A 144,179-nucleotide genomic window follows, 5' to 3' on the forward strand; every position below is an offset into this window, starting at 1 on the left:
TAGTTCTTTCTGGTGCGGATCCCACACACTTCAGTAATGTTCTAAAACCGGTCACACGAGTGATTTGCAAACAATCTCCTTTGTAGACTGATTGCACTTCCCCAGTATTCCACCAATAAACTGAAGTCTACCACCAGCTTTACCCATGACTGAACCTATGTGATCATTCCGTTTCATATCCCTGCAAAGTATTACATCCAGTATTTGTATGACTTGGCCAATTCCAAGAGTAACTCATTGATATTATAGTCATAAGATACTACGTTTTTCCGTTTTCTGAAGCACATAATCTAACATTTCTGGACATTTACAGCAAGTTGCCAATCTCTGCAGCACGTTGAAATCTTATCAAGATCTGACTGATTATTTATGCAACTACTTTCAAGTAGTACTTCATTACAGATGGTTGCACCATCCGCAAAAAGCCTAATTTTACTATTAATATTGTCTGTGAGGTCATTAATATGCAATATGAACAATAAGGGTCCCAGCACACTTCCCTGGGGCACACCTGAAGTTACTTCTACATCTGACAATGACTCTCCATTCAAGATATCATGCTGTGTTCTCTCTATCAAAAAGTCTTCTATCCAGTTAGAAATTTCACTTGATATCCCATATGATCGTACTTTTGACAATACGTGTAGGTGTAGTACTGAGTCGAATATTTTTTGGAAATCAAGAAATACTGCACCTACTAGGTTGCCCCTTGATCCAAAGCTTTCAGTATGTCATGTGACAAAAGTGTGAGCTATGTTTCACATCCGTATCCATGCTGGTTGGCATCAGGGGCGATTCTAGAAGTCAGTCAAGGGGGGGGGGGCCTATGGTGTGAGGTGGGGGGGAATGCAATATCGCTTAACAAAAGGAGAGTTGGGGTCCTCCACCGACAAACTGGTAAAATTTAGTGTTGCTTAAAGTAGTTTTCAATAACTGTTTTGGATTTCAGGGTACAAAAAAAAAACTTATTTTAACATGGAGTTTTTTATAAATTACATAAACCATAAAAAAGGTCAACTTACAACAAATAAGTTTTCATTAATTTTCTGGGTTCAGAAGATGACATGAATGTAAAAATTTGCCCCCTGGTTGGCACTGAGGAGGTCATCGTGTTCAAGATGCTCATTATGCTAAATCTCAGAAGATGTTTTAAGATTCTACAACACACTGATGTCACTTCTACTACTCCTCTAGTAGATGGTGTGACCTGTGCCTTTTTGCAAGAACTGGGCACGTTTTTTTTGTTTGAGGGGTCTATGATAGTTTCTCATTAAAAGAGAAGCTTACTCAGTCACAAATTCGGTATAGACTCTGAAGTGATTCCATCGGGGCCTGGAGCTTTGTTCAATTTTAATGATTTTAGCTGTTTCTTAACACCACTGACACTAATATTTATTTCATTCATGTTCTCCGTAGTGCAAGAATTAAATTGGGACAATTCTCCTGGGATTTCCTTTGTAAAGAAACGTGTGAAAACAGATCATACAATGTAGGCTTTCACAGCTGGTATTGTCTTCACTTAAAACTTTTGGCCTGCTAGGCCATGATCAATGTATAAAACACTCCCCTGACATTTTGTCTCCGACTATGGGAGATATTCTCCAAGGTAAAGCGGCGAACTGCTATCGTGATACCTCCTGTAGTCGGAGACAAAATGTCAGGGCAGAGTTTTATACATCGACCTCAGCCTATCAGCCCAGAAGTTTTAAGTGAAGTAAATTTGGTGCTTCTAACAGCCTTTACATATGACCTGTATTTCTTTGGGTCCGTGAATGACTGCTTGACAACATTGTGCTACGGTAGTCACTAGTGGCCTCATGCATAGCCCTATTGACAGGCAATCGCATTTCATTCAGCATCTCCCTGCCTTAGCTCTACACTTTGTTTTACACATATTATGTTTAACCCCTGTTTCTTTACACTGACTGTATACAACAATGTCTGTGTCATACTTTTCGTGTTTTTTGTTACTGCTAACCTTATAATTGTTTTGGAACTAGTTCTGATTAACTTTATGCACGAAATTCTTTGTTAAACCTAACAGTGGCGCTCCACTCAAGGACAATGTCTGTATTATAATTTTCAGCTTCATTGCGTTCTTAGGTAACAGTATATGTTAAGTTCGAAATTTTACCACTCCATTATTTTGGGCACTATAACAGATAAGTGAAAATTCAGTTTTTGTATTCATATAATTATTTATTGTGTTATTTAGGGTAACCTTGTGTCATGTATGTATTACTCATCCTTCCACAGACAAAAACAATTTTGCATTCCTTCAGTATATTTTTTGTGATTGATGTTTTATTTAACTGTAGTACGTTTTCGATTGTATAGTGGGGGTCATCACGTAATGCAAAAGAAGTAAATGTTTGGATTTTCTTTTCTTCTGAGAAGCGCCAAGAAATAAAACAGTCATTTATGCTGACAATCATACTCGGAGGAGGGCGTACGTACTAATAATAACGGACGTGTCTTCCAACAAAACCTAATACATACGATCGTTATTTTCTTTACAACTGGTAACATGACGCGAAACTCCTAATCAACGCTCGTAACGATTCCGTAGACACGCAGAATACGTCGCGAATAAACTTCTGGATACGCTTTCAATATTAGCTAATTTTTGACCTCGAAAGTTTTCTCGAGTTCCTGAATCGCCTTGCGTAATAGCGGGTTCTTTTCTCAGACTTAAAAATCACCAGGCGGGATTTATGAATATTTTGTGCGTTGCGCCGAGGCCCTTGAAAAGAATACATTGTTTTCATTAAGTTTGGAAGACTGTCAACACCTTACTCGTATAAATCAGGTATTATCTGTTTCACACTCCTCCATGATGACCATCTCTTAGATGTATATTAACTATTTTAGGAGTACATGATTATTATTGTTAACTCATAGCAACACATCGGTTCTTACAGAACCATTCGTTTTAAAGAAAGCGTCCACTGTATTTGTTCTGGTTCCAATTTGTTGTCTTTGCAACATTTGTTTTCCCTTTCGAATCTGTTGTAAAGGCAGGACAGAAACGGCTAGGGTATTAAAACATTCTTATATTATTTGTGCAGGAATGCTTGCGCAGCCAGTTGATGCAACGCATTGGAACGACAGAACCACTGCTATTCTCCAACCTATCACTGATCTGCTCGTCGACTTCCCAACGCAAGTCCCAATTCCTCTCTTCTCTTGTCAAATATCAAACATCTACGTACGTGCGCGGAAGTACTACCAGTTTCCCACCTCCCGCGTGGTGTACAACGCACTATCAATGGATGTCTAGTGAACACGTAATGTGAAAAAATAAAAAGAATGACTTCCATTATTCGTTGTAGTTCTTTATTAAATGTATGATATAGGGAAAGTAATTCGATAGAAGAAAATCCAAATATATTTACGAAATTTTTCCTCATTTTTAATTTTGTATTTTACAGTAGCTGCACCAGCTACCTTCTTCTTCGTGAGTACTTTGGTCGTATTTGAGTTGGTTAATGTGTGTTCCTGTGTTTGAAAAATGTCTGAAGAATTGAATGACAACGTTAAACATTATGCCAAACTGAAGGTATATTAATGACTATTTTTAAATTACGCACGAAATATTCTGGTAGTTATGGAATGCCTGATTTGTCGACGTCTTTTTATAGTTGCTTAATTCGCCACATCTCCTGTATTGTAAGGACTTCGCAGCGCATTCGGCGTCCTTAAAATAAAAATGCATTGAGTAAACTTTGGGTATTTTATTGCATAACTGTATTATTAATTGTGGACGCCCCATTCTTGTGGAAGTTTGGTGCATTTATATTCAGGGTTTAGCGCATGAACATTGCATAGGTATGAAGTATATTTACAATCAGAAATTCGCGATACTTGCCAGTAAGTTTCGACCACTAATTTAAAACTGTATGGTGGTCATTCTTTCATGTGTCTGATTATAATGAAATCATTAGCGTAACTTTCTGGTGTGCATGTTTTAGTAGTTGCTAATGTTCGATAAGTCCGAAAGAAAGCAGTATGAGTTTCGTCGTGTTAGAATACGAGCTGCTTTATGAGGCATGAGTGTAAGGTACGTTCAGTTTTGTATCGGTTAACAGAATGTTCCTTGATTTAGTGACAATGTCGATAGATTGATAGAACAGCTTATCTTCGAAATATGTATTCATCTAGTAATTAGAAACGTGCAGATTTTTTTTAGACCACGTAATGTTTTTTTGTCAGATAACTCCATACTAGTTAGCAATAATAGTCAGCTAATCATATTACAAGTAAATTTCATACTATCCAAACTGTAGAAAGGCTTTTTGTTTACATTAACTATTTGAAATGAATACGAAATATCATGAGTATTTTTAGTTGTTTAGTACCAGTTTTGAAATGATTGTTACACCACTCACGGTATTCGTGAATATAAATTAAAGTGTGTAGAAAATGTAAACAAAGGTAATAATCAAATGAATTGAAAGTATCAAACACAGCACCTTTACATAGTTGTCACACGTCTTCCTACTACATTCCAAACAAGCTGGCTGGCCACATTTGATACACCTATACTCTGTATTTCTTTTCTGGGCCACAGGAGACTTCATATGCGTCTTCCTCTTTTCTGTTCTATTACTTGGTATGCATTCACTTGATTCCTAAATGTCTCCGTGAATGTTTGTGGATCGTTAGCTTGATGTCTGTGGTAGATTTTGAATGTGCAGGTACTTCTTTAGATATGGCTCTATCAGTTCCATGGCTAGACTTTTGGTGACTTTGAAACAGGGTCATTCCATATCAAATCACCCAATAAAAAATAAATTTTACACCCACCTCCTTAGATTTTCATGAAATTTGGCTCAAATGGTTCTAATACCAGCCTAACAACACCTGCAAATTTTTTTTTTTTTTTTTTTTTTTGCTGTATCTCTTATAGTTCTTTTTATAAATTTTTAAAGTTTTTATGTTTTGTGTTTTCCGAACCTTCGGAAATGGTAAATTTAATTTGTATTCAAAACTTTAAAATTGCTTATCTTAAAAACTCTTTTAGATAACATTATGTACAAAGATAGTGTACGTACGACACTTATGTATAACCCAACTGATTGCTTGAAACATTGAATTTTTTGAGTAATTTTGTCTTTTTAATAAACATTAATGCTGATTCAAACTGTTTTTCCGCTTCATCCAAGAGCTTTCAGTTCTTTTGATACAGTCTTTTTTGAAGTAATACATTCTTCCAGTGCCGCTTGATTGAGGTGCATCTACTACACAGACTGTGCTCCAAAGGCACTATGCAAGAATCTTCTCTTTCAGGCCAATAAAATGATGCAGCTGGTCCTGAAGGATGTAGAAATAGAATTTCTGCATCTTCTTCATCATTGAATATTGTTTTTACGAGTACCAGTTACCATCATAATGGAAAGAAAAGACTAAGGAGGGTTTTACACTATCTGTAGTCCTTCTAATTTCAAGGTTGTTTGTTGGAAGTGGTTTGAAGTTATGAAAACTTCTTGTTCCAGGAATGGTTCGGGTTGCTGAAAAACGTTTTTCTAGTTTTAACCGTAGCAAATCAGCTTCTTTTTTGTCAATAAAGTGAAAATGAATGTTTTGAATATTTTTTTTTCACAAAACTTGTACACATCGATTGCTGTCATTATTTGTTCGTCTGAAAGCTGTAGACTGGCTTTCCTTAAAATTCTTTTAATAGTTCCTCCTAGGCCATCACAAATTGACTTCCCATGACTTGTTGCAAAAAAAGAGTGTTGGGCCTTCAAATTATGGTCTCTCAAGTGTTCAGTCAAATTTTTAAAACTGTTTCTATTTTTGTACTGCCCAACACAACCATCTGTAAAGTAGTGAACTGAATCAATGTCAGTATGATGTAATGACAGCCACTTTGTAATTTCTTTTTGTACAAAGTTAACAAAACCAGTGTCATGTTCTTGGTCATCACTAATAAAACAGTGGTTGGAAACAAAAACATTGTTTTCCTCATTTCTTAGGAAAACTCCAACTGGGTGTAGAGTACAACCACCTCTATTCCAGTGGTAACTTTGGATCTCATTTTGTATAACAGAGGAATAATTTTCACTGAAATCCATCACAATAATTGCTGTTTTGGGTGGTGGGTCTTCTTTCAATCTTTTAAAGGCTGCTGATTGGGATTTTGTTATAAACGAGTGCGGGGTGAGCTTTTCCAATGACCTGACCAATAAAGAAATGTAGTCTTCAACACTGATAGATGTTTGATCATTTCTGCCCTGTCTGATTACAATTTATTCTTCTAAATCATAATCTTCACTTAGTTTTTCAATTAAGTACTCAGTTAGTGCAGCATTTGCAGGACAGCTGTCGCAATGATGTAGCATGCAGTTTTGGTTTTCCGTGTTGCACACAAGCATCTTAATTAGGTCTTTATAAGATTCTTCAATTTTCACAGCATCCAGTAACAGTTTAACATTCTGGTGGATACTGCATACACATACAGTGTGTGTGCCTGCAGCACCAGCAAGGATACACCATTTAGGTCTCAAGAAACAAAATTTTGAAAATCCTACTTCTACCTCTGGATTCTCCCATTTGAAAGAATAATAGTGTTCTCTCAAGTTACACAAAATGAGTCTTTTTTGCATGTACACATTTTTTTGAACACTTACTTTGTCTTTTGTTCCAGGTACCACTCTGGAACTTTCATCCTTTTCATATAAACCTGTTACAAGTCTTACTGTATTTTCAGAAAGAGTTTTACCTTTTTTTGGACCAGGAGTTTCCAAAATACCCTTTTCAGATTTTAGCTTTCTAGCTTGTCACACCATGTACACACTTACATTAAATTCTTTCATCACTTTATTTCGACTCCAATAATCTGGAGCCAAGGTCAGAATCTGGATTTTTCTAGACCTCCCAACAGATGAAATCTTCTCTTTCATAAGAGAAATCATTACATCAAAATCCTTTGCTTTCTCAACCACACTTGTATCTTCTTCGTCATCATCAGAACTTGGTGCATCATATTTTAATGCTTTTGAAACCGCCTTTTTTTGCAGTCTTTTCAATACTGCTAACCTTCCTTTTAAAATAAGACCCTTTACTTCGTTCTGACAAGCCATGAAGCTTTATCGGTGTTAAACCTAAATTATCAAGAGCAATGTTTGTTTGTATGAGGGATTCATTTCTGGATTCCAATGATTCTAATTCAATCATGACTTCATCATCTGTTTCACTTTCATTGACTTCAACTCATAATTTTTCCTCACAAAAGTTACGGCATGTTGAGCAAAGCTTTTGCCCAGGTTTTATGCTAATATTTTTTGTCAGTAATTGTTTAGAAAGATCCAAGCCTACACTTCTCAACGATTTTTTGATGGGTTTTTTGTGTTTTTTTTAGTGGGTCTACACATGTTGTTTGATACTTTTCAAAAACATTTAAAAAGTAGTAGCTGTGGTGTGAACATATATTCTTAAATTCACACAGATTAATTCCAGATCGTAAGTGGATCAAATCTTTTTCTTCCTCACTCAATTCAGATACCAGTTGTAACTTTTTTGAAGGTGTGTAGGTTGTTTGGAAACAGTCAGATTTTTTAAATAACCCTACGCTACAGGTTTGAATATCTGACATACTGATTTCACTTTTGGTCTGATTACTGTTCTGGTTACTTTTAATAGGATATTGGAAAAGAATCTCTGTAAACTAAGTAACAGTACTTACTGAATGTTCGAATAAACTTAATAAAATACTATCCAAGCACTATTTAACATTGTAATAATTTTTTACTTCAAAACACAGGAGTAACAAAACAAAATCCACGCGTACATTTTTACTCCAAGAAGACAAAAACTTATTTTCGGTGTCTAAGTCACTTGGTACTTTTTATTTTTAAAATATAATTAATATTATTTTAAAAATTAAATAACTATTAAACAGGTTAAAAAGCCAACATAATTTTTCTTTTATCTAATAGCCTATACAATTAAGAGTATTTTAAAACAAATTTGAGCTTTCTATCAGGTCTGAGACTCGAGATATTGCAGTTTTTGTAAAACAAACAAAACAAAAAAAACCTTGTAAATTTTTTTCATTTGGAAGATTTTAATATATCTTTATGGTATTTTTTTTAACATTTAGATATAATACACAAACTTATTCCAAAATTTCATACTGATATCTTGAGTATTCTTTAATATACAAATTTTTTTAGTTGTGAGGATACGTTTAAGTTATGGTTTCCGACTGCTGAAACAACGCCAAATCTAAAAACTTTAAAAATTTATAAAAAAAAACTATAGGAGATAGAGCAAAAAATTTTACAAGTGCTTTCAGGATGATAAAAGAAGTAATTGTACCAAGTTTCATCAAAATCTGACATGGTTGGTGTGAAGGCCTGGGTGACTTGACATGGAATGACCCAACAGTCAGCATGGGGTTTTCTCTGCAACATAAATACAGAGTAAATTTGTTGATGCAACAGATGGTTTACCAGTATATAGAAGACTACCATCAGCCAGTGTTGTATCCATCTTTTGGCGAATAATTGGAAGATTTTGTGTTGAACAAATCTGCACCAGATTTTGTTGAATTGTTGTAACATATAATTTCTGGCTTATTTTTTATGATATCATTTTCAGTTGAATGATTTATTGACGATATAAGAATTACTGTCTTATTTGTCTTAGGAGAAAATGAAACTGCTGTTGTGTTATCAGAGAGGCCCTGTACTGCTGATATAATTTTATCAGCCTAAAATGCTGGGGGAATTTCCCACTTGTTCTTTCTGACTGTTACCATATAGATTAGTCCCCTCTTTCATAGCTTACCAATGAGTTTTCAGGCCACACGCATCACTCCCTTATATAGACATCTGAAGATGTATGTGCTGCCAGAATTTGCTAGGCACATTATTTTTATGCCATATTTGGTCTTGCTAGGCATATAAATGCAGAAAGGAGAATTTCACCTAAATGGGACTAACATTTCATCCACTGTAACATTGGCTTTTAAACAATGTATGCACTGGGAATTGACAATGAATTTATAAAAAAACGTTTTATACTGCAGCTACGTAATCTGACTCTTCTTGCCCCTCTAGTAGTCATAGCGTCAGATCTCAGGCTGCTTAGAAGTATTTCAAAGAACTTCACTGACATTGTCACCACAAATATGCAGTGACTGGTGAGTCTTTTTCAAAATGAGATAACATATCTTCATGAAATGATGTTAATAGTTATGTCATCATTAGAAGGCCTATGAAAACTTGTCATGAAATGATTTTAATACTGATATCATCAGTAGAAGGCCTATGAAAACTTTGATTTCAGTGATGTCAGTATCTCTCTAATCGGATGGAGTAGTTGCTGCTTTCATCTGCACTAACAGGCTCACAACATTCCCACTTGAAATTATTTTTGCCATAGTAGTACTATGATTGCTGTAAGGAATTATCTGTAGCACAGATCACACCGGGCTCTTCTCCCAATAAATCATTTTCTTCACTAGCACCACACTGTGGTATCAAAGTGTGATAATCAGCTGCCTCAGGATCAGCATCAGAATAATTAAAAATATCATTGTCGTTCACATTTTCCTCTTCAGCTATATCATGTAACTACTCTTGCACACAGGTTTCAAAATTTGAAGCAGCTGCAGCTAGCTTATATCTCTTAAAAACCACTACAAATTATAACTGAAAAATAACAAGTAATGGATATAATAAAGCTATAAAATAAGCTAATTGAACACAAAATATGCAATGATTAAAACATACATACATAATTAAAAACATTAAATAATAATTCCATAGTTAAAAACATTAAAAACATATGGCAAATATTTTCCTAATTATTACATGTAATGTGAAACGTGCTGTACTCCAGACATCCAATTTTGTGCTCATCTCTAAACAATATGGGCCTCACTTTATCGCTAGACTTTCAAAGTCAATCGATTATTGAATGTTGCTTTACATGCAACAGTTGTAAGGACAAAGATACCAGTTGTAAAGACAAAGATACTGAAAAAAGTGAGACCGCAGCTTTTTGCAGTGCTGCCATACTCGATGTTTAAAATGAATAATGGTTCTGAGAGATCAATATTTTGAGTTAAGGGTTATGCCAATAAGTTTGTTCCAGTGATCTGAGTTAACATTTTGCTAAAACCAACACACTAGAAACAGTTATAAACTATCGTTGTTTGAACAGTAAAGATTGATTATTTGCTTTTGACCTCTTGCAAGTTTGACACGTCAGCTACAGTATTTGTGCTAAGTAAGATAGATATGCTTACCTGGTGCAATAGGCGTAAATATTAAAGATCTACTTTGTACGGTAACTGTAGAAAGCTGTGACAATCATAGTTATGAGTGTAATACACAAAGTATGAATCAGTTTTTGATGTTGGAGAAACTGTTACATCCTATAATGTTAATCAAAGATGTATTTGCAATTTAGCTGCAGGTCTTCAGTTGGGGTCGATCGAAGCGTCCGATCCCACCCATAGGCTTTGACCCGTGACGTAAGGCTGTTGTGGTGTGTGACTTCACGACGGCGCGGTGTTTGGTTTGTGAGTGTGGCGTGTTTGTAGGTGTCGTCGTGCCGCTGTTTGTGGTGCCTTCTGGTGGTGTTTTTAGGGTTTTCATGTTGTGTAGTGTATTGGGCTCAGTTGGATGTTACTGCTTGTTCTGAGTTGGTTCTTGTTTTGACTGTGTGTGGAGAGGAATTGTTTTCAGTGAGTTAACGATTTAGTGTTTTTGTGTGAAAGTTACTGTAGTGCTGTTTGCTGTAGGTCGTGTGTTAATTTGAGTAAATTAATTTGTTGCTGCTCTTGTTAGGTATGGCTATGATGGATAAAATAAACATTGTGCACTTGCATGCTGTGATGGGAGAGTCCATTGGAGTTGATTAAATTTCTGCAGCTGTTTGGCTTGTTGGCAGAGGTTGTGATGTGTGCTGTTTGTGGGCATGACATTATATGTGGCAGTGCTGTAGGGATAACCTATGGCACTCCATACATCGCGGTTCCTGGTTAGAGAAGTCTATGTTGGGCATGCACGAGATTGTGTTGTTGACATATTACTTTTGTTATAAATCATCTCTCAGTTTTTGCGCGCATGAGATTGGTGTGAATGAGAGGAGTGTGCTTGACTGGTTTTTGTTTTCTCGTGAAGTATGTTCTGAATTTATTAAGTACAGGGGTAAGTTGGGTGGGCCTGGGGTTGTGGTGGAGGTGGATGATTCACAGTTTGGGAAAAGGAAGTATGGGAGGGGTAAGTCTGTGGTTGATCTCTGGATGTGTGGGGGGGGGGGGGGGGCTGTTGTACCGCGGGGTGGGTTTTCGGAATGTGTTTTTAGGGTTGTGGAGGGGTAGTCTAAGAGGGAATTAGTGGAGTTAATTGAGGAGTTTATAGAACCGGGTTCTACTGTAGTTTATGATCCTTTTTCTTCTTATAGGGGGTTGGGTGAGAGGGGTACAATCATTTAGTAGTGACCCATAGTTTAGAATTTAAAAATTATGAGACGGGGGCTTGTACGAATACCATAGAGGGGATGTGGGGGGCCGTTAAGTCAGTTCTTGGGAGGGAGAAGAGGCGCTCTTGTAACCTTCAGTCTCATTTAGATGAGTATTATTGGCGGAATAGCGCCCCTGATGGCTATTGTTATGTTTTCTTTTTTCTTTGTTTCTTCTCTCTCTCTCTCTCTCTCACTCTCACTCTCTCTCTCTCTCTCTCTCTCTCTCTCTAAAATAAATAGGGCTATCAGTAAGATGTACAGGCCGAAGGTGGTTAGTTAGGGTGATTTGTGTGGGTGGGTGGCTACGGCTTGGGGGGGGGGGGGGGTTAGTTGTTGGTTGTGTATGTGGGGGGGGGGGGGCCGTGTTGGTTTGTGGAGGATCAATTTTGTTGTAGTTTTTGTTGAGTTGTAGTGTGATTGAGACACTTTTTTTGTGGGGAGGGGGGGGGGGGGTGTTGGTTTGTGATTTAGTTGTGGAGGATCAATTTTGTTGTAGTTTTTGTTGAGTTGTAGTGTGTGATTGAGACACTTCTTTTTTTTGATTCCAACTTGTGATCGTACCTGTGGGTTTTTTGGTATAGGGAGTCGTCGTCGACCTATGTGGGTGAAGGGAACTGTTAGATTCCAATGTGTGGTTGTGGTTGCGGCTGCGGATGTTCCGGCATCGGGAGTTGCTGTTGAGCTATATAGGTCAAGGGAAGAGTTCGATTCCAATTTGTGGTTGTGGCTTTGGGTGTTCTGGGATCGGGAGCTGCTGTTGAGCTATATAGGTCAAGAGAAGTGTCTGATTCCAGAGGATATTGTGTTTAGTGGAATTTGGGGAGTTTTGTGTTGTCAGTTTTTTTCTTCGTTTTGTGTGGTTTGGTATGGTGGTGTGTGTCTAAATTTGTTTTTGTATTTACTTTGTCCCCACCAAAAAAACCCTCAATTTCCCACACTTGTCCCATTAGTTTGATTAGGTTTCTTGTGGAAGGTGTGTGTGTTGGTTTTTTTGTATATATTTTCATGTGTGTTGTCATGTTTACATAATGACGTCATAGACGCCATATTCGAGTCTTAGTGGATGGTCGTTCCCTCCATATTTGTGACGTCATGGGTCAAAGCAGACGGGTGGAATCGGACTCTTCTGTATTTCCCTTGAGGTGTTACAAAGCCACTATCCAGTAATGGAGTTGAAATGTTTGGTTGCAGATGGACAAATGTTTGCATTGCAGGAAGATCAAGGAGAATAAAGTATTGTAAAAGGTGCATGGAGAGAATCAAACACAACTGATATTTCATTGTCAGAGGTTGTGTGTATTTCAGGCTTTTAAAGTCAGTGACTATATAGGCAGGGAGATTAAAAGGGCTTCTTGAGTTTTTGGTAATCTAAATAGGATTTTCAAAACCCAGCTTCTGATCAGCCTGAAATGAAAGTTTGCAGTACCACCAGTTTTGACACAAGGACTGAGAGACATGGATGTTAGTTAAATACATGTGAAAAAGCATTGAAAATCTTAGAGGCACTCAGTGTATAATTGAAAGATGTGTGTTGGAGAGCAACTTGTGTTAATCGGTTTGATCTAGAAAACAGTCAAACTTGCAAAACTGAGTTGTTTTTATTTAATTGATGATCAGTTTCAGGCATCGGAACCCTTTTTCAAATTGTCCTGTGAGGCAGAAAGTTAAAATTACTATTTATCCATAAACCATTATAAAAGTAAGTACAAATAACAGGATATAGAACACATTGTACCAGGATATACGTATCTGAAAGGAGGATATAAGATGAACATCAACAAAAGCAAAACGAGGATAATGGAAAGTAGTCGAATTAAGTCGGGTGATGCTGAGGGAATTAGATTATGAAATGAGACACTTAAAGTAGTAACGGAGTTTTGCTATTTGGGGAGCAAAATAACTGATGATGGTCAAAGTAGAGAGGATATAAAATGTAGACTGGCAATGGCAAGGAAAGCGTTTCTGAAGAAGAGAAATTTGTTAACATCGAGTATAGATTTAAGTGTCAGGAAGCCATTTCTGAAAGTATTTGTATGGAGTGTAGCCACGAATGGAAGTGAAACATGGACGATAAATAGTTTGGACAAGAAGAGAATAGAAGCTTTTAAAATGTGGTGCTACAGAAGAATGCTGAAGATAAGATGGGTAGATCACATAACTAATGAAGAGGTATTGAATAGAATTGGGTAGAAGAGGAGTTTGTGGCACAACTTGACAAAAAGAAGGGACCGGTTAGTAGGACATGTTCTGAGGCATCAAGGGATCACAAATTTAGTACTGGAGGGCAGCGTGGAGGGTAAAAATCGTAGAGGGAGACCAAGAGATGAATACACTAAGCAGATTCAGAAGGATGTAGGTTACAGTAGGTACTGGGAGATGAAGAAGCTTGCACAGGACAGAGTAGCATGGAGAGCTGCATTAAACCAGTCTCAGGACTGAAGACTACAACAACAACATACGTACCAAACAGAAAAAAATGTGTATTCCTTGATAGCATGCAATTCCTGTTAATATTGTACATGCTTGTGTCTAAGTCGAGCTATACAGTGACTATTAGCAGGACAAACATACAGTCGACAGCCTACTACCTATGCTGCCACAAGGAAACCTTGGGTAGGGAGCACCCTATCAGGATGCAGGGAATTTCTGTATTGCAATTTCCAAAAGAATTTTTATAGAGAAAGAGTGCAAGTCAACTCACACACTTTAACATTTTACAAGATTTTTTGGGAACAGCAGGACATTTTAAAACCAGCAGCTCTACATACTGTGTATAGAAAACAATCATCATATGCTAGGGTGACACATAACATTGTGCATTAAGAACCAAAATTAGTGTGGGAAGACATGTAGCATGATGTTGAGAAACGTCATCTTTCTAATTACTTCATGTTCGTAAAATAGAATACATATCACTAAATTTCTTTTTTTTACTTTGTTTATTATTTTATTACACTTCATAGGTAAAACAAAAATTAATGTACAAGTTTATCTCTTCCACTGTACCAAAGGCTAAGGCGTGTAATGACACATGACAACATGATGTATCAATTTTTCCTACAGTACTATAGCGATGTTAGATACATAATATATATTAAAGGTTGAAGGCATGGAGCAATAGACATCCTGGGGAGAAGTGAGAGATGGAGACACTCCTGGGAAAAATAAGGAGGGTGGGACTTCCTAGGGAAGGGGGGAGGTATTTTTTTTTTTTGGGAGAAGGGAAGAAGTAGAATGTGGTGTAGTCTTTATTACAAGTTACAATAATCCCGTATAAAACAATTGATACAATACAGTAGAAGTCAACTACCGCATGTATGCTTTTATTAATTATTATCCCGGAAACAACGGATGTTTCAAATCACTGAATAGTCGAAAACGTTAGCACCACGTATGGTGTATACAAACGAAAGCCTCACGTTTTAGTGACACGTGCCATCAACCACTGTGGCACCATGAATACTATGGAAAAAAGCCACCTTAGTTTGACGTTGAAAATCACCACCATTTTTCAAATTACATCCTCCCTGTAAAACACTGAATCGTTACAAACCTAAAAGAATATAAAAGTATAAAAACTTTTTCTTAAATAGAGACTTTAATGTTATGTTTTACACTGTACCAAATGCTATGGTCCATGCTGATACATGACAGCATAATCCATCTGTTAAACCGACCAGTAGGGATAATGGATACATAAAATATATTAAAAGGCAACAGCCATTCAGGATGACAAGGACTGGGACCACACCCGGAGAAAGGCGGCAGGAGAGGCGGGGGTGAGTGTGGGAAGGGGTGAAGGAAATGTGGGAATGGAAAAGGCCAAAAGAGAGAATTGATAAAGGGAGGGCAACAGGAAGAAATTGCAGAATCCTTTATTGTGGTCCTTAAAGTAACGTGAAAAGGAACCAGATACTATGGCACTAAAATTGTAGACAAAAGTACAAAAACCAAAGTTATTAGGTCACTGTTGCGAACTACCTAAACTGTTTGGCAATAAGATACACTAAACTGAAACTTGTTAGCAAATGGAGAAACAAATCTTAGCACGATTCAGTTCATTGTTTACAAACACTTCAGGAGCAGACTAAGAAATGTTCCGAGTATTACATAGGGTGTATCATTGACAAAGCTTATTCACGGTATTGTTACATAGCCATATGTTTATAAAATGTGCACAATAAACTCTTTCACTAAACTACACTAGATGAAAACATTTTTTTGTAACATCATAATATCCAGCGACCAGCATCTGATAGACCAGCAAACTATAGTTTGTGCTGGAATCGAAGATTGTGTTAACCACTTAGTGCTTCAGCCACAAAGCATCATCTGGTGGAAAAGCTCGTTATCAGCCAAAGGAGATTATACTGAACAGATTGTAAAATATACGGGTTATTCACATTCCTGTTAATGGAGTGTTGGAGGGGGGCAGTGGGGAGGTGCAAAAGAAGTCAGGATTGGGGATAATTGAAACAGCTGAGATGACAAGATGTGCAAGAACCCTGCCTCCACAACTTCCACCATTTTTTTTTCTGGGGGTTGTTCCAGTCTTTGTCTCTCCGGAATGGTGGTTGTCTTTTTGCTTTAACACTTTTCATATATTTCATGTATCCATCATCCCTATTGTAATGTTGGGTTAAATAGATACATCATGTTTCTGTGTACTATTATGGGCCCTAGCATTTGGTGCTGTGCAAGACTTAACATTGAAGTATCTATTTAAGAAATTTTTTTATACTTTCACATTCTTTTAGGTTTGGTTATGATTAAATGTTTTATAAGGAAAATGTATAGGTGGTGGTATTTTCAACACCATGCTAAGTCCATATTATTCATGGTGCATAGTGGTTGATGGTATCTATCACTAAGACCGGTATTACACTATCAAATTTCTTTGTCAAAGTTGATATGTCAAATATTTTTTGTTAAAGAAGATTGATGGTGTAATAGGGCACTATGTCAAAACTCGTCTGTTGTCAAATAAACTTGATCAAATCTAGGGCCTCGCTGTAGATTTGATCATAAAAGTCGGTTGTCATCTGTTCACTGCAATGTGGCATGTTACCACGTGGAGCGCTAGCATCACTGCAGCGTTCTGTCATCTGTGGTGTTTTTATAAACATTGCCGGTAAATACAGTTGGTGTGTACCGACAACTGCAAAATTAATAGAGATGTATGAAGCTGATCAGGCGCTTTACAACATGAGGCACCCTGAACACAAAAATTGGAGACCCAACCCAACCCTCTCCTGTAGCAAGGTATCGGAGTGTTACAGTGAGCCGATCTTCTGCAGATATAGCAGCTCTTAAGTGAGTATTGTGCTTTGTGATATGAGGATACACTTCCCTGAGCAAATACTGAAATGTATGCTCATCCATTCTTAAGTAATATATGTACAACTTGACATCCTCCACTACAAGCTCACGTAACAAGCTTTGTTGAATGCTTTTATCATCTCATCATAAAACCCACGGCTTCACGTAGGTACATTTCCTTTTTTTCCCCCCGCTTCTCTTCCACATGTGCACACAGTGCTATTGTGAAAAGTATGACGACAGTGTAATACTCCTTTGTAGCACCAAGTCAAAGATCTTTGTCAAATAAGTTTGACGAATATTTGATCATATCTTTGACAAAGAAATTTGATAGTGTAATACCGGCATAAAGCATGTGGCTTTTGTTTGTATGTGGTGTTGAAATTTCTGACTGTTCAATTGTTTTAAAAGTCCCGTTGTTTTCAGGATGATAATTTATAAGGGTTTGCATCTGGTAATGACCTGCACTGTATTTTATCATTGTTTTATCCGGGCTAATTGTAAATTGTAATAAAGATATTCCCAGCATTCTACATTGCTCCTCCCCCAAAGAAACACTTTCTCCCTCTCCTTCCTTAGGAGCGAGATGGTGCAGTGGTTAGTGAACTGGACTCACATTCGGGAGGATGACAGTTCAGACCCGTGTCTGGCCATCCTGATTTAGGTTGTCCGTGATTTCCCAGCCTTTAATATACAGGGTGTACATAAAGTCCGGTAACACTTTCAGTTATTTATTGCACGAGAACCAAACACTGTACAGACATCGTACATATGTCATTTTGAAGAGAAACCCTAAAAGTATTTTTTTCATGTATACTGCCACAGTGTAGTTTGGTAAATTGCTGATAGTACTTGTAGCAAACATGGTGGGTTGAGGTGCATAGTGAGCTTTCTGTGTGATGGAGTGTGACAAAAACCTGTCGTAATGAATTTATTGTGCCAGTGGTAAATAGCCTTCCCTGTTGGTGGCTTCTTAGCGTACTAGGTTCTAAACATCCGTTGAACAGCTGTAGCACACTTGTTTTTGTCGAACTCCAACGGGCCTTAGCATTTGGTACAATGGAAAAGGTACTCTTTTATGTTAATTTCTGTTTATCTATGAAATGTCATCAAATAAAAAAAATAATATGAAGAAATTTATAGGTATATAGTCTGTCAATTTGCTTCTGGTTAAGTGTTTTATGAATGTGAATTAATTAAAAAAGTGATTTTTTTCAGTGTCATGCTAATTTCTTTCTGCACAAATTATGGTTCGAAATGTATGGCGTTATGTGTTGTCATAGCAGATGATGTTTGTTTCTATACACAGTATGTGACACCGCTGTTGTTTACTGCTTATTTTAAACACTAAACTTACTCTTTAAAATTTTTAAGAGGTTTAATACGTCTTACTGTGCCCAAAAAACCTTTTAAAATGTTGAAGTGTGGTAGTCGATTTATACTGTTGCTATATAAAATTTTTCTTAGAAATACAGAAATTCCCTGCATCCTGATAGGGCGTCCCCTACCTGAAGGTTTCCTTGTGGAGGTGTAAGAAATACACCATTCGTTGTATGTTTATCCTGCCAGTGGTCACTGCGAAACTTGACTTAGACACAAGCATGTACAACATTAGCATGGTTTGCTTGCTATCATGAGAATATACCATTTTTTTCTGTTTGGTACGTATATTCTTTTGCAATATGTTCTGTATCCTGTTAAATGCACTTACTGTTGTAGTGGCTTATTGGATAAGTAGTAATTTTTACTTTCCGTGTTTCAGGATGATTTGAGAAATGGTTCTGATAACTAGGTGGTCAGTCAAGTAAAAAGAATCGAATTTCACAGCTTTGGCCATTTTCTACATCAAATTAGAGATTTTTTGATGACAAATAAAAATGGTTTACCCAGATTCATGCTTTCTGTACCACAAAATACTATTTAACAGATTTTATCAAGTACCATGTTTTGTAGATCACATGTATATTTCACGTGTCATTGATCGTATTTTATTGATATTATCTTTTCTGTATGTACATTAATAATAATCTAGAAATACTTTGCACGTGTCAGTGTAGACATCAGGTATAGCAGCTATAAAAATGAGAAACAATTACAACCATTGGGGTTGGCAGCCCTGGAGGCAGGCGACTAGCGCAAGTTTTGGTGTTCTCGTAAAGATAAGTCATTTTAGATTATAAAACATATAGATTAGTACTGATTATGTTGTAAATAACTGTATTAGTGTGCCATTTAAGCGTACCATTAAAGGTTTCATTTTTCTGTACGTAATATAGCAGAAAACGCGAAAAGACCGTACAGTCGTATTTTCTGTTTACGTTCTGCTGCAGCAAATCTATATAATTTCGTTTAGTTGTTCCTTGCGCTCTCCAGCAATTTAACTTAGCGTACCTCTTCATTATTTAACTAGCATTTCTGGAAAGTAGCGTAAAGTTTAAGTTGTTGTTTCAGAAACTTTGCACTTTTGTTTTTGTTTACACACAGTTGTGTATAGGCCTAATTTGTGTAACCATATTTTCGTGTTTATCTGTAATTTAACTGACTTATTCTTAATAAACTATTATGTTTATCATGAGTGAAAAGTGCTTGACTTGCCGTAGAATTGTTAGGTCGGGGCTTTGGTGTGATGGGTGCTGTAGTTTTTTCCATGTGGGTGACTGTAGTGGCGTGGGAATAGGGGAAGTAAATGAGACTCATCAGTGGTTTTGTAGGATTTGTAGTAGAGATAGGAAGATACTAGAACAGGAGGGGAAAATTGCCGCCCTTCAGGCTGAGTTAGACAAGGCCAGGGGAGATCTTGACAGGTTAAGGAGGGAGAAGGGTAAAGAGAGGTGGGAAGTGGCAACAGGCAACAGGGGGAACAGGCCTAGAACTTTGTCTGACAGCTTTATGGTGAATGTGGAAAATAGATTTGACCTGTTGCTTCAGTTAGAAGCTGGTGAGCCTCAAGCAGTTGCAGGTGTAGACAGGGCACAACAAACTTTCAGCAGCAAATTGAAAAGTAAGAATGTAGGGAACTCAGTAAAGAGAAAGAAAGTGTTCTTGTTAGGTAGTTCCCATGGAAGAGGTGTTGGCCAATTTTTGCAGGATGAATTAGGATCAGAATACCAGGTCACCAACTTTTTTAAACCTAGTGCTGGTCTGGAGCAGGTGACAGAGGATTTAGGATCACTTTGCAAAGATTTCACTAAGGAAGACACCGTGGTTATAGTGGGTGGGGCAGAGATCCTGGGTACAGTATAGAGTGTGACCTGGCGAAGATTGCATCAGCATCGAAGCATACTAGTGTTGAGTTTGTATCTGTTCTTGGGCGCCATGACCGACCTCATTTGAACTCTTCTGTCAAGAGAGTTAATTTGGAGCTGGAACGGCTGCTCCGTGGGTGTGGGCTCACACATTGGTGTGGTTCATGTTGATTCTCTCAGTAGGTGGGATTATACTAGGCGTGGCCTTCACCTCAACAGGAAGAGGAAGGGTAAATTGGCTGGGGAAATAGCAGGAAAGTTAAAGGGGGGAGGCCCTGTCATGAGTGGTAAAATACCAGTGGTTATAGGATTCAGAAAAGACCCTTTTTTAGGGTAGGGAGGACAGAAAGAAAGCACATTTTAAGAGAGGTTAGAACTGAGACAAACCTTCAGTTTGAGAAAGAAATCAAAAAACATAATTCCAGCTTATTACATCAGCATAAACAGCCATTGGTTAAGAATTTTCAACTGTCAGCAGATATTTTAACTCCACCCAATTTTAACTCAGTGTGTGTGAAATGTCAGCTATCTTTATTGCATCAAAATATTCGAGGACTGAGAAATAAAATTAATGAATTAACTATCTGCATAGATGAATTAGAGTCTTAAAACCCAGCTGACATAATCTGCCTCTCTGAACATCATGTGACCACTGGTATAGAACTTTTAAGTGTTACAGGGTTTAGGTTAGCATCTCACTTTTGTAGATCCGAAATGGAGAAAGGAGGAGTTGCCACATTTATCAGGAACTGTCATGAATTTAAGAACATAGACATTCATAAATTTTGCCTAGAACAACGTATGGAAGCATGTGCAACAGAATTAGAATTTCACAAAAAATCCTTCATAATATTAAGTGTATATCGAGCACCTGCAGGTAACTTTAATCTGTTTGTAAACCACCTTGAAGCTGTACTGGCCCATTTAACAACCAAAAACAAAGAAATAGTGGTTGCTGGTGATTTCAATGTAGATTTCCTTAAAGACTCTCCCAATAAGAACTTATTTGAGTTAGTAACACTATCATTCAACTTAATTCCCACTGTAAAGTTCCCCACTAGGATAGCCACTTGCTCACAAACAGCCATTGATAATATCTTTATAGAAAAGTCCAATGAACAAAATTATATTACAAAACCAATAGTCAATGGCCTCTCAGACCATGACATGCAGTTCCTTCTGTTAAATGTTAATACTGAACAGGATATAAAATCTGTTAAATCTGAGCTCAAGAGGGTAATCAGTAAGCCAAAAATTGATTATTTTAGGACACTCCTCAGAGACATTCACTGGACTGATGTTTACAGTGCTCATGGCATGAATGAAAAATATTACATTTTTGCTAATAAAGTGCTTACCTTATTCGAACACTGCTTTTCCCCAAAACTTACCAACGTTAGAGCAAAGTCTACAAAGAAGCCATGGATTACTCCAGGAATAGGGGTATCTTGTAAAACAAAAAGAAAACTGTATCTGTCAATCCGAAACATTTCCAATGTTGATGCTATAGCACATTATAAGAAATACTGCAAAATATTAAAGACTGTAATACGGATGTCAAAGCAAATATATTACAAGGAAAAGATAGTCATATCAGATAACAAAATAAAGACAATATGGGATATAGTGGAGGAGGAGACCGCTAGAACCAGACATGAAGATGAACAAATAGCATTAAGAGTAAATTATACATTGGTGACAGATGTGTATAGTGTTGCAGAACTTTTTAACAAACATTTTATAACTGTTACTGAAAAGATGGGGTTGTCAGGTTCGGTAGATGCTGCTATGGATTACCTTAGACCAGACATTTCAAGTAACTTCCATAATATGAATTTGACCCTCACTACCCCTACAGAAATAATGCCCATCATAAAATCTTTAAAATCAAAAACATCTAGTGGGTATGATGAAATATCAACAAAGTTAATTAAAGAATGTAGATTCTTCGCTAAGTAACATATTAAGCTATCTGTGTAACCAGTCGTTTATCAGTGGAATATTTCCTGAATGGCTGAAATATGCTGAAGTTAAGCCACTGCTTAAGAAGGGAGAAAAAGAAATAGCATCAAATTTCCGTCCAATTTCACTGTTGCCAGCATTCTCAAAAATGTTCGAAAAAGTAATGTACAGTCGTCTTTATAACCATCTTATCTCAAATAACATACTGTCAAAGTCACAGTTTGGATTTCTAAAAGGTTCTGATATTAAGAAGGCTATCTATACTTACAGTGAAAATGTGTTTAATTCATTAGACAAAAAACTGCAGGCAACTGGTATATTTTGTGATCTGTCAAAGGCATTTGACTGTGTAAATCACAATATCCTTTTAAGTAAACTAGAATATTATAGTGTAACAGGAAATGCTGCAAAATGGTTCAAATCTTATATCTCTGGCAGGAAACAAAGGGTGTTATTAGGAAAGAGACATGTATCAAGCTATCAGGCATCATCCAACTGGGAACTAATTACATGTCTGGTCCCACAACGTTCCATTTTGGGGCCCCTACTTTTTCTTGTGTATATCAATGACCTTTCATCAGTAACATTACCAGATGCCAAGTTTGTTTTGTTTGCCGATGATACAAACATTGCAACAAATAGCAAATCAAGTGTAGTCTTAGAAAGATCAGCCAATAAAATATTTGTGGACATTAATCACTGGTTCCTAGCCAATTCTTTGTCACTAAACTTTGAAAAAACACACTACATGCAGCTCAGAACTTGTAAGGGGCGTCCCAAGAGTATACGTCTAACATACGATGACAAGAAGATAGAAGAAGTGGACAGTGTTAAATTCTTGGGATTACAGCTTGATAATAAATTCAACTGGGAGGAGAACTGCTGAAGCGTCTTAACAAATCTCTGTTTGCAATGCGAATTTTGTCAGACATAGGGGATATAAAAATGAAAAAGCTGGCATACTATGCTTACTTTCATTCCATAATGTCATATGGGATTATTTTTTGGGTTAATTCATCAAGCCAAGCTAAAGTTTTCCGGGCACAAAACGTGCAGTAAGAGTTATATGTGGTGTGAACTCAAGAACATCCTGCAGAAGCCTGTTTAGGGAACTAGGGATACTAACTACTGCTTCCCAATATATTTATTCCTTAATGAAATTTATCATTAAAAATATACCACTTTTTCAAACCAACAGCTCAATTCATGGAATCAATACTAGAAATAAGAATAATCTTCACAAGGATTTAAAGTCACTTAGTCTTGTACAAAAAGGTGTGCATTATTCAGGAACACACATTTTCAATAACTTGCCAGCAGCCATAAAAAGCTTAACAACCAATGAAATTCAGTTTAAGAGAAGCCTAAAGGATTTATTGGTGGCCAACTCCTACTCCATTGATGAATTTCTTAGTAAAACCAACTGATTTGTATATAAGTACAACATAACTTCTGCACCATTTCAGTGCAGTAATGTGTTCATTGTAAATAAGTATTACAGTAGTTGTATTACATGTTTATTACCTTATAAATAAATAAAAAACTTTTTTATTTTAAATTCAGTGCATTAGTATTTGTAAAATGACACTTAGTGTTCATTAAAAAATGACGATCATTCCACTTGGGACCTGTGGAATGGTACATTAGCTTATTTGTTTTAGTTGTAAATATTTGTCATGTATTGTTGTTTTTCTGACATGTTCCACATCCTGGAGGACCTCCTCACTAGGGATCAATTGGAATGAAAGTAAATCTAATCTAATCATAGTTCTATCCAGTTCCTAATAACTGGAGTGTAGCTGCTCGCCTTTGTTTGGGTTATGATGCTTGTTGGTAGCTTGTGTTCTGCTTTTAAATTTAAACGAATGATGTGGGGAAACAGACTGAAGTTTAAGTAGTAGTTATTTACATCCATACTCTGCACACATACGCTGTTAGATTCATGGTAGAGGGTACTTAGCACATTTTCAGGTTCCTCCACATTCCTATTTCTGTGGAGTGCAGAAAAAGTGGCTCTTAAATGCCTCTTGTATGTGCTTTGAAAAGTCTTATCTAGCCTTCACAGTTCCTATCTTTGTGATATACAGGGGACTGTAGTATACACCTTACTCTTAATTTGCATGTGGAAAAAGGCCCTATCAACCATACGTCTGTTCCACGAGTCCCTCAACATGTCTTCCTGTTGAGTGCCCTGTTTGTCCATTTGTTGTTGATATGCATCCTAGTTGTGTGCTACCAGATGTTACCTCACGAGCTAATTCTCGGTTTTCCTTTTCCTGTTGTGCAATATATTGTTCTTCAGAATGCTATTCTAGGTAGTCTGTTCTCCATCTTTCTTGCTATACAGTTGCCGAGTTCAACCTTCCCTTCATTATCACCTTAACAATGTTATGGTGTTTGTACATCTGTCATGAATCCTCAGTTTTTCTTATCCTCCATTCTGTGTTATACTCATCACATAGAGATCCAAAAATTTCCTTTAGTATTTTTTTTTCTGAATATTAAATTTCTTCTGATTTTTTTTCCTTTTAAATATTACTGCTTCACATACGTGTAATGTCACTGGCATTTTGATCTATTGATCAACCAGACTTTGGAGTCGGTACATTAACTGCTCTTTTCTTTAAGATTTTGCTAAAACTAAAAAGTGTTTTGTTTGCTATTACTAAACAGACATCTACACTCAAGAGGCAAAGAAACTGGTACACCTGCCTAATATAGTGTAGGGCCCTTACGAGCACGCAGAAGTGTCGTGACACGACGTGGCATGGACGTGACTAATGTCTGAAGTAGTGCTGGAGGGGATTGACACCATGAATCCTGCAGGGCTGTCCGTAAGAGTGCGAGGGGGGGGGGGGGGAATCTCTACTGGGCAGCATGATGTCGCAAGGCATACCACATATGCTCACTAATGTTCACGTCTGGGGAGTTTGGTGGCCTGCAGAAGTGTTTAAACTCAGAAGAGTGTTCCTGGAGCCACTCTGTAACAGTTCTGGACATGTGGGGAGACGCATTTTCCTGCTGGATTCCCCAAGTCCGTCAGAAAGCATAATGAACATGAATGCATGCAGGTGACCAGACAAGATGCTTACATACATGTCACCTGTCAGAGCCGTATCTAGACGTATCAGGGGTTCCATATCATTTCAACTGCACACACCCCTCACCATTACAGAGCCTCCACCAGCTTGAACAGTCCCCTGCTGAGATGAGGGGTCCACGGATTCATTGGGTTGTCTGCATACCTGTGCTCATCCATCTGCTCATTACAATTTGAAAGGAGACTCGTCCAATGAGGCAACGTGTTTCCAGTTGTCAACAGTCCATTGTCGGTGTTGACAGGCCCAGGTGAGGCCGGTCAGGTTCCTTTCAGAGTATGCAGATACAATAGCTCCATATTTAGCAATTATATACAACCGCTTGCTCACTGAAAGTTCTGTACCTAAAGACTGGAAAGTTGCTCAAGTCACACCAATACCCAAAAAGGGAAATCCGCTGATTTACAGCCTCATATCACTAATGTCCATTTGCTGTAGTGTTTTGGAACATATACTGTATTCGAACATTATGAAGTACCTCGAAGAAAACGATTTATTGACACATAGTCAGCGCAGATTCAGAAAATATCGTTCTTGCGGAACACAACTACCTCTTTATACTCGTGAAGTAATGAGTGCTATCGACAGGGGATGCCAAATTGACTCCAAATTTTTAGATTTTCAGAAGGCTTTTGACACTGTTCCTCACAAGCGTCTTCTAACCAAACTGTGTGTCTGTGGAGTATCACCTCATTTGTGCAGCTGGATTCGTGATTTCCTGTCAGAAAGGTCACAGTTTCTAGTGATAAGCGGAAAGTCATCGAGTAAAACAGAAGTAATATCCGGCATTCCCCAAGGAAGTGTTATAGGCCCTCTATTGTTCCTGATATATATTAACGACATAAGAGACAATCTGAGTAGCCCTCTTAGATTATTTGCAGATGATGCTGTCATTTGCCATCTTGTAAAGTCATCAGATGACCAAAATGAATTGCAAAATGATTTAGATAATACAAACTCAGATGTGATACATGCCCAAAATTCTACATTGGACAGACAGGCAGAAGTTTTGAAATTAGATACAAAGAACACATTGATGCTTTAAGACTTGGTAACTTGAACAAATCTGCATTTGCAGCCCATATTGCTGAAGAAAACCATTCAGCGGGAAACATTGAGAACAACTTAAAAATTTTACATCTAGCAGAAAAAGTAGCCAATATGAATATATTAGAAGAAATAGAAATACACACACAAAAACAGCACCCCAGACTTCATCCTTATTGAACAAACAGAGTTAGCAACACCCCTTTCCTGAAAAATTTCCAAAAATTATTTTCCAACCTCCAAAGCAAGTAATATTAGTATGCCTATCTGCAGATCAAGTAGCAAATTTATATGTTACTATAATTCTCATGATGCTATATGTAGTTAAATAATGTACTATTTTACCTATACAGTACAAAAACTTTATAATTAATGTTACAGTATCAACTCAAAAAATCAATGTCTCAGTACTAGTGTAAAAGGCATTTCAGTTGTGTAAATAAATATATGATTCTTTCCGAACATTGGACATCTTCAAATGTTACGATATATCATAGCATCTTTGATACTCATATGTTTGTAAGCTCTTTGTACATATAAAAACATGTGGTGCGTGGTAGAAATCTTCTCAGTGACAAATCTAAAGTGTTCAGTGAGAAAAATTTAAGTTTGCAACAATAAGAATGCAATGGGAACGTATTCACATCTGTTGGACGAACGTTATGAAAACAAACACTCCAAACCGACATTTCACGTAAGTCACATGCAACGAAAATCTGTAACGCAACCATCTGTGTGTGGCGTGCTTATAATTATGTATTATTTATATTTTAGGACAATTAATCTCTAAAAAAACACACCACATGTCATAAGGAAAGCGTGTAAACCGTCTGAAGACGAATCACAACAATTCGAAATGTGTAACAGTACCCTTTGAATAAAGGAACTGAAAGTAAATTTGTGGCTGTTTGCTGTCCCAACACCGTCAACATTTAGATAAGATATCTGTGTGGTGCGAAAAGTGGCAATTGACCGTGAATAAAGAAAATTGTGAAGTTATTCACATAAGTACTAAAAGAAATCCACTAAATTTCGATTATGCGATAAGTCACACAAATCTGAATGCTGTAAATTCAACTAAATACTTAGGGGTTACAATTAAAATAACCTAAGTTGGAACGATCACATAGATAATGTTGTGGGTAGAGCAAACCAAAGACTGTGACTCATTTGCAGAACACGTAGAAGGTGCAACAGATCTACAAAAGAGACTGCTTACATTACACTTGTCTGCCCTATTCTGGAGTGCTGTGCAGTGTGGGATCCGTATCAGGTGTGACTGACGGATGATATTGAAAAAGTTCAAAGAAGGGCAACCCGTTTTGTGTTATTGCGAAATAGGGGAGATAGTGCCACAGACACGATGAGTGAATTGGAGAGGCAATCATTAAAACAAGGTGTTTTTTGTTGCAATGGGATCTTCTCATGAAATTTCAATCACCAGTTTTCTCCTCCGATTGCGAAAACATTGTGTTGACACCCACCTACATAGGGAGAAATGATCGTCACGATAAAATAAGAGAAGTCGGGCTCACACAGAAAAAGGTTAAGTGCTTGTGTTTCTCGCCCGCTGTTTGAGAGTGGAATGGTAGAGAGACAGCTTGAAGGTGGTTCATTGAACCCTCTGCCAGGCACTTAATTGTGAATAGCAGAGTAATCACATAAATGTAGATGTAGATGTGAAGCTTTGTGTTGCGCAGCCATCAAGGTACATGAGTGGGCCTTGGCTCCGAAAGCCCATGTCGATGATGTTTCATTGGATGGTTTGCATGCTGACACTTGTTGATGGCCCAGCATTGAAGTGTGCAGCAGTTTGAGGAAGTTTTGCACCTTGGCCACATTGAACAATTCTCTTCAGTCGTCATTGGTTATGTTCTTGCAGGATCTTTTTCCGGCCACATCAATGTCAGAGATTTGATGATGTACTGGATTCCTGATATTCGCAGTACACTCGTGAAATGGTCGTACGGGAAAATCCTCACTTCATTGCTACCTCAGAGCTGCAGTGTCCCGCCGGTCGTGTGGCGACTATAGCAACAGTTCAAACTCACTTAAATCTTGATAACCTGTTATTGTAGCAGCAGTAACCGATTTAACAACTGCTCCAGACACTTGTTGTCTTACGTAGACATTGCTGACTGGAGTGCATTATTCTTCCTGTTTACATATTTCTGTATTTGAATACATATGCATATACCAGTTTCTTTGGTGCTTCAGTAAAATGTAAATATCTTGTGACTAGGATCTCCCGTCGGGTAGACCGTTCACCGGGTGCAAGTCTTTCGATTCGGCGCCACTTCGGCGACTTGCGTGTCGATGGGGATGAAATGATGATGATTAGAACAACACAACACCCAGTCTCTGAGCGGAGAAAATCTCCGACCCAGCCAGGAATCGAACCCGGGCCCTTGGAATTGACATTCTGCCGTGCTGACCACTCAGCTACCGGGGGGCGGACTTTGGTGCTTTAGTGTATTTCTGTAACTAAGTACTTGAAGTGGACAACTATCTTGAAAGCGAATCGATCTGCAGTCAAACGTACATCGTCCACTTATAACCAGATATTGTTTCAGTTGTTCATTAACACACAGACCTGTTTTCTCATTCATTTTGTAATAATTTTCCACTATTTTGATTAATTCTGTTTTGGAACTACTTATTAATGCTATATTATCTGCATAAGCAAGTCTAGATTCCTCAGAAAATATTGGTTCTTGACACTTTCTAAGTGGGCTTTTGTGTGATAGTTGACATCTGTTAATTGAGGTTTCCAGCATCTCTATGGTGCTCTCCCATACGTGAGACAAACCTGTGAACGTTTATGCTTTCCTTCGCTGTATTCCTTCAGTATACCCCGCGAGTCCTGCTTCGTGTGGGTCCCACACACATGAATAGTGTGGCTAAACTTAACTATTAGTTCGGGTCAAAGGAAATTAAGCAGTGCTAAGTTGGGGCTGTAGTAGTGTCTCTTGTGTACAACCTAGTGTGGCGAGGGACTGATATGTAGTGTAGCCTGAGGTCTGCGTTATGTTAGACTGTGACACTTCACTTGTTCAGTTGTACCAATCACATTTCAGTTGATGGTTTCAGAAACTTTGTTGGGTATTTTCAGAATGTCTTGATTTACGAGATTGTGGTTAGGCAGGAAACTTAAGAGTATAGCTTAAATTTAAAAAAGCAGTACTTTATGTGACTGCATTTTACACAACTATATTTAATTAAGGCTCTGCATATTTTTGTGCACTCATCATGGTGTTGTTTATTGAACACTATTTTCTGAGTGGATCTGGCATCTTTTCTAATCAGTCAACTTCATTTGTCATCAAATGCTAACCCGTGTTTGTTTTAAAATATAATTTTCAGTGCACTGTACACCAGCTTTTATTATTTGTATTTGTACATTTACTTCTTAGCTACATTTCAATACCTTCGTATGATTCTAATATATGCCAAGCTCTTTGAATTGGTTTCAGATGTATTTTTAAATTTCACCAAATAGTATTGTAAGATGGCCACGTAAGTGATATGTGAGCAGTCATCTTCATAGACCGACTGCATTTTCCCACTACTATTCCAATGAGTTGTAGTCAGCTATAATATGGCAGTCAAATGAAGACAGATGGAAAATAAGTGGGAAGGTGTTTATTCCAAAAGTAATTGCCATAACTGTTAATATGTTTATCCCACTGTGAGACAAGACGGTCAAGGCCTTAACGGAATAATATTTCTGGTTGCCTAAGAAACCATGACTGTATCCAGTTTTGCTCCTCTTCGTCCAAAGCAGGTCGACGGCCACTTTTTTCAGGGCTCTGAAAATATGGAAATCTCATAGGGAGGGACCTGGACTGCATGAAAGATGTGTAAGGGCTTTGCAGCGAAACTTTTGCAGTGTATGCCAAACATGTGAGCTTGCTGTAGAAGTTTCGCCTATACATCCTCCATATAGTCCTGATCTCTCCACACAGGATTTCCAAGTTTTTGGAGCCCTGAAGAAAGAAATTCATGGCTGTCAGTTTGCTTTGGGTGAAGAGGTGCACATCTGGGTACAGCCATGGTTCCATAGGCAACCTCAAATGTGTTTCCATGAAGACATTGCCGGTTTAGTCTCAAAGTGGAGCAAATGTATTAACAGGTATGCTGATTATGTTTGAAAAAAATAAACAGTTTACTTATTTTTTTCCCATCTGCCTAATTTTCATGTGACTGCCCCTTTATGCAGCTGAGCCTGAGAGATCATTCCATTTCATATCCCTACGAATTTTGACACGGTTATTTGTATGAATGAACTGATGACATTTGTAATTCATTGATATTCTAGTTGCAGGATATTGTATTTTAACATCTTGTAAAGTATATAATTTTACACTTCTGCAGACATTGACTGCATACCATAGCGCTTCCTTACCATTATGAACTGTTCTACTGGGTACATACCGATGCAGTGTATGGTCAACTGTTCTTTTAAACTTGAGCCAGAGTTCCTCTACATGCTCCTGTGTGCTGAAAGTTTCAAATTCCTCATTGAGATATGACACTACTCACTTTTTATCTATTTAACTGAACATATATATCTTCTGCTTGTTTTAGTTTTCCTTTGTACTTTGGTAATCATTGTTGCTACAATCATGTCATGGTGACTGATACCAGTTTCGATGTGGACATCCTCAAAGAAGTGAGGTCCATTTGTTGCCATTAGATCCAATATATTTCTGTTGTGAGTGAGGTTCCTAACTATCTGTTCTAGGTCATTTTCAAAGAAGGCATTTAGTAATGTTTCATGGGATGTCTTACCGCACGCACTAATTACAAAACTGTAGTTTTCCAGTTGATTGTTGATTGATTAAAGTCTACACCAATGATTACAGTACGATTGGGGAAATTGTGTACAAGTGAACTGAGGTTTTCTCCAAAGTTTTCGATTATATCAGGAGATGAGTCTGGTGGACTGTAGAGGGATCCAATTATTATTTATTGACATTGAGTCTTGTCCAAACAATCTCACATGCGGCTTCAATTTCTGTCTCGGTGGATTTGAGTTTCTTGCCTACTGTGACAAATAATACACCACCTCCATATCCAATTTGCCTATCCTTTCGATGTATACTTAAATGTTTCTCCAAAACACTCACCGATATGAATTTCTCTGTACCAAGTATTATGTGAGCTTCACTGCTTTTCAGGAGAACTTCGAACTCTGGCACTTTTGATGCGAATGCTTCAGCAGTGAGGAAGTAATTTGATGAAAATAATTTAAATGAATTAATCCACAGTAATGCAAGCTGTCGTACTTGAGAACTGGCAAATGTGACGACCTACGGTGATTCTACTATTGTGCGATGTTTGCGTGCAGTGGGGAAGATTAAAAAATCGGGTGTACGGGCGCCGAATGCTCTAAGCTGTAGTCACAAAAAATCTGCCAGTGGCCATATGTGTACCATATCTGCTTGCTCATCATCAATCATCGTGTGAAGAGCACCGACCATTTCTGTCCTGTAGTGTTACTGGTGATGAGAAATGCTGTCTTTTTGCTAACATAAGGAAAAGAAAGAAATGATTGAGTCCAAACAGAGCAGCAACTCCACATGCAAAATTGCTTCCCAGAGGTGTAACCATTACTGCTGACATTTATCGTGAGCAACTGATACGTTTTGCAGACACAGTGCAGGACTGCATGAAGTGACACTACTCCACGGTAATGCCTGCCCACGTTTTGCTACACTGATAAAAAGTCGCTTTACGGGCGTGGGATTGGGAAGTGTTTCTGCACCGACCTCAATCACCTGATCTTGCGCCCTCAGATTTTTACTTTTTCTGTTGTCTGTTGAACGGACTCAAAGGCTCTTCCTTTCCAGATGAAAATGCAGTCCAAATGTGGCTCAGCAAGTTCTTTGCTGAAAAACAAGTCATTTCTACAGTCACAGAAGCAAAAAGTTCCCATAAGATTGGGAGAGTGTTGTAAGTAATGTCTCTGTTATGTGTATCTGCGGTGTTTATTAAACTTGCAGAGAAACACTATGAACTTCATCATCATAATATTTGTTCTCACATTGTGGTATTTTAATGAACTGTCATTAGAGTACCAAGTGGAAGAGAATTTCTTTTCATATACTTGTACCTTCTTTTCCAATGTTAGAGCAAAGCAATTTTAACAAGTTATTAATTGTTGGACTGCCCATTTGGAGAAACTTGGTGTAATCATGAGATTGTCCAAGTTTAGCACTTCCTTTAACATAGTTTAATGAGTGTATTTCTTTCTCAATTTCTATCATTTCCTGGACCAGTGTCTTGTTTTCTTTTTCTTCTGTACACTAGCTTGGCAGTGAAGGATGTCTAGTGCAACTTAGGCATTTATCAAATACTACAGTTCAAAGCGCAAGTTGATGGCTTTTATAAAAGAAATTTATATCTAATCAGACACAGCTTTTACAGTTTCTAAGACACAATTCAGCGAAAACTGACATTTTGAGTGCACAGAATGGACATTTCATTAGCAAGTCTAAAGAATTCAGATTTCTAGATGTTGTGATAAGTAGTAAAATGTCATGGAAAGTCAGTTTTCTTGTTCAAAAACTGCACTACTTACCATTAGAACAGTATCTGCAATAAGTGAGCGTCCAACATGAAAATTAGTCTACTTTCCATATTATTATACTGTGGAGTAACATTTCGCACTCACAAAAGATATTTTTGGCTCAGAAACAGGCAGTTCGAGCGATATGTGGTGTAAGTTTACAACCGTCTTATCGACCACTGTTCAGGAACCTGAGAATTCTGACACTGGTCTCTCAATACATATGTTTTTTAACACTGTTTGTTGCTAACAATATGGGTTTATTGCCAAGAATTAGCAGTATTCTGCTGCATCCATTTTCAGTAAGTTGCCACAAGAATTAAAAAATCCCAGCAGTAATCATCGCACATTGAAGTCTTAAACTGAAGAATTTCCGCAAGGATCCCTCCTTCTGTTCTGTCAGGCAGTTCCAGGGAAAAAAGGAAGCTAGTTCCTGTAGATTTTGGTAACACGTACTTGGAGCTTGACATCTGCGTAGAGTTTTCTCTGTGATAATTTCATGTAGTGACTTGTTCCATGAACTTTGAGAGTTTGGTCCTATGGGAATAGACCTGTAAAATAAAATAATTAATAAAATAAACAATACAGTACTGAGTCGATGCAAGAAATGCTTCGTCGGCATTGGTATCCATTCCCACTAGTCGCGACACGTACAACAAGTGGTTCAAAAGTGAGGTTATATTTACAAACTTTGTTTGTACATGTACGGGCTTGTTTGACAAACCTGTGCATAGAAAAAGAGTGAATTTGAAAAGCAACTTTGAACATGCATGGGCTGCTTCAGTGAGAGGATAGGCAATCAATAGGCCACTGGAGTTTTATTCAATATTAGCGATTTCACATTTAGCATTTCTGTCTTTGCTTTGCTAGCCTCAATTTCAGTTCTTGTCTTGTCTATGAGTGTCAAGACACTAAGTTTGGTACCACTGACAGCCTTTGCATATGACCAGAATTTCTTTGGATTTTGTAAGAGAGTTTTTGATAACATTGAAGGTTCCACACATTGCCGTTCTGACCGTAATGGAAAGGAATGTAGATGGATGGAGATATGTAGCTAGGAGAATAGGTGGCAAATGGAAGGGGGAGGTGGTGATTTCTCTGCTGGACACACAGGTCTGTGTGTGTGTGTGTGTGTGTGTGTGTGTGTGTGTGTGTGTGTGTGTGTGTGTGAGAGAGAGAGAGAGAGAGAGAGAGAGAGAGAGAGTGAGTGTTTTGAGAAGTACTACCAAGTCTGAAAGAGACACTTTTTTTGAATACCTTGTATATAGGTTTCATACTGAAATTATAAAACTGCAGCCAATCACTTACGTGCTTCACTTGTCAATTTAAAGATGTGCATTAAGTATGTAACAAATATTGCCATGTTAAAAAAAATTACAGATTAGTCTGTAACAACTACTGTTTTGTATCCACATTCCTGTTTCCAATTTCTGACCAAGTTTACTTCCCAAGAGTGAAATGTGCCCTGGTTTTAGTGATGAGTCAGGCAGCGATATTGTGGTATTCCGTGGGCATGGTTGCATTGCTCCTATGGATTATGTGACCGTTTGTCAGAGATGAGGTCCACCTCACGGTACAGTGTTTGTTCCACAATGGTGACGCTGTATTCTGAGATAACAGGACCTCGTTCACGCCTTGCATTGCCCAGGACCGATTTTGTGAGCACGATAAGGAATTGATTCGTCTCCCCTGTAAATTTTTCACAAACGCGACTTGTAACAAACACTCTTGTCTTTGTGTGTAGGTGGCAGAACTGAAGAAGGAGCTAAAGGCACGGGGGCTGAACACAACGGGCAACAAGAATGAGCTGGTGGAGCGGCTCATCACAGCCACTGGTGGGGTGCCCGGCCCAGCCATCTCTGGTGAGTCTCTCTCTCTCTCTCTCTCTCTCTCTCTCTCTCTCTCTCTCTCTCTCTTCAAAGTATTTAAGACAAACAAGGTCGACACCGGGTCATTAAAGTGTTTCGTGACCAGATATTGCCCCAGTGGTTATAGTTTATGATATCCGAAAAACATAAAATTATATTTGGAAGAGACATCATCTGATATTTTGTCCCTGTATATTCCAGCCATCTACAGAGTGAGCTGACTGAAACTACAGCACACTACAGCACTTGTTGACTAATTGTAAATCACAGGGAACTCAAGTGCCAGAGATGTTGATCGGCATCGAAGAATATGCGTAAATTGAATCTGTGGCTGTGCGCCAATCTGTGCTATCAGTGTGTCATTATTAGCTGCACTGTAGTGAAATCTTTGCGAATATGTAGATTGGCACCAACAAAATATTTCCGCATTAACCGTAGAAACCTGGTGATTGAAATTTCGCGAGAAGATCCTGCCGTAACGAGAAATGCCTTTGTTTTAATTATGTCCGCCCCAAATCTTGTATCGTGTCAGTCACACGGTCTCCCCTATTTCTCAACAATACAAAATGTGCTGCTCTTCTTTGAACTTTATTCATGTACTGCATTAATCTTACCTGGTACGGATCCTACACCGCGCAGCAGTACTCCAAAAGAGGACAGACAAGTGTAGTGCAGGCAGTCTGTAGTAGATACATTGCATCTTTTAAGTGTTCTGCCAGTAAAACACAGTCTCTGGTTTGCATTCCCCACAATATTCTCTACGAGTTCTTTCCAATTTAAGTTGTTTGTAATTGTAATTCCTGGGATTTTAATTGAATTTACAGCCTTGATTTGACTGATTTATTGTGCAACTGAAGTTTAACGGACTTCTTTTAACTCTTGTGTGGATGACCTCACACGTTTCATTATTTAGTGTCAAGTGCCAATTTTCGCACCATGCAGATGATCTTTTCTAAATCGTTTTGCAGTTTGTTTTGATCTTCTGATTACTTTATTAGTCGATGAACGACAGCGTCATCTGCAAACGACCAAAGATGGCTGCTCAGATTGTCTCCCAAATCGTTTCTATAGATAAGGAACAGCAAAGGGCCTATATCAGTACCTTGGGGAATGCCAGAAATCACTTCTGTTTTATGTGATGTCTTTCTGTAAGTTGCTATGAACTGTGATCTCTCTGTTAGGAAATGACGAATCCAGTTTCATAACTGAGATGATATTCCATAAGCACGCAATTTCACATGTGACTTGTAAGGTACAATGTCAAAAGTCTTCCGGAAATCTAGAAATGCGTAATCAATCTGAAATCCCTTGTCAATAGCACTCAACACTTCATGCGAGTAAAGAGCTAGTTGTGTTTCGCAAGAATGATGTTTTCTAAATCCATGTTGACTGGGTGTCAATAGACGGTTCTCGTCGAGGTAATGCATTATATTCGAACACAATATATGTACCAGAATCCTGCTGCATATCTATGTTAATGATATGGGCCTGTAATTTAGTGGATTACTCCTACCATCTTTCTTGAATATTGGTGTGACCTCTGCGACTTTCCAGTCTTTGGCTAGGGGTATTTCTTCGAGCGAGTGGTTGTATGTGATTGTTAAGTATGGAGCTGTAGCATCAGCATACTCTGAAAGGAAAATAATTGGTATATAGTCTGGACCAGAAGACTTGCTTATATTAAATGATTTAAGTTGCTTCATTGCCCTGGGGATATCTACTTCTAAGTTGACTCATAGCAGCAGTTCTTGATTCGAATTCAGTAATATTTACTTTGTCTTGTGTGGTGAAGGAATTTCAGAAGGCTGTGTGTAGTAACCATGATTTAACAGCACTGTTGTTGATAGAATTTGCATTGCTATCATGCAGAGAAGGCATTGATTGTGTTTGCCTCTAGCATACTTTACTTACGACCAGATTTCTTTGGATTTTATGCCAGGTGTCGAGACAGAGTTTCGTTGTTGCAATGCGGGTTACGCACTTTTGCCGTCGACCCACAGTACACCCATATCCAGAACTTTATTTAGGCAACCAGTGCCTACTTGCATGCAAAAGCTTAATGTTCTCCACCTCCTGGCCCACACATCTTGGGGTGCAGACTGTGCTGCTCTTCTCTATCTTTACTGCGCTCTGGTTTTGTTCAGACTAAATTATGCTAGCCAGGCTTAGGTTTGGCACGTCCTTACACTCTGAAACTACTTGACCCTGTTCATCATTACGGGGTGCGTCTGGCTGTTGGTGATTTCGCACTAGTCCCGTCGACAGTCTCCTCTCAGAAGTGGGGATTCCCCCTCTGCAAACACTACAGAGCCAACTCTTGCTTTCTTTTGCAATCGCCATTTGACAATTCCCTGAGCAACCCGTGTGGCCCCCTCCTTTGCAATCAATGGACGTTTCCTTGCTGATACCCACCCTGGGTTGGGATTGCCAGTTGGAATGCATCTCACTTCTCTCTGTCGGGATCTCCATCTCCCCCCACTGGAAAGTGTCCCGTGTATTTTCTCTTGCACCCCTCCCCCCTTGGGTGGTGACTAGACCACGAATTAGGATCGACCTATTAAAGGGTCCTAAGGTCTCGGTCACCTCTATGGTATTCAGTGTCTTGTATGTTCCATCTTTGAAGAGTTCCAGGGTGCTACCATCTTCTACACTGATGATTCTAAAGTGGTAGATAAGGCGGGATGTGCTTTTGTCTCCTTCTGGCATGGGACACCATTTACTGCTTGGATCATGTTGTAAGTTTACAACAGAGCTGCTAGACATTAAAAGCCCTCCCCTCCCCCCATTTTATTACTCAGACCGCCATCTACATTGTTTTGATATGTACTGACTTCATGAGCAGCCTGCAGGCTATAGACCAATGCCACTCTCTTCACATTTTTGTCTTTCTGTGGGTCCCAAGTCATTTGGGCATCCCAGGGAATGAGCTGGCTGACCATTTGGCTAGGGAGGCAGATACTTAGTCCCCTCCCCCCCTCCCATTTCCTTTTGTGATTCGAGCTGCAGATATGTGGATACACATCAAAGCTCTCTTTGCCCAAAAGTGGAATGACATCTGGTGCACTACTGCTGTCTGCAATAAAATCTGCACAATCGAGGAGACTACCGCAGTTTGGCACTCTTCCTTCTCCTCCTCTCTTAAATGGTCCACTGTATTACGCCGTCTGTGCATCGGTTGTTTTAGGCTCACCCATTGTTTTCTCTTGTGTAATGAGCCACCCCCGCAGTGTGGCTGTGGAGGCAGACTGACGTATCCCATATATTGGTGGAATGTCCTCTTCTTTTGGCACTTTGTACTAAGTACCTTCCAGATTCCTTGTCTTTAGTGTTAGCAGGCGATTCACGGATGGTTGAACTGGGCATCAGTTTCCTTTGTGAAAGTGGTTTTTATTTTCAGTTACAAGGCTTTGCTTTACTCCTGAAACAGAGGCACAGTGGTTGTGGTTGGGGCCTCTCTTCGTGTTTTGTGGGCCTAGGTCCCGTGGCCCCTGCCCCGTACAATGACAGTTCTTCTGTTTTACAGTTTTTAAATTTTGCCTACCCTTTTTTTTGTGTGTTTTTAGCTCCCTCACTTTGTAGTTTGACCCCTCTGACTGGATCCATCCACTTTTAGCACATGCCTCTATCTTACGTGTGTAAATTTGGAATCACAAGACTGAAGACCTCTGTGTAGTCTTATAATCCCCTTCAATCAGTCAATCAAAGTTCCATCGCGGACACCACTATAAGCATCTCACAAAGGAGTCTGCGCTCGAAGATTGCCAGTCTTGAGGATTTCACATTTGTTTAAATTTGTCATGCTTTTTCATTGTTTCTGCAACAGTGTTCTGACCTGTTTTGTGTACCAAGGGGGATCAGCTCCATCGTTTCTTTATTTATTTGGTACAAATCTCTCAATTTCTGCCACTAATATTTCTTTGAAGTTGAGCCATGTCTGGTCAGTACTTATATTATTAACGTGGGAGGAGTGGAGATTGCCTCTCGGGAAGGTGTCAAATGAATTTTTATCTGCTTTTTTGAATGGGTATATTTTTCATTTATTTTTGGAGCATTTGGGAGTTACGATCTTCAGCCTAGCTACGGCCACTCTGTGTTCACCGACCCCTGTATCCAATTTGATGCTTATTATTAGCTCGGGATTATTCGTTGCTGAGAGGTCAAGGGTGTTTTCACAACTGTTTACTATTCGAGTGGGCTCACGAACTAACTGCTCGAAAGAATTTTCAGAGAATGCATTTAACACAATTTCTGACAATGTACCTCCAGATTTAAACATATTTTCGACAGTAAATTGAAGTCACCACCAACTATAATTATATGAGTCGAGTACGTGTTTGGAATTAGACTCAAATTTTCTTTGAATCTTTCAGCAGTTGTATCATCAGAGTTGGGTCAGTCAAACGATCCAATTATTATTTTATTCTGAGAGCCAAGAATGACCTCTACCAACACTAAGTCACAGGAACTATCTACTTCAATTTCACTACAAGTTAAACTACTTATGAGAGCAAGAAACATGCCACTGCCCTCTGTGTTCTGCAACCGTGTGGGCTGCAGATTCCTTGACTTGCACCGTAGGGTGGTTAGGTTGCAGGATCTGCTAAATATTTCAGGAGTATACTACATGCAGGAGGTGGTACACAGGTAGCAGGAGTTGTGTTTCTTACGTTAAGATGGTCTCGGGGAGACACAAAAAGGGATTCAATCTCAAACTGTGCAGGTCGAATACAGAAAGGACACAGATCCAGGAACCATCGGTATAACAGTTGTAAACTATACCAGAGGTCCGCAGTCAGTCCTGCTGTGCTGCAGATGGTGAGCTCTGCCTTCATCTTGCCAGCACGTCTGGCAGCCTTTACCACTTCTGACATCTGCTCGAAACCAGAGAGTATCTCTTCAGGTCTAAAGCGACACGTGTCACTGTTGCCAACGTGAACCATCACCTGCAGTTGGCTGCACCCTGTGCTCTTCACGGCATCCGGAAGGACCCTTTCCACATCTGGAAAGACTCCACCTGGTATGCACACAGAGTGCACATTGGCTTTCTCCCCCTGAAACTAACTTTGAGAAAACTGAACAAACTGCTCAATATAACTCAGAAGAAATGAAGGAAGCAAAACCTCTGCAGAAATGCAGTAGAATAACAAGAAGCCTAGGTACTCGGACAACTGTGCGGCGTTGGCCTCGGATGCAGAAGTATTTGTACAAAAGTTACCTCAGAATACTGAAGATGTGAAGGATCGGAATGACGACGAAGAATTGATAAAAGCAATAAAGGAGGAATGGGACACGCTGCCATCCGATGGAACATGGACTTATGTGCAATTCTAGCAAATAAGAGATCTGTTGACAATGAGTGGGTGTTAAGAGTAAAAAGATATGCACCTGGAAATACTGAAAGGTGTAAGATGCATTTACTTGTTAAAGGTTGTGCACAGGTAAAAAGATATGACTGCGAGGATATCTATGCTCCAGTTGCTAGAGTCACTACATTCAGAATTTTTGTTTGAGTGTTGAGTCAGCAAGATATTTTATGGAACAAATAGATTTACAAAATGCATTTCAATATGGGGAAGTAATTGGACCTAAAATTTTGCTCACAATTCTTCTCTCCAATGTTTCCAGTTTCTTGTCGGAATCAAACAGTGGAAAGTTCAGGATGGAATAGTATGAATATGAGGATTGGGGCATCAGGAGATGACAGTGGCTCTGTGTGTGTGTGTGTGTGTGTGTGTGTGTGTGTGTGTGTGTGTGTGTGTGGTGAAGTTCATTGTCGAGTAGTTAATATCCAGTAATAATTGTGCCTGCGTGCTGTTCATGTGATATGTAGCAGTCTGTCCCTTATTCACATAGTTATTTGTAGTTTTTACAATTCTTAACTCAGTGTGTGAGATTTACTTACATAGGGGCATTCTAGCTTCACTACCATGTTGTTATACAATAATTTGGCACTTCTTGATTTGATTCGTGCAGGGAGACAACACAACAGTTGTCTCTCCCTGTCATTTTAGTAAAGCCAGCTAAAGAGTAGTAGGAGAAGCTTTACTAGTTTCTGGATTTCCAGCATGCTGATTTTATAACAGGACAGCAACTTGTGTTAACCAGTCTTGATGTAGAAAACAGTCAAAGTTGTGAGATTCAGTTCTTTTTATTTCCTTGATGGCCAATTCCGCATATCAGAAGGCTTTCTCAACTCACCCAAACAGAAAAAAAATGATGTGTTTTGTGATAGCACGCAGATCTTGTTAATATTGTGCATTCTTATAGCTGTAAGAAGTCCAACATTGCAGAACTTCTCTCAAAACACGGCCTCGACATCATTAGCTTGCTATGTTTTTGTTTTCCAGTTCAACAAATGGAGTTGTCACTCCTGTCGTGGCCATGTCTATTAGCTTCTCCCTCATCACTAATTCCTTACTGATCAGTCTCTCACAGCGGATCTGCCATGTTGCTTTCCCTTAACCTCATAAGGTCCTCATGTCGTTCTGCAATGATCTTTAATATAGCAAATATTTCCACCTGAAATACTGTGGCCAGCTTCCCTAGAGACATTGCTCTCTCTCTCTCTCTCTCTCTCTCTCTCTCTCTCCCCCCCCCTCCTCCTCCCCCTCTCCCCCTCCCCCTGCCCCCTCCCCCCTCCCTCCCTCCCTCCCTCCCTCCCTCCCTGCCCCCCACCCCCCGCTAGTCTTGACTGTACCCCTTATACTCTGGACCCAGCACTGTTTTCGATCTGTCAGTCAGCTGACTGTGACCCCTGAACAGTATTGTGATACTTTCTTAAACTGCTCACCATTTCCAATTGTTAACTTCCCACGTTTGTTGAAGCAGCTGGAGGTTATTGTATGGTCAGCTGGCATTTCCCTGAACATTTTTATGTTTACCACATTCGATATATTGGTAAGGGTTTCTGAACATCATAAAGGTTTCCATTTTTAACCTGTATGCCCCTGCTGCTGCCTTCTTTGTAACCCAAAGGTGTATTGGGGGCACGTGCAGCAAGGTCTGCATCGGAGCAGTGGGTGTGCTGCCAGAAGCTCCTCAGTAGCCACCTATTGTGCTACTTTATCCCATCGTACTGTAGCCCCGTACATCATCGTAGGTCTTATTATAGAGGTTTATATCCAGTACATACTCCTGGGGCCTAGACCCTAGTTTTTACCACAGTCCCTTGTAGTGCATGTAAGAATACCTGTCACCTTAAAACATTTATTCTTTATATTTAGTTGGCGCATAAGTTAGTAGCATTTTTGTTTATGTTTAATAGACACAACAGATGCACATAACAGAGACTTAAGTCATCAGCAATTTATTCTGTTCACTATTTAAAACAGTCTGCCAATACAGTGGTAACTTTCCAATTTCACGACTGTAGAAATCACAGTTGTGAGACAAAAAACTCATCGAACCACGTTTGGAGCGAATTTTTAGCCAGAAAGGAAATTCCTCGAAGGTTGTTCGATAGAGAGCAGAAATGGTGAAAATCTGAGGGCGCGAGATCACATGAATAAGGTAGGTGTGGAATGATTTCCCAATACAAATCCTGTATAATGTTTTTTGTCAGTCTAGCAGAATGCAGGCAGGTGTTACCGTGGATTAGCACCGCTTCACGCAGTCTTCCTGGTCGCCATCCTTCGATTGTGTCTGCAAGACATCTCGGGTGTTGACAAGAAATCCGTACTAGATAGGGTTGATAGAAGAGATAGAGAAGATCCGATGGAGATCAGCACGCTTCGTTACAGAATCATTTAGTAATCGCGAAAGCGTTACGGAGATGATAGATAAACTCCAGTGGAAGACTCTGCAAGAGAGACGCTCAGTAGCTCGGTACGGCCTTTTGTTGAAGTTTCGAGAACATACCTTCACCGAAGAGTCCAGCAGTATATTGTTCCCTCCTACGTATATCTCGTGAAGAGACCGTGAGGATAAAATCAGAGAGATTAGAGCCCACACAGAAGCATACCGACAATCTGTCTTTCCACGAACAATGCGAGACTGGAATAGAAGGGAGAACCGATAGAGGTACTCAAGGTACCCTTCGCCACACACCGTCAGGTGGCTTGCGGAGTATGGATGTAGATGTAGATGTAGATGTAGAAATGTCAGCAGTAATGGTTACAGTTTGGGGAAGGAATTTGTAGTACACCACACTGTCACTGTTCCACCAAGTGCGTAACATTATCTTCAGTGGATGTGCCCAGGTCTTTGTAAAGGGAGTTTCTGCTTTGTTTTGGGCCCAGCCATTCCTTTGTTTTCCTTACGTTAGCATATAGATACCAGTAACGATACAGGATAGGAATGGTCAGTATTGTTAACAAGCTATCCGATGACAAGCAAGCGAAGGTGCACATATGACCAGCCGCTGATTTTTGTGCTTTTGGCTTAGAACATGCAGTACCCATACACCTGGTTTTTGAACCTTCTACATTGCACGAAAATGTTGCCCAATGTGAAATGATAATAGTTCATCACATTTACCAGTTTTTGTGTAACTGACATGATTAATTTCTGGATTAATGTGCTTAAACAATCTTCATGAAACCCCTAATGTCTTCCTATAAGTGGACATTCACTAATGTCAGACGATCCTCCTCAAAACGAGAAAACCATTTTCTTGTGGGGCTCTTTCCAGTGGCATTGTCCATATACATGATGCAATTGTTTTTACAATACATAAACTCAAATAGTAACAGTGAACTACAAATAAAAAATAGCAATCAGAAAATAAACCTGTAGCAGCCAGGATACCATCATGCAAAACAAATATGCTATGAACTTATGTACCAACCTAATATGAGGCAACTGTGATAGTTCTGCATCTAGAGTTTCCTCTAGGTATGTCACTATTTTCTTATTGGTAGACTTTCATTGAAGACTTAAGACCCCCAGTATGTGTCCTGAGTATGCTTCCTTGTAAACTATAAACAGCTTCGCTGGGACTGACCCTTAGATCCTTTTCCAGCATTAGTTTTGCATAATGTTCAGAGCACATTGTGCCATTGTTGTAATGGTTCCTGCAATTTTGCCAAGCATTGATATGACTAAATTGTCTCCATCTTCTTGGCAAATGTAACCTTTAGTATTTAAGTCTTCATTCACCAGTAGGTTTGACAGCAGTGGGGACATAACCATTCCTTGCAGACATCCTTGTCGATCACCATTCTCTGATTCATCATAGTGGCTTCTACCTTTTGTTTACTCAGCGTCATCTTAATCCGTCTGTGCCTAGTGGTGTAAATGGCGTGCTCTTGTGCCACTCTAACCATAGATTCGTAAGTCGTTTTACTAAAAGTCCCCTAAATGTCCAAAAGACGCGGAGGGCAATTACTGTTATTTCCAGTTTTTATCCTGGATGCCCCTGCTGCTGCCTTCATTGTAACCGAAAGGTGTAATGGGACAAATCGTACAAGCATTAAAAATGACTCCTGCTGCTAGTCCGACTCCGAAAAGTCTGCATACGGGTCTGATCAATCCCTCTCCTGCTCATTGCAGGTGACTCGAACAGTTGAAATATTCCCGGTGCTCACTGAATTTTTTTTTTTTAAATTGATACTTTCTCTGGCAGATTCTGCGTTCTCCCTTTGGTTATCTGTAAACTAGTATGAGGGACGTGAGTCCCGAGGAGCACGTCCGGCATCTCACTTTCCATCCCCCGCGCCGTCCCCTTCCTGTAGAGTGCCTCCTGGGTTAGTTGGTATTCGTGTGAGAATTTCAAGAAGTCTGGCACTAGTGGCTGTAGCTTCCACCACCTTACATAATACCTTCCAGGATGATAGTTTTCATTGCACAGTCACGAGGTTGCATTTGGCAGTGGCTTCAACATTTTACCCATTTTCCTTTCCTTCTTGCAAAATTGAACAGTCTTCTTACCTGCTTCCTTTCCAATTCCAGATTATTATGCCACTCGTTTGTGCACTTCTCCATGATAGGACAGTTTTCTAAGTGCGCAGTAATAATAGCGTGTATCATGCCATTTGCTCAAGACCTACTGGATTATTTATCGAAGTTCTGACTTCAGAAAAATGTTGAGTTTAGGTCTTTCCTATCTGAGTCGCAGTTTGTTTTCGTAGGATTCTTAATAGGCCGTGCCAGTTTAACCCTCATTTCAACCTCAAACTTGATATATGTATAGCCACATAAGGACAGCTCTAATGCCACATGCCATTATTTGTTGTAACTATCCATTAAGGGGCAGTGCCACTGTAACGACCTAAAAAAAAGAGTTTTCTTGACAATTGTTTTGGGTGGAACTAAGGATGATACAGAAATATTACTTTGATTAATTATTGAGTATATGTTAAAGTGTATTATAAAAAAAATGTAGGAAATTATTACAAAGTGGTAACACTGCAGCATGTCTCAGGAGAGGTGTCCTGTGACATGCACAATAAATGGTGTCAATTTGAATGTGTGTAATCTGCTTCAGAGTAGCTGGTAAACCACATGAGGGGATTATAGAAATATTGATTTTTCTGTAATTGATGAGTGTTTGAATAAAGTCGGTAAATTTTCATAAAAAAAAAAAAAAAAAGTTAATAAATTTTCTTCACGTTAACTAATCGAAAATCCTCTTCATGGTTCATTTTGAAACATTATTTCCAGTATTGCTTAAAGTTTCAAACAAAAAGATTGAAAATTGTTTGAATTATGCTACATGCCATTGTGAAAATTCATATTACAAGAAAATTGCATTTCAAGTTTTGAAATGTGTTACAGACATGAACAAATGAAAGAATTCTACTCCTACAAAAGTTTTACCACTAATCTGCTATCCTAGGACTAGCCAGTTGTACTGTAGCGATTGCGATCGAAATCATATCCACTAGTTTATCACAGAACGACTGAAATATTGGTCAGTACCATAAATGCACAAGACTTTATAGAGTTTTTTTAGTCCTACTTCAAGCTGACATGTTACTACGGTGATTCAACACTTGATTTCATGTGTGTTCCATATGAACTTACTACTTGGCATAATAACTTTTCATCAATTTGGGCAAGGAATAATTATTGTGGAGCCCAAGCCTAAAGAACTTCGTTCTTTCAATGTGATGTCTGCATTGCACTTTTTACATTTCACTTGTTGAGAAATAACAGAGAAAACACTAACGAAATTTATACTACTAATGCTTAAGCTATAATTCACATCAAATTCCTGTTCACCGTCTTTCAGTTTTTTAGCAGAGGCACTGACTCCTGAACTGCTCTCAGCCTCATACCTATTCTTTGGATGCTTTGATGATGTACTGCTTTGACACCGCGTCAGATATGATGGTTTTCTATCTTTTGTGCATGAGTACATTTTCTTACCACTCATTCTTTGTTGAAAGACAAAACTGTGTCCTATAAGATCACGAATAAACTATCAAAAGTCAATACTGGACACAAAAATAAAGATTCGAAGCAAAATAATTGTCTTTTTTTGTACACGTAGTGACACTTTCTGATGCCAAACTAACGTACTGTTCTTTTTGAAATGCTTCTAACTATACCCAGACACTACATGGGATATGGAGTTGGTGCAGGTAGGCTGTTTTCAGTCACCTGAGGTGCTATATGAGGTGGTTGGAATTCCATAGGACAATCCCCCGCCCACCCAGGGATTAGACTATTTGCCTCATATTTTCGAAGGTTCAGAGAATCTTTCAAGCCAATAAAGAACGGTTTCTTTTGAAATTCTACAGTGGTATTACTCCTTAAGATGGATGCAGAAGTTACGTCAATTACTTCTGCTGTTCCTGACGGTAGATTCTGTAAAGATCTCTAAATTGCTCTCGAGTAGATATTCATGTAGGTACTGACCTCTGCCAATGATGTCACTGCTTCCATACACCAGGTTGTGAGCTAAGGTGTAACATATCACATTGAGTAAAGTAATGTGTTGCTCTCATGTCTTTCTAACTGATAACGTGACCTTTGTGATCGTGATTTCGTGTGTGTTAAGTGTTACGTTCCTAATAGCATACTATAGGAAAGATACTGTGTTCGTTATGTGCATGTTCATGAATTGAAACGGATGCAGCATATTTGCAGATTGGGGTACCGAGGGCAGCCTTTTCGCGTGTTGGCAGCGCTGCCTGTTTGACTGATCACTCCGTGGCATCACCGTCCTGCCGAGTAGGTGCACTGCGGACCGCTGAAGAGTAGATCGTGATGTCAGCACTGTTGTCATGGGAACAAAAGTTGGAGCTATTATTACATTCAGTGAGAGATGCTTTCTTGGATAAAGAACTGTCAGATGAGTGGTAATAGCTGTTTGACTTGTGAGCATGTTTTGTGTATACGAAGATGAATTAGGTGTGATGAATTGTAACTGATGGTACACTATATATACATACAAGAAGTAGTGTTGTTGTTATTCGTTATGGTTGAAGAAATAGATGACCACACATTTCCATCTCAAACTACAAAGGAGTAGTAGTCCACCATCAGAAGAATATACGGTTTAATGGAAAAAGAAAATCGAAAGATACTAATTCATCATTTTAAAGGTATTTTAACCCTTTTAGTGCCAAATACGATCTGATCGTGATCCAGATTTTCGGTGAAAAATGCCAGTAACGATCTGATCGTGATGCCTTTCTCATTCGCTAGGAAATACTAACAACTTTGCCTTCAAGCGCGGAAAAAATGAATGAGAAAGGCATCACGATCAGATCGTTACTGGCATTTTTCGCCGAAAATCTGGATCACGATCAGATCGTATTTGGCACTAAAAGGGTTAACTACGAATTTGACAGCATTACCAGTTCACACCGAATGACATTACAGCTCAGGGCATTGGCATTCAACAAACCAGCAGTTGTTCATTCAGCTGCAATCAGCTGTCTACGAGTCTCTTCACTCCCTGTGCAGGAGGAGCACTTTCCTCGGAAGGAAGGTAAGCTGGGGCAAATGCAGATTCCCCCGTGCTTCCTTCCTTGTACTGTTTCATCTCAATGGTCACTAATTCCCTGGAACAAAAGTCTGCCATTGACGTGAGTGAAATACCATTCTTGACATGAATGCATGTTCTGGGCTTTTTTTAGATTTCTAGAACAAATCAAGTTCCCTCCAGTTGCTCCAAAGTTAGGCTCCTGGATCAGGACCACGTTCCCAGAAAACTTCTACTCACCGTAAAAATGCTCCCTTGGATTGCAGATAGGTACAATGAAGAGAAACAGTTACACATGTAACTGTTGGCCAAACCTTCCTCAGCAAAGTAAACATTCACACAGGCAAGCACACCTCACACACTCACGGCCGCCACCAGCGGCAGCTCCGACCGGAATACGATTGTCACACGAATAGCAAGGAAGTGGGGTGGGGGCGAGAGAAGTGAGCAGTCTGGGAGACGTGCAGGGACTAGATAGGTGTAGGTTGTGGGGTAGTTTACCATAGGTTGAGGTCAGCATAATTTCTGGACCAGAGAATGTGTTGTAAGCATAACTCTCATCTGTGCAGTTCAGAAAAGCTGGTGGTGGAGGGGAGGATCCCATTGGCCTGGGTTTGAAGAAGCCATTGAAATCAAGCATGTTATGTTCAGCAGCATGTTGTGCCGTAGGTGGTCTACTTTGCTTTTGGCCTCGGTTTGGTAGTGGCCACTAATCCTGCTAGACAGCTGGTCGGTAGTCGCCAATATAAAAATCTGCGCATTGGTTGCAGCAGAGCTGGTGTACGACATGGCTGCTTTCACAGGCGGCCCGGCCTCTAATGTGGTAAGATAAGCCTGTGACAAAACTGGAATTGGAAGTACTGGGTAGGTGGATTGGGGTGGTCTTCCACCTGGGTCTGGGATATAATCCCTGTGGCAAGAGGTTGGGATTGGAAGTGACATAGGACTGGACTAGGATGTTGTGGAGGTTGGGTAGGTTGTGGAACACCACTTTAGGAGGGGTGGGAAGGATCTCGAGTAGGATGTCCCTCATTTCAAAGCTAGATGATAGATAATCGAAGCCCTGACTTGTTCCAGTCCAGACTGGTATTGGGTGACAAAGGGAGCACTCCTTTATGGCTGATTCTTGTGGGTGGAGAGGATTGGGGGCATGATGGGAAATGGCACAGGAAAGCTAACTGTGGACTAGATGTGAGGGATTGTGCGTTTGTGAAAGTGTTGGTGAGACCCTCAGCATACTGGGCAAGGGAGTTCTTGTCACTGCAGATATGCCATCCCCAGCTGACAAGGGTGTATGGGATGGATTGTTTGGTATGGAAGGGATTGCAGATGCCAAAATTCAGGATGGTTTGTGGGTTTATCGTAGACAGAGGTGGTTGCTGCTCCACCCCCACCGGGCGCTGATAACCTCGCTGTTGTGCGCCCTAAAACACTAATCATCATCATCATCCACCCCCACCCCACTGCATCCCACCTCCTGACACTTGCTTGGCAGTCTCTTAATCCCTGCACACCTTCTCTCCCCCAATCTATTGCTACCCCTTCCCCTGCGCTGCCCCACTCCAGATTGCTATTCACGTGACAGTTGCATTCTGGTCGGAGCTGGCAAGTGGTGGCAACCGAGTGTGCGTGAGGTGTGCTTGCTTGTGTGAATGTGTGTATGTGTTCTTTGCTGAGCAAGACTTTGGCTGATAGCTACATGTGTAACAGTCTTTTCGTTGTGCCTGTCTGCAACTGAACGGGTCATCTTTCCAGTGAGTAGTAATCAATCCTATTCCTAACATTGTTGTTATTCCAACCTAGAGTTTCCATTTTTCGGAGGACTTTGGTTTGAAATGTTTTAACTTGCTACGTTTATGTTAAGAAAGCAATTCTTTGCCTTCCATTTCCTTTTGTTCTCTGAGAAGTTTCCTCATCTGAGCACCAGACCAGGTCAACCTATCCAGTTGTGGAAACAATTTCTGTCTGTTCTAACGCCACTGCTCGGGCGTTTGAGGCCTCATCGAGTATCCTAGTTTTTGTGTCATCTCGTGCGTCCTCCGTTTTGTTCCCAGGAGAACTGGGGATATATCAGATCGACACCGACGGAACCCCACACGCTGGAGCTCTCTGTTCGTGATACGTCTTCCCGTGTGCCACTCACCCCTCAGCACAGCTCGCATCAGACCTTGGTTAGATCCTAGGGAAGCAGTGAGGTCTGTCCGGCATGGGAGAAACTGCCAGTAGCTGTGCTACAGCCAGCATAACCCTCAGCTTCACGCGAAGACGAGAGCCTCTCCAATCACACTGTCGGTGCTACAGCGAGGCGGTGTCCTCTGGCGAGGTCATTTCTCGGTGTGATCTTTTTACCAGAACAAAAATGCTCCTATTGTAGCGCAACAAAAGCAACTGTGTCCTGGTCAGAGTTAGGGATGCAGAAGAAAGGAACTAGTTATTCGACTAATGGCAGCTTCAAAGACATTTAAATCAAAACATCATTTTTACTTGCCCATTATAATTATCCGGGCTGTTATGCCGTGGTCGGTTGATGAATTTTGTCTCAATTCCCAACCTTTCGTCTCCGACGGCGGGAGACATCTTCAAGGGGGTCCGTAGGTCGATGGAAGGTCCGACACACCCACTGGCTCGCTGCTGGCAGTGCTGCCAACACACGAAAAGGCTGCCCTCGGTACCCCAATCTGCAAATATGCTGCATCCATTTCAATTCGTGAACATGCACTTAACGAACACAGTATCTTTCCTACAGTATGCTATTCGGAACGTAATACTTAACACACACGAAACCACAATTGCAAAGTACACGATTATCAGTTAGAAAGACATGAGAGCAACACATTACATTACCTAATGTGATACGTTACACCTTAGCCCACAACCTGGTGTGTGGAAGCAGTGACGCCACCGGCAGAGGTCAATACCTACTCGAATATCTACTCAAGAGCAATTTAGAGATCTTGAACACAATTACAGAATCTACCGTCACGAACAGCAGAAGTAATTGACTTAACTACTGCATCCATCTTGACGGGTAATACCACTTTAGAACTTAAAAAGAAACCTTTTTTTATCGGCTTAAAAGATTCTCTGAACCTTTGACAATATGAGGCAAGTAGTCTAATGCTGGGGCGGGCGGGGGTTTGTGTTGTGGTATTCCAGCCTCCTCGTCTAGTGCCTCAGGTGACTCAAAACGGCTTACCTGTACCAACTTGATACCCCATGTAGTGTCTGGGTATAATTAGAAGCATTTCAAAAAGAACAATATGTTAGTTTGGCATCAGAAAGTGTCATTACGTGTACCAAAGAATAGATATGAGGCTGACACCAGTTCAGGAGTCAGTGCCTCGCTGCTGCGAGCCAGTGGGTGTGTCGGACCTTCCATCGACCTACGGACCCACTTGAAGATGTCTCCTGCAGTCGGAGACGAAAGGTTGGGAATTGAGACGAAATTCATCAACCGACCACGGCATAACAGCCCGGATAATTATAATGGACACGATATTTCTGGCCGTGAAAGTCTACATTTTAGTATCATTTTTACTTGTTAGTATTAATACCCGTGTCATTCGATATAATGAATTGTGTCAAGTAAAGTGACACAATACGTGATGTCTTGTTGTATAATGTGTTGTGTCGTACAGTGTGACATACGCAGTCATGTAGTGCAACGAAGCATTTGTCAGCATTTCTCTAACGTCTAGGATGCATGCATCCCCACTTTGGGATTCTTGCTGTGATAGATGCACTACCCACTCTCAGATCGTTACTGTTGTAGATGCATCCCACTCTAGAGGCGCATAAAGTTGTGTCTTTTTGTTCTCGCACACCTCACAATACATGTAATGGGGAGTGTATCTCGGAGAGTTTACTGCACTGGAGTAGTAGGGTAAACTTGTAAAAGAGTGCGAATATGTGAGATGTTTTGATGTAAATGTCTTTGAAGCTGCCAAATAAGTCAAAAGTCAGGATATATTTGCCTTATTTTGTGCTTCGATATGAACACGTTTTCATTCTGGTTCCCGACTTTTACTCTATCATAAATTTGACATTAGACTGCCATAACATGGCAACCAGTGTAGATTTTTGTTGACTCGGGCCACGAGATCTGGTTTAGGTTTTTTTATAGACTTTTGAACCACATTGCTTATATTGTGGCAACAGATAGTTTTCACAAATCAACAGGATGACCATTAATTACCCGTATTTGTCTACCTTCTTATAGAATTTGAACCACTCCGCACACATTTAAAAGGTGGAAATGGTGCAATTAAAAAAATTCACAAAAAAATGTGTTCTTTGCACATAAAATCCAAATGAAGCTAAATTTTTGAAAGTGAATTTTAAATTTTATTGTAAGGATGCAATTTTATTTATTTAATTCCCTTTAATCCGTTTCAACGCATTCATTTCACATAACAGCGAGTTTTAAGTGTTACATTTAGCTCGACTTTAAATCATTGTATCTCGACAAGAGATAGAGATTATCATATTAAAAAAATTCGGTTTGGCTTTATCTCGTTATTTACCTTTGTGCAAAGTTTGTACTGATTTGTGCAAGGTCAAAGTAGAGAAGTGGTGCACTTCAGAAACTTACCAGAAAAATGTATTTTTTGCATGTAAAATCCAAACAAAGAAACTTTTTAAAACAGTTGAAACTTTTCTTAGTCCAAATTTGAAGCATCAGCCTCTCTCCAGTCTGGAGTTATTTGAGGATGACTGTTTTTGCTTATAAAATCTGAATGAGGGTGACTGTTTTTGTACATGAAATCTGAACAGTGCACATACAAATGGTGCCTGTAACTGAGCATTAATGTCAGCCTAATTAAAATCTTTTGTGAAAGGAATCAATCGATTTGCACAATTTGCATGGGCACCAGCTCTGGTCCGTCATTCAAAACTTGCTTAATATACTGTAACATAGCTACGGTAAAATAGATGTTCGACTGGCTATACAGATGGCCTCTGGTCCAGCCTAAACAGAACCCCACATTCCTAGCTCAAATAGGAACCGAGCACGAGGCCCCTCTCCAAACCGTGATTCTGTGCGTCGGCCTTTCAGACATATTTGTTACAGCGTTTCTGTGCCATAATGACTGTAAATATGTATTTGTTACTCTGTGTGCTCTTTGAGACTGAATTGTACAGGGCTATTACAAATGATTGCAGCGATTTCATAAATTCACTGTAGCTCCATTCATTGACATATGGTCATGACACACTACAGATACGTAGAAAAACTCATAAAGTTTTGTTCAGCTGAAGCCGCACTTCAGGTTTCTGCAGCCAGAGCGCTCGAGGGCGCAGTGAGACAAAATGGTGACAGGAGCCGAGAAAGCGTATGTCGTGCTTGTAATGCACTCACGAGTCAGTCATAACAGTGCAACGACACTTCAGGACAAAGTTCAACAAAGATCCACCAACTGCTAACTCCATTCAGCGATGGTGTGCGCAGTTTAAACCTACTGGATGTCTCTGTAAGGGGAAATCAACAGGTTGGCCTGCAGTGAGCGAAGAAACGGTTAAACGCGTGCGGGCAAGTTTCACGCGTAGCCCGCGGAAGTCGACGAATAAAGCGAGCAGGGAGCTAAACGTACCACAGCCGACGGTTTGGAAAATCTTATGGAAAAGGCTAAAGCAGAAGCCTTACCATTTACAATTGCTACAAGCCCTCACACCAGATGACAAAGTCAAACGCTTTGAATTTTCGGTGCGGTTGCAACAGCTCACGGAAGAGGATGCGTTGAGTGCGAAACTTGTTTTCAGTGATGAAGCAACATTTTTTCTTAATGGTGAAGTGAACAGACACAATGTGCGAATCTGGGCGGTAGAGAATCCTCACGCATTCGTGCAGCAAATTCGCAATTCACCAAAAGTTAACGTGTTTTGTGAAATCTCACGGTTTAAAGTTTACGGCCCCTTTTTCTTCTGCGAAAAAAGCGTTACAGGACACGTGTATCTGGACGTGCTGGAAAATTGGCTCGTGCCACAACTGGAGACCGACAGCACCGACTTCACCTTTCAACAGGATGGTGCTCCACCGCACTTCCATCACGATGTTCAGCATTTCTTAAACAGGAGATTGGAAAACCGACGGATCGGTCGTGGTGGAGATCACGATCAGCAATTCGTGTCATGGCCTCCACGCTCTCCCGACTTAACCCCCATGCGATTTCTTTCTGTGGGGTTATGTGAAAGATTCAGTGTTTAAATCTCCTCTACCAAGAAACGTGCCAGAACTGCGAGCTCGCATCAACGATGCTTTCGAACTCATTGGTGGGGACATGCTGCGCTGAGTGTGGGAGGAACTCGATTATCGGCTTGATGTCTGCCGAATCACTAAAGGGGCACATATCGAACATTTGTGAATGCCTAAAAAAACTTTTTGAGTTTTTATATGTGTGTGCAAAGCATTGTGAAAATATCTCAAATAATAAAGTTATTGTAGAGCTGTGAAATCGCTTCAATCATTTGTAATAACCCTGTATTTCCGCACCAGTAATGTTTTGAGATAGTACCTCCAAATTGTCTGCAAATCCGAGGCAGTTTACTGAAAAGGGCCTGTTTGCTCCAATTATTACAATATTTCATGTATTACCTGACAAAGGTTATTTTTCCCCCCACACCTTATAATGCAGTAGACAGTTGATCTGCTTGCTGCAGTTTCCAGTCTTGTCGAAATACAGTTATCGCTATTCTCGATTGTTGCAGGAATTGATGCGGATGTCGATGCAGAGGACATCTTGGGCCACGACGATGAAGACGATGATGTAGATTCAGGTGTAAGTGCTTCTATCTGTACCAGTATGTATGTTAATTGGGCAGGACGTCAGTTTCTTGCATCATAGAGGAATTCGTGAGGGCTGTCAATGGAACTGAAGGTCAGTATTAATATCCCAGGATTAGCAGTTTGACTAGATTAGTGACCATCATAGTTTTGTGTCTATGGTGGTTTCTGCAGTGTGTGACTGCAGTAAAATCTTTATGGGTTTCCTACCGCATAAGATCTCAGAGCGAACACAACGTATCGGCTATTCGCTTTCTGTCTTCCAGCAAAGTACTGGTGTGTCACGTCCCATCTCCTTATATACGGTAGTTACCGGCAACAGGGGTTTAAATCTCACAGTGAATGCTCCGAAGCAGTTTAACAGGTGTCTTAGCCGGTCACTGAGGTAGCTGCAACTCACGCACGCCGGCCACCGCTGCAGAATGACGCCTCTCTTGCCTTATTGCTTCAATGGCTGCCTACTGAGCTGCACTGATGGCAAAACTCTTATCTCATTGACATTCTTTTTCAGAAATATTTTTGATGTTTTGGAGCGAGTCTGTGTTTTGAATAGCCATCGTAGTTATTTTGCTGCCCAAGTTGTAAAACTTACCTATTACTTTTAGTATCCTATTTCCTAATCTGATTCCCTAGGGATCACCTGATTTAATTCTACTACTTCATGCTTGTTTTACTTTAGGTGTTGTTGATTTTATAACCTCTTTTGAAGGCACTATCCATTCTGTTCAACTACTCCTCCGTGTACTTTGCTGTCTCCGTACGAATTAAAATGTTGTGGGCAAACCTCGATACGGCTTTTATTCCTCCCTGAATATTAATTCTCTTTCAAAAATTTCTCCTTGCTTTCATTACTACCTTTTCGGTAAACAGTGTTATTAAAATTGGGGATAGGCTACATATCCGTCTTACATCCCAACTACTGTTTCCCCTTTTCATGTCCTTCAACTCTTTATAACTGCTGTCTGTTTTCTGTACAAGCTGTAAATAATCTTTCACTCCCTGTATTTTATCCCTATTACCTTCAGAATTACAAACAGTGTATTGCCATCAGCACTGTCCAAAGGTTTCTCCAAATTACAAATGCTTTAAACAGGTTAGCCTTTCTCGACTCTACCTTCTTAGGTAAGTCGGTCAGTATGGCCTCACATGTTCGTCCATTTTTCTGGAATTAAAACTGATTTTTGAAAAGATCATCTTATACCAGATTTTCCATTTTTCTGAAAATAGTTTGTGTCAATGTTTTGTAACCATTAATTATTAAAGTGATAATTCAGTGGCATCCACTTCTGTCAGCACCTGCCTTCCTGGGAATTGGAATTATTACATTCTTGTTGAAGTCTGAGGGTATTTCCGCTGTCGCTCATGTCTTCCAGGTGGAATACTTTTATCATGTCTGGCTCTCTCAAGGCTATCAATAACTCTTAGTGAATGTCATTGACGTGAGAGGCTTTTTTCGACTTAGCACTTTCAGTCTTGGTCAAATTCTTCTTTGAGTGTTATATGTCATTTTACAGATTTGTCGGCTTCCTCTTATTTCTTTATAATATTGTTTTCAAGTTTATATTCATTGACAAAAGAAAATTAAAACATCTAGAAAGCTCCTGTACTTTGAACTCTTTGTCAGCAGCACTCCAAACTTCCCCTCTTACAAGTAGTACTGACCATCCATTCTTCCTTTCCCTTCTTCTTCAGCTTCTAAATATACAATCTGGGACATAGGCCTCTTCTGAAGAGTTCCGTGTCAATCTTTGCTGTTGCGGTGTAGATCTAGTTTTCCATTTTTTTTCCCAGTCGTCATCTGATTTCATCTCCCCATCTCGTCACAGGGCACCTTATTTCTGGCCACGTGTTCTGTCCAACGCACCTTTAGTCTCACTATCCACTCGCCAATGTGATAGATCCCCACTCTTATCTCTACGTATTTGACCCCACTCCAGGCATTGCTCTCTGTTGCCCTTTGACAGACCCATAGCCAATTTGTGCTACTTATACATCTACATCTACACTCTACAAACCACTGTGAGGTGTGTGACAGAGGGTATGCCACATTTCGCCACTTATTAGGATTTCTTCCTGTTCCATTCACGTATGGAATGTGGAAAGAATGGCTGTTTGAATGCATCTGCGCATGCAGTAATTATTCTAATCCTGTCTTCACGATCCCTGTGTGAGCGACACATAAGGGGTTGTAGTATATATCTAGAGTAATCATTTCGAGCTGTTTCTTGAAACTTTGTCAGTAGACTTTCTTGGAACAGTTTACGTCTGTCTTCAAGAGTCTACCATTTCTGTGACACTCTCCAGTGATTTAAACGAACATTCGTGCTGCTCTTTTCTGTATACATTCAGTGTCCCCTGTTAGTCCTGTGTGGTACAGGTCCCACACGCTTGAGCGGTATTCTAGGATTTTCGCACGAGTGATTTGTAAGCAATCTCTTTAGTAGACTGTTTGTACTTCCCCCTTATTCTACTAATAAACTGAAGTCTACCAACTGCTTTACCCGTGACTGAACATATGTGATCATTAAATTTCATATCCCTACAAAGTGTTACACCCAGGTGTTTGTATGAGTAGGCCAATTCCAGCAGTGACTCATTGAAATTATGGTCATAGCATTCTACATTTTTTTCGTTTTGTGAAGTGCAAAATTTAACTTTTCTGTACATTTAGAGCAAGTTGCCAGTCTCTGCACTATGCTGAAATCGCATAAAGATCTGACTGAATATTTATGCAGCGTCTTGCAGACAGTACTTCATTGTAGGTAACTGCATCGTCTGCAAAAAACCTGATTTTACTATTAATATTGTCTGCAAGGTCATTAATATATAGCATGAACAGTAAGGGCCACAACACTCTTCTCTGGGGCACAGCCGAAGTTCCTTCTACACCTGACGAGGTGTCTCCATCCGAGACAAGGTGCTGTGCCCTCCCTACTAAAAAGTCCTCAGTCCAGTAACAAATTTCACTTGATACCCCATGTGATGGTACTTTTGGAAATAAGCAGTGGTGCGGTACTGAGTCAAATGTTTTTTTTTTTTTTTTTTTCGGAAATCGAGAAACCTGGTTGCCTCAATCCAAAGACTTCAGTATGTCACGAGAGAAAAGTGCGAGTCAGGTTTCACACGATCGATGTTTTCGAAATCCGTACTGATCGGTCTTGAGGAGGTCATTCTGTTCGAGGTACCTCATTATGTTTGAGCTCAGAATATGTTCTAAGACAACAAATTTATGTCAAGTTTATTGGACGGTACTTTTGTAGATCACATTCTTATAGACAGGTGTGACCTGTGCCTTTGTCCGAGCACGGGGCACAGTTTCTTGTTCGAGTGATCTACGATGGATTACAATCAGAAAATGGGCTAACTCAGCTGCAAATTCAATATAGAATCTGAAGGGATTCTATTGGGACCTGGAGTTTTGTTCAACTTTAATGATTTCAGCTGTGTCTCAAGACCACTGACACTAATACTTTTTTCATTCCTCTTTTCAGTAGTACAAGTATTACATTCGGGCAGGTCTCCTGGGTTTTCCTTTGTAAAGAAACATTTGAAAACAGCGTTAAGCATTTCAGCTTTTACTTTGCTACACTCAATTTCAGTTCCCATCTCATTCACTGGGGAATGGACACTGACTTTTTTGCCACCAACACTACAGAATTTCTTTAGATTTTGTGACATATCATTTGACAATATTCTGCTATGGTAGTCATTGAAGGTATCACACATTGCTCTCTTGTCAGCCAAACGCATTTCATTCAGTGTCTCTCTATTTGTAGCCCTATGCTTGTTTTACACCTGTTATGCAGTAGTTTCTGTTTCTTTACATTGACTGTATACCATGGAGATTCCCTCCCATTATGAATATCTATCCAGTGCTTTGTGAACTATTCTTTAAACTTGAGCCAGAGTTCCTCTGCATGCTCCTGCCCTGTACTGAAAGTTTCAAGTTCCTCACTGAGAATAGATACTACTGATTTTTTATCTAGTTTACTAAACATATATATCTTCCTTCCCTAATCCGAGCTTGTGCTCCGTCTCTAATGACCTCGTTGTCGACGGGACGTTAAACAGTAATCTCCTCCTCCTCCTCCTCCTCCTCCAAAGTCTCCACCGATGGTTACAGTATGGTTGGGGAACTTATGTACAAGTGAACTGAGATTTTCTCTGAAGTTTTCAGTTAGATCAGGAGATGATTCTGTTGGGTGATAGAAGGATCCAATTATCATTTTGTGCCCATCTCTGATATTGAGTCTTTATTTCCACATGTGGGAGATTAAGTTGGTATATTTGCATTCAATACTGGCTCTGTGCATCCCTCTGAATACTGCCCATGTTTTGATCGTGTCAAACACCTTCTGGTAGTCTACGAAGGCTATGTAAAATGCTCCATACATTTTGCTATTAATGTGTGAACTGCTCGAATACAATCAGTTGTACTGAAACCTCTTCTGAGTCCCGCCAGTTCGACTCTCTGCTACAAATCAAATTTCTGACTCAGGTGGATGGTAATGATTTTTGTTAGTGGCTTTGTAAAAGGTAGACAAAAGACTAACATCTGTAATTGATGATGATCATGTTGTCACATTTATTGAAGAGTTCTCCATGACTGGAATTTTCCCTTCATTGGGACATTTATTTAATAGATTTAAGAGTTGTTCTTCTAGTATTGCTTCTCCAATTTTAAGCATCTTGCTTGCGATCTGATCTTCTCCTAGTGCCTTATAATTCTTGAGTTGTTTCAGATGTGTTTTCATTTTATTTTTTCTCTGTCGGTTCCAGTTCTTCCAATTTCACAGGTATAACAGATCTCTGTGATTCATCATCTACGCCTTGGCTTCTCACCGATTGACTATAGAGCACCAAATAAAGGTCCCCAATAGTTTATTTGAGTGTCTTTCTTTATGTAACAATGTCTCCTCGACCATTCCTAATTTTGTGGGTGACCCACTTGCCTTTTGACTAACTGAAACAAAGGACTCTTCATGTTCGCATTGTTTTTGATGGTCTCTTCAATCGATTTTGTGTTTTGCATTCTCTGATCGCTTTCTTTATGTTTTTGTTAAGGTATCTGTGTTTGAGTGAGTCGCTGTCAGTGTTTCTCTTTTTTTCTATGAGCTGTTCTGTTTTGATTCAGAATTTAGGATTTTGCAATTTTTAATATTTATTTATTTTTTTTCTTTCTTTTTTTCAAATCCTGGTTCTAAGTACTTGTAATTGAAGTTATTTATAACTGACATGTCTGAGTATATTCTCTTGTTTGATGTGAGGATGTAATCTATTTCATTCTTAATTGTGCCACCAGGGCTTCCCAGATCCACATCCTTTTCAGACTTGTCTTGTTAAATACGTTCATGCAGTTCAATTGTTCTTTCCTTAAGAAAAATCATCATTGTTTGTCCCCTTTGGTTTCGTGTTCCCGAGTCCAAAATTTCCAATCAGGGGAAGATCTGCAGACTTCACTCTTATCTTGGCAATAAAATCTTGTAGGATTAGGTAAATATGATGTTTTCTGAATACTTTGTTGTTGTCACAGCTTCATACAATTGTTCTAGCTCTTCTTCGGTTGAGGTGGAAGTAGATGCGTAGGAACAAATTACTTAGAGGCCAGTCTTAGCATTCGACTCGAGGACCGCGTAGATCACCGTGGCGAAGGTGGATGTGGTCTAGTGATATAGTGTTTCCCCTTCTTATGAATTAGCAGAGCTACACCACCAGTATGCAAATTTAAGTCCCAAGTTATTTTTTGAGTATGTCCAAAAAGAATGACTTGATTTCCAAAGTCTGTATTTATACTACAAACATGGGATGAATTACAAAATACTCACAGAATCAGAATCTCAATTTTAGCTACACCATTACAAATGCTGTGTGTGTCCACCAGCTGCAGCAGGAGCAACATCCAGATGATAGCTAAATTTGTCATAAACTTTACACAGCGTCTCTGCTAGAAATTATGGCAACTGTTACTCTGTTCTTCATTTCTTCTATGTAACGAGGCAAAGGAGAGATGAACACACTTTTCTTCACATATTCCCACAAGAAAAAATTGCATGTCATCGTGTATTGCGATCTTGGAGACCAAGAATCCAGGTAAATGTCTCAGGGTCGCACGCACGCTATCCAGCGTCGAGGCAGAGTATCGTTGAGAAACTGACGTGTGTTGTTGTGCCTGTGTGTTGGAGCTCCATCCTGTTGGAAAAGGAAGTTTGAAAACAGCTCATTCCAGTTGCCGTTTTCTCGTCAAAAAACAAGGGCTGTACACTGTTTCACGAGAAATGGTACAAGAATCAGTCACTTTAGGTGAATCTCTTTCATACTCATTAATGCCGTGAGGGATCTGGAGTATAATGTCAATTAGCATTACCACTAATGTGAAATTTTGTGGCATCATTCAAAATTAACTGGGGCAAAAATACATCATCTTCCGTGTCCTCTACCAGAGCATTGCTGAAGTCAAACCAAATGTTTCTGGGTGCAGGAGGATCAGTGCCAAAACACCGACAAAAAGCACACTGGACCTAAATCACTGACTTTGCTCTGTGCAAATGGCAGAACACAAAATGCATCTGTTGAGTGGATGTTGTCTTACTTCTGACTGACTGCAAACTGAGAAGACTCATTGACTGACATCTAACAGTGATTTTCTGAAAGTCCCATTTGAGCAACACACATTTCCTTGTCAGCATGTCACGTTTCACAGTTATTACTTCCAAAATTAGATTTTCTTCTTCCTCTCTCTCTCTCTCTCTCTCTCTCTCTCTCTCTCTCTCTCTCTTCCCTTCCCCCTCTCGGTATTATAAGCTGCAGTATTTTGTTGAAGTTGTTTAGTTTGATTAGTTGAATTCTTGCAACACCCCCCCCCCCCTTACACCCCAATTAATCCATTGGGCAAACTGACTTTTCAGCCTCCATCTCTTCTTGCCTGGTGTATGTTTGTTTTAAAGTTTGACGTTTTCATTTAGAGAAGTTTTGAACCATATCTTCTCGTGCCGATTGGGTGGGGTCGAGTGGAAGTCGAGGGTGACGTAGGCATTAGTAGAAGTTTAGGTGGTAAGAGTTTTAGAGTACATTCAGTTGGGGATTTGATGATAATGAGGAATAAAAAATTCTCGTATAGGGCAGGGTGACCACTCTCTGAAACAATCGTTTTTCCCTCTGTGATTGTGATAGAGAACTGCCTCTTACCTCCGGGCCAGCCACTCTACCTCCTCACAGTTGGGAAGTAGAGTAAAGTGGTTTAGTCTTCAGAGAAGTTTGCTAACAGTGCGGTGTTCTCCTCACCGAGATTTGCTGACAGTACGGCGTTCCCCACACAGGGCGACGAGATAGCTGGCGACGAAGAAGACGCGGTGCTCGGCCGGGAGGAGGAGGAGGAAGTCCTGAGCGGTGCCGGCGCACTGCCCGACGTGGTGGGGGCGGGGGCGGTGCCGGCGACGCCGGCCCCGGCTGCAGCCTCACCGGCTGCAGGGGAGCAGCCACAGGCCGCGCAGAAGGTATGCCGGCTGCCGGCTGCAGTCTGGGTTAATGTGGACCCCAGGCCACACAAGTAACCAAAAGATACTGATAAGAAAAGTATGTGTGTCCTTATTGGTAAGTGCTGTTGACTGTATCTACAACATGTGCCAGATGTCACATTTGAATATCCTCTGCATTACATATGATTACACGGTAAACTGATAATTTATTTACAAACTTACACTTAAAAGAAACTGTAAAGCTTATCTTAGTTTGAGAAAGTCATAATTGCACTTTTTTGTTTCTGTTGTGCAGTGACCTTGTTCCTGACTATAGTTAAATTTGGTCCTGCGTATTCCAGTCACAGTTGTAAGCTCCCCACCTGTTTTTGAGACACCACAGAACATTTAATTTGAAGGTAGCTGGATTTTCGAAGGGAGAAAATGTACAACCGTACCGGGCAGATAATAAAACTGTGTAGCTGGCGTCTGTGAGGTGCCGATAAATAACTGCCGCACACAATTGGCGCCGAGGATCCCCTGCAATAAAAGACTTAGTTTATTAATCTTCAGTCTATAGAGCACACACAGTTACGTCCTCCCCTTTCACACTGATGTAATTCACAAATAAAAGTCCATTTACTACAGAGAAGCTACAGTTAATTCAAGTTCGTTCCGTACAAATATGATTATAATACTTTAAGGTCGGTTATAAGCTATTACCCATGTTCGCAACCCCACTAACAGTCGGCACCGACACAAAATGCGACTGAGCGAGGTGGCGCAGTGGTCGGCACACTGGTCTCGCATTCGGCAGGACGACGGTTCAGACCTGCGTCCGGCCATCCCGACTTAGGTTTTTCGCGATTTCCGTAAATCACTTTAGGTGGATGCCGGGATGGTTCCTTTGAAAGGGCACGGCTGACTTCCTTCCCCCTTTTTTGCTCCGCACCCCCAAATCGACTAACCAACCACAAAATGTGTAAGTTGGCGTTTGATCCTGTAAAGTTACTTCTGCTAAATTTAAAAGATCATCCAATTTACATCATCTAACTAATCTTTTACGTCATTTTACGTACAACTCCATAAACACTCCCCACCTTTTATCCCACATGTCTGTTTTCTTCAACTCTCTGACCAGATGTAAATACAGACGACCTGAACTTCTAACTCGGTACCACTACTTGCTCTGTGCATTCGCTATTGATAACAGTGCTATAATGACCCAGCTGCCAGAAAAGATGTGTAACAATGAAAAAACTAAGCTCACTACCTAGTGCATCCTACGTCAAATAGCATAGGTCTTTTATGCTTCCATAGCAATTCAGGAGTAAAGCAAACCAGTCACTAAATAGTAGTAGTTTTATTTCATACTTCGTAGTTTTCTTTTGTTTAATGAGCCATTTGTTAAAACAAAAGTAGTTCCACAACAGATACAGATGGCGCAATAAGCACCGCATGTACACCTGTCAAGCAAAAATGACCATGGTTCTAATTATTAGAAACAGTATTAAGACTTCAGAACACATTGTGTGTACCATTATTGTTTGTTTAATGTCAAACAAACCAGAATCATCTGATAATGCCAAATAAATTGAATGAAGGTGGCAGCGAGGTTGGACACATTACACTTAATAGCTTAAAGGTATATATATAAGGCCAGACCTCAAAAGTAACTCATACAAAAAAAGTTTATGATGAAGCCATGTCAAAATTTCAAGCATTTGTAAAGCTTTTGAACCCTATTTTAGAAACAACATGGAAAATTATCCATGTGCAATATGGTGGAATTCATACTAAAATTCTATTCGAGACCTACTCACAGTCAAGGATGCTCTAAATAAAACGGTAGGGAAAATCAGATTAGCAGCTTATAAAGAAATGGAAATAAAATTTCTTAATTAATACATAACCTGTTCAAAACCTATTGCTGATGGCATGTAAGTTTAGGGATGGCCAGAGATACTTAACTGTGCATGTCTTCTGCCAGAACTAGTGAGAATGCTAAGCAGCTCACAAATGGTGTGGTGTGCAGACAGAAATTATAAAAGAAAGTCTTCATAGGTGTTTTGAGAGTTTCTATAAATTAAAGGAACCAAAAGCAAAGGAGGCACATTGGCATCCATAGTTACCCCATTTTTCAAACTGAAATAGGTACTGAACGCTAGCAGAGAATATGTTGAAGAACTTTTTATTTCAGAATTGTTAAAGATGAAACTAGAAGAAGGAGATGGGAAGAATATGCAACTTTCTGATAAAAAAAAGGTTGAACTTATTATATGTTTGATGAGGTGTCCAATTCTTTGATAACCAGTGATACTGCCAACACTACAGTAGATCTGGAAACACTACAGTATTTAAAAGACAATGGCAACAGTTTAGATTCCTTGAGCAGATATCCAACAGTAATTTTTTTTAATGAAATATCGTACTTGTTTACTGAGTTCTTCTCCCGTTGAACAAGTATTTCCTCATTTGGTGGAATAATAATGAGGCCACATAGGCAGAATATGAAAGATTAAATATTTAAACTATTATTGCTGTTAAAATCAGTGAAATAAATGCCATGTAAAATGTTCACTAATTAGTGATATCTTATTTGAATAAAGATATTTAGAATATACATATTTTGGATTTAAATACTTTTATTCAGAACAATTATGTATTTACATTTGAAATACAAAAAAATATTTGTATTTTGAATTTAAATACTTTTAATAAACTACACTATGTGATCAAAAGCCTTGATGACAGCTTCCACTCTCGCAGGCGTATGTTCAATCAGGTGCTGGAAGGTTTCTTGGGGAATGGCAGCCCATTCTTCACGGAATGCTGCTCTGACGAGAGGTATTGATGTCGGTCGGTGAGGCCTGGCACGAAGTCAGTGTTTCAAAGGTGTTCTATAGAATTCAGGTCAGGACTCTGTGCAGGCCAGTCCATTACAGGGACGTTAATGTCATGTAACCACTCTGCCACAGACCGTACGTTATGAACAGGTGCTTGATAGTGTTGAAAGATGCAGTAGCCATCCCTGAATTGCTGTTCAATGTTGGGAAGCAAGAGAGTACTTAAAACATCAGTGTGGGCCTGTGCTGTGATAGTGCCACGCAAAACAACAAGGGGTGCAAGCCCCTTCCATGAGAAACGCGACCGCACCATAATACCACTGCCTCCGAATTGGACTGTTGGCACTACACATGCTGGCAGACAACGTTCACTGGGCATTCGCCATACCTACACCGTGCCATCAGATCGCCACATTGGGTACCGTGAATCGTCACTCCAAACAACATTTTTCCACTGTTCAATAGTCCAATGTTGACGCTCTTACACCGAGTGAGTCATCTTTTGGCATTTACCAGCATGATGTGTGGTTTATGAACAGTCTCTCGACCGTGAAATCCAAGTTTTTTCACCTTCTGCCTAACTGTCATAGTACTTGCAGTGGATTCTCATGCAGTTTGGTATTCCTGTGTGATGGTCTGGATAGATGTCTGCCTATTACACATTACGACCTTCTCAACTGTCGGCAGTCTCTGTCAGTCAACAGACGAGGTCGACCTATACACTATTGTTTCGTACGTATCTCTTTACGTTCCCACTTCACTATCGCATCGGAAACAGTGGACCTCTTGATGTGTAGGAGTGTGGAAATCTTGCGTACAGGCATTTGACACAAGTGACACCCATTCACCTGTTAGGATTACAGGGAGCAAAGGATGTGTGGCAAGTATAACTCCCATGTACATAGTTCAGAAAAGCTGGTGCTGGAGGAAAGGATCCAAATGGTTCGGGAATTGTGAAGTAGCGGTTGCACTTGAACATGTTGTTCCACTTAGTTTGGCAGTAGTCATTCGTTTTGGTGGACCGTGGTCAGTTGTAATGCCGGACATAAAAATCTGTGCAGTGATTGTTGCAGAGTCGGTATATGACATAGGATGCTTTCACAGGTGGTCCAGCCTCCGCCAGGTTAGGATAAGCTGGTGATTGAGGGAGTAGAAAGTGCTGTGTGGTTGAATCGGGCAGGTCTTGCACCTAGGTCTTCAGTGGAAATATGAGGCAATGAATCCTAAGTTCAGATCATGAAGGTATCATCAGTGAACTTGAGCCAGACATGGGGTTTGGGGTTTTAGCAGGCCATTTCATATACCAAATCTGCTGCAATAACTGCACAACATTTTATGTCAGCACGACAACCGACCACCTATCTGTCAGGATGAATGGTCACCACCAAACTGTGGCCGAGAATCAGTTGACCCCCCTGTAGCGTGACATGCAGTAGCTGCTAATGAACCTGGTTCCTTCCCTTCACCAACAGCTTTTCTGAATTATACAGATGGGAATTATTCTTGCAATACATCCTGGGCTCCCCTCCTTGTTAAATCATTGTCCCCACACCCAACAATTTTCCCTCCTTCTTTCCTGTCGCCCTCTCGCAATCCGCATCCCCGCGTCACCTTCACCATGCATTACGCCTGACCGGCCCCCGTACCCGGGTACCTTGTGCCTAGCCTGTGGACCTGCCACCCCTCCCTCTCCTTCCTAGCCAAAACCATACTGCCTCCCTTTGAGCCATTAGTTACCCATCCCGAACCCATCTTCTTGCTCCCACCCCATCCTCCCTGTATCCACCTCACCAGACACAGCATCCACCCCACCTGCTGATCAGAAATCCCAGCATTGTGTGTGTAAGGCCGGTATTACACTATCATATTTCTTTGTTAAAGTTGATATGTCAAATATTTATGTCAAAGAAATTTGATGGTGTAACAGGAAACTTTGTCAAATCTGGCACGTTGTCAAATAAATATCGTCAAATCTAGGGCCTCACCATAGAAATGATCGTAAAAGTCGCTCGTCTTCTGTTCGCTGCAGTCTGAAATGTTACCACTTGGAGCGTTAACGTCAGTGCAGCTATCTGCCACCAGTAGTACGTTTGTGAAATATATGAAGCTGACGAGGCACTGTACAACGTTTTTTGACGAACAGGTGGGATACGCTGCAGGCGACAGTTCCACAGCCGCCTCTGGACACATCCAGGCAGCCTTCCAGGAAACTGGTATACAGGAGGAAGATGCCCTATAATATATATAAAATTTTCTGAGCTCTCCATTCTTCTTAATCTCTTTTTGTGCTCAGAATGCCTCACATTGTAAAGCCCCTAATCAGGTTCATACATTTCTATTAATTTTGTAGTTGTGGGACACAAAATATAATTATTACTTTGTTCAACAATAAAAATAGTTCCTAATGCACGTAAAGTGCATTGAACATTTATTTACCTTCAGATATTGGTTCTTTAGTGCTTTATAAATTGCTTCACCCGTTTATGTTTATTATTTTCGTTAGTATGTACTGTGGTAGTCGAGTGCTGTACTGTTAGCTAGAGTAACCCTGTCCTGTAGCAAGAAACTGGAGTATTTCTGTGAGCCTGCCTTCTGCGGATATAGCAGTGCTTACGTGAGTATTGTGCTTTGTCATATGACGATACACTTCACTGACCGTATACTGAAATGTATTGTCATCCATTCTTAAATAATTTATGTATGACTTGACGTCCTCCAGTTGAAGCTCACCTAACAAATTTTTCACCCAGGTACGTTTCCTTCCTTTTCCCCACTTCTCTTCCAAATGTGCACACAACTGCTGCACATGAAAGGTTGTTGTTGTCAGCCATCTTGAACTTTGATGAAAAATATGATGACAGTGTAATACCCCGTTGTAGCTCCACATCAAAGATCTTTGTCAAAGAAATTTGACAAATATTTGATCATATCTTTGACAAATCTTTGTCAAAAAAATATGATAGCGTAACACCGGCCCAACCAGCACAATGTAGGGACACGGGTGTGTGTGTGTGTGTGTGTGTGTGTGTGTGTGTGTGTGTGTGTGTGTGTTGATTCTTCCAAAAGTTTGCAAGTTTTCATTAATTGTGTGTGCCTTGCGATGACTGAATGCTGTTCTGTCTCCTTTACTCCTAAGCTATAGACACTCAACTATTTGTTTTGTCTTATTCTGCACGATTGTTACAATATTGATTTGTGTGTCAGATACGCTATACTACTGAATTTATATCACTGATGTAAAATTTGAGATTTGTCTTTTTTTCTGAATTATTTATAACTGATAAGAATTTTGTCAGTTCTCAATATACAGTTTCTTCCCAAGTTTTGTTTGTTTAAAATACTATTTTGATTTTTTGCTAAATGTGTGTACATTCCTATTTCCTCTCATTTTCACGATTTGTCTCTGGGTTTCCAATTTCTGTGGCACATCTGGCTCGATCTCTGTACTCCTTGAGAACCTCTCTGCCGGTTCAATACAATTCAGTAGTTTGTTTGAAGCACTACGGTCAGTGTCTCGCAGTTCCCTTTGTTATCCAGTGCAGTTCTCAATCCTTATTTTCCGAAAAGCAGATTTTGTGGTTGATATCCTATGATTCTGGTACTAAATGTGTAGTTGAAGCCTCTTTTTTTATAGTTTCGCAAATCCACTTCTGTTTCTTTTAATTTGTCTGTTTTGTATTTATTTTTTACTCCCTCGTGTCTTTCTCACCTCTGCGTATGTTGCCAGATTAGCTTCTGTTTTGGTGCTGTACCTATTGTTGTATGCCATCGTCCTTTTGCTTTATCACGTTTATTCCACGGTGGGTGTCTCTCCTTTTTGATTGAGGAATTTTAACTTCAGATTAAGTGATTATCTTCTCTTTGAATTGTTCCGAGGTCACGGCTGTGTCTTCCTCCCATTCCCCATTTCGTCCTTGACAATTTCTGTTTTGTCGTATCAAACTTTGGTGTCGCCGTGTGTAATTGCTACCCGGTCGATTTGGTATTCTCCGAGGGATCTGACTAGTGATCCCCACATCTCAGCTTTCTTGAAGTGAGTTGATATTATCCTCATATTGTGTCGATACCATAATTCGGCCAGTCTCTGGCCGATCTTGTTAGTGAGTCTCTGACCTGGGTATTTTCTTGTTCTTTTGAATCTCTTTCCTGTCCATAATTATGAGTTTAAATCCCCTAATCAAATTCGAATGTCTCCCATAGGGATCTTTCTTATGGTTTCCTCTAGTTCCTACCGTTACTTACAGACACCTTCTTTCTCTGTCTTGCTATCTCGGTGTACTGGTGCACATTTGTCGATTATGATGTAGGGTGTGTTAGCAAATTTTAACCTTATCATCATCACTTTTTTGTTCATTGGTTTCAGTGGTGATTGGAGGACCCTCCTGCTGACTACATCAGCCATTCCCAGGAATGGTGCTCCTTATCCACTTTTTCCTGTCTGTTTTGCTATCGAACAGTCTGTAGTTACCGAAGTCCGTGGAATACCTCGCAACACTGCCCGTCAGTCTTTTTCCTTTTCCACACGGCAATTGAGCGAGGGAAAAACGACTGTCTATATGTTCCTGCACGAGCTGATATCTTTTTTCTTCTCTTTGCAGTCAGTATGTGACACGTTTATTGGTGCCAATAGAATTGTTCAGCAGTGTGCCACAAAAGTTGTTTTTCTAAACTTTCTCAATGGTGTTTTTTGAAAAAAGTGTCTTTTTTCCCCTCCAGGAATTCCCACGTAAGTTCACGGAGCATTTTTCTAATAGTCAAATGTCGATTGAATCTACTGGTAACAACTCTAGTAGCATGCCTCTGAAATGCTTCAGTGTATTTCTTTAGTCCAATCTGGTGGTTCAGGCAAACAATACTTCATAGTCACTTGCACAAGTGCTGTGCAGCGGTCTCCTTTCCAGATGAACTACAATTTCCTACAATTCTCCTTTCCTACAGCCGACCTTATGTGCTTATTCCACTGTGGATTGCACGTCACAGCAGTAACTTCTATCTGTCACTGGCTCTCCACTAAATGCTCTGACCAGCATGATAGCAGTCCGTTTCCGAGGAAGTATTGACTTACTTCAATTAATGGAGTGGATATTATTCTGTTTTCTTATTCTTCTCTTTACTGACTGTAGGATTAAGAGCTCTGCTTCCACAATTTATGCTGGAAGGAAACAATCTAATGGTTTCTGCTTTTCTTCAGTAATTTTTCTGAGGAAATATTTATCTTCTACTTATCAAACTTGGAAATGCTATGTACACAGATACAACATACAAATTCTGAATTCAGAGTGGCATATCAGTCAATTATTCCTTTGTTATAAAAAGATTACAACCATTGTCATGTTTTTCTGCGTGTATTCTGGGGCGGCACGCTTCCCCGATGTTGGTTAGTAATTCACAGAGCTGTGTTATCGCGTCTGTGCAAGTATTTCCCCTTGTGAAGTTACTGCCAACGCTGTCCCATCTTGAAGGCATACACCTTCCCTATCCTGGTTGTCCACATGCGCAAAAAGCAGTAAATTCACACAGTAGTTGTGCTGGCTTATATCAGTCTTTTTTGTTTGTCAGTATCATTTGTCAGTAATGAATATGAAAGGATATATGTCACCCTTGCAGACTGTAATACAACACAATGCTATGTTGCACCAGTCCCTGCTTGTTCAACATGAAACACAAACAAAATAAACATTTTGCATTTATTTCAAAATTATAATGGACAAAAACATATTACATATGTTTTCTAAACAAATATTTACTGTACACTCCCGAGTCAGTAAAGACAACAGTATGACTGAAAATTCTATCACACCTACGGTGTGTTCTTTAGCTGCATGTCAAGTAGCTTATTTTTTTATGTACTATGAGGGTTGAATACAAAGGAATGCCTCCACCTTCGTTGATTGGGTTTGGATGGTAATATTGTAATAAATTAAATGCAGAAATAATCCTTAGAATGTGATCGTTAATTACCAATATTCACTTTTCCACATAATCACCAGCCAATTGGATACATTTCTGCCAACAATGAACAAGTTTTCTGAAGCTATCACGGAAGAATTCGACACTGTTTCTGCAACCACAGTCTCACATTTCCCTCAACGTCTTCATCAGAAGCATAATGTTGTTCCCGCAGATCGTGTTTCATCATCTGGAACAGATGGAAGTCAGACGGTGCTAAATCTGGACTGTATAGAGGATGCCTTACGGTGAGATTCAGTCTCTAAAAGTTCTGATGTGGTGGTACGTGAAGTGTGTGGTTTGGCACTGTCATGCTGCAGGAAAACATTTCCCTTTTCCTTTCGGACCCTCGTTAGCCGTCGTTTCAGAGTTCACAGCATTGTGATGTAACAGTCTGGATTTGTTGTTGTTCCTCACTCAATGAAATCAACAAGGATAACACCATCTGTGTTTCAGAACACTGTGGTCATGATTTTTCCAGCTGAGGGCTGTGTCTTTGAATTTCTTTTTCTGGGGCGAGTTTGGTGTGTGTGTGTGTGTGGGGGGGGGGGGGGGGGGGGGTGAATATTCCGTAGATTGACGTTTCATCTCCGGGTCATAATGGTGTACCCACGTTTAATCTCCTGTCACAATTTAATGGAGAAAGGCATCACCTCCCTTCTTGTAATACGAGAGGAGTTCCTGGCAAATTTCAAGTCTGTGTGCTTTCATTTCAGGGGTCAGCATCCAGAGTATCCATCATGCACAGATCTTCTGATAGCCAAGCAAAGCAATAATGTGACCCACACGTTCTTGTGAAATGCCAATTGTGCTTGCTGTTTTTCTCTGATTGATACTACAATCATTCTGAATCAGTTTGTCAACATTTTGCCTGTGAAACTCTGTGGTTGCTGTCACAGGACATCCAACTGTATTTTTGTCACACAGGTCACATGTTCCTGCCTCAACATCTTTAAGCATACCGCCCAACGGCGCGCAGTACTCACATCGACACAATCACCATAAACTGCTTTCATTCTCTGATGAATCTCCTTTGGGGTAACGCCTTCCGCTGCCAAGAATTCAATGAATGCACGTCGCCTAAATCACATTGACCGACCGTCTGCACGGGTTCCACACTTTACACTGTAACAACACAACCATTCAATGCTAAGGCTTTCTGCCAACAACAAGCCAGTACCTGCCGCATAGCAATGCTGCCAACTGTTCAAGAGTTACGAAGGTGGAGGCATTAGTTTTCAGACAACCTTCGTAGTTCGTATATTTTGTACTTTTGTGTCCCCGGTACGAAATAAATAAAGTCCGGGACTGTATCTGCTCTCTTGCCTCTCCCAGCAGGATGCAACACCCAGCTCGGGCACCCCGCGGCGCATTGTCCTAAAGCGACGCCCGTCCACTCCGCCCAACACGGGCAGCGGTGCGGGGGCGGAGGCCGCTGCGGCGACGTCGTCCACCGGCGGGGGCGTCAGCACCACTACAGGGGGCGGTGGTACAGTGGGGGCGGAGGACCGGCCCGGCAGTGCTGTGGGATCCGCGAGCAAGAGAGTCCGCATCACGGCACTCGGCCCTGCCGAGGTGAGTCGTGTGGCTGCTGGGAAAAATTATCTGATAATTAATACGAGTTGTCAAGATGACTGACTTACAAAAATTGGTGATAGTGACCTCCGTTGTGCAACTCAAATAATTCAGTATGACAGTGTAAGTTCTTACGGACAACGTGACAAGTCAGTACACTCATTTCTGACTATTACGATCCTGCGAATGAAGTATCGCAATCCCTGACAGTTAATAACTTATCTTGCAATGAGGTCACATGGGAATCAGTTCTTTGTGATTTTTTATGTTCGTGGTGTGTGAGATTCAGAGCCAAAATCAATCACCCAAAGCTGTTAAAAGTATTCTCAAAAACTATTGAGAAAATTTAATTTGAAGGTTTTCGAGTGTATTAATTCGCTGAAGATAAACTAGTAGTTTGAGGAGCTGCGTGCCTCGATGGTGGAGTGGCTTGCCTGTCCTGTCCAGTGGGTGGCCCGGCTTCGGTTCCTGGCAAATGCTCATTTCTAAATGAAGGTGCACGTTGTACGAGTTTTTCCATGAAGCGTAAAATATGTGAAGATGAAAACTGGAATTTGGCGTGTGATATGTAATTAGAAATAAGATTATGCACAATTCTCATAAAACTAATTAGATATATGTTAATTACCACATATTTGATAAATTTTATATTGAAATTACATAGGTATTCTAATTGCATGAAAAAAAGAGAATAGGGTAATGACTATAATCAGACCTGAACTAGCGATTGCCAGACTCGAATGATACCAATTTATTTATGTATTTTTCATGTTTAATATTTTCTGCTTTGCAGAAATGCTCCTAAATCGTGGACCTTCATTTCAAAAATTGTATTGCCCCGAAATTGAACCCTGGCTGCCTGGCGGCAGGTGAGCAGTATGGCAGAGAACAGAGTGACCCATTGAAATATTGTTATAGTTTTAGAGAATTAAAGGTACTCAGAAAACTTCAAATACACTTTCTGTGAGAATTTTTTAAAGTTGCACGAACCTGATTTGGGGCATTGATATTTGAGTTCTGAAATCCGTATAGTGTAAATATAGAAAACCGCAAAAATCCAGCTGCTGTGTGGTGCCCGGCTTAGCGCCTGCTGGAAAGGTGAACTGGCAGACCGACTTTATTTGATCTCCCTACGTGCTCGCTGCTCCCCCACTCGGTCTCGTGCCCTCCAGTGTTCCTTTTGTGATTATTGTCTCTAGATGACCGAACAACTAGAGAATGTTTTGGTTGTCGAGAAAAGAAAGGTGTCCGGAGATATTAAGTTGATCAATAACGGACACCTGTGTTCTTCTTTCAGTTAATTTTACGTGCAGCATGTGCACCAACATTAAAGCTCAAATGCATCGATGTGCCGCTTGTTATCGGGACCACGTTTCGCAACTGCAAAAGAAGACTGGAAACGTGTTTCGACAAGCTGAATCTTTGTACTGTCTGTTATCACTCTGTTCTGCCAGATCTCGGTGAGATACTTTGTAGCCACTCGTCATAGTGTGATACCTCTTCTTATCACATCTTCACAGCTTCCCGTGTTGCAGACGGTTGACCCAAGACAGATGATAGAATGCACAACTTTCAGATCCTCTAATTGAAATGCGAGTTAGACCTGTGCCCTTTGATCTATTATCACTAGTTTGGACTTGACGAGAATGATGTCGGATCCATATAATAGGCTAATGCCCATTACTCTTGTTAGTAAATCAGCAAATGCCTCATTGATTATGGCTGAAAGCACCGTGCCATCGGCAAATCGGAGGTTGTTGACCCTTTCACTGCTGTGATGGGTATGCGTGTCATACGAGGTGCATTCAAGTTCTAAGGCCTCCGATTTTTTTTCTCCGGACTGGAAAGAGATAGAAACATGCGCATTGTTTTAAAATGAGGCCACATTCATTGTCAATACGTCCCAGAGATGGCAGACCCGTACGGCAGATGGAATTTTACCGCCAGCGGCAAGAATGAGAACTGTTTCAAATACTTAAAATGGCGACATTTTCCTTACTTGAACAGCGTGCAATCATTCGTTTTCTGAATTTGCGTGGTGTGAAACCAATTGAAATTCATCGACAGTTGAAGGAGACATGTGGTGACAGAGTTATGGATGTGTCGAAAGTGCGTTCGTGGGTGCGACAGTTTAATGAAGGCAGAACATCGTGTGACAACAAACCGAAACAACCTCGGGCTCGCACAAGCCGGTCTGACGACACGATCGAGAAAGTGGAGAGAACTGTTTTGGGGGATCGCCGAATGACTGCTGAACAGATTGCCTCCAGAGTTGGCATTTCTGTGGGTTCTGTGCACACAATCCCGCACGACGAAAATGCGAAAAGTGTCATGCAGGTGGGTGCCACGAATGCTGACGGACGACCACATGGCTGCCCGTGTGGCATGTTGCCAACCAATGTTGACACGCAACGACAGCACGAATGGGACTTTCTTTTCGTCGGTTGTGACAATGGATGAGATGTGGATGCCATTTTTCAATCCAGAAACAAAAGCGCCAGTCAGCTCAATGGAAGCACATAGATTCACCGCCACCAAAAAAATTTCGGGTAACCGCCAGTGCTGAAAAAATGATGGTGTCCATGTTCTGGGACAGCGAGGGCATAATCCTTACCCATTGCGTTCCAAAGGGCACTACGGTAACAGGTGCATCCTACGAAAATGTTTTGAAGAACAAATTCCTTCCTGCACGGCACAAAAACGTCCGGGAAGGGCTGCGCGTGTGCTGTTTCACCGAGACAACGCACCCGCTCATCGAGCTAACGTTACTCAGTTTCTTCGTGATAACAACTTTGAAGTGATTCCTCGTGCTCCCTACTCACCTGACCTGGCTCCTAGTGACTTTCGGCTTTTTCCAACAACGAAAGACGCTCTCCGTGGCCGCACATTCACCAGTCGTGCTGCTATTGCCTCAGCGATTTTCCAGTGGTCAAAACAGACTCCTAAAGAAGCCTTCGCCGCTGCCATGGAATCGTGGCGTCAGCATTGTGAAAAATGTGTACGTCTGCAGGGCGATTACGTCGAGAAGTAACGCCAGTTTCATCGATTTCGGGTGAGCAGTTAATTAGAAAAAAAATCGGAGGCCTTAGAACTTGAACGCACCTCGTACTACGCCGTTCTCCAGGTGATGTGGATGTGTGTACACCCACTGCTTTGGTTTTCTTACAGCGCTTTGGATATCTGTCTGTGTCCCGAACTGCCGAGCTCACATTGGTGCAGATGAGTTACTTTTGTATCTCAGTTTTGAGTATTTCATACAACATAGGTGCTTCATAGCAAGCTATCATTTGCAAATGAACCTAATTTCTACATCTCGAATCATTTATGAGATATGACGATTCTTACGATCGTACGAGTCGCAGTGCACGAGGGTATGTCGCCTTACCACCAGGCAGTACACCGAACAGATGCTGTTCGACCGTACGGTGGCTGCTGCATATGCCGGTGGTCCTGAATTCCTTCTCACGCACGGTAATGCCAGGGCCCATTTGGCGGGCATCGGCGGGGATCTCTTTCGGTGACCGGACATCGAAGCAGTGGAATGGTCAGTCGTGAGTCCCGACGTAAACTCTGTAGAGCAAGTGTGGGATGTGCTCGGTGAAGTGTTTATTGTCCTGTTCTGCCACAGACCGCCATTGAAGAGTGGAGACCAATACCGCAGTGTGACCTCCATAGACTTAAGTGGATTGTGCAACATACGTTTCAGGTTGTGATTAATGCTCACAAATGGTTCAAATGGCTCTGAGCACTATGGGACTTAACATCTGAGGTCGTCAGTCCCCTAGACTTAGAACTACTTAAACCTAACTAACCTAAGGACATCACACACATCTGTGCCCGAGGCATGATTCTAACCTGCGACCGTAGCAGCAATGCGTGTCCGGACTGAAGTGCGTAGAACCGCTCGGCCACAGTGGCTGACTTAATGCTCACAAGTCCAATGAAAAGAATCCAGGATGACAAGATAAATGACTGTTTCTACTTTGTTTCTGAAACCTGTCAGACATTTCAGTTCTTGTTATGTAAGGGAATGAGGATGTAATGATGATTTGTTTTGTACTTGATTTGTGAAAGATAAAGATATAATTTGGTAAAAATCAAACAGTGGAATATCTAGGATGATATAATTTATAACACATACAGACCACAATTATTGCTCAGTGGAGTATGGCAGATGCCCAACATCATGTTCCCCTAATTGTTTTGAGCAGTGTATTTATCATGTGTTACATGCTCTATTAACTTTTTGCTGCTCTTGTTCTTTAATGAGGTTTTAAAAAGTCAGTTGCCAGTGGATTGAGATTTCTAAATAGTTTATAATTATACCTAATGCACGTGAGCGTGCACAGAGTGTGTGCGCACGTGTCCAAATTACTTTTAGTGTTAAAATTTGTGCATCTTGATGTGAAAGGCCATCGTGATGTGAAAGGCCATTTGACGTGTTACTAACAGGATGTCCCTCTAGTAGTGAAGAATGAATAAAAATGTTGTCTGTAGTTGTACTACTGTTTCCCTGCACTCTAGTTTGAAAGACACAGTCTGCACGAGATTGATATGAATTTAGATCTTTCAAAGTTCCTTTTCTTACTTTTAAAATTAATATTAAAAGTCACCACAAACAACTAATTTTTGGTACTTTCTGTTGAACAAAGATTTTTCTCTAGCTTAAACAGCAATGTACTGAAATCAGAGCCAGTGGGCTTATAGGTAAGTATAATTAAAAGTTTAGTTTCATGAAAATAGTGTGGAAAGGATAGATTGCTACTCACCGTATAGCAGAGATGTTGAGCCACAGACAGGTACATCAAGAAGTCTACTAAACATGTAAGCTTTGACCAGAAGACCTTTTTCTGAAATTGACACCCCCCCCCCCCCCCCCCCCCGCCCCCCCCCCCCCCGCTGCCGGCACACACACACACACACACACACACACACACACACACACACACACGTGCGACCACTGTCTCTGGCTGCCGAGGCCAGGCAGCCTGTGCTTAACGTTCAATGACCTGTTCAGTGCCGTGCTCTGATAGATTGAAATGGAATACCATTTTCATATATATGGCCATTCTCCAAAGAGCTGCTTGAAAAGTAGCCAGCTGATCTCTATACCAGTATAGAAAGCCTCCGTGAAATGGCACATTAAGTGGTGCTCTGATATACCAATAATGTCAGTCAACATCAACGAGCAGTTTACTAACTTTATTTCTAAAACCCCTTATTTCTTGATGAATACCATAATTCCTCTGTAAGTTAGATTCGTTAACTTTTTTTGAAGGTGGGTACTTTGTTAGAGAGACTTACACAGGAATGCCCACTGGGTGACTTCAGTCTGGAGAAGGTGCAGCTCCAGCACCAGCTACTACAGGAATTTTCCCAGGAGCGAGACCCCCCCCCCCCCACGTTGTCACCTACAAGCTTTGACAGCCTCGCAGCCCCACGCCCTTCCCGTACGTGCGAAGTTAGTTAACTTCATGTTCCACAGATCATTTTACGATAAATCATAATAATGTGGAACAAGTCATTTTACATTCAGAACATAAATTAGTTTACAAATATGGTTTTTTTTATTTGATATTATTATTACTTTTAAATATAGAGATGTAAGTTAGTAATTCCTATCCACCACATTTTACACATTACAATAACGGAAATTATTCCTTGAAAGAAAGCAGTTATTGAGGAGAAACTTTTTCAGTTTGTTTTCAAATTTTGCTTTGTTATCCGTCACACATTTTAAATCTTAGCTTTTGGTCAAAGCGTTCTTCTGAAAAAGAAACACATACACAGTCATTCACATAAGCAAGCACACCTCGTGCATCTCTGTCAGCTCGGACCCTGCTTGAGATGGTGGTCAGGTGTGCTTTCTTGTGTGTGTGTGTGTGTGTGTGTGTGTGTGTGTGTGTGTGTGTGTGTGTGTTTCCTTTGCTGAAGATGCCTTTGGCCGAAAGCTAAGTGTGTGACAGTCTCTTCGTTGCGTCTGTCTGCAACTCCACATGTCATCTTTACAGTGAGTAGCAATCTATCCCTTTCCTCATACTTTTGATTTTCCAACCTGGAGTTTCCATTGTTTAATACATTTAGTATCATTGATCAAGTTATCAAGAATTTTAGTTGCAGCGTTGTGCGGCACTTTTCACGCTGAAGACAATTTTAATGTGGAGTAACGAATGTCGTTTTCCTGCTGATATTAATTATGTACATCATTGTTCCATTTGAACTGCAGTGAGTTATTTACAACAAACTTTATGAGGGAATAAATATATTGTGGATCAGTAGTCAATTGACTGCCAAACTCCTTTAAAACATGTCTACAAGATTATTGTGGGTGAGCACCATATATTTTACAGCTCATTTTTGAGCAATGAAGACTTTCTTTCTTAAATGTGAGTTACATCAGAACATTATTCCACGTGACATTATTGAATGAAAATATGCAAAATATGTCAACTTATTGATTTGTCTCTCCCCAAGATTTGCAATGATTCTAACCACAAGTGTGGCTGAACTAAGTTGTTTTAAGATAGTCCGAAATATGCTTTTTACAGATTACATTTTCATCAATATGGATACTTAAGAATTTTGAAATTTCCACCATATATATTATTTTCTCACCATATATTACTCTTATATTTCAGTCTAGTACCCCTAGATGTCCAGAACTGAAAGTGTTATGTCTTTTTAAAATTGAGGGTGAGACCATTCACAGGAAGCTAGTCAAATATTTTTATGGACCTGTTTCTTCTGTTGATGTGTGTACGCTTCAATTGATTATAACACTAGTGTCCTGTGCAGAAAGAACTAATTATACAAAAATCAGTTTAGATGGCAGATTGTTTACATATATGAGGACCAATAGCAGACCTAAGGTTGAACGTTGGGGATCCCGTACATGATTTCTCCCCAGTCAGAATAATTTCCAGGGACTATGTTGATTGAATTACTAAATACAACTTTCTGCATTCTGTTAGTCAGATATGACATTCTTCATTGGTTGGTTACACCATCAGTCCTGTAACACTTCAGTTGATCTAGGGGAATATTATGATTCACATGGTCTAATGCTTTAGTTAGGTGACAAAAAATACCAACGAGCACTATTTTGGTATTTAGCACTTAATTCGGTAAGTGAGTATGGCATTTTCAATAGTGCAACTCTTCTGAAATCCAAACTGTGATTTGCTCAGGTGAGATACTAGTCTAGAATACGTTACATTCTCTGGAAAATGATGTCAGTAGTGAAACAGTTTAACAGTTATTGACATCTTTGAAGATTGTTTTAATGATATACATCCTCTAATAAATTAATTTGAGCAAATATTACCACAAAAAATTAATAAGAAAGTATTTGAAAACTAAAACCATTTTAAAAACTGCAGAGTGATGTGAATAGCTGTCCTCCAACTCTGACTCACACCAAAGATATGTTGCACCTTCCAAGTGCTGTGCCAATAAAAGACTATTTTTGGCTTACCTTCATGACATCATTGTATTTGTGATAGTTGTTATAACCTTTAATCACCAATAATTGCGTGGATATTCAAACACACACACTTAGAAACAATAGCTGGTTACATGATAACAACTCAGTATCTCTCATTCGACTCCCGTGCCGTAACGTGCGGCCGGCGCCGTTCATAGCTAGGTGGCACTCCCGCACTCAGCCGAGTTGCGGAGCGCCTCTATCGCCATTTGCGCGTACTGTCGTGGCAGCACTGTTAAATGTCGTGGCACTGTCACAACACTTCCCCCCCTTAAAAAAAAAAAAACTCACTTCCTTGGAGACATGGACAGTGCGGAGACATCCATGGCCTCTTGTGAGGCCCCGAGAAGATCCCGCAGAGAGACACAAGAGTACGGTCAAAAATGTCCAGGGCGGAAGCTCATGCATTGAACGTGCCTCCTGGACGAGATGATGGGTGAAAACTCCGGAGCAGCATCCATAGGTGTCGTGGACCTGGGGGTGTGCTCCAGCGAGATGGGTCCCGGAGAAGGCGGCGTTGCGACTGGGGCCGGTTCCGGCGTACTCGGAAGCGGTAGCGACGTCGGCTGCATCAACACGTACGGTAGATCGGCAGCAGCGACAGGACTGGCTTCTCGGGCTGGTGGAGATGAATGAAAGGGCGGTGGCACCAGCGTGGCCACCACTCGTGGGCGCATCTGGTCGTAATGGCGAACAACCGTGCCGTCGTCCGTACGTATTTCACAAAGCCGGCGGCCGCGAAGAGCCTTGACCACCCCTGGAATCCATTTAGGGCGAGATCCGTACCCTCGTGCCCACACGTCGGCGCCCACAGAGTATTTTCCTGTACTAGGGGACACAGCACAAGGCCTGACAGGGTGAAGCAGGTGCAGTAGAGTGCGCGGTTGGCGGCCATGCAGGGCTGCGATCACCCAGAGGCGTGAAGCGATGAGAACTCAGAAATTGCAGCAGAGCGTCATCTGTGGAAAATTCACTAAGGAATTTTTTCATCTGGCTTTTGAAAGTGCGGACAAGGTGCTCGACCTCCCCGTTCGATTGCGGATGGAAGGGCGGTGCTGTAACATGATTAATCCCTTGTCCAGTACAAAAATCACGGAAGGCCTGCGAAGAGAACTGAGGGCCATTGTCTGTGACGATCGTGGATGGAAGACCTTCTAGCGCAAAGATTTTGGACAAAGCCAGTGTCGTTGCCGCAGTGGTGGGCGACAGACATCGAACAACAAACGGAAACTTCGAGAAGGCGTCAATCGACAGTAGCCAATAAGTACCGAGGAAGGGGCCGGCAAAGTCAGCGTGCACTCGTTCCCATGACTGTGCCGGATCAGGCCACGGAGAGGGCATTGTACGAGGTGCAGCCAGTTGTTGAGCACACTGACCACACGCAGCAACCATGTGGGCGATGTCCGAATCAATACCGGGCCAATAAACGTGCCTGCGGGCCTCTTTGCGAAGAGAGGCTGGCACCACGACCCGTGGAGATGCGCCATCCGTGAAGAACAACACCATCACGAACAGACAGACGAAGGCGCAAGGCACGGTAGTTGCGAAGGGGATTCGATGCCCGGCCCTCGGTCCTGTCCGGCCAACCCCGTTGAACAAAACCGATCACCTGACGCAGGACCGGGTCCCGCGCAGTAGCCGACGCGACCTGCGAACCCGTAAGCGGAATACCCTCGACCGCACGACGTTCTTCCTCATCAATGTGGAAACAGAGGAGTTCATCACGATCGAAAACCGGGTCGGGGCCCATCGGCAATCGCAGCAATGTGTCAGCGTTGGCGTGCTGGGCCGTGGGGCGATAGCGAATCTCATAGTGAAAACGAGACAAGTATAAGGCCCAACGTTGCAGGCGGTGAGCTGCCTTATCCGGAAGCGACGCCGAGGGGCTGAACAGAGAGACCAGCACTTGTGGTCGGTGATGAGGTGAAACTTAGAACCGTACAAAAAAACGCTGAACTTTTTTAGGGCATAAATGATAGCGAGTGCCTCCTTTTGGATTTGAGAGTAACGCCGTTGCGCATCGTTGAGGGTCTTGGAAGCATAGGCGATGGGTCGCTCCAACCCATCCTCATACCGATGTGCGAGAACAGCCCCTAGGCCATACTGTGACGCGTCAGTCGCCAGAACCAAATGCTGACCCAGACGGAATGTGACAAGACAAGGCGCCGACTGCAAATGAGCCTTCAGGCAGACAAAAGCCTGCTCACACTCGTCGGACCAACAGAAAGGGACGTTTTTGCGTAACAGCTGATGCAGAGGATGAGCTACCACCACCGCGGATGGAATGAATTTGTGATAATAAGCAATCTTGCCTGGAAACGCCTGAAGTTCTTTGACCGTATACAGCCGGGGTAGAGTGTTAAGGGCCACAACGTGCTGACATAGAGGACGTATACCCTCACGGGACAAATGGAAACCAAGATACACAATGGAGGGTTGGAAGAACTGTGACTTGTCCAGATTGCACCTCAACCCAGCCAAATGCAAAACCCGAAACAGTGAACGCAAATTGCGAAGGTGCTCCTCAGTGGAGATACCCGTGACAACAATGTCATCCAGGTAGTTTATGCAGCCGGGAACGGCAGCCGTGAGCTGTTCCAAAAACCGCTGAAAAATGGCCGGCGCGCTAGCGACGCCAAATGGTAACCGCTGGTACTGATACGACCCACAAGGAGTGTTGATGACGAGAAATTCCTTGGAAGAAGCATCCAACGGCAACTGATGGTTCGCCTCCGATAAGTCAAGTTTGGAAAAGAATTGGCCCCCAGTGAGCCTGGTAAATAACTCCTCAGGACGGGGAAGAGGAGAAGTGTCAATGAGGCTCTGAGCGTTGACGCTGGCTTTAAAATCACCACACAATCGCAGACTCCCGTTTGGTTTAGAAAGCACCTCGATTGGCGATGCCCATTCGCTGGAGGTAACAGGAAGGAGAATCCCCGAAGCTGTTAACCTGTCTATCTCAGTCTTGACAGGTGCACGCAACGCCACCGGAATAGGGTGTGCCCGGAAAAACTTAGGGCGAGCTGTAGGTTTAAGAGTAATGTGGGCTTCAAAATCCTTGGCACGACCCAGACCAGCAGAGAACACGGACGAGAATTCAGAACACAATCCATCCAGCTGTTGATACGGAATATCCTCAGATATGAGGTGCACATCATCATCAATGGAGAACCCGAACAACTGGAAAGCATCATAACTGAACAGGTTTTCAGTGCCCGCATGATCCACCACATAAAACGTGAGGGGCCTAACAACAGACTTGTAGGCAGTGGAAGCATCAAACTGGCCAACGATAGGAATTTTCTGTTTATTATAAGTTCTCAGATTTCGCGTAACTGGAGACAAGGGAGGGGAGCCCAACTCCAAATACGTGCGAGAATTAATGAGAGTTACTGCAGAGCCAGTGTCCACTTGCATGCGAATGTTTTTATGCAGAACAGGAACAAACAACTTATTTGTTTGAGAAAGCACACACTTAACATCCATGTCCGATGCCTCGTCCTCGTCGACAGGAACTTTAGGGGCTGACACACAGAAGCAATGTGGCCTTTTTTCCTACATGAATTACACGTGGCCCAACGTTTTGGACACGCGGCCCTGTCATGCTGTACGAAACAGCGTGGACAAGAAGGAAGTGCGGAACGAACCTGCCTCTGTGGTTGCTGTTTTCGCTGCGAGCGTTGCGGCCCAACGCGACGTTGTTTACGCGAGTGAACCGCCGCCACATCTTCGTTCTCCTGTGAAACAGGCAAATTGACCGTGTCAAAAGTTGACTGTACAGCGCCTACATCACACCACGCGTCTATTTGCGCGCCAGCAGGGTGAGACACTTCAAAGGATTGAGCGATGCTTAGAACTTCCGACGACGACGGGTTTGGCAGTTGTAGGGCACGTTGCTGAACTTCTTTATCAGGAGCAAGCCGTAGAATAGCATCCCTAACCATTGAATCAGCATAAGACTCATGATGAGTGTCCGTGACAAACTGACATTTCCTACTCAGACCGTGTAGTTCCGCCGCCCAAGCCCGGTAAGATTGATGGGGCTGTTTATGACACCGGTAGAACGCCACGCGGGCGGCAACGACGTGGGTGTTTTTTCGGTAATAGTTAGACAATAAGTCACACATTTCTTGGAAGGACAGAGAGGCAGGTTCCCGCAGCGGGGCTAACTGAGATAGCAACTGATAGATCCGTGGGGAAATCCAAGATAGAAATAACGACTTACACATAGGAGCGTCGACAACGCCGAAAGCCAAGAAGTGTTGCCGCAAACGCTTCTCATAATCCTCCCAGTCTTCTGCGGCCTCGTCGTAAGGAGGGAACGGAGGCGGAGAAGAGGAAGACAGACGATGAGTAAGCGACGTCGACAATGCCTGAATAGCAGCTGTCAGCTGTGTTTGCAGTTCAATGAGCGCTTGCATAAGCTGTTCCATGTCTGCCCCGACACGAACACACAAATTCACAACGCAGGAACAAAAATATCCCATCCTTGTCGCCAAAAAGTGTTATAACCTTTAATCACTAATAAATTGCGTGGATATACAAACATAGAAACAATAGCTGGTTACATGCTACCAATTCCGTATCGGTCATTCGACTGCCGTGCCATGACATGTGGCCGGCGCCGTTCGTAGCTAGGTGGCGCTCCCGCGCTCAGCCGAGTTGCGGAGCACCTCTATCGCCGTTTGCGCGTACTGTCGTGGCGGCACTGTTAAATGTCGTGGCACTGTCACAACAATAGTTCCAGTTGAAGTTGTTTGTAATTGTAATCCCTAGGTATGTAGGCATATGGAGAGTCATTCGATTTGTGTGATTTGTCATGCAACTGAAATTATTTTTAGTACGCATGTGGAGGACCTTGCACTTTTTGTTGTCCAGGGTCAATTGCTACTTTTTGCAGCGTGCAGATGTCTTATCTAAATCATTTTGTGATTTGATTTACTGATGACTTTGCTAGCAGTAAATGACAGCATCAACTGCAATCAATCCGAAAGAGGTGCTCAGATTGTCTCCTAATTCATTCATATAGATTAACAACAACAGAGAGAACATAATGTTTCTTGCGGAATCCCTGATATCACTTCTTTTTTGCTCAGTGACCTATCGTAAATTACTACAAACTGTGATCTTAAAGACAAGAAGTCACGAATGTAGTTGCACAGCTGGCTTGAGATCCTTCCACTGTCTTCAGTTCTATCAGTATGTGTGTCCTACTGTCCAAACAGAAGTTCTTCTGCAAACCGCATACACAGTTCACTGTGGAATGGGAGGTTCGTGCTGACGATGGCACCTAGTTTGTAGTGGTATGCTATATTCGCTCTGATCACTGTCCTAATCCGGCAAGGGGTGCAGAAGAACTTCAGTGAAGTGATGTGTAGGCAATCAGGCAAACACAGTATTTCTTCTGAAAAGCATTGACCTGGAAACACATCAGCGTTTATTACCAAAAGTACTACGCCCCCATCCCCTCTTGTTGAGGTCCATTAGACAGTGTCGAGTAATGTAAGGCATTTCTGGAATCCTTTATCACAGCCAGAAAATGTTGCATTCTTTCCTCGTCTTCTCTCATCCGTCCAGTTGGTATTCTGCTTTTGCACATCATATAAGCTGTTAAAGTTGTCAGTCAGTCACTGTACTTCGATCAGTTAGAAATGTCTATGTGCGTCAGTCCAACACCTCTGTTGTCCTTTCTTACTCACATGAACCATTAATCAGGTACTTTAGGTTTGTTATCCAATAGTTGGGTTGCATTCATCCTGAAGAGAGATCCCTACAGATTTTGTTGTCATTTATTTATTGACTCCATCAGCTCTTCAGTATCCCTGTCTGTCTATTAAGGTGATACGATTGTACGGACCGTGGAACAAAATCTGTGACCAGATTGAGAATTTCTCGGTACGGAGGGCGCAGCACATTATCTCGGATGGAGCAGTACAAACTTACCTCGAATTCTGTGCAGTGAGCGGAAGCGGGGTAGGGCTGGCAACTCGGCACTCTCTTGTAAGATGTAAACGGCCACATAGTTTGGTTCCATACAGAGCTCACTGCGTGTCTCTAAATGAAGCATCGTGTCTGTGACAAGAGCCATGTTACATTAAAGAGAAGAGGACTAAGAGCACAATCTTACCTTGAGCAACAATTTCAGGAGGGAAAATTAAATGCCACAGTTTGTTGATAGAATTAGTAGATGAATTTTCGGCATTCAAGTGAATTGCGTGAATTCACACTTAACTTGAAGTGTAGTAGGCATAATTGAGTGTTAGTAATTACCAAAATTTTTAATTCTTATTTAGTTTTTCATGTTTGTGTGCTTACCAGACATGCGTAACTAACTATGACACTGTGATGTTTTCACAGCGGATGGAGATCAGGAAACAGAAATTTGGAGTTGTGTCTGACGAAGCAAAGAAGGAGATACGGGCACTCAGGTTTGGAATTGCTCCAAAGGTATGTCCTTTATGCTCACTGCGAAAGCTCTTAGTCGATATAACCTTAAATTTAATATTAAGCTACCAGTTATTTTGAAGGCTGATTTTTAGATTGTTGCTCAAATGCTGCTTTCAGCAAGCACAATATCTGAATTTCACTGATGATATCACCATCAACTCTTTGTGTCTTTTGATAGTTAAGCTGCATGTATATGAGGCAGAGCATTGTTTACTATCCTGCTCATTTTTTATCAATGATCTAGCCGCTGGGAGGGGGCGGATCGTCATACCAACTAATTTCTGACACATTATGAAATGAATAGATTGCTACTCACCATATAATGGACATGTTGAGTTGCGGACAGGCACCCCCCCCCCCCCCCTGAAAAAAAAAAGCTTTCAGCCAAAAAGCCTTCTGCTATAGTAGACACACACACACACACACACACACACACACACACACACACACACAAAAAAAACCACCATCTCTGGCTGCCGATGTCAGAGTATGAGCAACTGTTCATAATGGGAGAAGCAGTCTGTGTAGTGGGAGCAAGGAGCACGCCAGGTCAGGGAGGGGGGGGTAGCAGGGTAGGGGGTGGCCGGCGATGAACTGATGCTTATGGGAGCATATACGGATGAGTAGGGGAGAGGGTAGGGCAGCTATGTGCAGTCGGGAGGTTAGATAAAAGGGCCGGGATGGAGTAAGGAAGAGAAGTGAAAGGACTGTGGATGCATTGGTGGAATAGAAGGCTGTGTAGTGCTGGAGTGGGAACAGGGAAGGAGATGGACAGTGACTGGGGCCAAGGGGTTATAGAAATGCAGGTTATAGTGCAGGGAGAGTTCCCACTTGTGCAGTTGAGAAAAGCTGGTGTTGGTAAGAAGGATCCAGGCTGTGAGCAGTCATTGAAATGAAGGATGTTATGTTGGGCAGCATGCTCAGTAACTGGGCGGTCCAGCTGTTTCTTGGGACAGGTTATACTTGTGACTCGACTAGAGTAGGTGGTGGCAGGAGGGTGTATGGGACTGGTCTTCCATCTAAGTCTCTTACAGGGATTACAGATGTGTGGCAAGGGGGTCATAGAAGCGACGAATGAGGATGTTGAGTAGGTTTGGTAAGCATCAGAATACCATTGTAGGAGGGGGTGGGAAGAATATTGGGTAGGACATTCCTCATGTCAGGCCACGATGAGACGTTGTTGAAACGTTGGCGGAGAGTGTGTTGCAGTTGCTCCAGTCCTGGGTGGTCCTGAGTCACGAGGATACTGCTCCTCTGTGACCAGACAGTGGGAGGTGGTGAGTGATTGGAGAGATAAAGTGTGGGAGAACTAATATCTGATGATTTTGTCAAATTTTTGTCGATATATACGTATATTTAGCACACACAGTGACTGAAGAGCCAGTGATACAAAACTGAGAAAATCCATAAAAGTGTTGGAATTCGTCTGTTACCAAATCTTTCTGGCTGCTGATAGTTTGGCTGTAAACCATCCAGCCGTCTTCGGAGCGAATGACTAAGACTGTCAATAAAGTGCTCCTGTCGAACTTATATGCCGTTATGGCGAGCCAATTGCAAACACGTAGGTGGAAGATGGTAGTGAAAGTAATTCCACACAGGTGGCAGAAGGGTATGCTACTGTGACCCCTATGAGAAGGATGTTGTGTCACAAATTCTGGTGGATGGGAAACAGTACTGGACTGATGCAGACTATCTGAATAGTCAGTGCCAGATTCCATGTTTTGTGAAAGTTAAAACCGTCATCACAATTAATTAAATAATTTATCAGACATATTTTGATAGCTTCTGTGAAAACCAATTTCCTGAAGGATGACAGGACACCAATGCTACTTTTTACCTGCCGTTTCAAATTTTACCAGATGTTTTCTGCAGAATGAACATCTGACGAACCAGTAGAGGTGTGACAGCATACCTGAGTGTTCGTCAAATGGGGAATGTGTGTGAGCAGTGCTGTGAACATGGCTGTTGCCATCTTGGAAGGCAGCTGTGCCCACAGTATGCGTTGCATGAAAATGAAAAGGGCATCACTTGATCACACAGAATGTTGCAGTGACATTCACGGTTACCTTAATGTGTAAATCCTTGTCACGGTATGAAGAACACCCACAAAACACCGTAGAACCACCCACGGCCTGACTTAAGTCCTCCACACTCTACGCGTTAAAAGCCTAACTAAATGTGGTACACTCGGTGCTTCGGACAATTAGAAAAATGGATAAATGGCGACTTCTCGCACTACACAGTGCACCCACAGTCAGCTGCTGTCCAGTTTGTGTGTCGTTTGGCCCACCAAAGCCTTGCATTTTTACTTGCCACTGCACGCGGTGGTCTTTGATGAGGTACCCGAGTCTGAATGTCCACAGACACAGTTTCCACATTGCAATAATTGCTCGGAAAGCAGTCGAGACAGGCCAGCATTTACTGACAGCGGCAGTTGCTGTTGGGTTTCCTCACTGATTGTCATTAACCATGTGTCACACTCACCTCCAGTCCCTTTGCTTGATCCATTGACTTACTGATATTTTCTTTCATAGTTGATCCTGTATTTACCGTTTAAATTTACAAAAATCAGCCTATTCTGTGATGCACACTTTTCTCAAAATTATAAAATTTTTTTATGGGAATTCTTTATAAGTTGTACCTTACTATTTACTAAAGTGATGAGGAGTGAAGATAATACTATTTTAGAAGCTGTTGTATAGGTGTGCTATACCTGAAAACAATCGGGCATGTGCAATGCCACGAGACATTTCTCATACTCATAACCGTGTGTCACCTGTCTTCTTCCTTGCTATGCACACTACACAATTTCTTGAGGGTGTCTTCTTGATGGATTTTGGGGGAAGGAGGGATAAACCTAACAAAATATGCCCAATTTGCTACTAGCAGACTAATGGGCAATTCCAGACTCTGATCATCCACATAAAGGGTAGTCTGGTAGAGTGACCTGCTCAGTTATTTTCTCAACCTGCTGAATTCTAAACTGATTGAAACAAGATTTTTTCCCTGTCACTTTGTTTAGTAGCATACATGAATTGAAAATCCCAATGGCCATTAGGAAAAAGAAAATCTTATATTCTTTGGTACGTCTTCCGACGAGAGGGAAAGACTGCAGTTGCAGGTCTTATCTGTCGACTACATTCATTGGCTTGTTGTATGGCTTGGGCTTCTGGGCTGGGGTTTTGTTTTTCCCGTCAGTTTCTCCTGTTGCTCTCATATTGACATTTACTTCAGAGCCATGACCTTTTGTGAAGATAACAGAGGGTCTCTCCTCTTGTTAGTTTAGATTCTAGGAACTGGTCTGGCATATTTGGTGGTGTGGATCTAACTATCCATATGGCATTTTTGCCTCTTTCTGTGATCCTTATAAACAGTAACATGGAATTGTACCAGTTGTCAATATATACTGTATGGCCATTGTCTAAATACAGTTATGTAAGGTCCATAACAACAGCTTTACTACTGGTGAACTGGTTGCAAAAGTTGATGAGAGGATTTGAGAAAACCGCTGTTTCTTGATGATGATAGAGCAATCACTTAGTTTTCCACAGTGTTTGTTGCTTCAGATTGTTGCACAGAAGCTAGGCAAGATGAGTGCCAAAAATCTTGACAGAAAACAACAAGAAACTATATATAGCTGCATCGTTAATATTTCTGGATTATTGCAAAAAAGATGACTGATTTATTGATTGAACCGTAACTGGAAATGAGACTTGGTACAAATGTACGAACTGCAAGACCAGATTGCAGTCTGCATAGGGGAGCCACGCAAATTACTCAAAAAATTGCTTGCTGATGTTGTCTGCGGGAAAGTTTATGGCAACTGTTTCTTGGAATCAAAAAGTTGTGCTTCTTGTCAGTTTTCTTGAGCGTGAGACAACTGTAAACTCTGTGATGTACTGTCAAACTTTGGAGAACTTGAGAAGAGCAATTCATAATAAGTAGAAGAAAGTTGAGCTCAAAAATTTTGTTCTCTCGTGATAACGCTCGACCGTACGCGGCAAATCGCACTCGAGAAGTACTTGATGCTTTCAAGTTGGAGATGTTTCCCCACCTTCGGTACAGTCTGGATTTTGCACCCAGTGACTACCATCAGTTTCCAACGATAAAGACCTGGCTCGCAGCACAGTGCTTTGATGATGACACAGAACTGTGGAAGGGTATGACAGTGGAATTTCCAAGCTTGTTCACAACTATGTTAAGTCCCCAATTTTTTCTGTGGAGACTATGTAGAAAAGTAGTATTAAAGTGTTACTTTGAATTGAAAAAAATAACCTTTTTTCCTGTAAACCCCCCCCCCCCCCCCAATCCTATAATTTTTTGACACCAAAACACAGTCTACTTTCTGGATAGTCCTTGTACCTCTGCTTACCCAGCAAAAGAGTGTCATTTAAGGTGTAATCATTTTCAGAGAGGAAAAAAACCAAAGGAAGATTTACAGTATTATCTTGTTGTGATATGCATTGAGTTCAAACTGCATGTCAATAACAAATCTATTCATGTCATTAATAACAGCCAATTGCTATATTACCATCATGAGTAATATAGCCCTACAAGAACACTATTTTTAACATATTTCTATGACACAAGATCAAATTGTATGCTTAAAAATGCTGAAATTGCAATAGGAAAATAAAACATTTGCAGCTAAAACTGAAGTGGCACCATTTTAGTACTGGTAATATCAGCTTGTAAATATCTGGAAGGAACTCTTATTTGTAATGCGCAGAACGTTCTGGTTGAGAGTTACGAAACATTTGAAATATTTAGAATAAAGGAGACCACTCACTGAAAGGCATAAGCACTGCTTCACTGATAAGTACACAAAAAAGTGTAGATTTGTTGCTAGCTTTCGAAATGAAATTCCTTTTTTCAAGTTTGCAGGAAGAAAAAACAGACACGCACACGCGCGCACACACACACACACACACACACACACACACACACACACACACACACACACACTCTATTAGTTAAGGGATTGGGAGGGGAGGGGGGGGGGGACAGCAAGTTACCTTAGGTTTAGGCCATGGAGGTTATGGGAGGAAAGGATGTGTTGTAAGGATAGCTCCCATCTGTGCAGCTCAGGAAAGCTGGTGGTAGTGGGGAGGATCCAGATGGCACAGATTGTGAAGCAACCATTGAAGTCTAATATGTTGTGCTCTGCTGCATATTACGCCACTGAGTGGTCTAGCTTGTTTTTGACAGGTTTGGCAAAGGTCTTTCATTCTGATTGATAGCTGGTTGGTTGTCATGTCAATGTAAAGCGCTGTGCAGTGGTTGCAGCTGAGCTAGTATATAATGTGGCTGATTTCAAAGGTGGCCCAGACTCTGACGGGGTAGGAGAAACCTGTGACAGGACTGGAATAGCTGGTGCTGGGTGGGTGGATTGGCCTTGCCAAAACCACAAACCCCCTGGTCCAGTTCAGGTTTACTGATGACATCTTAATAATCTGGACCCGAGGCCAGGACGGATTATCCTCATTCCTCCACAATCTCAAAACCTTCTCACCCAGTCCTCCATCCATCGTGCCACTTTCCTAGATGTCAATCTCTTCCTCTCAGATGGCTCCGTCGACACATCGTTCCACACAGAACCCACCAATCACCGACAGTACCTGCACTTTGACAGCTGCCACCCCTTCCACACCAAAAAATCCCTCCCGTACAGCGGGTGGCAGATGCATCTGCGGTGACAAGAACTCACTTGCCCCGTGTGCTGAAGGCCCGGAAATGAGAGACATCCCACCCGAGATACTTCTGTCTCCTCCCAAAGTGATGTTCCCCCACACACCTAACCTCCACGACATCCTAGTCCGTCCCTATGCCACTTCCACCCCCAGTCCCCTCCCACAGGGATCGTACCCTTGTGGAAGATCCAGATCCGAGACCTGCCCAATCCACCCACCCAGCACCACTTCAGTCCCATCACAGGTTTATCCTACCTCATCAGAGGCCGAGCCACATGCGAAAGCAGCCGTGTTATATACCAGCTTTGCTGCAACCAATGCACAGTGTTTTACATTGGTATGACAACTGACCAGCTGACAGTCAGAATGAATGGCCACTGCCAGACTGTTTCCAAAAACGAGACACACTCAGTGGTACCACACACGAAATTTCAATAGTTGCTTCGAAACCCGTGCCATCTGGATCCTCCCCACCACCACCACCACCACCACCACCACCAGCAGCTTTCCTAAACTATGCAAATGGGAACTATCCTTACAGCCCATCGTTTGCTCCCTGGCCTAAACCTAAGGTAACTTTCTGTCCCCTCATCCAATAGTGTGTGTGTGTGTGTGTGTGTGTGTGTGTGTGTGTGTACGCCATCCCCTGTCCCAGTACCCACACCCAATTCATGTCAGCAACTTGTGTGCCGCCATCTCATGCCCTCGTCTGTGAAATCGCGTCCCCTGCTCTCCATCTACCTGCACCTCTAGCTAGCCCACAGACAGCTCCTGTCTCTCTCATGAGCCACTACACACTACCCCCCAGCCCCCTCCCTTCCTCCTGCCTCTCTCCACCCCACCCTGTACCCCACATCACCCCAGTACAAGGAAAGAGCTGCCAGTCAGCTGATCACATTGTAGGCAGACAGGTGTGTGTGTGCGCGTGTGTGTGTGTGTGTGTGTGTGTGTGTTGTGTGTTTTCTTCCTGCAAACTTGAAAAAGCAATTTCATTCTGAAAGCTAGCAAATTTCTGTTCCTTTCGGTTCCTACCAATGACACACACCCTTTTGGTGAGTCATTGCCTTTATTCCCGAATAATTCAGAATTCTTATTTGTTAATTGAAAAAGTCTAAATCCCCAGTGTTTTAAAAATATTAAGAGCATTGCAGTTGAATAAATGGCAAACAAAAGATTCTTAATGTGCGTAAACACTGACAGAATTTTTCCTCAAAAAAACAATGATGCACTGTATACACAGGGTATAAATGATAACCGTTTACAGAGTGCCACAGTGACGAAGGTGAAGTTGAGATTAACAAATTGGTATGGGCACTTTAGGTCTGTGAAGCCAGGGAACAACCGCAGATTGGCCAACAAAATCCACCTGGGCTACAGTAGACTGTAGACTTGGAATGTGCGGCATGTGTCTACAAGAGTAAATTTTAGCACTAAAATGAATTACTTTACCGTTATCTAAATGCGGAAGGTCAAAAATACTATTCTCGCCTTCCCCCTCCCCTACCCTTTCGGTGCGTATCTTTTAACACACACACATATTTTGATCCACTCAGTTTTGTTTTAATATTTTCCACTGTCTTTTCATTCAGTGTGAGTATTTTTACTGTGCAGTGTAAGGTGTGCCGTTTTGAAACTTCCTCGCACATTAAAACTGCGTACCGGACTGTGACTCGAACCCGGGCAGTGCTCTCGCCCACTGAGCCGAACGGGCACGACTCGCGGCCCACAGTCACGGCAGTCGCGTGTGGATAGCTGGCCTGCAAGGGGTGAGGTTCAGGGTTTGAGCTCCGGTCCAGAATGCAGAGTATTAATCTGCCAGTAAGTTTCGAGTGGCCCGTACATCGAGAGGGGAGCTGAGACAGAAGAAGGGACTAAAAAGAAAGAGAGATGAACAGATGGAAGGTGGAGGGAGAGATTACACTGGAGTCTAGGTCTGTTACAGTGTCGGTAGTACTGAGGTTATAGCGTTTCTTCTGCTCAGCCGTCAGCCCTTCTCGAATGTATCCTGTCTCGAGGACTGACAATTAGACACAGGTAACTATCACAATATTTTGCTTTTGTTTCAGACACCGGACTCGGACGTTTTGAAGAAACGAGCAGAGCGCTTCGGTATCACTCCTGAGACGGTAGGTGAAATTGTGAGATGTTACTATGTGAGTTGTCAGATGTAGAAACTCACTTTATAAAGTGTACCGGTAGCTGTCGGACGATCTATTTAAAAATAACAATAGGTGGACAATACCAGGAAACTACATTTCAAAACAGACTTTACTGCTATACACGATTGTATATAATTGAATACCTTACATATTGACTGCTTAACTGATGAGGCACAGAGGGGCACTTATATTGTAAATTTGTCTGTGCTCTGATTGTTGGAGCTTATTGCTAACAGTTTAGCACAAACAGTGTAAAGCTGACAAATCGCCAGTATAAGAGAAAAAGTGTTCACAACGTAAAACTGAATGTGAAAGCCTTGAGAAAGTGAAAACTAGTAAAAAAAAAAATATTAAAATTTGTCTAGATAAGATAAATGTGGGTCAGAAGCAGGGTAGTAACTGCACTGCATGTCTAATTTATGCACCCCAGTAGTTAAACAACTTCTTTAGCAGTTTTCACTCGGAGATGGCTTTCACATTGTGGACATTTTCAATCTTAATTTTTTTATTTAAGAGTTGCCACCTTTATATTGTTACACTGTGAACTGTAGCTGAAAGTTCTATCAATTGAAGCACAGATGTATTTGCACTGTAAGCGCTTCTCCGAGCCTCTCCAATTAACAAGTAAGTATGTAACGTATTCAACAATATAATGAAAAGGATATTTGCTACTCACCATATAGCGGAGATGCCGAGTCGCAGAAATGCACAATAAAAAGAATGTTAGAAAGTCAGTTTCCAGCCAATGAGGCCTTTGTCAAAATTAGACAACACACACACACACACACACACACACACACACACACACACGACCACATTCTGTCTGTCTGTGTGTGTGTTGTCTAATTTTGACAAAGGCCTCATTGGCTGGAAGCTGATTTTCTAACAGTCTTTTTGTTGTGCATTTCTGCGACTCGGCATCTCCGCTATATGTTGAGTAGCAACTATCCTGTACATTATATTGTTACATTCCATTCTGGATTTTCAATTGTCTTATGTCAAGTACATATAGTTGTTTATAGAAATTACTTTGTTTTGTAATTTAGGTTACTGACACCTTTTCTCATTATTTTTGTGCAAATCATCTGATCATGTAACCCCTCCCTCAGGGGCTCGCCGCTGTTAGGTGGGTCTGTGTTCGGCTACCACAGGGCCGCAGCCTTTGCAGCATCTTTCCTCTTTCATACTGCTTGCCTATCCTCTTGCTGTTCTTTTTCCCCTCCCTTGGGAAACATGTCTGTGCTGTTTTTGGCAACATATTCTGTATTTTTGGTAGTCAATATCAGAATACTCTCCACTGTTTTCTGTGCCTTTTTTCTTTCTTCATTCACCTTCTCCTATCGTTCCTCTGCTTCGGTATTTGTGGTTCCTCTTTTTCTTCTTCCCCCTGTGCGCTCCTGAAGGCCAGCCCACGCATCTGACGCATAACGGGTGACTGGGTAATGCGTAATTTCCAGCCCTGGGTCGACAGGTAGGGTTCACATGTACCCCCTGGTACAGGCTGGGCCCAGGAAGCTGCTGTCTTCCCAAATTGCCGATTGGTCCCTCTGTCAGGTGTTCGGGCGGTGTGAACAATCATCTGAGGCAGGTGCACCCCGAGGCAGGTGCGCCCCCATTTGGAAGGAGCGCGCCGTCGGAGACGCTGGCAATCGTGAGTGACTTTCTCGCAGTGAGTCGGTCGGTCGCCTTCACAACCGACATCTACAAAACGTAAACGGAATGAGGCTAAAGATTGAAAGTGCTGCACCGTGCTTCCTCGTGGATTTGTGTACCGAAGACAGAGTCCTTCACTACGGTAAATCCGTTTATTATTTAGAATGGTGTTGATGCAATTACTGGCTCTGTGCAATCCTGCTGTCATTTACGCAGTGGCACTTTGCTTTTAGGGACTCCTCCTGATTCTCAACCAGCTTCGCTCCTTCAGGGCTATCCTGTTCATTTCGAGGCCCGTCGAACACTGGGCTGCTCGATGGCCTGACCGAGGCAGATATCCAAACGTACCTCTTTAATCAGGGTGTCATTGCAGTCCCTCGGGTGACGGAAAAGGTAGATGCCTCCTTAGCGTCCACACACACTCTCTTTCTCACTTTTGATTGAGTGGTTCTTCCGTCAAAGATTAAAGCAGGTTATGAAGTTATCATAGTCGGACCGTATTTTCCGAACCCGATGTGCTGCTACCGGTGCCATCATTACAACTACTTTCGAGTGTCGTGCCGACATCTTGCCAAATGTGTAACCTGTGGTAGGGTAGGGGTGCTCACGAGGGCGGTTATCCCCCTCCTCCTCCTCCTCCTTGCCGCATCAACTGCAACGGTGACCACGTTGCCTCCTCCGGCGACTGTCCCGCGTATCTCGATAAGTGGGTGGTTGTCCGGGACATCGGGGTGAAGGAAAAAGTGCCCGACCAGTCGCTCGCAAGTTGTCGGCTAGTCGGAAACCCCGCGTTCTACAGTCTGGCGCCTACACTACTGTTTTCGGTACATCTCGCTCCGCACAGAACGTGGCCACACAATCGTGCGACCTCAACTTTAGCACCACAATTGTGAAATTGCCCAGCGTCTTGGTAGCTTCTCTGTCTCCTACTCCAGCTGTGCAACGAGCCACCAAACTTTCGCCACACGTGGCGAAGTCACCTGCTACGCAACTGGCATGGCTCGAAGGACAGAAGCAATGCTCTACTGAAGACTTCCTACATCCCTCCAGCCGACCGGCATCTGGTCTTCCTCTGCCAACCAGAAAGGCTCCGAAAAGCCAAACAGAGGCAAACGATCTTCTCCTTTGCTGACCCGAAGATCCTCTCCGACAGTGTCGCCACGTGATAGCCTCACCTGACTGACGTCCGTGCCACCGGTGTGCACCGCCAACCATTTTTCTGCCCTGGACTCCACAGGACGACGGAAGGTGAATGCCGACGCTTCTGCAGACCTCGTGGACAGTATCCCGCTGCCTCTGTGCCCTTTAGCAGTGAGTCTCGGAAGGCTGGCACTCGGCAACCGCGAGGGTGACATCCCTTCATTTTTTCCTCGTCACGACTCTCCTCCAGTGGAACGTTCGCCATCTTCGATCCGAAAAAGATAATTTACAGCTGGTCTCAGAATTGCAGCGTCCACGTAGCCTCTGCCTTCCGGAAACAAAATTGTGTCGTCGTGACCGCTTTTAGCTCTCGCATTTCCTCCCTGTCTGTTTAGACCTTCCCTCCCGAGGACACCATTCCGTCTCGTGGGGGTGTCGTATTGCTCGTACTGGATAATGATCGTAGTCAACCCGTCTCCCTGAGTACCTGCCTTCAGCTGTTGCAGTTTGCCTTTTCCTTCCTTATTTGAACTTTTCTCTTTGTACATTTTACATCCCTCCATCATTCGAAGTCACCAGGACCGACTTCCTCCGGCTTATTGGGCACCTACCTAAGCCCTTTCTGCTGCTCGGGGACTTAAATGCGCACCATCCCCTTTGGGGTTTTTGCTGAACCTGTTCGAGAGGTGCCCTCTTGGCTGACCTTCTCAATCAGCTTCACATCTTGTGCCTTAACGCGGGAGCACCCAGATTCCTTTCAGACTCCACACACACCTATTCCCATTTAGATCTATCCTTCTGCTCTGCCCAGCTTTCCCATCGCCTCGAGTGGTCCGTTCTCTCCGACACATACGCGAGTGACCATTTCCCGTGTGCCGACTCCTACCCCACCTACGTGCACATCCAAATGGAAGCTTACTAAGGGTTACTGGAGGCTTTACTTTCCGTGGCGACCTTCGACGAACGTCATTTCCCCAGTCGTGACGATCAGGTAGAACATCTTACAGACATTATCCTTACTACCGCGGAATGTTCCATTACTCGCAGTTCCTCTTTACCACCCCGTATTCCGGTCCCTCGGTGAACTGAGGCGTGATGCGACACAATTTGCGCGTGCCAATGTGCTCTCGACATTTTTAACCGTCATCCTACGGTGGCAGACTGCATTCGCAGACTGCATTCGTTATAAACAGTTGCGTGCAGTGTAGTCGTGTTCCTTGGGATAGCAGAAAAGCTAGCTAGATGTCATTCACTAGTTGTGTTAACAGTTCCACTCCCTCTTCCATCGTGTGGGCCGGCCTCCGACGACCCTCTTGGACTGAGAGCCATTCCCCAATTTCCGGCCTGACAGTAGCAGACAATGTCGTCGTGGACCCTGTTGCTGTCTCCGACACCTCGGGCGCCATTTTGTGGACGTTTCGAGCTCCTCCCACTATCACCCTGCCTTCCTCCTTGGGAAACGAGCAGAGGAGGCTCGCACGATACCTTTCTCTTCTCAGAATCGTGAGTACTACAATGCTGCCTTTCCTATGATGGAGCTAGAGTGTGCTCTCATTTCATCCCCATCTTCTGCCCCAGGGCCAGATGATATTCAAATTCAGATGTTGCAGCACCTGTCTCTTGCGGGCAAGTACTCTCTTCATATGTACAAGCACATCTGGGCACGTTTCCCAGACACTGGCGTGAAGCCACCATCATACCCGTACCTAAGCCCGTTACGGACAAACACCTCCTTCTAGCTAAACCACCCCCCACCCCCCCCACTTCTCTCACCAGCTGTGTTTGCAAGGTGATGGAACATGTTTCCTGCCCAGCTGGTACAGTGGCTCGAGTCTCGCAATTTATTAACCACTGCACAGTGTGGATTTTGAGCGCATCGTTCTGCAGTTGACCATCTCGTCACTTTGGCATCGCCACCAGTCCTCCCTTCACGGGAACAGCTCCGGTTATCAAGCCTCTCCCAGCGGCTCGGACGACCTCCTCTCGGCCGTCTCGCCACGAGGAGATCTGTTTCACTAGGTTACGTATTGGGCACTGTCTTTTTAGCCGTCACCATTTGTTAAGTGGTGCTGCCCCACCACTTCGTGCACATTGCACTCAACTATTGACTGTCTGCCAGTTCCTGACAGAATGCCCTTTTTCAACCACTTACGTTCTCATTTGTGTTTGCCATCTGAGTTATTGGTCGTTTTAGCGAACGACACGTGGGCTATCGATCACATTTTACTTTTTATCCGCTTTAGAAATATGGTGAAAGCCATTTAATTTTTAGCTCTGGACCTCCATTGTTCTATGACATATTTTGTAGACCTTTCCCCAGGTCCCTGTTTCTAGCTGTCTTCTCTTCCGTTGATAAGGATTGACATGTAGTCATTTTTAACTCCTCTCTTTGTCTGCATGTTCTACAGTTTGGCACAGGCACATGTGGCCCTAGTTGGTTTTGCACACTAAAATAAAACAAACAATTACAACTGAAACTGCATACATTAGCTCCGTACCACTCTTAAAGAATGTTGCAAAGAACCAATCAGTTTCTTTCTGTGCAAAGACTACCATTTTGTATATACTGCGTGTCCCGGAAGGAATAGTCATTGTTCAGGGATATGACAGGAGTGATCATTCACGTCAGAGCAGTCTTGGTAAACGTGGACTGTAAATATCTTACGAGCGATGAGCACTTTGCCATCTTTGCAAGTGTGAAACACATACTGAACAAGTGTCCATAGTTTGTAAGGTATGTATTTTGTTTACTAGACAGTTTTTCTTGTTTTGGTCCATACTATCTCATCCCAAAATATGGAAAGCAAAGAGCCTGGTGTAGAAGAGATTTGTTTCACAGTATCAAAGATGAAGAAATGCTCATAGCTCTGGAGGAATGCATTCTAGAGTCCATGTTTTTTGACTTTTTTGCTTCAGATGCCATTCCTGCCCCTGAATATTGACCATTCTTCTCGACACACACACACACACACACACACACACACACACACACACACACTCACTCACTCACTCTGCATATCTTTTGTTTTTATTTTATTATTTGTTTTGACCAACTAGTTTCAAGTAACAGCTTCATTTCCTCTCTCTTCTTTGTTGTTTCCTATATTTCCAGTATTCCCTCTTCTCCCTTGTTATATCTGTTCTGTCCATGCTGTTTTTCATTTCTTATTTGTTTCTGCTACAAAAGCCTTCTAAACTCAATACATTTTTCTTAAAAAATTCTTTTGTTTATTTCTGTTTATTTCACATTATTTCTGTCTCTTCTCGTGTTTCTACAATCTCTTCTATTATTGGCACCGTTTTTCACAAACAGAGGTGTATTTGTTCATTAGACTGTCCTCATTGTTTAGGAAGCTACGCCAAAGATTGGCCTTTTCTTTGCCATTATTTTTGATATTTCTGTATATTTTCCTAGATCTCTTCATCAGTTCTCATTTTCGAACCATCAGTAGCTTTTGTTAATGCACCATTCGTGTATCCAGGCTATAGTTCATTGATGTTTCATTCTTTTACTATTTATATCTTTGTCGTCCATGTACGTATGTAAGTAATCAATTTCTTCCCCCCTTGTTTCAGGCTCCAAGTTCTGACGTGTTGAAGAAGCGGGCTGAGCGATTCGGAACTACAGTCTCGAGTGCTCTGACAAAGGTACTGGGGTTATCAGTCATATAAAGGTTAAAATAATTTTTAGAGCAAGAATATCTTCACTTTGTTTTCCTGATTACTAGTTTCTTTGTCCGCATTCCACTGACACGTGGCTTCCTGCTCCACAAAGGGGAGCCACAAATGTTGGGTGTTTGTGGTGTGCAGCTTTTCTCGTGCCATATTGTAGCTAATCAAACATCGAGAGTTTAGAAAGTTCAGTCCCCAGTTGCCCCTAGGATTTTCTATGTTTAATTAATTATTTCAGTTATTTCTTAATTCATTTCTGTTAATGATGTTCCAATGTGGAAAGTGTCGGCTCGCACTGCGGTTCTGTATCCCCTTCGATGCCCTCGCTGTAATAGGGTGGTAAGTTAGTCAGTAGACAGAGAGCTGAGAACCTCTCGTAGGAATGTGCCCAGTAGATAAGTCTGTGTACTGTTATGATCAGCCTTCAGGTAAATGACAGCTGCAGTTACGCACTACCGAGTCTGTCACCGCAGTGTCTGTATTAACAGGGTTGTAGTTGGTAGCTTGTCATGATTATGAAACACCGTAAAGCTAAAACACGTGTACACTACCTTATCAAAAGTATAAGGACACTCCTGTGTAATACGGAATTGACCACTAGATGCCACGAGAGACAGACCCCTCAGTATATGAGGAGGCAAGGAGTGTTGTATTGTCAGTAATAGAAGAACGGATCAGTCGGGGGAGCTCGGTGACTTCGAACACGGACTAGTCGCTGGATGTTACCTGAGTAACAGATTCGGCAGTGGCATTTCAACACTGCTATAGCTGCCCGAGTAGACTCTCGGTGGTGTGATTCTGAAGTGGAGATATGAAGGAACAGTGAGCATTACGGAGAAAGGTTGTAGAAAATTGAACAAAACCTGCAGAAGGAATCTCTTGTGAGTTTCTGAGTGCTACTAGCAGACCAGTAGCACAGTGACTTTGTGCAGGGAGTCAAAAAGAGTGAGGCACTGTGCATGAGCAGCTCAGAGCTGAGTGCCACTCGAGACGGTGTAAATAACGACGCCATCGGACAGTGGGTGACTGGAAGTGAGTGGTTTGGACCAACGAATTGGCAGCTATAATTGCTGTCGAACATTTGTACATGTTTCTGGCAATACGGGCACCGTAACTATTTGATTAGTGCTTAACGTTGTCAATTTACATAACGAGCTACAATTTTTCATTTCAGGCAAAGTATTTCATATTACTTGTCATATATTTTGCATGTTTTTATTGTATCACATTTCAATATTTTTTCTCATTATGCGTATATGAGTCTCGTGTTTAACTGGCGCAAGTTAGTTCAAAGAATACGAACAACATTTTAGATTGGAATGTATTGCATAAAGGAAATTCAAATATTGAGTGTATGCCTAATATTGACTTTTTATGTACAATTTTCTGTATTTTACCTCGGAAGGTGGCTCATCAGTGAGCCAAAACCGGTAACCGACAAAGAAAATTTGTGATCTTGACACGAGTTTTATCTGCACGTGTTTTAAATCAAAGGATCACAAATCTCTCCATTCAAAATGTCAAAGATAACATTAAGATAAAAGATAACAAATTCTAGTTGGAAAAAGACTGAGCCTTTGTAACTGTCAGGGTGTATACGGCCTAGGACAACCGGGAGATCCAGGAAAAACCCGGGAATTTTTTCATCCGGGAGAAAACTGGGGAAAACCTAGGTATTTTTTAGAATTCTGTGAATTTTTCATGGTTTTAGTTATCATTTAAATTTTTGTGATTTTGACTGGTAAGAAGCAATACTCTAACAATGGATATTACTCTATCCCGCTTCTTCAGAATAATACTGCAGCAACAAAACATGAACGAGGGAAAAAAACAACCTTAAGTCCCAAAGGAAATGTGCAATATGCAACAATAAAACACAGTGCTCATACAAGTGTCTGCCAACAGCAAAGTGTGTCAAAAGGCTTTAGGAAGAGTATGCAATGCTTCCTAACAATGAATTGCCTCCAATGAGCGTGACATAACAGCTGTTTACATTAGATTCATTTGAGCAGTTGTGGGCGGGCTCTTGCCCATGCGCATTTGAGTCGCTTAATGAGTAGTACCTTCTCCCACTTCTGGCTACAGATGTGTGGCTGGGCGCCACTATCTAATATTGCCCCAGTTCAGAAATTTCATAGATCCGGGGCTCATACACAGAGCAATCTGAGTTGTAGTGGGGAGGTGGGTAGTCCCACGTGACCTGTGTTTACGTTTAGTGATTTTGCTGTTTCCTCTTCATTTATTGCTCTCACATTAAATGAAAACAAAACGGATTTCTGTGGCCGGGAGCTACCAAGTGAATTAAAATACATTTGATTAATTACACAAGGCTAAAATATATTATTAGTTTCAGGTTTTATTTCTACCTCTCTGACAGTCAAGCATTAATCGTCTTTCAGAACAATGAAGTTATTTTTGTTGGTTTGCTAAAGAGATTTGGCTTTTGTTAATCTTCTGCGCTCAGCCAGTCAATTTAGTTGAAATTAAGTGTTCAGTTTCACACTGTTGGCTAGTTTCAACTGTTCACTGCATTTCAAGTGTATGTTTTCCATCTTCTAGCTCGTATGGCGTTATACCATAATAAAGGACCAAACATGAGATAATACAGTACTGGTACTCAAGAAAATTTACTTCCGAATCTGGACAAACTTTAATCCGATTTATGCATTTTAGTATGGTCCACGAAATTCTGATGCTCTTGAAGTATCCTCTGATGTCTTGTTTCTTTTATGACATAATGCAAGTTCTTTTAATGTTTTACACGTACGAACATGCAGGCTTCCTGCGTCATCGTAGCTGCGCAGGCGCAGTGACACCTGTTATCTGGCACTCTCTGGCAACTGCTGAAACGAACCAATTTCTAACAGGCCACGGGAAAATATTGCGAATGGTGGTTTGAAAAGCATTACTTTCAGAGTAAATTTCCTTTTACACAAGATGAACTATGTGCGAGAATGTACGATGAATTTTTTAAATCACAGAGCGTTTGACTCTCATTTAAAAATCAACTCTTTGAGGACCATCTAGATGAATTTCGAGCCCAGAAGATCAGACATGTAACACGCGCAAACAGGTCATCATTATACGTGGAAGCTTAGCTTCTCTTGCAGCTTATTAATCTGCGAGACCAATATTATATGTGATAGTTTTGTTTTTTTGATAGCAACCCTATGTATATAAATTTAAACCATTAACTTTTCTTATTTGTGTGATTGCGGTGCTTAAGAGTGATCTTGCTGTTGGCTGACTACATTACGTGACGTGTCCTGTGCTCGATTTCAATGCTTCGGAAAATAACATGCGGTGTTCGGTGGAATTCGAATTTATATCTTCGAAACACGAAAAATGCAGCGTACGTGTTGCTGCTATCAAAGATCTTTCCAAAACGTGTTTTTTCACTGAGTTTCAGTGCCGGGAGATTCTACATCGGTGTATAAAACCAGAAACATGGTAAGAATTGATAAGTTTTATAGTGCCGAGGAAAAGTATACTGTCACTTAACACGGATAAAGTGTATTTCCACCCGGAGAAGTGTATTTTCAACTGGGAAATCTGGAATTTTTTTTTCCTTGTCCATGTATACACCCTGAACTGTGGAAAATCCAGGATGGAATAATGATAATATTATGAAAAGCAGTAGGAAAGTTCTTGTGAAAAGTAAATACTTTATGTTAAAGGAGACGACTGACTAAAAAGCAGATGCATTAACTTGTTGATAGCCCACACAAAAAAGAAAACTTGCCAGCTTTCAGAGTTATTCTTTGACGAGTACACACACACACACACACACACACACACACACACACACACACACGCCTTTGCCCCTACATGGTGCCAGCTAAACTGACAGTAGCAGTGCAGTTTTGCGGCAGGTGGGCAGGATGTAGTTGTTGTAATGTCAGATGGGGTGGGTAGCAGCTCGGAGGGAGGACAGTTTGCCGGCTAGGAATGCGGGAGGGAGGAGTGGCAGGTACAGTCGTAGGGGCCTGTGGGAAGCGGCACACGTGGAACACGACGTGCGGACGTGAATTGGAAGGGGGTGACAGGTCGGAGGAAGGAGAAACTGTCAGGTGGAGGGTGTGGGGACAGTGGGTTACCTGAGATTGAGGGCAGGACGATTACGGGAACAGATGACGTGCTTTAAGGATAACTCCCATCTGCGTAGTCCAGAGAAACTGATGGAGGAGAGGATCCAGATGTCTCGGGTTGCGAACCGGCCATTGAAATTCAGTATCTTCTGCTCAGCTGCTCGTCATGCCACCGGGTCGTCAATATTGTTCTCGACACAGTTCGGCAGTGGCCTGTTCGTCCTGGTGGATAGCTAGTCAGTAGCCGCACCGACGTAAAAGGGTGTGCAGGGTTTGCAGCAGGTCGTATCCCTGTGAGAGACCAAGGTGTGAGACCTGCCCAGTCCCCTGCCCTGGCACCTCCTGCCCCTTTCCTGTCACAGGCTTATCCTACCCCATTGCAGGCTTTTTAAGTCGGTGTGACGGCGCTGACCACCCAGTGTTACAACGTGCAGGTGAACACGACACGATCAGTCTCAGTGGCTGCTCCACGACACAAACCGTCTGGATAATTCCCACCACCACCAGTTCTGCTTCACAGCATCCTATTCCAAATAAAGGTGTTGTCATAATTACATGGGTTTCAGGAAAGACTAGGTTTTCTTTTAAGTGAAGGAAATTATAGCTGTCAAAGTTATGTCATTCCTAAAACAGAGGCTTATAAGTGGGATTGAATTTTTCATTGCACAGATTATGTGACTGGTAAATTTCAAATATTTATTTAGAGATAATTTTTATACACAAAGCTGTTATCATCAGCACCATTATGTAAATTATACACTGAATAATACGCTTGAGAAAAATTACGGCTTGAAAAAGAACTCGGCAGTTTGATGTACAGGTTGTTTGTGTGTATATACGTCGTCTGACGAAAGAATGAAACACACGGGGGTGGGGGCAGGGGGAATGGGGATAAAATAAAATTTCACAGCTCGAGAGTGTTATTTCAGTGATTGCAAAATAGTCCAATTTACAAAGAACTTCGTAAAGTGAATCTACTTTTCGGCACAATATTTGCTTCCCCTCTGGCCCGGATGCATTTTCTGATTCATTTGGGAATGACGTCATAAAACTGCTGGCCTACAACTGCAACTGTCATAACTGGTCAGTGGTATCCCGAGCACTTCCACTGGGACAAAGTCGACATCCTATTCGGTTCCACACTTTTTCTCTCACGGACATATCTCGGGATCTCGCCGGCCTCTGCAGTACGTTGACGTTGCACAGACAGTTCGTAGAGACACGTGCCGTGTGTGAACGAGTGTCATTCTGTGAAAAGTGGCTCGGGGACACTGTCGCAGGAGGGGTGACACCTGCCGTCACGGGACGTCCGTGACGTACTACTTGCGATCGGAGATCCCTCGGTCACCAGTACCCGAAGGTGCCCCACACCTCGACACCGAGAGTAACACCGTCACGTCTCTCCAAAATATTGAAAGAATAGGACCTTTCCCCAGTCACCATTGTATGCCGTGACAACAGTAATTCATAATTCGGGGTTGTGCAGAATCGCAGTGCGTCGCCGAATACGGCATGACACCATCCGTCGGCAGTCCGTGCTTCCCAGTCACGGCACCACTCCAAACGCATCCGTTCGGGTTGTGGCGATAGCGGCAGCCTACGTGTCAGATGGCAGATCCCTAGTACTGCTGCTGCTAGTCTCCAGTCGTTGGTGCGAGGTGCCACAGAATGTCACGAGTAGTTCGTTACCTGTTGTCACGTGTCGGGTGCAGGTGTGAAGAGGTTACAGCATCCTTGGTGCACAATACATCAATCCTTATACGTGGCAGTTGGACGTGGTCTGCCGGAACTTTGTCTACGAGTGTACTTCCGTTCGTGCTGACATTGGCCGAATGCCCGACAGTTGGAGTTCCACAGATTGACCAGCTAGCCAAAAGGAAAGGCGCACTGAAGCCCCGTTTAAAATCTGCCACGTGGTTTGCATGTCGCAGATAATTGCAATTCTAATTATTTACATACCTGCAGATAATGTGTACGTATACAAAGTTATGTCGACACCTGACAGAGTCCTCTGGGGTGCTTCACATTTTTAAACAGGCAATATCTATTAAATTTGGGAAAGAAATGAGAAAAGAATGGGAAAATAGTGTTCATGTTCGGAGTGGTGTTGCAGCGAGTGGACCTGTTGCAACTCGCTACTTTTTAATGTGATCAGATTTTTTACAAATCAATTTCTTATTAGTCCCCGCATTACCAGAAGTAATTCGTGGGCACATCTCACCGCAGGCCGAGCTGGAGGAGAAGATGCGGAAGAGGCAGGAGCGCTTCGGCACGGTGACGGCGGAGCCCGCGAGCAGTGCAGCCGCTACGACGGCCAAGGCGAAGGCGGCTGATATGACGGCGGCGGAGCGGAAGCGGCTGCGCGCCCTGCGCTTCCAGTCCGAGTGAGGCCGGCGTGCAGTGTAGCAGTGTAGGAGGACTTTCCCGTTCTACTTTGTATTGTCTGTCAGCCGTGGGTCGTACAACGAACTCGCAAAAGTACCTGATAGCGAGGAATGCTGTGTGTGATGAAAAATTTATTATTGACTGTATAAATAAATACATTTCTATTATTTACCTAAGATGTTCTGTTCTTCAGTCTTTAACACCTCCCAAAAAGCAGTGTGTGTGTGTGTGTGTGTGTGTGTGTGTGTGTGTGTGTGTGTGCGCGCGCGAGAGGGGGGGGGGGGGGGGGGTAAAAACAGCAGTTTCACTTTGTGGTGCTCAAATCAGTCTTGTGGACTCCACCATTGAATCTGTATTTCTTGTTTAAAACTCAAAAAATATTAACTCCTCTACATGACATTTCAAGAACAAACGTTCTCCACTACATGAAATCTACCATTGGACATGTTTGTCCATACTTCCAGCACATTAAAGCTTCCACAAATCTGATATATTGTTACTTCAAATTACAGTAGCATTCTGTAGCACAAATGTTCCTCTGGCTTAATTTTCATTACATATGCATCACTATGATGCAGTTTCTTGGGAAGTCTGTGCTTGTTCAGGGCCAACATTATACATCTACTTTTACTAGATGTACTGTTTTATGTCACTATTCCTCAATGTGTAAATTACTTTTATTGAGAGTGTAATTCATCAGTAAGATGACTTGGGGATATTCCTCACATTCGTGAACAGCCGAGACACTCAGGAAATCTACCTTTTCTGGTCAGCAGTGGACTGTGCTTCTGAAACCAGCAATCATTGAAAATTGTCTCAAGTGCAGGTAGTAATTGAATGTTGTCTGAAATGAGTAAAAACAACTGTGTCAGCTATTTAACTCACCAAAATTATTTTATTCTTTCTAGTGCAGAAATGATGCATTTCCTATCAATTTTGTGTCCGTGCAATAAAACAGTCAGAACAGGAGAAAGTCTATCTTTCTTTTTCCTTTTCTTCTAATAGTTAGTAGATCAAAAATATTTCATTATGAGTGACAGAAGTTGACTACACAGATAAGTCAATAGACCTACGTAATCAGTGTAAATGGCGAAAAGAATACAAAAATATTGCTGGTGTGAGACTGTTAGTTGCATTGCATCCCTTCCAGGGATGGCAATATGACAGCTGCTACTGTGATGGTTGCATTCATTCCTGCACCATTCATACATCGTGTCTTCTGTTGCATACAGTAAGTAAAATTATACAGTAATTGGTATACCCAGTCACTGTAAGCTCTTTTAGTTAATTATAGTTATTACAGGTACACACCTTTCTCGTTTTGATTTGTAATCCTGTAAATTCCCCCATCAAATTGCATATGGGATTGTCACCTGCACTTTTCTATGCCCATTCATTCACTCAACTGGATGAGATATATTGAAATATACACATATTTATACATAGAAATATAGACCGAGATAAAAGAAATTTTGGGATACCTCCTAATATTGTGTCGGGCCTGTTTCTGCCTGTCGTCGTGCAGCAATTCGGTGTGGCATGGACTTAATAAGTCATTGGAAGTTCCCTGCAGCAATATTGATCCATTCTGCCTCTATAGCCATCTGTAATTGTGAAAGTGTTGCTGGTGCAAGATCTTGTGCACAAACTGATATTTCAATTATGTCGCATAAACGTTTGATGGGATTTGTGTCAGGCGATCTGGGTGGTCAAATCACTCGCTCAAATTGTCCAGAATGTTCATCAGACTACACTCGTGCTCATAAATTAAGGATAATTGCAACATGTGGTGCCACACAACGTGGCACTACACAAAACTGGTGCTAATAGCAGAGGCACATAGGCAACACACACTCGACACAGATCTGTAAGTCCACAGTATTGGTGATAAGCTGAGAAAACTGTCCCAAAACACATGTGCTATAAAGTGCCACTGTTTGCTGCGTATGTACCCCGACATCAGTATGGGATATGATCACCATGCACTCGTAGACAGGCCGCCCAACGGGTTGGCATACTCTGGATCAGGTGGTCGAGCAGGTGCTGGGATATAGTCTCCCATTCTTGCACCAGTGCCTGTCGGAGCTCCTGAAGTGTCATTGGGGTTTGAAGACGTGCAGCGATATGTCGACCGAGAGCATCCCAGATGCGCTCGATGGAGTTTAGGTCTGGAGAACAGGCAGGCCACTCCATTCGCCTGATATCTTGTGTTTCGAGGTACTCCTCCACGGTGGCAGCTCGGCGGGGCGTTATCATCCATCAGGAGGAAGGTGGGACCCACTGCACCCCTGAAAAGGCAGACGTATTGGTGCAAAATGATACCCCGACACACTTAACCTGTTACAGTTCCTCTTTCAAAGACATGCAGGGGTGTACGTGCACCAGTCATAATCCCACCCCACACCATCAAACTACGACCTCTATCCAGGCCCCTTTCAAGGACATTAAGGGGTCGGTGTCTGGTTTGTGGTTCATGCCAGATGAAACCCAGCGAGAATCACTGTTCAGACTATACCTGGATTCGTCCGTGAACATAACTTGGGACCACTGTTCCAATGACCGTGTACTGTGTTCTTGACACCGGCTTTACGGGCTCTCCTGTGACCAGAAGTCAGTGGAATGCACCGTGCAGGTCTGCGGGCGAATAAACTGAGTCTGTTCAGTCGTCTGTAGACCGTGTGTCTCGAGACAACTGTTCCAGTGGCTGCGGTAAGGTCCCGAGCGAAGCTATCTGCAGCAGTACTCTGTGGCCATCTGCGGGCACTGATGGTGCGATATCGGTCATCTTGTGGTGTCGTACACTGTGGACGTCCCGTACTGTAGCGCCTGGATGTGTTTTTTCTGCTGGAATCGTTGCCATAATCGTGAGATCACACTTTGTGCCACACGGAGGGCCCGTGGTACGACCTGCTGTGTTCGACCAGCCTCCAGTCGCCCTAGTATTCTACCCCTCATAATATCAATATGTGTTCTTTGAGTCATTTTCGACACACAGTCACCATTAGCACGTCTGAAAACGTCTGCACACTTACTCGCTGCACCGTACTCTGACATGCACCAACACACCTCTGCGTAAGTGGACTGCTGCCAGTGCCACCGTGCGACGACTGCAGGTCAAATGCACCGCACGGTCATATCCCGAGGTGATTTAAACCCACAAACCGCCCACCATAGCATTGTTTCACCATCTGTCAGCATTGTCCTTAATTTATGAGCCTGAGTGTAGTTGCCAAAAGTTGTGACATCGCATGTTGTCATCCACAAAAATTACGTCATTGTTTGGGAGCACGGTAGTCCAGGAATACTTGCAGATGGTCTCCAAGTAGCCAAATATGACCATTTCCAGTCGATGATTGGTTCAGTTGGACCAGAGAACCCAGTGCATTCCATGTAAAAACAGCCCTCACCTTTATGGGCCCCCACCAGCTTGCACAGTGCCTTGTTAACAATTTGGGTCCACAGCTTCAGAGGGTTTTGCACCGTGTTTGAATACTACCGTCAGCTCTTACCATCTGAAACTGGAACTCATCTGACCAGGGCACAGTTTCCCAGTAGTCTAGGGTCTAACGATATTACGAGCCCAGGAGAGGTGCCGCAGGCAGCGATGTGCTTTTAGCACAGGCACTTGCATCGGTCGTCTGGTACCAGAGCCTATTAACACGAGATTTTGCTGCACTGTCCTAACAGATACGTTCGTCGTTCATCCCGTATTGAGTCGTGCAGTTATTTCACACAGTGTTGCTCGACTGTTAACACTGATGTGGTCGGTTAGCACTGACAACCCTAAGCAAACAGTGCTGCTCTTCGCCGTTGTCAGCCATTGTATTGTCTGTTGTAAGAGTTAATGCCAGAAATTTTAGTATTCCTGGCACACTCTTGACACTGTGGGTATCGGAATATTGAATTTCTAAAATGGACTGTCCGATGCGTCTAGCTCGACTACCGTTCCACATTCGAGATCTGTTGCATTTGTGCGGCCACAATCTCGTCGGAAACCTTTTCACGTTAATCGTCTCAGTACAAATGACACGTCTGCCAATGCACTGCCCTTTTATACCTTGTGTATGTGATACCGTCATCTGTATATGTGTGTATTGCTATTCTGTAACTTTTGTCATCTCAGTGTAGGTGTTCATGTGGAAGGTCAGTAGAATGGAATGGGTAGTGCGTCGAAAAGAGCTTATAGGATCAAAATCGAGAAAAATAGAACAGCGGTTCTGTAAGCTGATAATGCCAGAAGTAGAGAACACACAGAATGCGAAGTGGTAATGACAGCAAGAAAAGCATTTCACTAAGGGTTATATTCATGTACACTGTAAAAATAATGTTAAGAAGTCTTTTATTGAAATTATTTGTCAGAAGTGTAGTGTTTTATGGGAGTGAAACATAAACAACAAATAGTTCAGACAAGATAATAGAAGCTTTTGAAATGAAGGTGTACAGAAGAATGCCGAAGATTAGATGGGTAAATTGTATAACAAATAGCAGCTAGTCAACTGAATTGGGAATGTAATTTATGGCATAATTTGACCAAAAGAAGGAATCAGTTGATAGGGCAAATCCTGCGGCACGAAAGAGTCGTCGATCTGGTAATGCCGGCAAGTGTGTGTGGTGTGTTGTGGTGGTGGTGGTGGTGGTGGTGGGGAGGGTAAGCACTGTAGAGGGGGACCGAGGCTTGACAACGGGAAGCAGTTTCAAGTGGATCTCAGTTGCAGCAGCTTCAAAGAGGCTTACACAGTGAATAGAATAGTGTGGAGAGACGCATCGAACCAGTCTTCAGACCAAAAACCGTGACATCATCATTAAATAGTAAACAGAAACAGCAGCCTCATAGTGCAAGAGGAAGGGCACTGACTTTTTATCTAAAATGCACTACTGTTTGTTAAAAGTATGACACACTGAACCAATGGTCTGCAACATGCCATGATAAGGAAATGTGTAGAAAAGTGGAGCCACACTAAGTGCCCTTTTTGTGTAGCTGGACATGTCAGTGCTAAACAATACTCAGTCCATTAGAGCCATCGTACAATGTGGAAACGTGTAACCGAGTGCCACTACGACTCGCCGATATTACACCCTAGAATATCGGCAGACGAGTTCATTCGAACGGGGCAGAATCGTCGGTCTCGATGAGGCAGGTCTGTCGTTCTGTGGCACTGCAGCTCGTACAGGGCACGCTGCTTCGACAGTGAGGTGTACTCGGAACCAGTGGAGAGAAGAAGACCGTACATTGCACCGATAAGGTACCGGAGGTACTGGACGATACAGTGTGAGATGACTGTCATCTCATGTGATTGGCTGTAACAAGTCTGTTAACTGACTACTGAGGCCCCATACAGTGTAGACGATACTAAAATTTCCAAGTACTGAGCACTGATTCTGACAGCCAGTCACAGTTTCGCAAACTGAGGGTAAGTACAAGTCCTGACCGTTTGTTGTATCACCAAATAAATCTAAATCCCAATTGAGACTAACATATGAAAAATTCAAACATTCAATTAGCACATACAAAGGGGGCATTATAACTCTGTGAGAACTGATTTTAAATTACTTTTTTTTATTAGTAGAAAAGCAACTACACTAGTCTTTGAAAAAAGTGAAACACCAAGACCAAGAGATGTGATCACAATGAAATTTATTCCATTTACAGACATGACACTACACAAAGGATTAGCATTAGATTGGTACATACACTGTGACTGCGGAAATTCAGTACAGATTATGTGTAAATAAGCTCCAAAACTAAAATAACTTATGTTAACCTATGTAAGAAATGCTGTATTTTTGTATTAACTCTGTGTATTGTCTTTAAATTATCTTATAATGTAAAACTGTAATTAACTCTTAAGGGTATGTGGCTGCTGTTTCTGTTCACTATTTAATGATGTCATGGTTTTTGGTCTGAAGATTGGTTCGATGCATCTCTCCACACTATTCTATCCACTGTGTAAGCCTCTTTGTAGCTGCTCCAACTGAGATCCATATGAAACTGCTTCCTGTTGTCAAGCCTTGGTCCCTCTCAACAGTGTTTTCACCACCACCACCACAACAGCCACAACCACAACAGCAGCAGCACCAGCCACAATGTTGGTGCAATGTCAGAGCACTGCAACGAGTGCGGACACGTCTGTGGACTGGGCTGGTGACACGTGTGCCATTGCGTCGGCTCCCATTGACCAGAAGACCCGGACACTGAGGACTGCACCGGGCACGTGAATCTCGACACTTGTATGCCGAGTGCCAAAATGTATTGTATTCGGACGAGTCCTGCACACACGTTTGACACCGCCGTAACGAACAAACCGGGCAGACTGTACTGCTGAACGGCATAGTGGACAGACACCGAGTGTGACGGTTTGGGGTGTCATTGCCTGTGACGTGTGATCTTTCCTCCTACGTCTGGAGAGGAATTGGAACAGCTACCGCTACGTCAGGGATGTTATACAGCTTGAGACACTGCCCTGCCTGCAGGCCATTCCACATTCCATATTTCGGCAGGACAACGCGCAGCCGTATGTGGAGAGAAATTGAGTGTCTCCTTCAGAGGATGATGGTTACCACTGCTTTGCCAGCCTTCCCTTTCACCTGGTGTTGAGTTATTATTAAAAAAAAGAGTTTCTCTATTTTGTGTGGTGCTGTTTAGTGGTAATTCAAAAATAAATTTTGGTAAGAGGAAATTAACTGGAGTGCTGTTAATTAAAAGAAGTAGCCAAGTATTAAAAAAAGAAAGTTTAAATTATCACACGCGACAGGTAAATTTAATAACTCAAGATTTTCTCTAACCTGTTGTGATACTCTGGAGTGGACTGACCGCGCAATCATTAATATTATGCACAGAAGTGCTGCCTGGAAACTGCATTTACAGATTGGCTTAACAGATCTCAGGGACACACAAGTGGCCACCACAAATTCGAACATCAATGATGGCAATGGCCAGCAAACGATATGTCTGCAGTCTTGCGGTTCTTGTAGCTGAAACAAAGAAAAGTTGGCAGGCAAGATTAATGTTGTTGAAATAAAATGTTGGTAAATAACAACAATTATTCATATATTCATGATACTTTTACGTAGATAAATGCTTTACATACCTTGAAAATATCTTTCCAGTACAACTGCCTGTTACAAAATCATTTGAGAGAGCGATCATCAAGGGATGTCAGTAGAGAGCAGGCCTCGGGAGAGGGGGAGGTTTATATACAAGTAGACAACTTTACTGTCATTTGTCCTCAGTCTCTTCCTGTTCTGAAAGCCTGTTTCGTGGAAAAATGTTTGAGAGACTTCGCTGCACTCCTTTCCGGTGCGGCTGATCCCGTAAAATTTGATTGTTGACGCCGCTTGCACTGTGTCTGATGCATTATTTACCAATTTAGAAATACAATTACTCTCCTTTAATTAATACAAAAATACAGCGTTTCTTACATAATTTAACATAAATTATTTTAGTTTTGGGGCTTAAGTTTATTTACACATAATCCGTACTGAATTTCCGCAGTCACAGTGTGTGTACCAATCTGTAATGCTAATCCTGTGTGTAGTGTCATGTCCGTAATAAGTGGAATAAATTTCATTGTGATCACATCTCTTGGTCTTGGTGTTTCACTTTTCTCAAAGACTAGTGTAGTTGCTTTTCTACTAATAAAAAAAGGAATTTAAAATAAGTTCTCACAGAGTTATAATGCCCCCCTTTGTGTGTGCTAATTGAATGTTTGAATTTTTCATATGTTAGTCTCAATTGGGATTTAGATTTATTTGGTGATACAACAAACGGTCAGGACTTGTACTTACCCTCAGTTTGCGAAACCGTGACTGGCTGTCAGAATCAGTGCTCAGTACTTGGAAATTTTAGTATCGTCTACACTGTATGGAGCCTCAGTAGTCAGTTAACAGACTTAAACATTTTTTAAGGGCACTGGATGCATAACATTGCTTTTAGTACCTGTGAACAGTTAACGAAATTTGTTTAAATAAACTTTGAGCACTGTATATACAGCATGTGTGTGGCCAGAGTGGTTTGTCCTCGTCTGCTCCACCACTGGCCACACATTTATTTATCGTTCACTTTCAGGAAAACTAGATGCAGGTGTTCTATTTATGTACTCAAAGCAGCAGATACAGCTGACCCCTAGATACCAAAAGCCATAAACAGCAGTGTGCTAGCATTCTAGTTCAGCCATATTCCTAACGATATTTTACCTTATAACCATAAGGAGTAGGCAGTGTTGCACATTGCTACTTGCCATGTATTGAGTCTGTCCTGAGCAGCCAGAGAAAGAGTTTTTTTTGTGTGTGTGTGTGTGTGTGTGTGTGTGTGTGTGTGTGTGTGTGTATTTTCCTCCTCCTGACAGAGGCTTTCGCTGAAAGCTTAATGTAGAGCAGTCTTTTTGTTGTGCTGTCTGCAATTCAACTATTCATCTTTGAAGTCTTCATAAATGTTAACATAACACTTCAATCCTTGAATTAGATATTCAGATAATTTGTGGAATTGTGGTTAATGAGGGATGTTCTTAATTGTGTTTTGAAGTGATTGGAGTTTGCAATTTCTTGCTTTTTGGTAGAATGGAGCTTGCCATCAAAGTATGTAAATCAATTCCAAATGCTGAACAAGGAGACTAAGTGTACATGAGATTATTTTTGTGTCATGTATTGTGACTCTGTAAGTTACATGTTCAGCTGAAACTGATTTTAATTATCAGCAACTACAATCATTTAGGAGTAAGTGTATTGGGAAGGTAGTGTAAGAATCCGAAGTTCTTGAAAATACCTCTGCAAGATGTATGGTTAAGTAATTTACACAGTATTGTTACTGCTCTCTCTTGCTAAACAAAGACTTCATTTACCTTACTGCCCCAATGTACTCCGTAGGAAAGCCCTCGGAACAAATGGTCACCTGTTGTCTGATCTGGATATTAACAAACCGAGCAGCTCCTCAAGCGTTCACAGTGTGGATTTAGGAGACGTCGATACGCTTTTGACAACCTGACCCTGCTAGAGGCAGCTATCCAGCAGCTTTCCTGCTTTAACGGTGCTGTATAGGGATATTTTTTGACATCGGTAAGGCACACGACACTACTTGAGGCACAGTACTCTAGACCACCTCTGCCAGTGATGCTTTTATGGCCAGCCACCCGTATTCACACGCCTGTATCAAAATCCCTAAGTACCAGGGTGGTGATGTGCTATTTGGATAGTTTAGAGCAGGAGAACGCTGTTCCCCAGAAGTTTGTTTCAAGTTTTCCCCTCTTTGTCACAGCCGTAAACAGTACAGTACAGTAATGAGTCACGGGCAGTGCTGCTTATTTGTCAATCTTGCAGTTTCTTGTTCTTCCCCGACAGTACGACAGGGACTCGTCAGTTACAACTTATAATGGAGAGGTTGGAGCAGGGGGTTCAAAAGATGAGTTTTTCTGTGGACAAGTGTCGGTTAATTTGATTTGTTCCTGTCGTATTTTTATGTACATTACTTGCATGTAAGGGCACCATTCTTCATTTTAAAAACCGGTGAGATTTTGGAGCCTCGCCTTTGATCCAAAGCTGTTACGGTTATCGCATGTGAAGAATCTGAAGGCAAGGACGCAGAAAGCGACGAGTACCTTAAGGTGCCTCAGGGAGCGGACGAGCTACATCTGCTGCAGCTTTATAGGGCTTTTGTGAGATTCTGGCTAGACCGTGGGTGGACGGTGTATAAATCAGTGAGACCTTCTTATGTCAGGGGATCGGGCTGACTGCTGGCGCTTACAGGACCAGCCTCCCCTACCCAGTCCCTGTGCTGGGGGGTTCGTGGACTGCCACGTACCATTCGGCGGCAACAGCCTTAGTAATGTCTCAGAGTGGTGTGCTTTCTTCAAAGAGTGCCGTGTGAACCTTAGTGATTCACCACTCTCTGGGCGGCTGGTAACAGCTGCAGCCCCACAGAATGTCGGAACCATCGAGGCAGCAGTTTGAACGATTGGCCGTCTGGAACTGCGAATCGTGTCACAGCAATTCAACATTTCCTATGGTACGGTACTGTTTGTGACACTTCGATATTTTGTAAAGTTGGTGCTCGCTGTGTGGCCGAGAACCTGACGCACGACCTTGAGGACCAGTGAATGATGACAAGCTCGGGTCTCTTAATGCCTTATTCCGCAGGAGGATATAACTTTCCGAAAGGAATTGTGGTGACGAGTCGTTGGTGTACCACTATGTGCTCAAAACTGAGCATGCCTTTGTGGAGTGGAAATGTGCTGGGTCCCCAGTGAAGAAAAAAAAAAAATTAAAATGACTCAGTGTGCTACCAAAGCGCTTGTGACAGTGCTCTAGGATGTGCATGCTGCGCTATTAGTGGGCTTTGCTGAACACAGGACCACTGTGAATGCTGCAGCCTACACTAAAACTTTGGTTAGGTTGTGTCGCACTCTCTGTGACAAATCCCACAACACTAATGCTCTGACGGTGTCAGACATCTTCGTGACAATGCTCGCCCCCACGTTGCTGCTCCTATTTGTGAGAAAATTCTCAAATCTGAGTGAGAGGTGTTCCAGCATCCACCATACAGTCCACACCTTGCACTGTCGGACTTTCGTCTGTTCGGTCCCATTAAGAAATTCCTGGCCAGCCAACACTTTGCAACACGTGCAGAAGTGAAATAGGCAGTCCCCAGATGGCTATACTCCAAATAAATGTACTTCTACAAACAGGGCATACTGAAATTGCTGTCACGGTGGGAGAAAGGTATTGAAATTGTTGCTGACTAGGTAAATGATGTAAGTTCATTTGTGGTTTTTTTATGTTAAACTATTTGGTAATAAAATTATTGTGCATCACTTTCCGATCTTCCATCGTAGATTCATTGTGATATAAGAGTATAAGAGAGGCTGTAACACAGTATTTTATGAAATTTTAAATGTGTCCCATAACTATACAGCTGTTTTCATGGGTGGGTCTAAAGAGGTGACTCCCTTGCTTGTTCTGTTGTTTTGCCCTGAGCGTATCCTCAAGATCCAGTTACCTCGAGAAGTCGCTTTGTGGAGTTACACGAGTTATGTGTGGAAAAGGATAAATGAGGAATTGTTTCCGGAGTGTTCCACTCCCAAATAACACCACTAGTGAGAGCTGCTAGGTAAGTCCCCTAGGTGCTTATGACAAATAAGTAGTTCGATATAAGATGTAAAGCACAAATTTTTAATGGTGAGTAGGCTAGTGAAATGTCTTGCCATAAATACTTTACTGCATACTTACAATAAACACCTACGGTCCTCATATTTTTAACAGATACTTCCTTTAATTATAGCTTTCTGCTGTTAAATCAAACTTTGTCTTCAAGTAATACATTTCATACAGTTGGAAAATGTATTGAAATAAATATCCTTTTGAAACACAATTCATGTATTTCACAAATTATTCTCAGCTCTGAAGGAGTACTTCTTACTGGAATGACACGGAGGTAAGAAAAAGGTGCCAAAGAAAAATGAAAATCATCCAATTCAACTATTTTCACTGATACTGCGTGCTGTGCATTCAGACGTGTACACGCAAATTATTTGAATAAAAAGACATTTAGTACATGAACAAGAATTTTAAATTATTACTTGTCTGATAAACAAGATACAGCACAACGGTTCCCCAGTGACTGCTGGAGTCACGAATTTACAAATGAATTACTGCACCGGTCAGTCGTATATCGGCTATTTTACAGTGTGCGGGGCATCGAACATTCGATGCACACTCCAAAAAACCACAAACGCTTTGTGTTTGTACTGTTCTTAAGCACCGTGACAGAGTATATTGCATAGAATGAAAACTGTTCTACAGTTGTATGATATATTCTTAAGGAAATTTACGTATGTAAGCTGCATGTCAGTAAAACATGGATAAAAGGATTGGCATCCACACTCTTCATACACTTTGGGCATGTATCTACTTGTTTTGAGGATTGGATACATAAATTGTATGAAACACTACTTTAAAAGTAACAATAAAAACATTTAAGTTCAACAGAATATGTGAAAAGCATATAGATAACCCAAGTGGGGAAAGAACAAGAAAACCATCCACACAGTATGAATACTATCTTTACACGAATTCACATAATAATCATCATCTTTACTCATTTTTTATTTTATGGTTTGTCTTTCCTTTGGTATTAACAAACTTTTACTTTGTTATTAAATGACGTTGTTCAAACTTCGTCATGACATTGGAAGAGTTCCATAATGATGTAATCAACTGGCGTTGTTGCTTGGCATCAGTGACATGTAGGAAGCCGCAGGCGGAGGTAGCAGGGGTGAGAGTGAGTGCCAGAACACTGCGGCATGTCCAACACTGGTTTGCCTTGTGCCACCAAACTCATTTCTTTCGAGATTACGATGACACACGAGTTTACGGCGTAGGCTGGAGAGCCGCAGGATGCAAAATACGCTACTTGCGTCTCAGTCAGGTAAGCTGCAATGTACTTAGTTTTTTATCGTCTACAGAAATATTCGTGTGGCGATCACAATTTGTCTCGTCAGTTCCGTAACACGCTTTCCGGTAAGTGTATTGTGTCTTAATTAATCCGTTGCTTTGCACAGTGTTTGTTTTGCATCACTAACGTTTTCATGTATTTTGTTCTGAAATTATTATAGTGGTACAGTACTAGAAACATTCTTTCACATCTAGTTCCTCAATGCCTATTTATTCACATAATATCTTTACACTTAGGATAACGTGAGCTTCTGGTATATAGTTTTACATTTCAACAGTATTATTTTTGTGAACACGTACTTGACACGCTATGCTCCGCTGACACATTTGCTTTAATATTTCTTGTATTGTAATACAGTTTTCTTTGGGGGTAAAGTTAGTCTAGCTCTGCTCATATTTAGTCTGCACTAATGTGAAAACCGTTCTTACACACCAGATAAGTCAGATAAAGGTGTTTGATACAGTTCCCCACAGTCATTTAATGAACAAAGTAAGAGCATGTGTACTATCAGACCAATTGTGTGATTGGATTTTGGATTGAAGAGTTCCTAGATAACAGAACGCAGCATGTCGTTCTCAATGGAGAGAAGTCTTCCGAAGTAAGAGTCATTTCAGGTGTGCCACAGGAGAGTGCCGTAGGACCGTTGCTATTCACAATATACATAAATGACCTTGTGGATGACATCGGAAGTTCACTGAGGCTTTTTGCGCATGATGCTATGGTATATCGAGAGGTTGTAACAATGGAAAATTGTACTGAAATGCAGGAGGATCTGCAGCGAATTGATGCATGGCGCAGGGAATGGCAATTGAATCTCAATGTAGACAAGTGTAATGTGCTGCGAATACATAGAAAGAAAGATCCTTTATCATTTAGCTATAATATAGCAGGTCAGCAACTGGAAGCAGTTAATTCCATAAATTATCTGGGACCAGGCATTAGGAGTGATCTAAAACGGAATGACCATATAAAATTAATCATCGGTAAAGCAGATGCCAGACTGAGATTCATTGGAAGAATCCTAAGGAAAAGCAGTCCGAAAACAAAGGAAGTAGGTTACAGTACGCTTGTTCGCCCACTGCTTAATGCTTACCGGTGTGGGATCTGTACCAGATAGGGTTGATAGAAGAGATAGAGAAGATCCAACGGAGAGCAGCTCCCTTCGTTACAGGATCATTTACTAATCGCAAAAGTGTTACCGAGATTATAGATAAAGTCCAGTGGAAGACTCTGCAAGAGAGACACTCAGTAGCTCGTTACGGGCTTTTGTTGAAGTTTCGAGAACATACCTTCACCGAGGAGTCAAGCAGTATATTGCTCCCTCCTACGTATATCCCGCGAAGAGACCACTAGGATAAAATCAGAGAGATTAGAGCCCACACAGAGGCATACCGACAATCTTTGTTTCCACGAACAATACGAGACTGGAATAGAAGGGAGAACCGATAGAGGTACTCAAGGTGCCCTCCGCGATGCACCATCGGGTGGCTTGCGGAGTATGGATGTAGATGTAGAACCTTCCTTCTTTATTTTACTAGGAAGAATCGCAATTTACGTTCGATTGAGATCACATGGAACACAGCATAATCTCGAATTACACGTATGATGCCATCAGTTTGCAGCTAACTCCAATAGCCTTGTAGAAGAGAATCTAGACTGTACCCAGTGACAAGGTTTCAGCTGTAAAAATGCAAGCAAGGTATATATTCTACTAGTAAAGTGAAACATAGCTAATTCTACAACAAAATATGCATTTAGTTGAAAAACACATGGACTCTACAGCAAAATCATGGCTCATCATATTCCTCCCTCTTCCATGCACCTCATGGTGGTTTTATAGAGTATAGATGTAGGTGTAGATCCTCTCACAGGTCTGTTTCTTAACTTGTGTGCACTTACAAAGATGTGTTTATTGTATCCACTTTTGTATTCTCCAAAAGTGGTCATTCACAATTAGTTATTACGGTTCTCAGTTGCTACATTCATTACTATCAATAAGAACCAAACACATAACATGTCGGGGTGTAGAAAGTAGCATGTAGTGAATGTGATAAATTTTACGTTGGGCAAACAGGAAGTAATTTCAAAATGAGAGAGAACATAATATTGTTAGTGAAGCAAATTCCTCACCATTCAGTGGTCATTTAAGAGAATACTAGCATTCTGCTAATAACACTAAGGAAAATCTCATAATTCTCCGCAAAGCAGAAAAAGGTAAATTATTAAATATGCTAGAAGGAACTGAAATATACACCCATGTGATAAAGCAACCAGACAGTATACTTAATGAACAGACAGGGTTACAGCATGAGATACTATATTTTTTCATTTTGTGAAGCTCAAAATTTTACGTTTATGAACATTTAAAGCAAGTTGGTGACCTCTACAGCACCTCAAGATCTGACTGACTATTTATGTATCTTCTTTCAGAAAGTACTTCATTATAGATAACTGCATCATCTGCAAAAAGCCTGGTTTTAATATTAATGTCTGCTAGGTCATAAACATACAACATTCACAGCAAAGGTCTCAACAAACTTCCCTGGGGCACACCCAAAGTTACTTTTACATCTGACAATGACTCTCCATCCACGATGAAGTGCTACATCCTCATTCTTGTCACAAATTTCATTTGATACCCCCATATGATTGCACTTTTGACAATAAGTGTAGGTGCGGTACTGAGTCGAATGCTTTTTGAAAAATCAAGAAATACTGTATCTGCCTGACTGCCCTGATTCAAAGGTTTCAGTATGTCATGTCAAAACAGAGCGAGTTGGATTTCACGTGATAAGATATTTTCACAATCCGTGCTGGTCGGCACGGAAGAGGTCACGTTGTTTGGGATACCTCAGTATGTTTGAGCTCAGAATATGTTATAAGATCCTACAATAAATCTGTGTCAATGATATTGGATGGTAGTTTTGTGAATCACTTTTACTACCTTTCTTGTAGATGGGTGTGACCTCTGCATTCTTCCAACTGCTGGGCACAAGCTTTTTGTTCAAGGGATCTGCAATAGATTATAGTTAGAAGATGGACTAACCCAGCTACAAATTCAGTATAGAATCGTAGGGATTCAATCGGGCTCTGGAGCTTTGATCAGTTTTAACAGTTCCAGCTGTTTCTCAAAATCACAGACGCTAATACTTATTTCACTTATCTTTTCAATGGCACGAGGATTAAATTTTGCAATTCTCTTGGGTTTTCCTCTGTGAAGGATCACTCGAAAACTGAGTTAAGCATTTCAGCTTTTGCCTTCCTACCCTCTGTTTCTATCTGTTGTAGGTAGTTTTCAGAGAAGGCATTCAGTAATGCTTCAAAGGATGTCTTACTGTGCCCACAGCTAACAAAACTGTAATTTTCCCAGTTAATGTTGGATGATTAAAATCTCCACTGATGATTACAGTACGATTGAAGAACTTATGTACAAGTGAACTGAGGTTCTCTCTAAAGTTTTCGGTTACATCGGGAGATGAGTGTAGTGGGTGATAGATACAATTACCATGTTTTACCCACCCCTGATACTGAGTCTTACCTTCAATTTCTATATCAGTGGACCTTAGTTTCTTGTCTGCTGTGACAAATCCACCACCCCCATTTCCCATTTGCCTATCCTATTGATGTACACTTAAATTTTCTTGAAATATCTCACTGCTGTCAATCTCAGGTTTCAACCAACTTTCTGTGCATGGCATTATGTAAGCTTCACCGCTTTTCAGGAGTGCTTCAAACTCTGGCACTTTGTTGCAAATGCTTCAGCAGCTTACCATTAGGATTTTAATACCCTAACCTGCGGGAGGCATTTCTTTCGATCTTACAGTGATACTTCTGGGTTTCCTGCTGCTGCCATTGTGTGGATTGGATGGAGAGTCATCTGACCCAAAAAAAGGCTTTGTGTGCACAGCACACATAGTCAGCTACTTGGATAGCAGCCTCTGACGTGTAGTGTGCATCAGACCCTTCCAAGGGCACCCTACAGTTCTCAACCCTACAAGCCCAGGAAGTCACAGCCTAGCTTGTCTTGTGAATTAGATGGATTAAATCGAGTACAGAAAGGAAATGCTCTAAATCTGTTACTGGCACAGTAAATAGTTTTTCGCAAATCTCAAGTGATAACTTTTCTTGCTTAATTTAGGACATCAGTGTGTGAAATTGGCTTACTTCAACATCTTGTGTCGTTGATGTAATGCTCACAGTACTTGAGTAAGCTCCCTCCATACTATTAAAGAATTCTGGGTTAAATTCCTGTCTACGAAGACGCTCTTGGACAGAACTAGACCATAATTTGTCCAAGAAAGCTTGTTTAAATTGTATGTTAGTGTGATATTGTTCAGTTATGTCTGCCACTCAGAGTGAAGCATTTCCTTCTATAAAGCCTAATATGTAATGAATCATCTATGCTTCTGTCCATTTACTGGATAGTACATTATGAAAAGATCTTATAAAAACTTTACAGTGTACTTTGTTTTGAAACAAAATACCTGGCATTGTTGACGTTTCAGCAGACACTCAACAAGTAATACTGAAGAAAGCAAGGGTACTGCCTCTAGCAATTGTGACACTGACAGGGATATTGGTATTTGGGAATCTACGTGACCAGTAGGAGGAATAGATAAATTATTGCACTTGCCGTTGTTTGCTTCTCTAGCACGGTGTATTGGTAAAGCTGTATCAGGACTTCCCTGTGTAAGAGATAAATCTTTGTGCATATTCCCAAAAATCAATTGCAGTTGCTTCAGGAAGACTGGTTTTACACGGCTCTAACTCAGTAGGTTTGTGTGTTGCATTTCACAACCTCAGCATCGTCGTCGACCATTATAATGATTTTACTTCCTCTGTCAGATATGAAATTTTGAATCTCTTTCATATGATTTTTTAAATGAACACACTATTTGACTGTATTGTTGCTTATTTGATTACAGGTTTCAGCCTTTTATGCCGTTTTCAAGTGATTGAGGTTTTGTCATTAACATATTATATTGCAGGACATTTTGTGCTTGATGTTCTGCAATGTTAATGACATAAACTGAATCACTTAAAAATGGCATAAAAGGCCGAAACCTGTCTCGTAATTAAATAAACAACAGCGCTGTCAAATGACGGTGTGCTCAGCAACATCTAAAACTCTGCCATACAAGTGCGGTGTGAGTGTGAGTGTACTGTCTGTACAGCGGAAGTAGTGTGGCTGCCAGAAGGTCCTAGCTCAGTGTCGTCATTGAGGTTTTTTAAATTGTCAGTCATATGTTTCTGCTCAAGTTTGAGAAAACCTTTTTCTTCTGAAAATTTTAGTACTTTATCAAGAAGTCTGCTACAGACAGATTGCCTTTCAGACATCTCTGTCTGAACTGCAGACACGTCTCCTGCCAATTCGTCATGTGCAAAAGTATTGTGTTGTTTTGTAAGATCATCTAACCTGTTTAAAACCTGCTGCTCATCAAGCATTTGTTTAAATGGCTGCCACGCGAAGTGGCCATGCGGTTCGAGGCGCTATGTCACGGATTTCGTGGCCTCTCGTGCTAGAGGTTCGAGTCCTCCCTCGCTCATGGTTGTGTGTGTTGTTCTTATCATAAATTAGTTTAAGTTAGTTTCAGTAATGTGTAAGTCTAGGGACTGATGAACTCAGCAGTTTGGTCCCTTAGGAATTCACACACACACACACACACACACACTTAAATTGCAGAGGTAACTTATTATCCATTCATTCAAACTATTTACCTGTAATACCTTGTTGATTTGGTGTTGTTTGCATATATTTAAGCAGTAAGTTACATTACTTGGTTCATTTATGGGTGCATTATCCTGCATTGGTGACACGGTATTACTACTGGATGTTGCTTGGTTTTCAGTCATGAAACTGATAGGAACATCTGACCCCAGTGCTGCAGAAGCATTCTACTGTTCCCAGCATATATTTTGTGCGAGGACCACGAAGATAAGATAAGAGGAATTAGACCTCATACAGAGTAATCTGGACAGTCTTTCCTTCACTTTCGTGTCAGTTGGTTTGCTACCCCTTTGGTCACATACTTTGATATTTAACATTTTGTCATTCGTGCGACAGTTTAAAGAAGTAACTACAGTGGAATCTTCCTCTGTGAAACAGTTTTGGGAAGAGACGTTCAGTATTTCAGCCTCTTCGGTGTCACTCTCTGTTTCAGTGTCGTTACAGGCAGAGATTGTCTGGACAGATGGCTTAAATCCATTTGCGGAATTAAGATAATACAAGAATTTCGTGGTGGATAGAGTTTTATTTTCACATGTTCTTTACGCGTAGTTCCTTCTTAAAACATTGTTACACCAAATTTACTTTGAGGTACATAGTGTTGTTACAGTGTGACATTTGCATTGACACAATAAATAGCACACAGAGCTCAGTGGTCGAAGTACGAGGGTTGACTGAAAAGTAATGCTTCCACCTTCGTAACTCTTCAACAGTTGGCAACATTGGTATGCGGCTAGTACTGACTTGTTCCGTAGCCTCTTCTCTGCAGCTCCAGTTTGTGGGAAGCCTCAGCATTGAACGGTTGTGTCGTTACAGTGTAAAGTATGGAACCCTGCACAGACTGTCGGTCAATGTGATTTAAGCAACGTGCAGTCATTGAATTCTTGACAGCAGAAGGTGTCACCCCACAGGAGGTTCATCAGAGAATGAAAGCAGTTTATGATGATTGTGTCGACGTGAGTACTGTGCGTCATTGCACGAGAAACTCTGAAGATGTCGAGGCGGGGACATCTGACCTGCGTGACAAACAAAGAGTTGGACGTCCCGTGACAGCAACTACAGAGTTTCACAAGTAAAATGTTGACAAATTGATTCAGGACGATCGGCATATCACTCAGAAAGAAACTGCAAGCACGATTGGCATTTCGTAAGAACGTGTGGGTCGCATTATTGCTTTGCTCGGATATCAGAAGATGTGTGCACGATTGGTACCCCAGATGCCGACTCCTGAAATGAAAGCACACAGACTTGAAATTTGCCAGGAACATCTCACACATTACGAGAATGAAGGTGACGCCTTTCTCCATTCCATTGTGACAGGAGACGAAACACGGGTAGACCGTTGTGACGCAGAGACGAAACGTCAGTCTACGAAATATCGACACAGACTCGCCCCGGAAAAAGAAATTCAGAACTCAGCCCTCAGATGGAAAAATCGTGGCCACAGTGTTCTGGTACGCAGATGGTGTTATCTGTGTCAATTTCCTCGATTGTGGAACAACAATAAATTCAGAGCGTTACATCACAACACTGCGAACTCCGGAACGACGGCTAACAAGAGTCCAAAAGGAAAAGAGAAATGTTTTCCTGCAGCATGACAATGCCAAACCACACACTTCATGTGCCACCACAGCAGAACTTCAGAGACTGAATCTCACCACCATACAGCATCCTCCATACAGTCCGGATTTAGCATCACCTGACTTCCATCTGTTCCCAATAATGAAAGACGATCTGTGGGGCATCATTATGCTTCCAGCGAAGACGTCAAAAGAACTGTGAGACTGTGGCTGCGGAAACAGTGTGTCGACTTCTGTGACGGCTTCACAAAACTTGTTCATTATTGGCATAAATGTAACCAATTGGCTGGTGATTATGTGGAAAGGTGAATATTGGTAACTAAAGATCACATTCTAAGGATTATTTCTGCGTTTGATTTATTAAAATTTTCCCACCCAAACCGAATTAATGAAGGTGGAGGCATTACTTTCCATTCAATCGTCATATGTAGTGGGGACGGTACATGCGGTGTGCGAATGGCCTGGACCCGACCCCATCGGAATACTTTCCCTGGGGTGTATTCTAAACCTGTGGACTCAGAGGCGGAATTAGTTGCAAGAAGTCTCACACATACAGAACACATCACGCATTTTCAATCGAATAGGCACCACCCTGTCATGTCGATGCTGGCTACGGGCTGTAATTGGTGGTGCTGATTTTGAAGACACTGTGGGAAAAAAAGTACACTCTTTTAGAGGGTTCCAACTCAAGATTTATTGCAGCAACAGTGCATATGGAGTACATGAAATGATCACATTTTCAGCTTAATAGCAGAAGCGGTTCTGAGGAACCAGGTATCAAACCGTTCTGAAACACGTTCAGTTTGATGGGCAGTGTGTAGCAGAGCATTATCGTATTGGGGTAAGAGTTCACTTTCCTGTTGTAAGAACGACAACAATGGGTGTAACAGCATTCTGCCCCTACCGAGTGGTGGTCAGCGTCCCGTCCAGAGACACCAAAAGTGAAGCGGAGTTGTAGCTTACAGCACCCCGGACCATAACGGGGGGCCAGTGTGTCTCGGACAAATGCACTCTACAAGACAATGCCACTAGGTCAACATGGTACGTCTCTTGCATGCAGCCAGGATCTGCTTTCATCTCTGAAGACCACAGTGCATCATCCCATCTTCCAAGTGATCCTCTGACGGCACCATTCCAGCTGTGCACGTCGATGCTGTGCTGTGAGTGGAAGGTCGGCTAGAGGTGTGCGTTCCCCTACCCACACTGCAAATGGTTCAAATGGCTCTGAGCACTATGGGGCTTCACATCTGAGGTCATCAGTCCCCTAGAACTTAGAGCTACTTAAACCTAACTAACCTGAGGACACCACACACATCCGTGCCCGAGGCAGGATTTGAACCTGCGACCGTAGCGGTCGCACGGTTCCAGACCGATGCGCCTAGAGCCGCTCGACCACTCCGGCCGGCGCCACACTGCAAATAAGTGGTTCACAAGCGCTCTTATCTGTGCTCGGTAGCCGTACGATCTGCCACTGCTACCCTTACAATACGACGATCGTTGTGGGTGTCTGTGCTGCTTGGACATCCAGAAACTCTTCTACGGGTGTGAGAATATATGCGTGACCACTGATACCAGCGTAATTGCACGACTGACGCAGCACGTCCAACTCGTGTGGCAATCCACTCTGAAGGTCACAATTTGACCGCTTTCAAACTCGCTCAGAAGGATGTAGGAAGCACGATCAGATTTCCCTGCAATGGCTGCGTACTTGCTTCACACTGAGCCTTCTGGCTGTGGGCATTCCCTCTCAATAGAGGTAGACGCAGATGGCACTCTGGTAGCTGTTTGTTGGTAGATGACACTGAGACCATTATCAGTACAGTACACGTAATATACCCCAAGTGGCATATGCCATCGTCGAATCAAAATCTACATCGTCTTTCCAGACGTACTAATTTTTTTATGGCAGTGTATGTATTGTAACATGGCTCAGAACAGTAAAGGACCCTTTTAACATTGTTTTATTCTCAATGCCACTTCGCCACCTACTCGGTTCAGAGCACACAGTCAAAGTGCGTTTCTGACACCTGGTTGTTACTGAATATTTGCGACAGTCTCCGCCATCACACCTGTTAGTTTCGGCATTGAAGTCTCCAACACCCTGTGTGACGTCAGTCTCACGTTTCTCCTAACTCCGCCAGGTCAGATTCTAGTAATTCCTGTCTGCTGTAAAAGTAGTGCACTAATTGGAGTGACATTCGACCTGTTCTAAAATCCTTTACTTCCGAGATGTTATTTCCGGGCATTGGGAGATTGTTGTACAATTTTATTTCCGCACACGGGAGTCCACAAAAAGAAAAACCTCTCCAGAAGACACGGATTCTAAAATGAATACCTGAACATTTCCGGGCATTTGTTCATCATCACTACCGCCAAAGACATCTCCCGTCTTGCGAGATCTTTGCTATTACGAGCAGCCGGCTGTATGTAAGAAACAAATGAGAACACAATCCTCTGTTGTTGTCCACAAATATAGTACGTAGTAAACCCCCGTTAGTGTTTATGTAAACTGTACTCACAGTTATGGTTAAGTGCAGGGCATGTATTAGTTCTAATGGAACCAGCTTGTGCTTGGTAATGCAGTGCATGTGTTAGTTCTAATGGAACCAGCTTGTACTTGGTAAATTTATGAAATGCTTTTGTACTGTAGCATTATCTTCGGACTTACCAGCGTAATGGGAACCTATAATGCTACACAGAGAACAGAAGACACGAACTTCTGTTACAGTCTGGCAAATGGGAGCAACTGTTGAGCCCGTTTCCTGTTTGTTGAAAAGTATGTAGAACACTAACAGAGTAATGTCTTCTCATTTATTTACCTATTTGTGTACTGCTTCCTGTAGGTCTCATTTGTAAAAGCAGTAGGAGAGAATGTTTCATGTAAGTGAAGATGTACGAGTGCTCCTATCTCTCGGGGTATCCATTTTAGAGCCCGCACTTCCTGGACATTTTTGTCTCTTTTTAACACCTGTGCACTACAGTTTGATCTTGTGGAGAACTAGGTCTATTGCAGGGACGTGAGTGATGCGAAACCTGTCCCGTACATCTTCCCACTACCTCCTACTCCAGTTCTGTAACAGGCATCTGTTTTTGTAATTTAGTAAGGGTAATATAGTATATTAGCAGACAAACATTACTTACCTTTCTATGGGTGTCTTATCGTCTAGGGTGTCTTCTTTGTTCCTGTTTAGGCTTTCCAATTAATAGGTCCAAGGTGTTGCAATAACAAGTCTCTGGAATTTTGTTACTTTTTATCACAATATCAATTTATTTATACATTCTTGACACACTTTCTAGAATATCACTTGTTAAGCAAATATATTCTGCAACATTTCTACACAAGATAACGAAAGTAATTTTTAGACAGTCACATGGACCAATCTCAATAGCTGCCAAAACCACTCTGACACTACCTAAGTCTTATCCAACTCCAAAGAAACTCTCATGCGCTTGGCACCAAAATTACATTATACAGAGGGGCGCACATAAAACCGGCCCCTGCACCGAAAGGAATACGAATGAAGAAAATCGACGTGCATCATTGCTTTCTTACATTTTTATTGTACAGTTTCATTATTAACTATGAAATTAACAGTTTTACTTTTATTAGTTTAGTAAGCATATTTTAGAAAGGAATTTAAAGTCTGTGTTCAAAATGTTCTGGCCAACATCCGAGCAAAGTTGTGCACATCAAAGCGTCTTAAGGAAAGCAGTTTTCAGTACTCTTTGATGAATGTTCGAAATTTCGTCACATACGTTGTTTTTTTAATTTGTCAAGTGTTCTGGGATTGTTGCAGTAGACTCTAGCCTTTAGAAATCCCCAGAGGTAAAAGTCACACGGTGACAAGTCGGGAAAGCGGGGTGGCCACAAGTGCTTACTAATGGTCCTCTCTTCTGTAAAATCAGTATGTATACGAGCTAAAGACAAATCCGATGTATGAGAAGTTGCCCCATCTTGCTGGAAATATGCATAACATTTTTCATTTGGAGTTAACAGAACCGAAAATTCATTGTAGAGTTGCAAGGAAACATGTGTTGACAGTTTCACTGAAGAACAATGGCCTGGTACTTCTGTTACCAGATACAGCACACCATACACCAATTATTAAATCACTTTTGCAGTATGCCGTGGGGATTCTCTGTAGCCCAGTGTCTTGTGTTTTGTGAATTAACATAGCCCGACAGATGAAACCCAGCTTCATCTGTCGAAAAAGGGAGGGACGGATCAAGGTGTCCCCCAGCGACATTTTTCCAGCAACCAATTACAGTAATGTGTACACTTACCCTAGTCTGCTTCTTTTATTTGCTGAACAACACTCTGCGGTGATGTTTCATTTTTAAGCCAGGAAGGACACGTTGGCACGACCTGCGATGTATTCCACGTAGCTGTGATAATTGTCGTGTTGACTTGTAGGGACTTCTTTCAGTGTGTGCCATCACATTTGCCACAACTTCAGGTGTACATACAGCTGGGACCTTATTTCTCTTTGAATTAACGACACTGCCTGTCGAATGCCACTTTCCCACTAGATCCTGAGTCGTTGTTTTTGCAGGAATGTTACTTTCAGAAAACTTTTCACGAAAAGTGTCACGAACAACTTTAATGGATTCGGACTGCACATATTCTTCAACAATGAACACACGTTCTTCAATGGAGTAAGGCGTGACAATGTAGTACACAATTTATAATGAGTACTTTCCGTATGAACTACTCGCACGCTAGTGCTGTTGGAAGGTGCCAAAGAAACTGACAAGCTAGTAATGCTACTCACACACGTTTGCAATTCAGTTTGGGCTGGTTTTATGTGCGCCACTCTGTCTATTACAACAATAGCTCCCCGTATCTTCTGGAAAAGGATATAATCGATTTGGTATTAACGTGAGAGTCTTAACAAACTGTTTTTCAGATTTAATTTGCATAATGTTTTATGGAAATAATTATTTACATGAAGTTTTATGCACCTAATAGTTAATTAAAGGGTGCTAATTTTTGCAGTCTAAAAAATGGCACCTCCATATCTTTGTACAATATCGACTGTATCTCATTAGCAAAATTTTAAAACATTATAAATGAAAACATAAATTTTGTTTATATGGGAACTGAAGCATAATAACACTGTTTATACTGTAAATTCGTTTCTAGATCATTTAAGTTGGCAATTGTGTTTAATAATGTATGTAGTTCAAGACCAATATTGTGAAATGGGTCAGTATGAAAAATTTAATTATATTATCAAAAGACAGTGTTTTGGAGATCAAATATATGCAAAGATCTCTTCAGATATGGAATATGTAATTCAAGTGTGAAATTCAACATTCTAGACATTACAATAGACATACAAAAATTGTGAGGAGACAGGATTCATTACACTTTGAAAGCAGAGATGTGCTTTCCCCAACAGGTTAGCTGAGAGCGCTACTGCGCCGCTTCCCGGACTCGGGTAGGCGCGCCGGCCCCGGATCGAATCTGCCCGGCGGATTAACGAGGAGAGCCCGTGTGCCGGCCAGCCCGGATGTGGTGTTTAGGCGGTTTTGCACATCGCACCAGGCGAATACCGGGCTGGTCACCACATCCCACCTCAGTTACACGACTCGCACACATCTCTACACGTTCGCATTCTTCCACGGATTACACTAGACGCAGGCAGCCGGGGTACACTATCTCCGTCCCAGGGGGTACGGGGTGGCGGCAGGGAGGCCATCTGGCCACCCCATAACACTAACCTTGCCAAATCCGTTCCTAACTGTGCTGAACCTGCAGAACCGCGGGATACGGGCACGACCGAAAGATAGATAGATAGATAGATAGATGTTGTCTGAAACCACTGTGCCGCTTTCTACACGGGCAGGGCACCCGAAGAGCTCTCTGTCCACACGAACGGCCACCGCCAAACTGTGGTCGAGAGACAGTGGAACCGCCCGGTTGCCGACCGTGCTGTCGAACGCGATGTGCCTCGCTTCAAACACCACTTCACAGCCTGCGCCGTCGGGATCCCTTCTCTCGACACCAGCTTTTCTGAATCGCGCAGGAGAGAACTTGGACAACGTAACCTATGTTCCCGTACCCCTCCTGCGTCGACCTCTGCTAATCCCCATCGTACACCCGCCTGTCCCGTTCTCTGCCCCCACTACAGTACAGACAGTCCCACCTTGCTGTTGTACCTAAAGAGTTCTTTCCCGTCTACTACTTTTCTCCTCGCCACGTCTCCCTCCTCCTTCCACTGCCCCCCACCTAGCAGCCGCGTCGTGCCCTGGCCACGTGCCTGCACTAGCGTCTTCCCCCACCCCTACCCTGCTCTCACCTACCCTCCCCACCGCACGCCTCCCCCCCCCCCCCCCTACTCGTACCGTACACCTCAGCCCAGACTGCTTGTATCGTACGGCAAGAAAGAAGGAATAAAAGTGAGATAGTGTTAATACTTTCATCCTTCTTTACCTCCTCTGCATTACTGCAGGTGACGTGTCACTGAGCACATCTGCACTGTGCGTGCAGTACACGTGAGGTGCCTAGTTGTTTCCACTGCCCTGTGTGGAATACGTAAGTTCTTGTACACTTCACTAACCTGCTGTCTTCGTGACGATGATGTCCCCAGCGCAGGTTGTGGACTCTTTTTCTCGAGGCTGAAATTAACTTCGCAAGGAACTGCTGCTACGAATAAACTATAACTCGTTTGGGATGCCACTCGCGTTTTTATTGATATAGACACGAGAAACTATTCTTGATAACAACGTATTGAACATATCTTTCCATAGTCATTATATCTGGCTAAAATAACATGAAATACATCCTGCCACAGACAACATGTCTGTCTACTGGAACCGTCAGAACTGGAGAATAAAATTACACGAATCAAATACTACTATTACAGACAACATGTCTGTACCTAGTGACGGTCGGAACTGTAGTAAATAAAATAAAATTGCACGAAACAAATACTGCTATAACAGACAACATGTCTGTCTACTGGAACGGTCAGAACTGGAGAGCCGGACTGCCCGAGACACTTTGCACACCGAGCCGGCGAGGCGGGACCTGAACGCCACTGAAGTGCGTCGGCAGTAATATCGTCAGTCTTTTGTTTTAGTAATACTTTGATTTTAATAATTTTGAAATGACTGATTGATAGCTGGCTGTTGAGAGATGTTTATTTTGAAAAATGAAGTAATTTGGATGACAGGTTTAATTAATAATAGCAACTAAAGTTTAACGTTTTGGCGCCCACCGGCGAACACGGCAGCCAATCACAGAGCAGCAGTATTGTGCAGGCGGTCTTTCTCACTGGAATGGTACCGAATCTAACATCTGTCACCGGTACCTCATCCCACACTGCGTCATCTCTATGCTTCTTGCATCTCCACTGCCCTGGGAATAGCTTCCTGGAGCCTAATATGATGGCTGATAAGCCACAAATATTAACATCGGCCGTCTCAAATTATCTTACCCAGGGATCGTGCAATGTAGGCACTGCCATCCGGACAAAGGAGACTTTCCACGTGTTAACAGAAACGCACTGAAGTGACAGAAGCCACGGGATAGCTTCTGAATTTGCATCGGACCTCTGTTTACCCAGGATAGTGCAGCAAATTGACGTGGCACAGACTCGACAAGGCACTGGAAGTCCCCTACAGAAATGTTGCGTCGTGTTGCTTCTGTAGCCCTCCATAATTGCGAAAGTGTTGCCAGTGCAGGATTTGGTGCACAACCTGACCTCTCCATTATGTCCCATAAACATTCAGTGGGATTCGTGCTGGGCTGTCTGGGTGGCCAAATCATTGGCCTCAGTTGTCCAGAATGTTCTTCAAGCCAGTTGCGAGCAATTGTGCCCCATTGACATGGCGCGTTGTCTTCCATTAAAATTCCACCGCTGTTTGATAATATGAAGTCCACGATTGGCTGAAAATGGTCTCCAAGTATCGAAACGTAACCAGGACCCAGTCAGTGATCGGTTCCTTTGGACCAGAGAACTCAGTCCGTTCTATGTATACGTAGTCCAGACCGTTAAGGAGCCGTCAGCTGAGAATCTGAATCTGTGGCTTCCTAGGGTCTGCACCGTAACCAGACCCCACCATCAGCTCTTACCAACTGAAATTGGGACTCATCTGAGCACGTCAAGGTTCTCCAGTCGGGTAGCGTCACGAGCCCAACAGAGGCACTGTAGGCAATGTTGTGCCGTTAGCAAAGGCACTCGCATCGGTCGTCCGCTGCCGTGGCCAATTAATGACAAGTTTTGCTGCACTGTCCTAAGGTCGGTATTACACTATCATATTTCTTTGTCAAAGGTGATATGTCAAATATTTATGTCAAAGAAATTTGATGGTGTAATAGGGAACTTCGTCGAATCTCGCCTGTCGTCGAATAAATATGATCAAATCTAGGGCCTGGCCTTAGATATGATAATGAAAGTCGTTTGTCTTCTGTTGACTGCAATGTGAAATGTAACCGCTTGGAGTGCTGGCGTCGCTACAGCTATTTGACGTCTCTGTATTGTGTTTGTAAATGCGGCTTCAAAATTGTTGTTTTCCTTTGACTCTCTTTTTAATAAACTTGCTTCGACTACGTTGGGAGGTGAGTGCGGCATAAGGCTTGCAAGTAATTGTGTGTTGATGGGCGGGTGGAATATGCTGCAGGTGACTTCGTGTCCACAATCACAGCTATACCCATCCACCTGTTCATCTGGAAACATCCTGGCAGATTTTCAGCAAGCAAGAATATAGGATGTGGTCCCGTACTAAAATAAATTCTTTCTTAGCTTTCCATTTTACTTTGTCTATTTTTGATCTCTGGGTGCCACAAGTTGAAAGTGCTTCACCTGTTTCGTACTTTTTATTAATTTTGTAGTTGTTGGAACACTAATTCCCTTAATTAAATTATTCAAAAATAAAACTAGCTCTTATAGGTATACTGTACCTAAACATTTATTTACCTTCACATATCGTCCCTTCAGTGCTTTATAAATCGCTTCACACGTTTCTGGAATTTTTTTGGTTAATGTGCAATGTGATACTCGACTGCTGTGTTGTACACTAGAGTAGCTTTCTCCTGTATCAAGGAATCACAGTTTGCCTGTCTTCTGCACATGTAGTATTTCTCAAGGGAGTATTATGTTTTGTAATACGAGAAGCCACTTTACTGAGCAAATACTGGAATACACACTCCTCCATTCGCAAGTAATTTATGTATTAAGATCTGAGTTGCTCCACTTGCAGCTCTCGTAACAAATTTTGCTGAACGCTTTTATTATCTGCACGTAATACCTGTGGCTTCGTCCAAGTATGTTCCTTTTTTCCGCCGCTTTTCTTCCAAATACACAAATAGTGCAATTGTGGTACTAGCAACTGCAGCGCATAACAACGACATAGTTAAGCGGGTCTAAGGCTTCCATTGAGTCCCTTGTTGACCAGTGTGGTGTGGCAGTTGAGGATGGCAAAACGAAAGCCGAAGCTCTAAATTTCACGTCCAACAAATCGTTCACACAGGAGAATCGTGCAAACATACCGTCTTTTGACCATCGACAGACTCCCATCTTGACGACATAGTAATAAGGAAACCTGGCATAGAGAAACAGCTGAAGGATTTGAAAGCAAATAAATCCCAATTTGATTTTACAAAGAGTGCTCTATTGCATTGGACCCTTACTTAGCTTATATTTAGCCAGAATCTCTCACCCAGCGCAAAGTCCCAAGGGACTGGAAAAAAGCGCAGGTGACTCCAGTCAGGTAAAAGAACAGGCCTGCAAAATTACAGACCAATATCCCTGACTTCGGTTTGATCCAAAATCCTTGAACGTTGTGAGTGTGTGGGTTCTATTTTGTCAAGTTGCGCAATGGATTGATCCAACAAGTACCCTTTGGCTCGTGCAAGAAACAATTTCCACCTCACACAAGTACAGAAGTCAGACAGACACTCCTAATGTACCAACAAGAACTGCTTGAAAAACATTCAGCAACAAATATCTTCTGGAGTTGTCCGCTGTAAGGAAAAGACACAAAAATATTCTACAGGGTGATTCAAAAAGAATACCACAACTTTAAAAATGTGTATTTAATGAAAGAAACATAATATAACCTTCTGTTATACATCATTACAAAGAGTATTTAAAAAGGTTTTTTTCACTCAAAAACAAGTTCAGAGATGTTTAATATGGCCCCCTCCAGACACACGGGCAATATCAACCCGATACTCCAACTCGTTCCACACTCTCTGTAGCATATCAAGCGTAACAGTTTGGATAGCTGCTGTTATTTCTCGTTTCAAATCATCAATGGTGGCTGCGAGAGGTGGCCGAAACACCATATCCTTAACATACCCCCATAAGAAAAAATCGCAGGGGGTAAGATCAGGGCTTCTTGGAGGCCAGTGATGAAGTGCTCTGTCACGGGCTACCTGGCGGCCGATCCATCGCCTCGGGTAGTTGACGTTCAGGTAGTTACGGACAGATAAGTGCCAATGTGGTGGCGCTCCATCCTGCTGAAATATGAATTATTGTGCTTCTTGTTCGAGCTTAGGGAACAGCCAATTCTCTAACATCTCCAGATACTGTAGTCCAGTTACAGTAGCACCTTCGAAGAAAAAGGGACCAAAAACTTTATTGGCTGAAATGGCGAACAAATGTACAACTAAATGAAACTTTATAGCTCCCTTAATTCGCCGACAGATAGTGCTTAGCTCTGCCTTTTGTCGTTGCAGAGTTTTAAATTCCTAAAGTTGTGGTATTCTTTTTGAATCACCCTGTATATTCTTACGTAACTAGTGGAATACTTGGGTACTGTAATATTGCTAGTTAATGTAAGAAAAACATTAAACAAATGAAAATTATTATTTATTGCAAAAAAATTCTGAGAAATCAAGTGAAACTTTTTCTTATAAATTAAGAAATTTACAGGTTCTTTTCAGAACAGTAGATTGCCTCTTATGGATAGGAATGCTATTATTTTACAAAGTATGGAAAGGTTCTTTTCTCCCTTTTCTTTAAGAATGTTATTTACTCAGCAGAATGGCTGAGAGCCGCACCTACACAACTTAAATAACTTTTCTAGGTACGGTCAAGGCTGTCGCATGAGAAGTGTAGTGGAGTGTACTGTTACGGAGGACAGATGGGGCTTGCATACACTGTAGCACACAATACTGTGAGCTGCGACGACTGCTGCCCGCGTCGCTCGCTGCTGACAAGTAACACAACTATCTCATTCTATCTGGATTGACCTTCCCCAATCAAACTCTCCCTATGCCTCGATGAAGTCGAGGACTCCTATCCGCCGCTAGTCTAACTACTGGCGGGGTGCACCGGTCAGATAACCAGTCCATCACGATGCCACTCAATTAGTACTCTGCCCGTGTTCACACCGCGCAATAAGTGCGGCGGCCAACGCAGTGAACGACACTTAAACGTCAGTGACTCAATATGGAGTATCACCCCAATTCGCTGATGACAGAGGAGCTCTCCCAGTGAAGTACTGAGGAGAGACTTTGTTCCTCGCTCTTTGCGTACACGTACGAGTGCACTTGCTCTCGTTACGCATTCCCGCTCCACGAGTGTCCACGGAACGGCCCCTTTTTCTGGAAGTTACAAGGGTATATCATTTGCTGTCTTCCTTCACCCCTCTGGCTCTTTGCGTCGGAAATATTCCGCCAATCAGCATTGCTCTTTTAAATGGGAGAGTGACGTTTCGTTTAAGTCGACCAATGTGGAAATCTGTAGCATCTCCATTAGGCGTATACTGTCCTCCTGTGAGAACTCCGTAACTACACAGTCGGTCCGTCAAAAAAATGCGTCTTCTGGGCGCTCCCACACAATGTAGCAGAATTTGCTTTTAAGTCGAATCCGGGGGTCGTTATCCCTTCGCTCTGGCAAAAGCTGTCCTCTCTCTCTGGGCGGACGCTCCGGCCGAAGTAAGTGTGTTGGTTCACCCCTCTGAAGGGACAGACCTCCCAGCGGGCCAGCCGCCTCCCTAGAACGAAAATTCCTGTGGCCGTCAGCCTCGACTTTTTCAACCTCAGTGCGAACTTGCACTTCACTTATTAGATTTGCATATTGCTTACATGAATTCATACAAAATTGACTCTACCTTATCGAGTTTGGGTTCGAGTGAAGCGTCTTGATGAGCAGAATACGATTGTGAGGACGGAATATGTAAGAAATGAAGGTCAGGAGACCACGCCACCTTACAACATATCCTCATTTCGAATATAGTAAACTTTCTTGAGACTGAGAAGCTCATTTGCACGAATCAGCACGGTTTTAGGAAGTATCGCTCGTGCAAAACTCAGTTTGCCCTGAGAACTGTGGATGAAGGGCAACAGGCAGATGGCATATTTCTAGATTTCCGGAAAGCATTTGACACGGTGCCCCGTCGTAAGCTGTCAACGAAGATACGAGCGTAAGGTATAAGTTTGCAGATATGTGAGTTGGTCGAAGACCTCTTAAATAACAGAACCCAGTATGTCCGTCCTTGAAAATGAGCGTTCATCAGAGACAGGGTATCGTCAGGTGTGCCCAGGGGAAGTGTGATGGGACCGCTGTTGATCTCTATATACATAAATAATTTGGCTGACATAGTGGGCAGCAACCTGCGGTTGTTTGCTGATGATGCTGTGGTGTATGGTAAGATATCAAAGTTGAGGGACTATAGGAAGATACAAGACGACTTATGCATAAATTCCAGTCCGTGTGACGAATGGCAGCTAAATGTGGAAAAATGTAAGTTAATGTGGATGGAGAGTAAGAACAAACCTGTAATGCTCAGATGCGGTATTACTAGTGTCCAGCTCGACACAGCCAAGACGTTCAAATATCTGGGCGTAACGTTGCAAAGCGACATGAGCATGTGAGAACTGTGGTAGGGAAGGATCAATGGTCGACTTGGGTTTGTTGGGAGGATTCCAGGAAAGAGTGGTTCGCCTGTAAAGGAGATCGCATATAGTATGCTGGTGTGACCTACTCTTGAGTACTTCTCAGGTGTCTGGAATCCGATTGAAAGAAGACGTCGGAGCAATTCAGAGGCGGGCTGCTAGATTTGTTGCCAGTAGGTTCAAACAACACATACGTTTTACGGAGATGTTTTGGGAACCCAAATACGAATCGCTGCAGGGAAGGAGGCGTTCTTTTCGAGAAAGGCTATTAAGAAAGTTTAGAGGGTCGGCATTTAAAGCTGACTGCTGAACGATTCTACTGCCGTCAACATACAGGGTGATTCAGAAGATACGAAAAATTTCAATATCTTATTCTACAAGTAAAACTAAAGAATAAAGTTCATATAAACATAAGTCCACAAATGTTTAGTTACTGAGTTACAGCTAACAAAAGATTTTTCCTGAAATTTAGCAACTTCGCTAACATGAAGCCATCGCAAAACTGTACGAGGTTAAAGTAAAGCACGATTTTTATTTATTTTGTTGTTATTGGTCTGGTGAATCTAATAAAACATGTCCCAGAGGTGTATCTGCAGTAGTTTTCCAGAACATCCAGACAAGCAAAGACATAAAGTTTTTAATTTATAAAGTTTTTAATTTATTAACTGCTTGACCATACTTGATTTTTTAATTACACACAACTGCACAAAGTTTTCATCAGCAGTTGAAGAGAATTTAATTTTGGAAAAATAATGGTAATAACATTAACTGAAACTGTACGAATGTGTCAGGTAATCTGCTTTTATTAATACCATAGCAAACTGGAAAAAAAAGCTCAGTGCTAAGGAAGTTGTACAGTGTACATACAATTTCACAATACATTCACAATAAATGTTTAAAATGTCCCCACCGAGTTCAATGCATTTAGCTGCACGTGTATGAAAAGATTTTGTTGCTCGTTTCAGTTTTACAGGGTTGTTCATTTATTGCATTCATAATGGGAGCAGGTAAAGCAGATACACATCTGGGACATGATTTATTAGATTCAAAAGTACCCATTGCACATGCCGTATGTGACAGTGTGGTGTGGACTCACAAGTGCGTTTATTGTCGGTCTGTTCTTCTTGAAATAGAATACACCCAGAGGGGCTGCAGGTGTAGCGTGATGTCTGCACGTTATCGAAACCTCCTTGTACAGCATGTGATTTCTACTTTGGTTGAGCATGACTGCGTGTAAACCACTGTTTTCGTGCAACATGGGACAACACCTCATGTGGCTCGCCCAATGTAAGATCTGTTTAATACAACGTTCCACGAACATGTTATCTCCACAGGCTTTCCAGATGCATGGCCTGCAAGATCGCCTGATCTAAATGCACGTGACGTTTGGCTCTGGGGTTATCTAAAAGAACGCGTTTTCCAGAGACAGTTTTGGTCTCTACCTCATCTGCAGCCCAGTAGATGGGAACACGTTGCTCACATTGTACCAGAACTGCTCTGAGGAACTGTTGATCACGTCTTTTTAAGGAAGAAGCACCTCATGCTCATATTTAACAAATTGTGGAAGCAGTGGTTCCTAATAAAACTTTCTCACTTGTTAGATCTTTACTGCCCAGCTCCCGTTCCTAATCCATTACATATCCAAACATTTCTATACGTCTTTCTTGCATTGACAGCGCCAAATTTCCACCGGGTGACTGAAATATTGGAACTAAGTTTTTTTTTGTTTTTTTCAGTGCAAATCGGTTCCACGTTAATATGTTTAAAATATCTACCAAATTCCGTTGTCATACGAGAATTACACCCCACACTGATTCTCTGTGGGTAGCTCCATTTTAATTATAACGACCTGGTATAATCCCCCTCCCATCTACTGAGCAAACGAGACTTTTTATCAGCCCCGGAGTTTGTTGGCTGTAATGAATGACTGTATATGAAGTATTTTCGTGGTGTAGTCACTGTCATTTTGACACACGAAGCATCCGAAACTGGACCTCCGACACCCTTAACTGGACACCTTGGTCTGTTGGCTCTGCATTCTCCTGAAGTCTAGTAGAACTGAGTGTAGCAATAGTTTAGGCTTCAAAAAATTCACAAGTTTCCGCTTCACTTGTTACTTGTCAATTCGCCATTACAAGTTTTGACTATAGGAAAAGTTTCTACAATATGCTACAATTTTCGCGGTTTGTTCTACAGGGTCTCCCATATAAAACTGGTATGCCTCACACGTGAGATTCAAGTAAGAATGAATTAACTAAAAAAATAGATAATAGTAATGTTAAACCTGTTTATAGGAGTTGCTGGAAGTGATGGCCACGGACACGTGATGGCATTATCAACGACATGCTGTAATGCTGCAGGCGTGATGTTAATTTCTCTAGCTCTGTTCCATTTAATATCGTCTGTTGTGCAACGATTGTCAACACGTGATTTGCTTTTTAGTGTGCCCCTATATAAAAATCACAAGATGTCAAGTCCGGGGACCTCGGTGGCCAGAAGCTTCTGCTGAGAAGCCTTTCTTCAGGGAACACATTGGTGATGTGGGCCAGACTTTGGTTGGATGTGTGAGCGGCTGCTCCATCTTGCTGAAATACTACATACAGCTTCGGTAACTGTGCATAGAAAGAGTCGAAGAGCTCTTGACATCTGGCAGTGTTTAAGGTGTAACTGAAAAAACACGGGGCCGATAACGTGCATGCCCGATAACGCACACCGAGCACCTATCTTCTGTGAGTGCAGAGGTTCTCCTAGAAGATTATGTCGCTTTTCCTGCGACCTGTACCTGAAATTCTGGGGCCGCATGGAGTGGCCACGGGGTTTTTAAGGCACAGCACGTCACGGATTGCGCGGCCCCTGCCGCCAGAGGTTCGAGTCCTCCCTCGGGCTGGGTGTGTGTGTCGTTGTTAGTAGTGTGTAAGTGTAAGGGCTGATGACCTCAGCAGTTTGGTGCCTTAGGAATTCACACACATTTTGCAATCCTGGGAGTTTACATAACCTGACAAATGAAATCACGCCTTATCTGACATGAAGTAAAGCAAGGGGTCCAAGTAACCTTTAGCAACTGATGTTAACACCCAGTTACCATTCTTGTTGTGGTCTTCAGTCCTGAGACTGGTTTGTTGCAGCTCTCCATGCTACTCTATCCTCTGCAAGCTTCTTCATCTCCCAGTACCTACTGCAACATACATCCTTCTGAATCTGCTTAGTGTATTCATCTCTTGGTCTCCCTCTACGATTTTTACCCTCCACGCTGCCCTCCAGTACTAAATTGGTGATCCCTTGATGCCTCAGAATATGTCCTACCAACTGATCCCTTCTTCTAGTCAAGTTGTCCCACAAATTTCTCCTCCCCAACTCTATTCAATACCTCCTCATTAGTTATGTGATCTACCCATCTAATCTTCAGCATTCTTCTGTAGCACCACATTTCGAAAGCTTCTATTCTCTTCTTGTCCAAACTATTTATCGTCCATGTTTCACTTCCATACATGGCTACACTCCATACAAATACTTTCAGAAACGATTTGCTGACACATCTATACTCGATGTTAACAAATTTCTCTTCTTCAGAAACGCTTTCCTTGCCATTGCCAGTCTACATTTTATATCATCTGTACTTCGACCATTATCAGTTATTTTGCTCTCCAAATAGCAAAACTCCTTTACTACTTTAAGTGTATCATTTCCTAATCTAATTCCCTCAGCATCACCCGACTTAATTCGACCACATTTCATTATCCTCGTTTTCCTTTTGTTGAGTTACCATAATGTAATCTTTTTTTCCTGATCCTCAAATTTCAACTCTCAGACTACACTCATATCCGAATTGGTATCTTTTAGTACACAATGACACGATGTTCGAGATACACTGACCTGCTGCAATATCCTCCTTACCGACTTGCGGGGACTTCTGGTGATGCCTCGTAATGTGAATCCTGTGTGTAGCTTCGGGGATGCGCACTGTCGGTCGGCTGTGCCTTAACGGTTCCTCCAGCCCTCCGTTTCTCGTACAGATGTCGAGTAGTGCCAGTTGTGGAGAGTTTCCTACCAGGGTAGTTCGCTTGATGCATTTCTTTACATTCCTCGATGAGGCCCGTCTTTATGTGACACTGCACAATATCAGTTCGCTATTCTAATGCAAGCTGCACCATTTCTGTAACAATTCGACAATACTACATTCTTACAACAACTGATGCACAAACTGACAGCTGCACTCAACTTTCCGATAGAAAGCAGTGTAGCCAACTTTCGAGCCAGTGTTGCCATTCACAAGCAATTCAATGTAGTATGCTTATGATTACACTGCTTAACTTAGGTGTGAGTCGTGGAAGGGGTACAAGATGGAAACAAATGGCAGCACCAAAATTTTTCTTTTAACAGGGTGGCTTTATTGGAGTCAACAGTTACACTAATTCTCAATCTTTCAAAATCAGCTTTAGTTCTTTAAGGCAAGTAGCAGTGATTAATCAAAACAACAAACACTTTTAATACAGTAGCAAAGGGCAAGCTGCGAAGACAATGAAATTTAAATAACAACTCTCCTCAAATATGGCTTCACAGGTAAGATTAAATTTATTATTGTTAAAATTTTTTTCCATAGATCATAGACACAAGTAGGACAATTTAACCCCAAGGATTTGCCAAGATAAAATTTCCCCAAAATGTAAAAGATAAATCATTACACTAAAATGCTGCATCAGTTATGAACATAAAAATTCACAAGGAGGCCGAGGACAGATTTTAACATTTCTGACATCGCAGCAGTAGGCAAGATAAAATTAGCTTAGTTACCAAAATA

General features: G+C 41.9%; 1 protein-coding gene across 2 annotated transcripts; it reads left to right on the forward strand.

Annotated features, from left to right (window-relative positions):
- Positions 1–3,458: 3,458 nt before the first annotated feature.
- LOC124720133 (uncharacterized protein C31H12.03c) lies at positions 3,459–106,960 on the forward strand. 2 transcript variants are annotated; one of them, XM_047245431.1, is made up of 9 exons: positions 3,459–3,559; positions 34,468–34,585; positions 54,168–54,238; positions 61,560–61,736; positions 71,828–72,067; positions 85,908–85,997; positions 93,754–93,813; positions 100,216–100,287; positions 106,626–106,960. In XM_047245431.1, the coding sequence occupies exons 1-9, from the start codon at positions 3,512–3,514 to the stop codon at positions 106,785–106,787; spliced, it is 1,038 nt and encodes a 345-aa protein (XP_047101387.1). In that variant the 5' UTR covers positions 3,459–3,511; the 3' UTR covers positions 106,788–106,960. The 2 variants fall into 2 exon arrangements, with proteins under 2 accessions (XP_047101387.1, XP_047101388.1); XM_047245432.1 differs by having other exon boundaries at positions 71,831–72,067.
- Positions 106,961–144,179: the final 37,219 nt, after the last annotated feature.

This window comes from Schistocerca piceifrons, chromosome 11 (genome assembly GCF_021461385.2).
Source record: "Schistocerca piceifrons isolate TAMUIC-IGC-003096 chromosome 11, iqSchPice1.1, whole genome shotgun sequence".
Lineage (NCBI taxonomy): Eukaryota > Metazoa > Arthropoda > Insecta > Orthoptera > Acrididae > Schistocerca > Schistocerca piceifrons.

What these genes read in the sequence shown, in the direction of transcription:
- LOC124720133 (XM_047245431.1), top strand. Translation starts at nt 3,512, where the DNA reads ATGTCTGAAGAATTGAATGACAACGTTAAACATTATGCCAAACTGAAG. An exon ending in AACATTATGCCAAACTGAAG is followed by an intron (nt 3,560 to 34,467) that starts GTATATTAATGA and finishes CTTTGTGTGTAG; the next exon opens with GTGGCAGAACTGAAGAAGGA. An exon ending in TCTCGAGTGCTCTGACAAAG is followed by an intron (nt 100,288 to 106,625) that starts GTACTGGGGTTA and finishes ATCTCACCGCAG; the next exon opens with GCCGAGCTGGAGGAGAAGAT.